The following is a 108,075-nucleotide window of genomic DNA, read 5'->3' on the forward strand; positions in this document are numbered from 1 at the left end:
AAAAAAAAAAAGAAAAAAAAAACAAAACCAAACAAAACACCAAAACAGCCACGGAAGAAAAAAGTTCTTAAGTCATTAAACCCGCGCCGTGTGCGTGGTTTTACAGGGTACAAACACTTTCACACGTTATCACAGAATCACATAGGTTGGAAAAGACCTCTCAGATCGTAGACCTGTGATCTAACACCACCACTTCAGCTAGACCATGGCACTAAGTGCCACATCCAGTCTTTCCTTAAACACCTCCAGGGCCGGTGAATCCACCACTTCCCTGGGCAGCCCATTCCAATATCTCATCACCCCTTTTTGAAGAAATTCTTCCTGATGTCCAACCTAAACCTTTCCTAGTGCAGCTTAATACTATGACCTCTCATCGTATTGCTGGCTACCTGGGAGAAGAGACTGACTCCGGCCCTGCTGTGACCAATTTTCATTCTACTTTATTGAGAAATCACATTTTTTCCTCCCAAAGTGAAAATGCCTTGGAAACCTTTCCTTTTAAAGCGTTTAAGGTGTTTTATAATATGATGAACAAGGTTGATGAAACATATAACCTTTTACTTTACTAGCACTGCTAGCATTAAAGCATGTGCCAACTACCTGGAATGTCCATTGGAATAGCGTGATGAAGCTACCATGAGCACAACCTGTTAAGAAAGAGGCAGAAGTAAACTGGATTGAGCTAACCTGATATACCTGTTGCATGTACCAGTTGAACCACAGCCTTCGCACTTGCTTCAGGCCAAAATATTCATGGAATCGCAGACTCACAGAATGGTTTGGGTTGGAAGAGACCTTAAAGATCATCTGGTTACAACTCCTCTTGCCATTGTTAGGGACATCTTCCATTAGACTAAGTTGCTCAAAGCCCTATCCAGACCAGTCTTGAACACCTGCAGGGATGGGGCACCCATAGCTCCAGCACCTCACCACCCTCATAGTACAGAATTTCTTCCTAACATCTAATATAAACTTGCCCTGTTTCATTTTAAGACCATTGCCTCTTGTCTTGTCACTATCTGCCTATAAAAACTCCTTCTCTTTCCTTTTTTTAAGTCCCATTCACGTTCTGGAAGGTTCCCTAGGCCTTCTCTTCTCCATGCTGAACAACCCCAGCTCTTACTTCTCTATATATGAAAATAAAACTCAAAGAGAAGGCATGTTAGCAGGTGGGTTGTTGCAGCCAGGGGTGAAGATAAGACCAGAAAAATTTAATTAAAGGAAACTGGGTCTTTGCAAGCTGTGTGGAAAGGATAGGATGCCAAGAGAGAAGAAGGTCATGACATTTGCCTGCAGTTTCACAAAGGAAAGTAATAAAGGGAGAGGTAAGAATGTAATAGCCCAGCCAGATGATATAAAAGCGTATTCTGCATGTTTTAGCAATAACAGTATGGTGTAAAGCCCTTCCAACTTCCCCACTTTACACTTGTACTGCAAGTATGTTTATACTTGCACTGCATTTCAATGCTGAATTCTTTTATTAGCTCTCCCTCACCTCTGCCTCTTAAATGCAGTTATTATTCCTCATTATGAAAATTCTGCTAAGCTTCAGCTCATTTTTCCTGTAAGTATTGACAGTCTCAGTTCCCTTCTTCAGCTACACCCTCTGCTTTCTTCATCCATCACCTCTGTGGATCTTGACACTCCTCAGCTCTGGAAGAAGCTCTTGATTAAGGGTTGCCCTCACTTCCTGTTGTATCCTCCCTGAAACCTATTAGTTGTTCCATGAGGAATTCTCATTCCAATTTTCAAGACCATGCCTGCCTTTTGTATGTTTGTTTTTATCTCCTATGCTTTGTTTACATTCTGAACATACCTTTCCCCTTAGTGTACTTGCAACGTTGCCTGAAATTGGAAAACACTCTGTCACTTATCTGATGTAGCCACATCTAGGGTGGAAGTGACAGGGCTATATTGTTCTAAGTACACTGTTTATATCAACATGTAGGAGCAATTTCAACCAAGAGCAGCAGGATTAAACCCTACTCTTCCAGAAGAGTATCAGGAATTTTTAGTGTTCATAGAAAGGAAATAAGATACTTGTTTCAAAAATCTTCTTTGGAAAACCAAACACATGAAACTGTGGAAATCAGTGGCCTGAATTTTTTTGTACGACCACATCAAAGTGACATCACAGAATTCCCCAGCACGAGAGTGGTCACTGCCAACCATGGTACTGTCACAGAGGCAAGTGTGCTTTGGAAGAGGCTGCTGTGCTGCAATTGTTCATGCTTTTTGGAATAAATCCTCTTGGCTTTTCAGTTAGATTTATGAACTTCCTTCACTGCCTCTCTTCCTTCTTGCCATGGCAGGCTTGAATTTGGAGTTCTTCTGTATTAGTTAAAAAGAAAAAAACCTGTTAAGTGCATAAACCTCAAGCAGGAAGACTGGATAAGTAGAAGCTCAAGGAGCAGCTAAGTTGAAAATAATAAAGCTGATTATTTTTAACTGTGAATGGATGTTTTCTGTTTCATTTCCAATCTTCAATACTAAGAAATCATATACTTACAAAGCCACTCCACTCAATCCAAATCCTCTTAAGAACAAAGAGATCTATTTATTTTTATAGCTTGGAATTAATCTGCCCTTTATTATATACTAGGCATAAGGCACATGGGCATTTCAAGGTTTCCAAGAGGTACTTACTTTTCTCTGCTGGACAGACTTTAATAATTCAACAGTAAAGCAATGAAGGGTGTGTGAAGAACTCAAGCAGTGTAAACCTGGCAGGTATTAAGCTGAGTTCTTTAAGAAGTGCTGAAATCACAAAAGCGTTGAAAGAACAGTGGATTAGAGGAGTAGTGGAGATAATACAAAAGACAGCTGGAAGACAAACTAATAAGAACACTGTACATGCAAGAGTAGTCAAAAAAATTGTAACTTATGTGCTACTGGAGTAGTGAGGTACCCTGTATTCTGCAGTACAGTGGTATCCTGCGAGCTTAAGAGGCTGATTTCAGAGCTTTCATGTGCACAACTATGGCTACAGTCAGTAAATGCTGTGGATATATAACCATTCTGAAAACTCAGTCCTAAATGGTCAAAGGAAAGACTAAACCCCTTAGTCTTTTATCATGAGGAACACCCTTCATTCCTTTCTCAATTCACACAGTCCCAGAAATACATAGATATTGGTGAAGCTAACCACATTCCATGGCAGTATTGGATAGTACTTGTTCTAATAGACACAATCTTAATATAATTATATGGTAATGCTTATTATAGGGTAATTTTGTGCCTCAATCATAAATCAGATTTAATGCTATTCTCAGTCCTTGCCCACATTATGGAAATTACAAAAGTCATTTAAAGTACCCTGGGCTTCCACTCCAATGCAGAAAAATCACCATGATCATCACTTAAGCTTCAATAAAAGTTTCATGACTAACAAACTTAATGTTTGCAAGTAGTTAAAAAAAACCTTTGGGAAACTGTTGTTAAACATTATTATTATTCAATATTTTAGAATTATCTCTCTCCTTCTTCATTACTCACACATTCATTCCTTACACCACGTGCTATGGTGTGAGCTCTATGGTATCTTTGTACCTTAGCAGATAAGGAACACTGTCACTGTCTTTTAAGCCTGACTGCCTCAGCACAGCAATTACAGAGATATGGGAAGGTTCCAGGGCTGTAATTTTAGGAGATAAGGGTTCAACGGCTGTCAGTTTTTTCTTTGTCATACCCTCTTCTTCTGGGCTTTGTTCTGAGGATGCAGCTGACTTCTGGACAGCAGCACCCAAAGCACTGATCAAACCCAATTGAAAGCACTTCCCCAGCCCTTCTGGATGAAAATTTTTTAATTTGGCCTAAGATAAGCCATAGTGTTTATAATATGATCTGGTAGAGGGTTACATCAGCCAGCCTGGTGTTCACCAGGACTGGGAACAAAAGGGAAGGCCTAGCAAAGTCTGGCTTGTCACTGCTTCCAAACACGCCAGTGAACAATGATCTGGGGATGTAACAATATCTGCATCAAAGACTCTAAAAGTTAGCCACTAGCATCTTTTACTATGACACCTGAGCAGGAATGATCCATTCCTAAAATGTAGTTATTGTTGGAACAAACATAACTTATGTTACTTTTACAATAAATAAAATAAAATATTAATACACAACAAACTGTCATAAAGGCTCTGTAGAGATCTTTATTTAAACAGATTACATGAAAAACTGCAGGCAATTTAAAAGCTGTGTAACTAAAATAGAATTCTGTCCAAAGACAAGATACACTCAAGGTACAAAGAAACAATTAAAAAAAAAGGGAAGGAAACATCTGTTATTGGTAATTTCTGAACTACTCCATGTCTGAATATTGCTTTTACATAACCCAGTTGAGAATCAAATTAATACAGGATGCTTTCCTCTCATGAATGTTTAGCAGTTAGAATTATTTCCCTGAAGGGTTTTCATCTATCTCTAATGCTTGTTCCTGCCTGCCATTAAAACTGATGAAAGTTAAAGAAGACAAGCGTAAGAGAAAGGGATGTATACAATCCAAACCACATCAAACAGAGGTCTAGTCTTTAGGCCTTAAATGTTGCTGAACTGCATTATTCTGACAGCTGAATTTGGGTATATAATTGTAATAAGGAACAAAGTCAGACATAAAGCAGCAGTAATATCACAGAGCAGGCACCACCTACAGTTGTAGAGTATATTGTATGTTATTTTCAACCATGAGCTAGCACAGCCATAAAGAAAATTTTGGCCAAGAACTCAATCTGCTATAGTGGTACCAAACTTATACTCCAGCAGTAATTTCCCAGCACTCTCATTTCAAAGCTGGTTTGTGCAGTGAAACACTTTTGCATATTAACTACACACCAGAGAACCTCTGTTTTTATTCCCTAGTGCCTGAGAGTCAAATCCTCTTCAGATACACTGTTCATTTTGTGGAAAGTGAGTCTTTGTGAAACTGAGTTTTCAGATTTAGTTGTAGAGGAATGTTGTCATGGGCAATACCTGAAAAGAATTTTAGACAACAGAATAGGATGTTACATGAATTGCTTCTTGCATCAGGGGAATAACACAGCCTTGGGGACATTTAAAATTTAAGAATTGTGAGAAAGATATAAGATATATTAAGTAATTGATCCACTATGATGGAATCTCTTTTCAAGGTTCACAGTAGTCTTTATCATATACATTCTTCTTCCAGGAAATTTTTGCCAAAATTTTTCAATTATCAAAACTTTAAGTCTTCTTTCCAGAAAATTTGATCTGCATCTCAGTGACAGTCAACGAAACTTCACTTCCTGCAGCCAAACTACAGACTTCTTATGACATAGGAACCTTTTGCAAGTCTAGCTGTTTCACACATCTAACAAAAGACTAAGAAAGTGTTTGCTGGTACAGTTTAACATATCAGTTTACCTTAGAAGGTGAAATAGTACAGAAAAGGTGCAGATTTGCAGGGCTAGCTTGCACTACAACAGAATTACTTAGCCCTTTGCCAGTGTAAACTGCCAGTGTATTTGTACTAAGAGCTAAGGAACTATAAACTTCTTCCAGGCACTTTTTTCCTTCTAGAAGAAGTATTTCCTAGTTAAAGCATGCAAAGATTTTATGAGACACCAAGCAGGACTAAAGCTGAGCTTCTGCAAGATGTCTTATCTGATCCATCATCTCCCTTTACCTGAAGACTCAGTAACCAATCTTTCATTTGCACGATGCATAACTGTTCCCTCCAGTTTTAAACTTTCCTTTACAGAGTATGAAGGGAACCTTGTCACACAACTCTATACTTCATTGTTTTCTGTTTTATAGGTTTGGAGGGCAGATCACAGAAATACCCTCTACTTCTCTGGGAAAAAGAAGTTGTCCTGGTTTATTTATTGAATATCTTTCAAAGAAAAGTAAGATGCATTTTATATCAGTGTAAATGTCATTGGCTTGGATATACACAAGACTATATCTATCTAAAAGTAATCCTGTTTTGAATTGTTATAGTTTAGTTGTGAAACCTAAACGAAGGACCTAGTTCAACTAATTTGCCTTGACATTTGAGAAGTAAATAACATCCTTCTATCTTTAACTTGAGAAAGTTATGTCAATGTGCCAGTTAGGTAATTCCTGTACTTATTTTGTGCTATCATCACCAGATATTTATCTGTACACTTTGGTATAATTAAAAAAAAAAAAAAAAAACCACAGAAAAGGAAAGAAATTATTCTGAACAGAGACTGACTTGAAAACAGACATGGCTGTTTGTTGCCTTTTTAAGTGAGAAGAGGATGAACTGAAGGGCATATTCTCACCACTCCAGAAGGGTTGTAACACCATAAATTTTGTTATTCTTTTGTGGTCAAGGTGCCCTCTCAAAGAGATGGATGTAGCCTGTAGACTATATTGCATTTATTGTTTTTCTGGCATTCAAATCTACATATAGAAGTTCCTGTTGATCTTTAAAGCATGTTCTTCATCTGTCAGATAACAAACTATTATTTATTCCTTTTTGTAATTATTTCTTCTCCCCCAAGTGTCATAGTTGTGAACAAGGACCCCTTTTTGTCCTGCAAGTAGAAGAAAGAGGACAGAATTATTGTGGATGCAGTTATTTTATTGAGTAGACAGCTGTGGCACAATGTTCTGCCCAGGGTGCCAGCAGTCAGGTCCTACGGAGTAGTTCCTCCCTATTCCAGCCCTACTTAAGCCTGGTGATTATTGTTCTTGACAGCACCTGCGGGTCTTGCCCCCATCTTAGCCTTTGACCATCTCCACAAATTACCCCTAGCAACAATTTTTGTGCAACTTAAAGGGCTTCCTGTTACACCAATTGATGATACAACCTCTGTTGAAAGCAGGCTGTTGCCTTTTTTGGGGAAAATAAGTAATGTATATTCAATTTGCCAGAATGAGTGCCAGAGATTGTCCATCTACATTCATTCTCCTCCTACCAACAGTCAGTGAACAGAGTACCTTCTGGACAGCCTTTTGGTCATAAGTGTCTGCACCTGGCATAAAAGCTGAGTGTGAAAATTTTTCAGTTTGCTTTGCAAGCTTTCTTTGCGCCTGTTGGTCTCTTACAGCAGATTAGTTTCTGAAGTGGATGAATGCTGTGTTTTCTTCTTTTATGTGCCATTCATTGAGGTATCCTGAGTGAGGAGATTATGAATAACATAGCCTTGTTTAGATGACAAAACTGACTGGGAAAATTCTGCTTCAGGCAGGTTCAGATAAGATAAGAGCACCTGTTGTATATTAGTTAGACTTTTAATTAGGAAACTACACTGAGGCTGTCAGGCTCTCCCATTATGTCAGTGACAGGCTTCCTAACTATCAACATGAGGGCAAGCCAGTCTGCCTGTACATGATCGTATTGCCTTGAGTACTAAAGGGACATCCCGAAAAAGGTGTTTCTGGCCTCTTAGGCTGTTTTCTGTGCTGCACTGCTCATGGTATTTGTCCCTTATATCCAGACCGGTAAGTCTGGTTTGTCTTGAGTAGCTGAATAAGTAGTTTGTGAGAGCTGAATCTGAAGGACTAAAGCACGAGTGCTGCTTTGGAAGAACCTTCTTCAGTTATGCTGCACAAAATGTTGTGGATGCTGAAGGATTACACTGATTAAAGAGAAGTCCAGACAAATTGATGGGAAAGTGATCTGCTCAAGAAATTCTGGTATTGAGTTTATGTGACAAAGTTTTGGTAGTGGGGGGGCTACTGTGGTGATTTCTCTGTAACTGGGGAAAGGGTTATACATACTAGCCCTCTTCTTATGTTCTTTGTGAGCCTGTGGTTTTTGACAGTATCCTGGCAGAGCCAGGATACAAGGCCACATGGATACTGTGGGCATTTTTGTGTTCTTACGGCACTTGCACTCATCTCACCCTCTTTTCCCAGGCGACTAGCAACTGAATGAGCGAAAATGGCCTCAAGCTGGACTAGGGGAGGTCCAGGATGGACATTAGAAAGAATTTCTTCGCGGAAAGGGTTGTTATACATTTGGACAGACTGACCCAGGGACGTGGTGGAGTTACCATCCCTGGAGGTGTTCAAGTAACTGCTCATGTCAATCAGTGCCATGGTCTAGTTGACAAGGTGGTGACTGGTCAAAGGTTTGACTTGTTAATCTCAGATGTCTTTTCCAATGTAACTAGTTCTCTGATTCTGTGAGAATTTATACCTTAATCGGTGTGATGGAGTCTTCCATCTTATATAGCATCCAAAACTCTAGCATAGAGACAAGTTACCTTTAAGCAGTGCTGTCCACAAGTCAGCTCTTTCTATCTCACTAGTAAACAGTGCATAAAATCAGAGTGCTTGGGAAAAAATAATTTTTCTTATGAATAGGCAGGGTTAACATGGATAGTAATGCTAGCAGTAGGCAAACAACATTCTACAGTACACTGTCACTTCATTTGGCACCAGGAGTAATCCTAGTATTTTGAGGTTTTTGTAAAAATCTTTTTGTTAAAGCTGACTGCTGCAAAGAGTAAAAAATGATGTTGATGGGGCAAGATGCATACAAATCTCCTGTTCTTCTGAGAGTTCTGACCTCTGACCCTGAGTATCGGTAAATACCCTCTCAGTGGGCCTTTTCAATATTTGTAGTATCCAGAGAATCACAGACAGAAAAAACTCAGCTGTGGGTGGTGATTCCAAATGGATTCGTATTCCTGTAAATTTCAGTGTTCATTGCATGGAACCAAGAGCATGTGTTTTTCCACGCTGATTATTCTGTTTGTTTGGGAGTTTTTTACACAAATTGGTTAAAAAAACCCACTGAGTGGTTTTTTACACTTTGTGGTTGAAGAATGTGTTGGTTTTGGCTAGGGTAGAGCTGATTTTCTTCACAGAATCACCGAATCAACTAGGTTGGAAAAGACCTCTGAGATCATCAAGTCCGACCTTTGACCCAACACCACCTTGCCTACTAAACCACAGCACTAAATGCCACATCCAGTCTCATCTTAAATACCTCCAGGGACAGTGAATCCACCACCTCCTTGGGCAGCCCATTCCAATGTCTGATCACTCTCTGTAAGGAACTTCTTCCTAATGTCCAACCGAAACCTCCTCTGGTGCAGCTTAAGACTGTGCCCTCTTGTCCTATTGCTGGTTGCCTGGGAAAAGAGACCAACGCCCACCTGGCTACACCCTCCTTTCAGGGAGTTGTAGAGAGTGATGAGGTCTCCCCTGAGCCTCCTCTTCTCCAGGCTGAACAACCCCAGCTCCCTCAGCCTCTCCCCAGAAGACTTGTGCTCGAATCCCTTCACCAGCCTCATGGTTCTTCTCTGGACCTGCTCCAACGCCTCAATATCCTTCCTGAACTGAAAGGCCCAGAACTGGACACAGCACTTGAGGTGTGGCCTCACCAGTGCCAAGTACAGAGGCAGAATCACCTCTCTGATTCTGCTGGCCACACTGTTCCTGATCCGGGCAAGGATGCCATTGGCCTTCTTGGCCACACATTCCAAGTGGGTGGCCCTAGCAGCCCAGTGGAGCCATCTGGGTGCTCAAAAGAACCGGAGCCACTGATCACACAGGGCCCTCTCTTCCCTCTAAGGTCCCCACCAAACACACTCTGCACCCACTCACTCCTACAAGCCTTGTGAGCATTGATTGCTACTGTACTTTACAGTGGCTAGTATTGGGCTGTGTTTTGGATTTGTGCTGGAAACATTGTTGAGATGTTTCTGTTAACACTGAGCAGTGTTTACCCAGACACAAGGTCTTTTCCTCTTTTCATACTCCTACAATGGTGATAAGACTGGGGGTACCTGGAAAGATGCGAGGAGACATATTTGGCACAGCTGACTCCAACTGCCCAAAGAGATATCCCTGACCGTATTGTATCATGCTCAGTATATAAAGTGCGGGGAAGAAGCAGAAAGCAGGGGGACACTTTTGGAGTGATGGTGTCTGTCTTCCCAAGTAACTGATATGCACAATGTAGCCCTGCTTTCTTGGGGGTGGCTGAACAAGTGGTGAATGAATTTGTTGTTTTGCTTCATTTTCATGCACACCTTTTGCTTTCTCCATTAAACTGTTTCTATCCCAACTCATGAGTTTTCTAGCTTTTACCATTTTCATTCTCCTCCCAGTCCTGCTGATGGGGGAGAGAGCAAGCAGCTGTGTGGTGCTCTGTTGCCAACTGGAGTTAAACCACAACAAAAACCAGAAGCATAAAAAGTTTTGAAAAGCTCTTCGATTTTGTTCTACCTGCAGTGTGTTTTGCTTCATCTGTGGCTTTGTCTAGAATTCTATGTTAAACCCATCATTCCAATCATCATCTTTCATATCTCACTGTAGTCCAAGTTACTAGAGAGATTACCTCACTTCATCTCCTTATGGTATGGTGTGAAAGCTACATCCCACTTCGTTAGTAAAAATACGTATCAGCTGTAGGAGGCAGATAGACTGTTCATGCTGCCAGTCAAATTAATTTGCCTCTCTAGAGTAGTATAAAAGCAAACCTTGATGTCTTCTGTACAAAATATGTGGTAACCTCCTTCAGCATAGGCTTCCCACTCCATCACCAACAAAGTAATTTCCCATCTACTAAATAAAGCCCAGCTGCTAATGACATGACTGACAATAATCACACACATTTCTTATTGTGTAGGCATAATTCAGGGAGGTACACTGCAAACAGAAACTGGAAGCTATTCCTCTAAACAAATCTGTTGAATGCCAGTGATGATAATTATTAGTGATTACTCACTGATTGTTAATGTGTTCTAGATTTAGACATTCCAAGAGAGGGACAGCATGGCAGTTTTTCACATGGATATGAGGGCTAAATTTTTTTATTTTAAGTTCTAACAATAACTCTTTGTAAGGAAAAAAACTAGTATTCAGTAACTGAAAATTTTATACTTATTTTTCAGGCATATTTCAAGTTGAAAATAAATTGAATTCTAGAAGGCAGAGAAAGAAGTGTTGCCTAAAGCCTGTTAAAATAAAAGATGCCAGACAAAAGATGAAATCATCTTTCTGGTAGAAGAGATTTAGACTAGGTCAAAGGAAAGTGGAAGTTCTTATAACTCGTTTGCACCCTGGAAGCAATGCTGCATGAGGTTTTTGAAAGAAATCAGATCTTTTGTGAGACCAGATGGCATAGCTGGAAAAAAATGACAAGCTTTCAAGCAAACAGAGCATTCATGAACTGATAACACAGAGTAGCAAACTCACACCTAACTACAGAACAATACTGAAGGTGTTCGTAAATTGATCTCTCAAACCTATTTGTAAAAGACTGATTAATCCTCACCTCTATAGTTCTCTTTTCAGAGGGTTTGAGCCCTCATCCATATCTTATAAATTGAGTTTCTAGTACTGAGAGAAGTAAGCATTTACTTGGAACCTGAAAGGCTGTTCCTGTGAACCATTTGAAAACTGTTTTTAATTCTTGTGGGTTTTGTTGCAGTTTTCTTGCATTCTTTTCATCTGGAACACAGAACTGATCTTACTGTGTGACTAGAGCAGCATTACTGTCAATGAAAGGGGGAGAAGAGGAATGCATGAGAAGAAGCACTGCAGCTTTAGATCACTGTTAGGCCTCAAGGGAGGCCTAATGAGGCAAAGAATTCAAGGAGAGCATTCTCTGTGTCCTTTTCATTGATCATGCAAGTAAACTCTGTAGATGTGAGAGAAAATTTTGAATATTTAAATGGTGGGTTGACCATTTAAATGGTGGTTCAATTGCTGACAAATGGAAATTTGCAAACTTATGTGATCCTTCAATTAGTAAGATTTTCAACAAGTACTAAAATTTAATAAATATCTCTTGTTATGCAAATAAATCTGCATTCTGTTAAATGGACAGTTTCAGCTGATGGAATTCTTTGAGAGTTACTGTATATAACTGGACACTGAGATAAACAGAACAGTATGAAGAGGAATATAGTTGCAGATGGTTTGTGTTCTCTGAGAATGACTCTAATTTGGTCCTCAAAATGCTGTTCTCCCTGGCTGGATTTGTATTGTATGGCTCACAGGATGCCTGCTGTTCACATTCCCAGTGTCAACATGCCCTCTGTCCAGCAGCTGGCAGAACCCGATGCTGTGTCACATAGAACTTCTTAATTGATGATGCTTTCCATGTCCTCCTCTGAGCAATGGACCAATCCAGCAACACAAGGGGAAAGAACAAATAAACCACTGCCGTTTGGTCAACTTCTTCTCTGCACTCTCCTGTGTTTCCCATTATGTAAAAGAATAACTTGGTGCTGCAGAAACCTCAGATGATGGCATCCTATTTGTGTGGCCACTGCATGGAGTGACTCATACAAAGTAAAAGAATTGGTGCAATCTTATCTGTCCTAGGACTTTAAGGTATGGGGACACAGGTTTAAATACTACTGCTGCTCCCTAGGAGGCATTTGGTTAATATTAGCTACTAAGGCTGGTGCTGTGGTTTGACCGACCCAGGGAGAGACTGGGGATAGAAGAAGACAGTCTCTGTGGTTCTCCTCGCCTTGCACGCCACAGCTCTCAGTGAGAGTAATATGCAGTTATAAGCCAAGACTAATCTGGGGATAAGTCCTTTGACCTTTGTAGGTTGTGCAGCTGTACACAGACCTATTACAGGCAGGTAGTGTATATATATTCTAGGTAATTACATGGTCTTATGGGGTTATGCAAATACTTATGAGAGTATCAAACCTAATGACACCCTGCCTATTCAAGCTAGTCTTGTTATCTCATATTATAGGACTGTGGCATGGAAAGACTGGGTAGCCAGCACAGTCAGTATGTACAAGGGCAGGCAGTAGAACTAGTTACTCAAGCTTAATGTTAGTATTCTACCTTCTGTCTTGTCCTTTCTATTTATCTGTCCTTTTATGTGGCTACATCCAAGTGCTCTACCTTATTTTCTATGATTGATTACCTTGCACAGTGGCTCAAGCAGGCATAAAATCTTGTAATCATGTGTGCCATGACACTGAATTTCTTATTCCATCTTTATAAGAAAAATTTGAAACCTAAATCTGCAGCCCTTTTGTGCACTCAGTAAAGAACCATGATCACACACCATTCTTAAGCTTCAACTTGCTACATCTACAATGTATTTAAATTCAAAATTGTCTAGTCAAGAAGATTTTATTTTAAGGACTACAAATATATGCCATTCTGCTGAAAAATCATTGCTTCAGTGGGAAATAGAAAACCCACAAATACATGCTGGGCGTCTCAGCATGACCTAGGTGTGGCTCACAGCCATCTGTGTTTACAGTAAGAGATCGCCCACATGCATTAGTCTGTAAACAGTACCAAAGCCCCGAAGTTTTCTTTTTTCTCTTTCACTCTCCATATATTGCATTCTCAGGGTGCCTCCATATAGATATAACTGTCTGCAAAGATACTTTTTTTTTTCTGCAGTCTAGCAGTTCTCTGCGCTAGTGCTTTGAAGATGCCTTTGTATTACTGGTAGATGAAAAGATTGCTAGTTTGTTTTCTTATTACAAATCCTTCCTGGTCCTCTAGCAGTGGTTGCATATTCAGACAGCCAGTAGATACTCAAGACCTAGTCAAAATAAACAAGGAAAAATGTCATACCCATTAATTTCCCCAGTGTGTGAGGGGTGCTGGGGGCACCTCCATCTGGCATTTGGGAACTCTATTTTTCTCCATGTCAGCTGACTTCAGACTGTCAGCAGTCTTATTATCTCAGCAGTCTTTCTCATCAGTGCTAGTGTCAGGAAGAGCCACAACATTTTGCAACTCCATTATGTTTCTGCTAGACTACATATATATTTGTGAATGTGATTATACAAAAAGTCTTAAACCTCAAGATTTCCCATAAATGTCATTGTCAAAGGACGAAATTCAGATCAAATTAGGTCTCAGTATTTTTTACAAGATGTTATTAAAGAGTGCGCTCATATTTCAGGTATCAAACGAACACATTTTTGGAACGTGTAAAGCACAGCTGTTCTTACTATTTTATGACCTCCATGACAAGAAAATCCTCATGTGCTTATCTGTGTTCATAAAAGACATGTTGCCCACATCTAACAGAGGTAAATTTGCTCAGCAGAGAAGGAAGTTCCATGGCTGCCACAAAGATGAAGACATTCCAGCATATGGTTGCATCATAGAATTGATGGCCATGTGCAGCTTCTGAAGCGTTCTTGGGATTGTCCTGCATTCCTATTCACTGCAAAACCACTGCCACTGCCAGAGGGAGAGAACATGAATTGTTGCTGCCGTGGAAGAAGCCAAGGCATTTGGTGAGAGGTAGTCTGAACAAAAAACATCTCTGTGACAAGTGTTTGCAAACACATGCTATGCGTGCTAGCGTGGGGAGCACCTCACTGATTGCTGTCAGCCTCTTTCCCCTTTTTTTCTAAAGTCCTGGGGAGTCTGTTGCCTGCCTGACACATGTGACTTCCTTGAACTGGTAAGGAGAATGTAACTGTTCTTCTTAAGCGTAACTATTCCTTGTCCCCTGAGTTTACTGAGAATAAAGCATTATGAACCTAATGAAATATGAGAACCACTTAGACATTAACTAAATGCTTGGTTAAATAAATCAAATATGCCAAAAATTTTGGGCAGATACAAGAGCACACGAGAGACAAACAGACAGATAAACAGACAGGATAGATACAGGCCTGTCAGCCTGGCCGTGGTTCCCTGCAAGGTTATGAAGCAGATCATCTTGAGTGCAATCACATGGGACATACACGGGGTCAGCATGGGTTTAGGAAATGCAGGTCCTGTCTGACCAATCCGACCTTCTTTTATGACCAGGTGACCTGCCTGGCGGATGGGGGAAGGCTGTGGATGTGGTCTATCTGGACTTCAGCAAAGCCTTTGACACTGTCTCCCATAGCATTCTCCTGGAAAAGCTGCAGCCCACGGCTTGGACAGGGGCACTCTGTGCTGGGTTAGGAACTGGCTGGAGGGCCGGGTCCAGAGAGTGGTGGTGAACGGGTCTGCATCCAGTTGTCATCTGCTCATTAGTGGGTCCCCCAGGGATCAGCGATGGACCCAGTCCTGTTTAATATCTTTATTGATGATCTGGATGAGGGGACTGAGTCTATCATTAGCAAATTTGCAGGTGACACCAAGCTGGGGGGGGAGCATTGATCAGCTGGAAGGCAGGAGGACTCTGCACAGGGACCTGGACAGACTGGAGAGTTGGGCTGATTCCAACAGGATGAGGTTCACCAAGGCCAAGTGCAGGGTCCTGCACTTTGGCCACAACAACCCCATGCAGCGCTACAGGGTGGGGACAGAGTGGCTGGAAAGCTGTCCATCAGCAGAGGACCTTGGGGTGCTGGTCAACAGCTGGCTGAGCATGGGCCAGCAGTGTGCCCAGGTGGACAAGAATGCCACTGGCATTGTGGCTTGTGTCAGAAATAGTGTGGCCAGCAGGACCAGGGAAGTGATTCTTTGACTGTACTTGACACTGCTGTGTCAAGCTCTAGGCTGCACCTAGAGGGCTGTGTCCACTTCTGGGCCACTCAGTTCAGGAAGGATATTTGAGGTGCTGGAGAAGGTCCAGAGAAGGGCAACAAAGCTGGTGAAGAGTCTGGAGAACAAGTCCTATGAGGAGCAGCTGAAGGAGCTGGGGTTGTTTAGGCTGGAGAAAAGGAGGCTCAGTGGTGACCTTATCATTCTCTACAACTACCTGAAAGGAGGTTGTAGCCAGGTGGGGGTCGGTCTTTTCTTCCAGGCAACCAGCAGTAGGACAAGAGGACAGAGTATTAAGCTGCACCAGGGGAGGTTTAGGTTAGACATTAGGAAGAAATTCTTCCCAGAAAGGGTGATTAGACAGTGGAATGGGCTGGCCAGTGGAGTCACTGTCCGTAGCAGTGTCTAAGGAAATGCTGGATGTGGCACTTCATGCCATGGTCTAGTTGGCATGGTGGTGTTTAGTCATAGATCAGACTGAATGATCTGAGAGGTCTTTTCCAACCTAATTGATTCTGTGATTCTGTGCTTCTGTGTGATTCTGTGATAGACAGACAGGATAGAGAGGAGGACACATCAGATACATTAATATAAGCAAATCATCGCAAGAAATCTCTGACAGTTTACAACATTTTAGGAAACAATAACTTGTGCCATGCAGAATGAGAAGTTGCTTGTCCTACTGGCCTTCACCAGAAAATTGCTTTGCAGTTTCAACAACTGAGAGTATCCGTATGGGTAGTTCTGTGTAACAACTAACAGTGTGCATTCATATCTCATGGTATCTTGTCCATGCACCCACATTCTGAGAATGAGTTCACGCTTCATGTAACTGGAGTTGAAAAGGCCCAATCTCGCTTAGTCACATGATGCTGAAGTGTTTCTCTGAGTGAGCACACTGAAGACAATACTGAATTTTAAAAATCCGAAAGTAACATCAGGATTTTTAAAAGTGAGAAATGAGGCTGGAGCAGCTCATACAAAGCTGGAAAGTATTCTAAACTTTACCTTCTAAATGAAATAAAAATTTTTCTCAGTTAAAAACTACTTTTGAAAGCATTTTTAGTTAATCAATAGAGAAGCTAGAAACAGGCAAAATATTATCTTGTCTATTCACAAGTTACATTCCACTGCAACACAGAAAACCAAATGTGATATGTCCTCTTAGAAAATTTCCTTGTTCAATAAAAATAGTTTTGCGGTTTTGTATGGAAACTATAAATACTATGAAAAGCCTGAGCTGTTTCTTTATTAGTATAAGCCTTAATTTTCTTACAAAGAACCTGTTCTTTGCATAACTGACAGGAATACCAAGTCACCTTGTCCCCAAAAGGATCTCATATCTCGGTATGACTTGGACAGGAACACAGTAATATATTTCTTTTGGGGGGAGCAGAATACCTCTGTGCCCCAGCCCATCTATTTCTCAGAAGAAAGCTTCTCCTCACATCTTTCTGTAAATCAAACTTGGAGCACTCAGAAAACATTTTCTTTATAGCTTGTATACAGTCTATTTATCCCTGACTACATACTCTTCAACATTTGCTATTTTGCTTGTGCATAAACAGAGATTTTCTTTTGGTTATTTGTGGCTAGTAATGGAAATGATCATTCAGGAAATATCTACACTTCGTTTGATGTTATGACATCTCCCGGATTTGTGCCGCACAGTGCTGAGGATTTTAATCAAATCAGAATTACTTGAGAGAATTTATCTTCATCGCAAACAGAAGCATCCATGTGAAGTCCATCTATCCAGGAGAAATTTTAATGGTTTTATGGTTTTCCAAATCAAAGCAAATGTATACCCATAATACACTGATTTCCCCATCAGGGTCTGCCTGTGGCCTATACTCAGCATACAGCTAAAACAAATATTTTCACGAAGAGCATAGCTGCAGGAGTGCTTTCTACAAGATGTATTAGCTCATTTCTCTCAAAAACCCAAAATTAGCTACAAAAAGACTGTAAATTCAGTAGATGCTTTTTCTGCATAGTCCTCCACAAATCCACTTATCCTTGGATCCTTTTGTGAAGTATTTATCTTTGTTTCTCAGTTCCTTCAGATCGTTTACCAAATCATTGGACAAGTGAACTGCCACAAAGTACTATGTGAATGCTTTAATACAGAATGGATATTTTCAACTCTAATGGAGGAACACTGGAAAACTACTGCATGGAAGCATGTTAGTTTAGGCATGGTATCATACTAACATGCTTACTGGGCTTTTGATTTAGTTAGATCAGTGTCCTAGTTAGGACAGCTGAGATCAGTTCATCATGGTGGGTGTAACCCAAAACTGTATTCTATAGCCTTCCATGTCATTTCCCAGAAACTAGACTATTGTTGTCAATAGACTATTCGCACCCTCTGCCCATAGAGCCTGACTCCTCAGGCTATAAACTAGGTGTTAAGAGGCCTGTGAGATAGGAGGATGTTTCTGTCCTCACACCCTTTGTGGAACTCCCCGCCCTGAGGGGAGTACCAAGCATTCCTGCCTGAACTGGAGGATATATAATCTTGGAGTTTTGGAACATTTTTCAACCCACTCGTGGGATCCAGAGGACGGCTGCATCTCATCGCTCTCAACCAGACTTAGACCACCACTGGACTGCGATCACCAGTTCTGGCCAGACTGCAGCAGCTCTCCCACCAGCAGGTTCTTCCCCTCTCCCTTTACTTTGGACTCAAACAGGGCCCAAGGAACACCACTTTGTTCATGCCCCAGGGCACTGGGTTATACATTTGGGTTTTTGTGGGTTGAGACCAATTGTTTGTTTGTATTATTGTACTTACTGTATTATTTTAATAAATTGTTATTCTGACTTATAATCTCTCCTTTGAGTTGAGTTCATTCCCCCTGCTGGTTAACTTTTAAACCAGCACAATCAGATACAATCAGCACAACATGTAGACAAGGCAAGCTTGGGTTTATCTGTAACTGTCCATACTCTAAATCTGTTTATTAAATTTTAACTAACAAAGCAAATAATAACATTTTAAAGAAATCTGTTATCTAAGTCTTTCAGTTTTAGGACTTCTTAAATAACAGGTGGCTTGAATGAACTAATTAAATAATGGATGTAGGTAAAATCGAAAGTAAAATCAAGAAACAGAATATTTGAAACCTAGAGTTCTTGCACTTCAGTCATTAACAAATACTGCTCACTCTAATAAATATTAGTAGGAGAATACAACATCTCACGTTATTCTTAACATATGTCACTCTCTCCATTGACTAATGTGGAATTTTAAAGCCAGAAGTTATATTCAAACGTCAAGAGCTCTTACTAATATACTGGCCAAATGCCATGATGTACTGAACAAGGTTTATGTTTTCAGATGAGAAACCTTAGGCTTTTCTCAGATAAATCTATGCATTTAGCTGCAAAGCATAGAGACAGTTCCTAGCCAGTCTGCAGCAAAATCTCATCACTGAACAGAGGGACATAGACCTGCCGTACAGTAGGAGCTTCTGAACACAACAGCCTACATGACAAGAAGAAGGAATCACATGGGGTTTTGTAGGTCTTTGTTTTTTAGAAAAAGTATTTTTAACATGGATAATACATCAATTAAGAGGAGTTAAAATACAAGTACGTAAATAAATAAATCGATAAAAGTATTTTCCAACAGTGTGAAGGGAAGACATTTGGGTACAATTTAGCAATTATAAAACACTGTCTTATTATTACGTTATAGGATCCTCACTCAGAGAGGAGGGAGGATCCATTTTTTTTTTTGTGGGAACAAGAACATTGATTTGTATATGTGACATTTTGGGTTTGGTTTCAAGGATATTTTTTTTTTTTTGGTGGAGGAAAGGAAGGGATTGCATTCAGTCATTTTTATTCCCTGATGACTTCGACACACAGCAACCATCTGTTCAGCTAGTTCAATCCCAAACATGTTTTCAGAGCAATGAAAAAATAACAAAATGAATAGACAAAAGATGTAACATATTTTCTGGCAAACCTATCTTTGAAAACTTTTGTTACTAAGGCAAAGAACATTCCTGTAAGGTGAAGTTACAGATTTTACCTTTGCTTTTCTGGTACAAATAGTACAGTTTGTAATGAAAGGATTCAGCTACATAAATAATATAATTTCAAGGGTGCCGTTAGCTCTAGTTATTAGAGTGTAGCGTGGCAGTACTTTACATGGTAAAGAAGGAAGCACGCTCCTTGTGAGATGGTGAACAAAGAGATTTTATTTCAAATTCGGCACTGGTTTTATCCCTCAAAACCATGTGACTTCTTTGACCAATAGGGTTGTCTATGTCGATGCACGCTCCCTCGGGCACTCTTGCCCTGGTACATCCCTGTACCTTGAACATGCCCCCTACGTTAGAGGATTTACAGGAAAACTGCTTTATTTCTTGAAGCTAATAAAAGTATCAAATTACAAAAACCAGTTTAGACTGTTAATAGGAGTAAAGATTTCCAAAGGAAAAAAGAGCCAATTAAAAATTAACCCAGGTGCAGCAGTGCAGTAACATCCTTATGGGTTTATTTAACAGGATTGCTTCTGCAGGAAGAGGTGTTCAGTCATTTACAATATGGCATGCAAACACCAAGCTTCATGTTAATTTGAGAGGTAGCGATGGCACATTAATGTATTTTGCTTTCTAAACCAATGCCATAACTTAATGTGGCTTTTTATATCTTAAAAACATTGAGAGTTGAATGAGAACAGTTGCAGGGGTCATTTCTGACCTTTATTACTCTATAACTCTCTGAAACATGCTCCTTGACTAAAGGCTGGGAAAAAGAACATCAAAATACTTCCAATGAGATGAAATGTGATGATAAACAGGAAGAAGTTTAAAGATAAGACTGGGAGAAGTACAGAGAATTTCTTGCTAAAATAGCAGGGAACTGCTTACTGTAAAGGTGAGAAGGGAAGAAAACTGGAAAGAGATGAGACATCATCATCCCAAGGTAAGTAATTGTTCCATCTGCTGTAGGACAGGAAAGAATTAATCATCTGGCCTGATGCAAGGAGTTATAGGGAGACCTCTTCAGCACTGTTAGAAAACTCCTGGTTGGATAAATGAGCAGAGGGTGAGATAAACAGAAAAGAAAACAAATACACAAAAGCAAAGGGAACTTCTTCTTTGAGGGGAGAAAGGGGAATGGGCTGGTATGGAATGGAATGTCAGAGAGTGGGAGTGGAGTAGAATGGGATATGAATGTTGAGAAGAGAGAATGTTAACCAGTAAAGGTAGGAGGAGAAGGAGTGTAGGTGATGCGAAACCTACTTGTGCTGTCAAATGTAGTGAAATACCAGGTATGTTTTGGCTTGGTTTCAAATAGTCACAGAAAACAGGGTGACTTTTAAGCCTCCTAAAAGATAATAAATGCTGCGGTGTTTTGTTGGTGAGGCTTTTTGTTTGCTTGTTTTTTGGTGTTCTTTACTCTGCATGGCTTACCAATTTCCTCATGTATCATCCTACTGAATCTGACCTGATATTCTGATGTTTTGCTTAGAGGTCTGTACTTACATAGTGTGTTAGATGTCCTTAAGGCATGTATCTAGTGCAATATAAGCAGCCGGCTCTAACCTTGAGCCTAGTTGTGTGTTTAGCAGTGGGTGGATCAGGTATTCTGTGATTTACCTTATATTACACTCTTGTGAAAAGTTATGCATTGGCTGTGGATAAATCCAGTTTAAATGGTGTGAGCCTAAGAATAGCTTGTTTCCACCTGGAGCAGGAAACGTGCTATGTAAGTGTTAGGGTGTATGCCGGTTTCTAGGCCTAAAAGATTTAATGAGTCATTCTGAGTGGCATCTTTCAGGATTTTCCCTTAAGGAAATTATAAGGGGATACACAAAATTATCTAAATATAGCCCATAAGTTAGAGATGGCACCTGTAGAAGAGTTGCTAGAAACTATTATGCAAATAATGCCTCTGTAGACACATTGGTAAAAGAACTAGAGTGCCTGAAAATTGAGTGAGTTAATTGCATTATGTTTTCACTGAGGATCACTTATACAACCTGGCTTAGGTATACGGAAACAAGTCACATGGTAACTGAGGTAAACCTCTGTACCATGTCTAAAGTTTCATTGTTGTCCTTTCCCTGGCTTTGTGAAAGAGGCAGGGGTTCCCTGAGTAGAGGAGGCTTTCTTATGTATCTTGTTCAAGATCCTGTTTATGCTGAAAGGTCTGGTAGCTGCCTCATCACCTTCTCCTAATCTTGGGCTTTTGTATGTCTTTTTACCACTGCAATATTTGCTTCATGCTACAATGGTGATTGAAGGGAAATATGTCTGACTGAAAGAAGTGGCTCTGCTTCAAGATGGCCACCCCTTCTAAATATGGAAACATGATCTCGGAGTTTGAAACTACTGTGGCTCTCTAAAAGAGCACCTAGCAGAATGTGAGAGTCTAAGTATTCAAATACAATTACTGCATTGGATATATTTGTCAAAGAAGTAACACCTATGTTCTTCACTTCCAAATAAAGTTCTTGAGAGGTCTAACAAACAGGATTTAGATGAAGCAGCTTATTGAGGGTACAACACTTTCACTCTTAACTATAACAACCCGGTACTTTAAGCTTTACTTGATATCCATATCTGTAGTCTCTGAAGAACATGAATACTCTGGGCTGTAGTACTGCCTTCATGCATGCCAAGAAGTATCCTTGACAGCCTGCTTTCTTTTAGGTCTTTCATAAGAAATGTATGTTGGTGTGCTTGTTTCAGTTCCTTGATTCAGCCCTTTTCGCCCTTCTGTTGGGACCCAAGACAGAGCACGTATTTTGTGGACACTGACTTTCCTTGTTTTAGTGACTTCAATTGTTGTATTTACTTGACTAGGTGGGCTGCACTGTGGTTTGCTACACCCTCATTCTAGTTGGATGTGGGAAAATGGGTGCTTGGACTGAGAGTAAATATTTCTTCTAGAGTCTAAGGTAGAACCTGAAACTTATTGAGGGAATGGATAGTGGCAAAGGACTGTGCACGCGCACGTGTGTTTGTGTGTGTGCAGGAACTGAAATAATCTTAAAGTCTATCTTAGCTTCCTCATGCAACTACAGGTATGCATCAATGCACTCATATGTGTTTTAACTCTAAAGAAATTACTGCTATTGCTATAGTAATATCTGAAATACTGTTTTTGAGCCACAGACTAGCTCAGCTTCTGTGAAGAAGCAGTATTTTGATACTGGTCCCTGTCAGAAAGAGGTGTTGCTTCATATCAATTGGCAAAATAAATGCTGGCTAAAAAACCCTAACTGCCTAGAGGTTATAGCATGGCAGATATAATGCAAAAGGAAATACAGTCTCAGCAATTTTTCTTTCTTGGCTGTTACATCTTGCTTTTGTTACAGGTTTTTTATGAACTAGTATCTCTGACAAGTTCATGCAAATACTTTTTTGTTTGTTTGCTTAGCTGGCTTCTAACTCGGTAAGAAATTTCATTCTCTTGATGTTGAAAGGTATTCCTCAACTATGGTGATTCTGACTCTCTCAGCAAATATTTTACAGGGTATTTTTGTAGTTAGAGTCACATACAATTTGTACAGCTCAGAGTACTCATTGTTCTAATACGTGGTTTATGGAACAGTACTTCTGGAACTAGGCGGGACTTGGTTTCTGTCCTGCTCACTTGCCCTACCTCCACTGGGGAATCTGCTAATTGTTTAATGAGTGTTATCTACAGTTCTTCTGTTTGTGTGAGTCTGAGACAGGGTAACCCTACTGGAAAGGAGCTGCAGGACTGCTAATGCAATTGCCTAGGCTTATTTTACAGACAGCCTATTCTCAACGACAATTTTCTAATCCTCAAGAAAACTGTATCAGTACCAAATGTTTATACTGAGGTTGATTTTATTCTTCTGTATTATCTGATGATGAGGGGCAGAATAGCCCCTCATTCTTGTAAGATCTGTCTTTGATTACAGAATCTCAAAAAAAATATTTTTCCAAATTGTCCCATGAATTCTTATAATAAGGCAAATTCACAGTGAATAGCTGTACTGCAGAAAGATACACTAGAAAAGTTATCAAGTATCCAAGTAGTCTTAACACAGCAGCAAGCAGGTGATGGCTCTGAAGATGAGGGGAAATGTAGGCAGGTTTTTCCCGTGTGGGAAATCTATACAGCTTTTCCAGACAGAGAACACACTCTCAAGGTCTTGTCTCCTTTGTCAGATCTCAGCAAAATCTTTTCAACACATTCACTGGAATGTTCCCTGAATGCTCTTTGAAAGATTAGTAATCAGCTCATAATCTTCCTAATTCTTGCTGCAAAGACACCTGCAGTCAAATGGGTAGAAACTAGAGTTGTCTGAGAACTGCTGCAGGCTTTTCTTCTCAGAGGATTAAGACCTATTAGTTCTTGTACATATTCCATCAGAAGTGGTGTGTTGGGTTTTGTTTAGTTTTTTACACACAGAAAACTGTAAGAGGAATTTACAAGGATTTTTTTTCTTTAATGCTTACATTTCAAGTGAGAAGGGGAAGAATGATTAAACTTGATTAAAGCCAACTAGGGTGTGGCTTTGAGATGTCCTTTTTGACTATTATTACAATGACTTCAATGGGAGTATGCCCTGTGGCAGCTTGTAAAAGACCAAGCAAAACTCAGTAATGGCTCTGCCATTCACAGGGCTTGTATTCAGACTTCAGTAGCAATTATCATGCCTTAGCTATCTTGGTAAGCAGTGATTTGATGTAGTTATCTTTTCCATGATTATTTTAGTATGCATCTTTTTTCTGAGAAAAAGTCATTGATAGATACAGCCTTAAATCTGCACAAAAGAATATAAACGAGCTAAAGGACTTGCTGGAGAGGAAAGAATACAATAATATAAATGAAGCCTATAAAGAACTAATTTTGACAAAGTGTTGAACTAGACATTAATCTTGAACTTGATGAGCATGTTGACTGAACCTCTGACATGTGCAGCTATGTCTTCTACACTTAGAGTGACTACTCATGTAGAGTGACTACAAACTGCACATTACTGTGATTTCCCCAACCTAACCCTGAAAGTATTGATGCTATAGTCCATTAACAGTTTCTACAAGAACATAAGGGGTTGTGCTAAGTTTTTATTCTCTGTAGCTAGAACTGGCAGTGCATAACTGGTTATGTGTGTGGCTTCTACAGAACGCCATAACTGGTACTCATCTTTAAGGGCCATCTGCCTAGAACTTGGAGACCTTATGTGTTAGTTATCCTACTGATATACTATGTATCCCATAGTATTCTGTTAAATAATACTGGTTAAAAACTAGTTTTGAAATGGAGGTAGTATGTTGCTCTAAATTAAAGGATATCTCAAAGGGATTGCCTTTGGAGTTGAAAAATAGAAAGGGATGAATGTCTTCATCAGAGGACGATAACTTGCATGATACTTGCAAACAGTATAAAAAAAGATTTCAAGTGGAGCTGTGTGGCCAGACATGCCTGTACCGTGAATGAAATACAAAGCATGTACGGGCCTGTCTATTGCCTTTGCCGTACTGGTATATTTCATGTGCTTTAGATCAGTCCTGGAAAAATAATAATATCATTAGAAGTATCTTTCAACAAGTTGCCAGTGAAGAAACTTATTCAAATGCAACAGGAGTAAGGGAGAACAGTGTGTCTGTGGTGCATTAACTGAAATGACTGAATTTTGCAGGACAGATGAACATATTTGTGTTGGGTTCCCTTCCCCTTTTTACTTAGCTCAGCTGGGTAAAAATAGCAGATACAGCAGTACAGTCTATGTAAGATTAATAGGGACACTTCAGTTGTTGGCCTACACCAAAAGCCTGTACTTCTGCTTCTTCTTAGACTGAAGGACCTGGCTTATCTCTAGACTGTATTCTCAACTTGCAAAAAACTGTTAGACTGTATCTACCACCTAGTCATCTGAATCTGTTCAGTTCTCTTTCTCTCTTAATCTGTCTCTGGTTCTAATGAAAGCCAGTAAATCAAAACTACATGTATTTTTTAACAAAGGCAGTGACAGGAAAGGAATTGGTAGGAAGTGGATATGGGTATCATGCCTTTTAATAGATCTTGACCTCGGCTGGCAGAATGGGGAGAAGTGGAAATTGGTAGATTTTTAGCAAAGAACACAATGGTGCTATGAACTAATCATAGAACAAGGTGGGGCAGGGTAGTCTAACAGACTTCAGGGAACTGGCTGCTTTGTTAACTTTCTTTGCAAACACGACCCAGCGTGGTGATGAAGCCGCTCTTCCACAGAGCCTGGCCACAAGGAGTTGAGGGACTGACTGTAGGTGCACATTTCTCCCAGACATCAGGTACTGAATGCCTGGAGCTGACTGACGGCATCGGAGTGGCCGGGTCTGCACGCAGTGCTTCCCGAGGCCCCTCCTGACAGGAGCACAGCCCTCGCTGCCCTTCCCTGGAGCCGCTGTCCGGGCGGTGCGGCGGATACCGGTGGGGGCGGATGGCGCCGGCACAAAATCAGACCGGCAGCGCTGGTTCAGGTGTGCTGAACCGGCTCGAGATGCCGCTCAGGTAAGCCGGGGACTGGAGGGACACCGCAGGAACGGCTGGGGGAAGAACATTTGCGGCGCCTCGGCCAGTGCAGCTGGTCACGGTGGCGCGGAGCCCGCAGCGTGGCTGGAGGTGCAGGCGTCAGACAGAGAAGCAAGGGCCTCGGCACGAGTTTGGTACGACTCTCCCTGCCCCCGACCGGGCCAAGGCCACCTCCGAGGCTCCCCAGGGTCCCGCGGGACAGACGCGGGCGCGCCCGTCAAGCGGCAGCAGCCGGCGGTGCGGCGGGGGCGGGAGCCCAAGGGCCGGCGGGGCGGGCCCTGCATGCAAACGAGGGGGCGCGGCCGCCAGGCAGCGGGGCGGGCCCGGGCGGGAGGAGGCGGCGGGCGGGGATCTCACGAACGCCGGGCGGGGAGCAGCCGGGCCGGGCTGGGCCGGGCCCGGGCCCAGCTTGAGGCGGGGGCGCCGAGAAGGGCGGGGGGCGGTACACTGCTGAAACTGTGAGCATGGACGGGGCGAGGCGGTCGCAGAATCCCGGCGAGGCGGGCAGAGGATGCGGAACCATGGCGAAGCGTAGGAAACGGCACGGAAGGCCGAGCTGCGGCGGCGAGGAGTAAGGGAGGGCGGGCGGCGGGCGGGGAGGGCTCCGGGCGTGCGGGCAGCGAGCGAGCCGTCCCATGCCGGCACGACGGCGGCGGCCGGGACGGCGTCGGGTGGAGGCCCCGCCTGCACCGGCCGCCCTGGGTCGAGCCACCTGCCCTGCGGTGGGGCCGGTGGGCGGCCAGCCAGACAGGAGGGGCAGGCCCCGCCGCAGGTGAGCGAGTCGCCGCCGCGGGAGTGAGGAATATAGTTGTCCCGGCGGCGGGGCCCCGGGCAGCCCCTTCGCGCGTCCCGCGACCCCCGCCTTTGCTCTATTTTTTAATTTATTTTTTTAAAAATTTCCTTGGTTTTTAATGAAAAAAAAATTCTTTATCCCCAGTTCCTGCGCTGCTCCGTGCGGTGGTGCCGCGCCACCGCTCCGGTGCGCGTCCCTGCCGGCGGGCGGGCAGTCGCGGGTTGCGTGGCAGGTGTGCGGCAGCGGCCACTCCCGGCTCTGCCGGGCGGCAGCGGCGCCGCTGTCGGGGTGGTCCGAGAATGCCCCGTGTGCCCGGGGTCACGGGGCAGTTTCGGTGTCTGGGAAATGCTGGTGAGAACTGTAGTTGATGTAAAATGCGTTTATGATTTCACCTTTGGGCTTCAAAGAGCCCAAACGCGAATCCCTTAACACGATCGCTTGAACTTGCAGGTTTTTTCCGTGTCCTCTCAGTCTAAAGAAAAACAGGAGCAGGGTTCTTTGACAACACCTCTCGGAAACTAGTGAGTGCAAGGGATTGTCCTAGACGAGCTTTTGAGAAGGGTGTTGCCAAACTGAGGCAGTCTTAACTGGAGGGTGTTTTTAAACACAGTAAATTGCAGTCCTGGCACGCGCGTGTGGGAATATTGACTTGATTTCTGACTGCGCAGTCTGTAATGAATGATTTTAGTGTTGTGTGCATCCACCAGCTTCTTCAGAAAGATTTGTAAGGCATGCTTCTGCCCAAATTCTGCTGAAAACAATTTATGAATCACGTGAGTACTTAATAAGTTGTGTTTTTTACAGTGCTCCATTTCTGAGGCAGGACAGTGTTTCATACAAATATCTACGTAGGACTGGGTATGCTGTGTAGTTCAGTGGAACTAGCTTGTTCTCATTTAGAAGGTGGGGATATATATTAGCCTGTATTTCAGCACACACTATAAAAGTTTCTACTTCCTAAATTTATATGTAGTGGTATAACGTGAAGAGGATGTGAAGTGCTTGAATCTCATTGTTTGCTAGTGTGAATCACTGAAAAATCATAGTGATCTCTGGGGAGTCAAGGTTTGTTTCCATTCTAAGGAGTCGTAGGGGGGTAAAAGTTATAAACTCTTGCTGCTCTCAGCAAGAAAGTAGTTGGAATTCACAATTACTAAAAGAGGTATTCAGCAACTTCGTTGTAACCTAGCTGCAACCTTGTATGAGCAATAGGGAAGAATATACTTCATGGAGTTTGATGTTAAGGATCAATGCTTTCTTAGAGGAAAAGCAACTGCCATGCAAAAAAATTTGAAAGGTAGGCATAAAAACACATAAAACGGAGGTTATTTGAGCAATACTCTACAAAAATTGTAAAGCTTTGTCCAGATGAGCTTGAAAGACCTCATGCTCTTTGCAGAGACTTACACTTGATTCTGTGGAGTCTGAAGTAGACCTGTATTGGCAACAGAGAGAGTACTCTTGATTTTTTCCTGGTGAGATCCCAGAGTTCAGGAGGGGAGGGCAGATAGTGGCTTGATCTTAGGGAAAGTCATTGCTTTTGTAGCAGAAATTATCTAGACCACTGTAGACTGCCCTTGCCTACAGGTTCACTATAGTCTCTTTAGTAATAACCTTGATGTGATTTCAGCACTTCATGCCTGTGATAATTGTTTTTAAAGTCTTAGCTTTTTTTTTGGTGTTTGCAGTGGTTACAATGCTGAGAAACAGAAGTAAGAGAACATTACTATTAACTTTGTTTTTAAGAGTTGCATGCATCTAAATAATGTTGTTTACATGGAACATGGCAGATGGGAGCTCTGCTTCCTGGTTTAAGTGTATGTGCTTAGTACTTTCTGAACATAGCTTTTAGCATAGAATTTTGCTTTGCAGGAACTTGTGAATACTTCTTCACCCCAGAAGCTTTGAAGAAGGATATGTTGAGCTAAACCTTGAAGTTGTTTCCTACTTAACAGGAAATAGACCAGCAAGAATCCTGCTTCTAAAGTCTAAGGATAAGGTACCAGGTAGCTGCCCCCTGCTGTAGAGAGTCCTTGAATACAATTTATTGTTTTCCTTATGTTTCTCACAGCTAAAGGAAATGCCAGATACCATGTTTATATATATTTGATTTTTTTGCTGATTTACGTCTCATAGTCCTGCAGCTGTGGCTTTCTGGTGGGAATGGCGAGAAAGTGGCATGAAGTGTAAATAAATAATTGGATTCTTTTTAACCCAACTAATGCAAGTGTAGTAGTCTGTTGTTGTTGTTTTTTACTTAAAGGAAAAGAAACCCACCTTGAGGAAGTGGAGACCCAAGACTAAGAGACTGTGTTAATGAGATAGTGCTATGAGTGTGCCCACCTTGGAAAAAAAATATTTGTTAAACTCAGGATTTTACTGTGCAATGTCAGTTCCCTGGTGTTGGAATGTGTGTGGTCATTCTCTACTAGGAAGCAGTTTCCTGGCTGCTACGTGGTCAAAGTATCCACCTGAGGTGTGCCCAGTTGTGAACTCAGAATGTGATATGGTATCAATACTTAAACCACTATATGACTGAATTCACCCCCTAAAATAACTCATACTGGTATTCCTTTAGAGCGGGTTGCAAATCTAGGGCAGATACACTTAACTTTAAGGGCAAAGGCACTTCCAGCCACTGCAGAGTCTTCAAGCAAAACTTTGTCTTCTCCCCATCCATCCCCACCCCCACTCCCCCCGCACTGTCTAAAGATTACTTAAAATAGCGGGCCAGATCTGCTTCCCATTAAGTTCACTCTTTGCTGCCCTGGTTTTTCAAAGTCTTAAAGCCAGCTTAATTGGTTACTTGGGGATTCCCTATAAATTAAAAAAAAAATCAAAACCACAAACCCAGCCTGGGCTTTTGTGCATGTGAATGTCAGACAGAAGGGTTTATGATCGAGAAAGATCTGAGTGCTAAAAAATTCCTTGTTTGGCCAAAGGGAGCCAGACTAAGGATTATACACAGATCTGAAGGTGATCTGGTGGTTAACTCTAAGGCTTTGTCCTGACTTTGGCTGGGATAGAGTTAATTTTCTTCACAGTAGCTAGTGCAGTGCTATGTTTTGGATTCAGTATGAGAATCCTTGGAATCACACATTGATTTCTAGTCATTGCTAAGTAGTGCTTACCCTAAGACAAGGACTTTCTCTGTGTCTGGTGTGCTGCTGCTAAGCAGATGCCCAAGAACCTGGGAGGGAGACTGGCCAGGACAGGTGACATGAACGGGCCAGAGGGATATTCCATACCCTACAATGTCACGGCTCGTATATAAACTGGGGGAAGTTGGGCTGGAGGGGCTGATCGCTGCTTGGGGAGAGACTTGGTATCAGTCAAGGCATGGTGAGCAATTGTATTTTTACATCACTTCTTTTTCTTGGATTTTATTTCTCTCTCCTTCTCCCTTTCTATACTATTATTATCATTATTTTACTCTATTTCAGTTATTAAACTGTTTTTATCTCAACCCATGGGTTTTACATTTTTCCTGATCTTTTCCCCATCCCATCAGGGACAGGGGAGAGTGAGTGTCTGTGAGTTGCTGAGTGGCGTTAAGCCACGACAGTCTTTTTTTGGTGCCCAGTGCAGGGCATGATGAGTTGAGGTAATCACAAATCTGACTAGAACATGTTAAAACAAATTTGTTAGAAGCATTTTTTATATTAATGACACGGGAGGAATACAGAGGTGCTACTCCCCACTCTGGGGAGAAAATTTGTGCAGCCAAAGCTCAACTGGAGTTGATGCTGCCAGAAATGTGGAGGGACAATAAAAAGACAAGATTTTTTTGATATGCCAGTAGCAAAAGGCAGTGCAGAAAAGACATCGGTGCATTACAGGATGAAGATGCTCACCTCACAAACAGGGACACAGACAAGGCAGAGGTGTTCAATACTTTCTTTGCCTCCATCTTAAACACTGAAGATGGGGTAAGAGTGTCCCATTGCCCTGAGCTGGAGGGCCATTGCTGTGAGAATGATAAACTCCCAGCTGGATCCCTGTAGTCTATGGGCCTGGGTGGCATTCATCCAAGACCACTCAAAAGAGTTGGCTGATATCATTGTGAGGCTTCTCTCAATGATTTTTAAATGGTCTTGGGAATCTGCAGAGGTTCCAATTGACTGGAATCTGGCTAATGTCCCAATTTTCAAGAAGGGCAGCGTGGGTGACCCTGGAAACTACAGGCCTGTCAGTCTCACTTCAGTGACTGGTGAAGATATGGAAAGGATTATTCTGGGAGTTATTGAAAAACACCTGAAGGACAGTGCAGGCATTGGTCAGAGCTAGCATGGCTTCATGAGGAGAAAGTCCTACTCAGTACCCTCAAAGGGAAAAGATGGTCTCTGGATCTAACAACAAGGTGACTAGCAGTGTGGGTACTCCAAATCCAGTGACAGACACTGCAGCTGGACCAACCCATATCTGTATCAGTCGCTCCTATACATAAGAAGAAATGGACACAGAAGTCATTTCACAGTAAAGGAAAATTAAACAGGGCCGTCCCAAGACCAGGTGGAAGAGGCAGAACAAAAGATAACAATTCGATACCTATCCCTGAGTGAGCTGTGGGTTTGATATGGGAGAATTTATCCAAGCAAGCAAGGAGATAGAATATATATCTGTACTAGAACATTGGAGTTTAGAACAAGTTAATTCTCACTATATTATACACAGCAGTAAAGTGCAGGTTGTACCTAGATGTGCTGATAGAAAGCAAGATGTTCCAATAGAAAACATTGAACAGATTGGCTCAAGATACTGGAAGTTTACATGTACATTGCACAGATGAAATAAAAAGGGAAGGATTTTTCTCTGATAGTACATATGATAGGTAGAAGGATTCCCCCATGCTTCTGGCACTGTCAGTAAAGAGTACCTGCTGTCTGAATAGCTGCACTGATGTCAGAGGGTTCTCTCTGTTTTCTGAGATTTTGGTAACAGGTGAAGAGATTTCAGCTATCATCCAGGTGTGCACGTTGTTACCTGCCTGCTCTGATGCTGGGATAACAGGGCTAGTAGCCTAGAATTACAGGATAGGGAAGCCAAGCAGCTGGGATTGCTTTCTAGGAAAGGAGGCATGAACAAGGCAATTAAAAAAGGGGCATAAATCCTCAGCCTCTGGAGATGACTCCTGTCAAGTATGAAGGAAAAGTATTTGTTCAAGGGAGGTGTTACATGTCACCCAGGCAAGTGTCCAATACCTAGAGATGATTTATTATGACCAGGACAATGTGTGGTTACCCACAGATCCAGATGAAGTCCAGTGTGGTGGCAATTTGTGCAGAGCACAGCATTGTTGTGTTGGTAGTAATGAGCTGGGGACACAAAGAGGCACTTAGAGTGGGTGAATAGCTTGCCAGCTCTGGCAATATGAAGTCCTTATGGAGTTGGCTGAAAAACTGCTTGAAAAGTGGGAAAAACTGTTCCAGGAGTTCCAGCAACAAAAAGAGGAGCGATCCTACTGCCTACCTGTCTAGCCCAGTGTCTCAGCTATTAACAGTATATGTTCTTTTGCTCAAGAGAGAGGTTGTAGGGGGTAGACACAGTGGGTTGCTCTGTGTTTTTACCTGAGGGATCATGGACAGGACATGAGGAAGTGGGATAAAAAACCTACCTTCAACCCTAGAGGCATGGGTACCTGAGTTGTAGGGAAAAGCAATCACAAATGTGTTCTTTTTTTCCAGAAAAGTTGCTGCTTCACTCTACAGTGGGCAGTTCCCCAGAGTGGAAGGGCTGATCCTAAGGAAAAAATTTTTTTCTTTTTTATATGGAGTGGACAAATTGGAGAGGCCCTGCTGCAGCCTGATGGAGGAGAGGGGCAACCAGATTTACTGGACTCTGTGGACCCAGGGGCCTGGCATGTCAGACTCACAGGAATACAAGGCTCTAGCAGATACCAGTGCACAGTGTACTCTAATGCCATCAAACTATAAAGAGGCAGAACCCATTTGTATTTTTGGAATGACAGGGACATCCCAAGAGCTGACTGTGTTGGAGGCTGAAGTAAGTCTGACTGGGAATGAGTGGCAAAAGCACCTTACTCTGATGGTTGCAGAGTCTTCCTGCATCCCTGTCACAGGTGAGCTTAGGAGAGAATATTTCAAGGGCCCAAAAGGGTACCAGTGCATTTTTGATCTTGCTGCCTTGGAGATGGAGAAAACTAAGCAGCTGTCTACCTTTCCTGGTTTCTTGGAGGATCCTTCTGTTGTGGAACTGCTAAAGGTCAGAGAGGAACAGTTGCCGATTGCTACCACGAGTACACTGGCATCAGTATCACATCAGCAGAGACTCTGTGATTCTCATCCAGAAGCTGATTTGTTGACTCTATAGTCAAGGAGGGATCAGCAGGACCTGCTTACCCTCTGATAGACCCATAGGGGCAGTTAGAGAAATCTAATGGAGTGTGGAGACTAACAGTAGACTATTGTGACCTGAATGAAGTCACATTGCTGCTGAGTGCTGCCGTACCCCGTAAGGGCTGGAGTCAAAGGTAGCCAAGTGGTATGCAACAATTGATATTGCTAATGCATTTTTCCTAAGCCCTTTTGCAGCAGAATGTAGGCCACAATTCACTTTCACTTGGAGAGCTGTCAGGTACACCTAGAACTGACTGCTTCGGGGTGGAAACACAACCCTGCTGAAGGGACAGAGGTGAGGAGTGTGAGGTGTGGTGGGGTGAGCGAACATCTACATGGTACATAGTTGCCGGCTTAGTTGTGGGTACAAACCACGACAGGCTTGTATTAAGGACAGCTTGATCAATTCAGCTAATCTGTGCCTCATCTCTAAAATAAGCTATTAAGGAAAATGTAGGTAATGAAGGTCTTATGATGCATGTTGTACTCTCTTGAACTGCCCAAGCAGGGATAAACACTGTGTAGGCTGGCTTTATCAGCCTGGACAGTTTATCTTCAGAGCTAATTTCAAATGAAATCAGCCTCGTCTTTAACTCAAAAGCCGGTTAGTACTTGGTTTAAGTACTCAAGAGTTTCATCCACTGCTGTAGCAGCTGCTGCATTATGATCAAAGAACTTGCTAGTGGTTGTGCTTCTTTACATCAGAAGCTTAATATAATAATTGCACTTTAGAATAAATTATAGAACTGTGCAGCACTGGCTGTTCTCTCTCTTATGCTTATGCTGAGGACTCTTCACAAATTTTGTTTGATTATTTCAGCCTGGAAGAAGAGTCTCAGTGGTGAGAAACAGTGGTAGCTGCACTCCCACAGAGAGTTTGAGAGGCTGGAAACAAGCTACTGTGGTACCTTTTTTACCGTAAAAAATGAAGAATATGTTGGAAATACAGAATTGGGAAGGGATAGTGGGAGTGCTTCCTCTCATGAAGGATGATTTTTTTGTTATTGTTTTTAAACATCCTAATCTGACCTGTATAGTTTTATTTCTTTGAGAAGTATACCTTGGTCAACTGAAGAAGTAAGATTTGTACTTCTTTTGTCTGCTTTTTGCAAAGTCTTGTGCTTTGGCATATGGCTCATGTGTTTTTCCTGGTTCTTTGTTGGTTTTGCCTACTGTCAGAGCACATCCATGTCTCAGATGAGGGATAAACTATTTCAGCAGCACAGATGAGACAATGGGAAAACTTAACATAACTTCTTCTTCATTAAATAAAATTAGGTTGGCGTCTCCCCTTCTGAGATTCTGAGGTTCTTAAGTTCAAATAAACTTTGTTTTACCTGTGGATATACCCGTTGAGAAGTACTATTTTTCCTTGTGACTACTATTCAAAGTAAGGACTTGTACTGCAATTCTGTATTACCTATGTGGTTCCGAGATGGCTTATTTTTGTTGTTCATTTCTTATTTGGCTTCCTAGAGTCATGCATTTAAGCCCCTTGGTTGACTGTGACCAAATTTGAAAGCTGGGTAGATAAAAACCAAAGTCTTTATTTTCTGTAGAGGAAAAGGAGGAGTATGTAGTGTTCCAATTAAATTTTTTTATTTAATATTCACTTTGGTTAACCTCTGTGCTGTTTCTCCTCAGGGTAAAAGATAAAAGGTCCAGGGGATATGGGAAAAGGTAGGATTATTATGAAAAACACCGGATGGCTCTTAGGGAAGCAGAGCTGATATAAGCTGGGAGAGCTTAGTACCTCTGAAGTGAATTTGAGAAGTAAATTTGCTTTACTTCTCTTTCCTGAGGTTCTTTTTTTTGTTTTGTTTTTGTTTTTTTGAACGGGAGCGATGTCATGTGATGATATTTATTTGCATATGGATGGAAAATAGCATAACTGAAAGGAAGAATCAGCTTTTCTTCTTAAGGTTTTGGGATTTGTGTATATTGAACTTCCGCTATTCTGTTGTGGGAAATAGCATCTAATATCTTTTAATGTAGCCTTTACTTCTGGCAGTGGAAGTTACTGCCTTTACAGGTACAATTGTCTTGGTAGTTTTAGCTAAAAGCTTGCCATCCACTGTAGAATCATAGAATCGAAGCATGTTAAGGGGTCACAAGGGACATCTAGTCCCAACTCCCACTGCTAAGGGCAGGGACACTTCCCACTAGATGAGGTTGCTCAAGGCCTTATCCAACCTGACCTTGAACTCTGCCAGGGTTTGGGCATCCATGGCCCTGGAAAGATGATTCAGTTTCATCCACAACCTGTATGGAAAGACAGGTCTGTTTTGTACATAAACTTAAAGGGGATGGGTTGCTTCTTGTCATTCCAGTCAATCTATGTGAGAATTATGACTTTGTAGAAGCATGTTTGGTTCTGTAAATGTTTGTTCTTCGTTTGCTGACATTGATCCCAGTGTACTAGGAAAAACCTCTAGACCTGATGAGCTTGTTGGAACTGATAGAGGTTGATGCCATGGTTTGGATAAAGGTTCTTGTTGGACCTCTCTCTTGGCAAAAAGATTGTGTGTTGAAAGAGAAAAGGAACTTAGTTGCTTCTTGGCAGACCGCATGTTACTTAGCAGCACCGACCAGGATGACTCACTATAGGAGTAGGTGATAAGCATGTCTGATGTTATGCCTCCTGTCTTGTTAAGTAAGTCTCCTATAGCTTACCTAACCATAGCAACTCATTTGAAACTTTCCTTGCTATTACAAGTAGTATGGCTTTCTCTTCCTATGTGACACCAACAGAGAAGGTGGAGGTAAGATCGCAGTTGCTGGTAGCAGGCTGGTAGGAATATGGCCCTCACACATGTCCATCTGTTGGGCAGTAATTTTAACACATGCTGTTTCTCATGGATTAATAGAAAAAATATTATATTAGAGGGAACAGAAATGGTGGATCATTGCACTCATTTTGAAAAGGGAGCAAAACTGCAAATAAAGACCCGAGAATCAGCTTTCAGAGGTTGATCTCTGCTGCTGTTGATGTTCTGATTAGAGCTTGGACATGGCCAACACCCTTTGCTGTAGTTGGTCAAGGGTGTGCTTAAATAGTCAGAAATGTGAGGATTTGTGTGGGAGTGCTAAAAATTATTTCTGCTTTTCTAAACCCTCTCAAGTTCAAAAAACATTTCAGCTAGGTCCATAGTAAGTAAATATCACAGACCTGTGGACTCATGCCCAAACATGGGGTGCTAAAGGTAAAATTTTCTTATCAAGCAAGTAAAGATTTGCCTGTCATCTTATTCTCAGTGAGGAAGTAATGTTGCTACCAAATAGTAAGGCAAGATAATTTAATATCTTAGTAGCAATGATATTTTTTGTTTTGAAGCAGTAAGTGTATCATCTTTTTATTCCACTTCTCTTATGTGTTCACTGTGCAATATAATAGTGTTATATAAACTTTTGCAAGCCAGTGTTTGGGTATGCAGCACTACTTTGATTTCTTCTTTTCCCCAGAAATCAACATCACACACACTCTTGCTCTCCAGAAATCCTCTTACTGAAGGGTGTACAAGGACGGTCTGCCATCCAAGAGAGAGGAGGTTTGCTGAAAACCTGTTTCTGAAGATAGGAATTTGTGTGTCTGGCACCTTTTGGCAGTACTGGTTGTTCTAAAACGTATAGTGTTTGGTAGGTGAGTAGGAATACTTAGCTGTAACTAGTAGTAGGTGAGCAGAAGAAAGATACTCCTATTGGCTTTAGTTGAGGCAAGTGTCATTATAGTGATTATAGAGGTAGAATATATCTCACTGGATTTTATTTTTGCCAAGAAATAACAGACTAGGAAGAAGATGTTTTATCAAGGTTCTTTTCCTTAGGACTGTTGTTAGCAAATCCAGTGGGGCAGCTAACTGAACTTCCTGTCTGTGTCATGTTTTGGTTTTTTTTTGCTTTATGCAAACACAGTAAGTTTCCAGGACTGGAAAATATTTTTTTTTTTTTTAAGTAGTATGAATAGTAATTCACTGTTAAATGGCTACTCTAAGGTCCTGTGGCAAAATGTGATTTTATCATTGGAAGTACTATGGAGATATAGAATTACCAGTTGTGGATTTGGTAAAGAGTCTTTTTAGGTGCATGCCATGGTTTAACCCCAGCCAGCAACCAAGCACCGCACAGCTGCTCACTCACTCACCCAGGATGGGGGACAGAATCAGAAGGGTAGAAGGTAGAGAACTGGTGGGTTGAAATAAAGACAGTTTAATAGGGAAAACAAAAGCCACACACACAAGCAAAGCAAAACAAGGAATTCATACACTGCTTCCCATGGGCAGGCAGGTGCTCAACCATCCCCAGGAGAGCAGGGCCCCATCACACATAACGGTGATTTGGGAAGAGAAACACCATCACTCCAAATGTCCCCCCTCTTCCCTCTTCTTCCCCTCAATTTATATACTGAGCATGATGTCATATGGTACGGAATATCCCCTTGGTCAGTTTGGGTCACCTGTCTCAGCTGTGTCTCCTCCTAACCTCCTAAACACCCCCAGCCCCCTGGCCAGTGTGGCAGTGTGAAAAGCAGAAGAGGTCTTGGCTCTGTGTAAGCTCTGCTCAGCAATAACAAGAATATTTCATATTGTTAACCCTTTATTCAGCACAAATCCAGAACACAGTCCCTGCTAGCCACTGTGAAGAAAATTAGCCTTACCACAGCCAAAATCAGCATAGTGAGGCATCTTACACAGATCTTTAGGGTTTTTCTAGCTCACCTGGCTAGTAGATGCTGAGGAAACTGAAGTAGTCCACATTCTCTACAAAACAAGTCTTCATAACTTCAAATGAGGATGTTTTCCTGTAAGTAGCCTAGGAAAAACTAACACTTTAGCTTACTGGCTGGTTAAGTCAAGATCTGATTCTGCTTAGTGTAATTTAATGTGACACTTGGTCTGAATGTGATACTGTATTCTGTGTTAGGTGTTCATCTGTCTGTCTGGCTTTTTTTCTGGTGAAAAGAACAAACTCTCTAGAACACATGTATAAATCAGTTAATAATTAATTAATTTTATACTAGTAATGAAGTTAAGTTGCTGTGTCCTTATGCTTTTCTATAATGAAAAAAAGTTTTTTCTAGGAGAGATGGAACTGAGGGAACAAGCTGTACTCTGGGCAAAAGTCATTGCTTTAATTCTGTATTATAGCCACTTATAACTCTCGATAATATTGACTTTTAAAGGTCTCTTTTGTTATTGCCGTTAGGACTGCTGATAGATCAGAAAATATCTGTAGAGACTTTGAAGTTCTAAAGTGAGAACCACATTATCACAAATAGGGTTGTTGGAATTACTGCTATTGCAGCAAGACCTTCTTTTAAAGGAAATGAACCAGTTAAGAAAAACTACTTAAATTGTGTTTCACTATAAAATAGAACTTTTTGGTACTAAATATGCAGCAACTGCTGTTGCATTCTGTACAACTGAGTAACCAGCTGCGTAGTGAGGATTGTATTTAACCTCAAGAAGACAGGGTAAGGTTAAACCCAAAGATGCTCATATTAATGCCCCTTTCATCTCTTTTTATTAGTTATAGGCAAATCATGCATTGAATCATTTTTAGTACGAGGTAAACATGTTCTGTTCCTCAGCTTGAGGTCATCTCTGAAAAGTATGGATATCAGCAGTTGCAAAGTAGTACATCTGTAATGAGACTTCTTTAGGGTTGTTGATTACACTGTAATAGGTAAGCCTTCTGGAACACTGTCGAAGTATCTCTCTAGGGGGAGCTGTAATTTGCTTTTGTCTGGATGAGTCTCTGGTAAGTGCATAGTGAACCATAATTAAGGTTTTTTCTGGTACCTTTAGATATCTACAGAACCAGTAAGTAGAAAGGATCTTTAAATGAAATTGCCTAGTAAATTTCAGGACAACACAATGTGCTCTTAGCTATCTCTATTTTACCCTTTTTCCTTTACTGGAAGTGAACTCCACTGTGTCTGTTTCTTATTTTGAGTCGAGACTGTCTGTCAGTTTGTAATTGCAGCTTGACTCAGCCTGTCTTTCTGTTTGATCTATCCTGATATGTGTGAGATATTTGTAAATAAAAACTGTCAGGTTCTGCCTCATCAGTCACATAAGGAGCATTGAAATATGGGACTGAAAGCGAGAAGGTTAGATGAGACTGCTAAATAGAACTACTCTTGTGAGACAGGAAGAATCATGATTCTCCAGCTCCAAGAAGGTCTGTGTCGTTTGGTGTTTGTCAAATAGATCTTCCAATCATGTTTTTCTTTCCCCTTTACGGTAACTTTTATTTTATTTGGTAGGTTGTGTTGACTCAAGTGAGTGCAAACAACCATCTTGGCTTCTTATGCACTAACATCCTCTCTTGAAGTGATACCATTTTATTAGCAGCAAACTGTCTAGTGATCCTTTGATTAGACTGAAGTTTCTGTGACGGTTATCCAGTCATGGAAAGTTACACTTGATGAGAGATGGCCAGTTTTGAATAGAATGAATGATAAGTTACTGGCTGTGAAATATTAACCTTGCCAGAATTGGTAAGACCAAGCTTTTTGATTTGAGTTGCAGGGACGTAAACCAGTGACTTTCAAGTAGCTCATGCCTTGCCTGCATACAAGCAAGTTAAGAGAGTAAACACTTGTTCTGTTTCTATTGCTCTACCTTCAGAGTAGAAAGTACCCTTCAGTGTCTGAAAGTACCCTCTGCTTGTGTCTCTGAAATCTCCCATTGTGTCTTTACCTCTTCTACTGAATGAAAAATATTAACCGAATAATCTGTTTGGAAGCCGATAGAAGTTTCCTAAAAGTTAGCAAATTGTTAAGCCACATGACTAAAAGTAGGAAAGTCTTTACCAGCTTTGTCTTTCTACAGTGGTATCTCATCCATGCTTGTGTCCAGTGTCCTGGAAAATATGGATGTACGTTGTACTTACTGGTTATGGTGTTGGAAGAATTATGTCTAGAAGGATGTAACAAAGATCTTGCCAACTTTATAGGCATAATAAATAGCATCCTAAAATTTGTTTTGATTTCAGTGGGCTTTTATGCAATTTCTGTGAAATGACTGAATGATGATACTGAAGTTTTTACAAAAACTAATGAGCTTGACAATACTTAGTTCTTGCAATACTCAGAGGCATGTCTGCTGCAAGAAGAATTAATTTGATGGAATAATCTTTCTTATGACTAGAGACGACAAACAGTGTTTTCCCTTGTGTAGTATCTGTTTTGAGAAGAATGGTTATGTATTTTCTCTACCTTCTCAGGCTCCTTAGTTGCTTTCACGTTCTTCTCAAATCTCTCTTCTTACAGTTTGAGAAGGAAGATGTATCCAGGTAAGGTGTTATCTGTTTGTATTTGCCTTTCAGTTTAGAATTGTTTTGCAGTCAATTTTATGTAGTGAAGTTGACCAAAAATAGTGACATATGCAATTTCCATGGAGATTTTCAGTGAGGAGTCTACACTGGTGTGATTGTAGTGGATGTTGAACTCCTGATTGAGTATATGGTTTGTTTGTTCTGTTGCCTTTTTTTTTTCTTTCTGGTACCACGTGGAAACCTACATGACATTCCTTTGATCTCAGGGATGTCCAAGGAGGTGTGTGTGAGATGGACAGGAAAGGTGGTCAACCAAGAAGAACAAAGCTTTATTGCAGCAGTGAAGTTCTGTGCCACTATCTTATTCTTCTACCTCTTAACAGTGCTTTTTGTGCAAAAACAACTGCAAATGGCAGGAAGGTACCAGTGTAAACAATACAAAAAGCTGGTTTGGTGTTTTAATCAACTTTATCTGAAACTGTACTCTTACTTTTACGTGCAGCATGTTGGATATGAATCTGAACATGAATAACTCTTGACAGCATCTATTTGCATGTCACAATGCTTTACTTCCTGAGTGTGTAACTGACTCTGCTTATTTCCACTTTTCAGTAAGGGAGAGATGTCATTTAAAACAGTAGAAGCTCAGCCAGTTGTTTGGGGTGAGACTGACGTCAGTTAACTGAAGTGTGATTGCCTTGTCCCCTGTCTTTACAAGCAGGTTCAGAAAAACCTTCATTTTGAGGCTGCCTCTGGTATGTAGGTGGCCTGACCAACAACATCTGACATTGCTGACTGTGGTTCCTTCAGCTGAGGTTTTTCTCAGTCCTGCTCTGGTTTATACAGTGTGATTTTAAGAATAGTCTGCCTTGCATGCAGTGGAAGGCAAAGTAGAAATTCTTCACTTTTTAAAACATGTTGATTAGCTGCATTTAATTATAGTACTTGCTTTCATTGTAAATACCTCTTATCTGTAAAAAATGGAGGCTAGATTTTTTTTAAGACTCAGTTTTCCTGTATCTTCTGGGAATTTTTTGGTGACCAGCTGCATTGAAAGGCCGCTGCTTTCCAAACCGTAATGGAGCAACCTTTGTTCTTGTGGTTACTGACATCTCATTTTTGAGCTAAATGACGCTGACGTTTGTTTGGCTTTCTAGTTGTTCGGCAGTTCTTTAGTTAACCAAACTTCTGGCAAAGCTGAGTTCTACCTTACCAACTCCTGGTTTCTCCTTGGTATGTGGGTGTGGTTTGGGAATTGATGTTCTTGGGTGTCTTTTTTTTTTTTAATTGTTTTGTTTTGGTTTTTTGTTTGGTTTGGTTTTGGTTTTCTGTTAAAGCATGACCCCCAGCCAAGTCACCTGTATTAGTAAATGTCTCAGATGCAGCATGTTCTATTTATATGAGATTGAATAAGTAAATCTGAATTACCAAGCCTGATTTTTGTTCTGACTACAGAAGTTCTTCATCTACAGTGGAAAGCATCTAGCAAAACACAGCTCCTCCAAAACAGTCACCGCTATCTGTCCATTCTGGAAAAACACTGATATTTTAAGCAAATAATCTTGAAACAATTTTTAAAAAGCAGATGGGATATGTTTGCAGTTCAAACCGATAAGTTTGAAATAATGTGTAAGCACAAAAATATGTGCATTTTGTCCTTTAGAGAAATGAATTTCACTTTTTATTTTTATATGGAAATTGGTTGTACTGTGTAGAACAGAACTTGTGCATTTCCATTCCGTTCTTGCTGCCTCAAGGCTATTTCTATCTCTGGCAAGGGGAAATAATTTTCCTGTTTTGTAAGAGCTTCATCATCTCCTTCCCCTTTGAACTTAGTGTTTTTCATATGTTTCTGTTCCTAGGCTATTAATTGTTAATACTGGGATCTGGTGTCAAAGTGTCAAATAAAGCAAGTGTAGGTGACAGAGATGAAGAGTTAGCAGTATCTTTTGCTTGGTCTACTCCCTCAGTTGTTTCTCTGCCAAGACAACATCGAAATGAGGTTTCTCTCATGTTCAGTGTTTCTTTTTGACAATAAACATTAAGATGTAGTTTAATTTCCAGGTTATTTTTCTGTTGGTTTGTAAAGTAAGCTGCTTTTTTCTATAAGAAATTACTATGTCATGTCTAATGAAATGATAGCTAAAAACTTGGGATTTTTAAGCTCTTTATATTGCAAAGTATTTTCAGTTCTGCATAAATATTAGGAAGTGAAAAGCATCTATATTTTTGAAATGAAATTTAAATGTTATTTGGCTCATCAAAACACTAACTCTTTACATCAATACTTTATGAATTAACTCAAGACATGACACATTAGCTTCTGGGTTCTGCTGTAATGCTGAGAATTGCTTTCTCTCTTAACATCTGGAAAAATATGCAGTCGTGGGTAGTGTTTTCTCATGCCACTGCCCATTTAAGCAGCAGTTGAATTCTGTCCTTATGTGACACAGTCATCCAATTGTTAGCACACAGGAAAGATGTCCGTAACAGATTATGTTTCATAAATTCTCATAATTACTTTTTTTAGTTCGTGAAGGTACTATCTGAAGTTTGTAGATGCATATAGGTTTGTTACCCTGCTACTGTTACTGTAGAAGAAAAAAAATAATTCATAACTGAATATATTTATTTTGAACTGAGTATTTTTACAAGCTAAACTTACACAACTTTAGGCCAATGAGCTCACATTGTTGTTCATCTCCATCATTCCTTTTGGTGAAGTAGTCATTTCTGATATTTAATGCTTCAGAGTGTTGTCCACAAAAATCAGATTCATTACCCAATGTGCAACAAGCCAATAATTACATAGTCAAAAGAGATATTGATTACTTATTTATTTTGGAGGTATACAAGGTTGGGTGCTCAGCGGCATTCCACAAATCAAGCACGCCCCTCGTGGGCGAGGACTTTCCATGCCATTATTTATACACAGAAGTTCAGTGTTAGTGACTGCCCAAGTACAGCCCCTCTATTATGATTGATTAGTAATTTCCATACAAGTTACATAATCCCAGCTAACTTCTACACATGCTCAGGGGAAGGGTGTTTACCTGGGCAGGGGTCTTTTTTACCTGTAGGCATGATTTTTAGTATTGTAATGAAAGTAGGTCAATTATAGGATACATGGACCTTGAGTCTTTTGCCAAAATGGCAACATATGCATAGACATACATTACCTCCTTAAAGCTTGTTAGTTCCAGGTTGTCCTTGAGTGAGGAATGCTAACTACCACTTGTTCTACTGACACACAACAATATCTTGATTTACTTCATTTTTAGAACGTGTTAGCTCCAGAAATTCCTTGACTAAGGGATGCTAGCTGCTATCTGTTTGTCTTCTTTTCTGCTGATCAGTCTTAAGTATACAATGATAAAACATCAAAGGTCATCCTAACTTAAGATAATCTTGATGTGTTACACATTTTGCAACAAGTGGACTGGTTTGGAGGGTGAAAGCAAGCAGGTGTTGGTTAAAGCAACAAGATTAAATCCATGTAATCTGTGAAACAGATATTTTATAAGGAGAGTGTACTTTTGTTGGGAAGCAACAGTGTTCAGAAACTACTCAAAAAGGAATCAGTGCTTCCGTTATTGGTTTGATTCTATGAAAGGGATTCTGACAGTAAATTTGGTAGCATAAAAGTGTCTTCGGCTGAAGGTTGTAGCCTGGGAATTGAGTTGAACAAATGCTCCACAGAGTAATGTCAGAACTACAGATAACTGTGTAACGTTGTGTAACAAAATACATCAGTTCCACGAAACCTGGCTGATGTTAAACCGAGCAGTTTTTGCTTAGCTAAACTGTAGGATTGTGTGTTTTTTCAGACTTGTAATTTGGAGACACAAAAGATGGTGTCCATGGTTATTCTCATTGGAGTCCTTCAGTAGTTAGCACTCTGCCTGAAAAATGTGAACTTGATGCAGGGGAAAAAAGACGTTATGAAAACTAATGTTTACAAGAACCAAAGATGTTTTGTCTAGTACTGATTTTGTTGCTGCAAGCTTGTTTATAGCAGCCAAAGATAGTAAGTACTTCTGGTGTTTTGCATCTGGTGAATCAAAAAGTATGAACTTTTAAGTAGCTCTTACAATGTCCTGTGTTCTAGCTCTTGCACGATTTTCATGGGATCTTTTCTATTTTCTTACATATTTATCAACATTGAAGGAAGCTGAACTCTAGGAAAGTACAGAATTTTACCGTTTTCATCATCTTGGTGTTGGACGTTAAAAATTAATCTGCAAAAGGTAGAAAATAGCAAGTTAAGGCTCACCTTAACAACATGAATTTTTGTTGAATTTCTTATCAAAATGGTCTTTCTTAGTATTGTTGCTTTCCATACAACATCCACTTGTGTGTATGATTTCCTTGAATTTACATGGGCATCTCTTCATTTGAGATTGATTTACTCTATGATTCCAGTCACTTACAGGGAGTGTATTCTGATTTGTATTTCACAAATTCTTTATAGCTGAACATTTTTTTAGCCTTCTGTGTGTTTTGAGAGTATTGATTAAAAATCCTGTTGAAAGGAAAGAAGCCTTGGAGGAATTTGGTTAGAAAAAATTAAATTATGAAATTCCACTGACAACTGCTTTTTCTCTTGTTTACTCAGCCACTTTTTAGTGTAGTGTATATTTTAACAGGTACCTCTTAGTAATTAAATGGGTGTAGCAATTAAAAAATGGCTTGTCAAGTCTGAAGTGTTAGGCTTTACATTACCTTCAATCAAGAAAGCTTTTCAGTATTTTCGGATCACCATTTTTTTTTCAACAGTGCCAACTCTGCTCTAATTCTTAATTAAATTTAATTTTTATTTTGTTTTGTTTTGTTTGGTGATAGGTTTTTGGGTTTGTTTCTGTTTTGTTTTTCTACCTGAAATTGGTGACACATTAACGAGTTTAGGGTAACTGAGATCTTTCTGTTTCCTGTTACTTGCTGTGACAGTAACTCTGGGTTATTCTAGCAATTCTTTAATTAAAGTTTCAGTGTCTGCTTGACTAAGAAAATCTCAATATTTTTATAATGCACATGCAAAGTGTTTGAGCAGAGAACTGACAATGGACTTTTGAGTCAGCTGTGCTTCCATGTAGCTGCACTTCTAGGTGTTTTGCTAATTCTGTTACTGTTTTTTCATATTTTCCAGCCTCTGGTAGCAGTTCTCAGTTCAGTCAAGTCAACTAAGGGGAGAGATAGCATCTGTTGTTTGGTACCTTTGAGTAACATTCTGAGGAACTTTCATATTGCTATATTGGCTAGTAAGTTTTAAATGCACAGTGATTTTAATTTGTCACTCCTGTGGGCCTGGAATTTAAAATTCTTAGTCGCCATTTTCTTTGAATCATTTTTAATGTAGTCCTGGCTAAAGCTAAGGAGAAATGAATATTCACATAATTGCATAACAGAAAAGGAGAAAAGGAGTGTATTTACTTCTGTTTGTTCAATATATATATTTATATTCTGTGCCATTTCATTTGGTAATAAAACTGTGCAATGGAGAGCTGATTTAGAGAAACTCTTTGGAAAGTGTTTTCCTTCCATATGGAAGGTCTTTTTCTGTAATCTCTGTTCATATTATAGGCATTGTAGGTCAGTTTCTTCTTATACCTCCTCTACTCTATTCTATAGTCACATGTTTTGCTGTATTCCATATCGACAAGAGAAAAGACATTTAATCCATACTCCCATATGCAACATATATACTATTGCTATTTTATCTGAATCTGTGGGCTTTTTGCTAGGGGCAGGATGCCTCTCCCCTGATTTTAGAAAGTTGCTTCTGAGCTTGTCAGCTAAGTTTTATTTGAAGTCCCTTAAGTCCTGTGAGATGTATTGCTATACAGAGTGGTAATTTTAGTGTAAACACAGTGAAAGATGTGTTATACCTTCTCTTGGGTTGAGAAATTATAGATCTCTCAATGAAGCCTCTTTCTCTTTTTGTAGAATCCAGTCAGCGACTTCCAAACTAGTATCTGAATTTCCCACGGGGAGCTGCAGGATCGTTTTGACCTAGAATTGCTTGCTTTTTTGAGAAGAAGGAAAGTGTGGGGCTGAATTACAGAAGACAAATGAGTACAAAAATAATTAGATGTGTCTGTATGCGAATAAAATTTTGACAAAGGCATCTCAAAGTGCATGTGCTTGCTAAATACTTAACTGTTGTCATAGATTACCATGTTTTGCACTATCTTAGTTTGTGGGCTTTCCAAGGAGAGGTGTTACTGCTAACTTTATGGTTTTTCAAGTAATCTTAAAACTGTTCTCTATTTAGTACTGACAAAATAATGCTGCAACTGGACAGGTAATGTGGTGTAGCAGTAGTATTAAATTCTGGGTAGTATTTTTTCATGATTATCCTATTTGGTCTCATTTGTCTCTTGAATTAATATGAGTCTTCTTCATGTTATCTTTGTATTTTTGAGATAACACTTTTGGTGGGGCTTTTTTTCCTCTGCCCAATTAGTAATCTTTTTTGATTTTGTAAAGCTTTCTACACTGTCTCTCACAGGATCCTTCTGGACAGAATGTCCAGCACACAGCTGGATAAACACATCATGCAGTGGGTGAGCAATTGGCTGAGGGGTTGAGCACAGAGGGTGATAGTGAATGGGGTGACATCAACCTGGTGACCTGTCACTAGTGGGGTTCCACAGGGCTCCATCCTGGGCCCTGTGCTCTTCAACATCTTCATAAATGACTTGGACATAGGACTGGAAGGGACACTAAGCAAATTTGCAGATGATACAAAACTGGGAGGAGCTGTTGACTCCCTTGAAGGCGGGGAGGCCCTGCAGAGAGACCTTGACAAATTAGAGGACTGGGCAATCACCGATCATATGAAGTTCAACAAAGGAAAGTGCTGGATTCTGCACCTGGGATGGGGCAACCCCAGATGTAAATAAAGACTGGGGAATGAAATGCTGGAAAACAGTGCCAGGAAAGGGACCTGGGGGTCCTGGTCGATGGCAAGTTGAACATGAGTCAGCAGTGCCCTGGCAACCAGGAGGGCCAACCATGTCCTGGGGGGCATCAGGCAAAGCATCACCAGCTGGTCGAGGGAGGGGATTGTCCTGCTCTGCTCTGCACTGGGGTGGCCTGAGCTGGAATATTGCGTGCAGTTTTGGGCACTGCAATATAGGAAAGTTATTAAGCTCTTAGAGAGTGTCCAAAGGAGGGCAACAAATGTCTGTCAGATTGACTTTCTTGGCTTTGCAAAACATCAGTATCTCTGAGTTGTGTAAACTCTAATTGTTTTCAAGCCTGCTTGAATCTTGATAAGGATTCATCATAAAGATGTGAAATACTGCAGTTATCAAGCAGAAAAAAAAATATGATTCAAGAAACGTCATTTTGAGACAGCTTTATTTTGTTAAATCCTGTGTCAATGATTTTCTGAAATCTATGGAAAAGCCTGAGTCAATTTTTGTCATGCCATCTAGTGGCAGGTTTACTTCTATTCCTGTGTTTTAAATTGTTGGACTGACGTGCACTCTGGAAAAGGTGCAGTAAAAATCTGTGACTTGCAGCATTAGCCATCATTGTACTGAGGCATATAGTTGTTAAACTGTTTCTCTTGGTACTGACTTAAACGTTAATGTATTTCTTTTTATGGATAGAATGTCTGAAAAAAGGCTTTTTTGTCCTTTTTGTGGATTTAACTGCACTTCATATTTCCTGAAGTTTTCTGCTGTATGTGGGTGGCTGTTATAACATGGACATACTGAAGCAGGACCTTTGGGACTTGCTGCAGGACAAACCTGGATTTGTGAAGGTGAAGGAAATAAATGAAGAACTGCATCAGACTCAGTCTCTCCAGCCATGCAGATAATGGAAGTGGTGTTCCTGTGATAACTGTGCTAAAGTCTGGAGGTCACATATATGGCTGATGTAGTTGCACACAACTTCAATCTCGAGGGAAGCAGCCCATCATTGGTGCTAAGTAAAACTGTTTTTGAGTTCAGTAGTCTTCTTTGCTGTAGACCGAAATGAGCAAGCACCTCTGGAGACTGGTTGTGACATTTCAGCTGTGTCAGCTGGAAGCTGAACTGTTGGAATGAGCACTTGAAAATGAGAACTTTACTAGTCTTTAACTGAATGTGAAAGTGTCCATCATTTTGGGCTGCTTCTGTACTCTGAGAAATAGATAAACTTTATCAATCAGTTGATTTTATTTTTTATATTGGCATATATTATGTGCATACCTATATACATTTGTATACTAAATATACTTTAAGGTCTTTAAGATGCTGTGTATGTTATGTAACACTTCACTCAATTTTTTTGTCAAACATTTAATTTACAGGTAGATTTTAACAGACAAGTGAATATGTTCTGAGTACTTTCCACACCTTTTCTATCTTGGTAGGAATATGATGAATCCTAGAACTTAATCTGGGAGGAGCTGTTCTAGGTACTTCAGTTGCAGTCTTTTTTTCTTTACATTTTAGAATGATGTAACTTTTGTTGTAATGGGCATGGATTGGAGTAGAAAATGGCTATACTTCTAGTGCTTCCAGCATTTTTCTGTATATTCCCTCTATTCTATAGGGAATCTCAGAGTCTGTAGAGACAACTGCAGACTTGTGTGAGTCAGGAGAAATAGGACCAAGATATCAAATTGAATGCTTTCTAATACCTATTTTACATGCAGTGGGCATGGGAATGCATGGTAAACTTCGGAAAAAGACTATGGGTTGGATTTTTTGTTTGGTGTTTTTTGGTTGGTTGGTGGTTGTTTTTTTTTTTTTAGCATAGAAGTCCCCTTCAGTGATGTGTTTAGCTCCCTTGAGGAATCTCATGAGAGACTGTGACTATTCCCTGTGCCTTGGAATGTGAGGAAAAACCAAGGCTGTACTTCATTATGCTAAATGTTTAGATGTGCATTTGACCAGTGTATATAACAGGGATCAAAATTCAGAGGAAGCCAGGCAAAGGAGGTACTTGTTTAGACAGAATGCAAATTCTCACTCCATTTCTTCTTGTATGTAGGTGCTGCTCATGTACAAAGTTTGGAAAGAGCCTGCAAGGGTTCATGCCACAGATATCTTTGCATTTTTCTGTAAATTTCTGCTTGTTACTGTTCTTTATTAAGTACCTGACAGTTAAAAGTACGTTGAGTTTTGCTTGTCAAGTTTGTTATCCTAGGAGAAATGGAAGTGTGCTCAAGAACCCATAAGTGGTTTTTATTTGTTTATTTTGCTGAATTTCTCTTCTTGTCTACAAGTGACTAGAGGAGGCAACCAGTCTTCAGAGAAGGACTTTATTAGAACACTGGTGACATCTCAGTATCTGGAGTGAGACAGGGGTAAGGGTTTCTGTTCAGGGTGTTCCTTTTGGTTTTGTTCAGCTTTTTGAAACTCAGTTCAGTTCTCCTTAGATCAGGAGGATCATTTCATTGGCTGCTGCCAAGTTCTCCCTTTACTTGGCACTGGTGAGGCCACACCTGAAATACTGTGTTCCAGTAGAGGCCCCTCATTCCAAGAAAGACATTGAGGTGCTGGAGCGTGTCCAAAGAAGGGCAATAAAACTGGTGAAGGGTCTGAAGCACAAATCCTGTGAGGAGGACTGAGGGAGCTGGCATTGCTTAGCCTGGAGAAAAGAAGGCTCTGAAGAGACCTTCTGGCTCTCAACAAATAACTGAAAAGAGGTTGTAGTGAGGTGGGGGTCAGTCTCTTCTAGGTATCTTCCTGGGATATGTTAAAAATCTGTTTCATCATGCTTCCAGTTTTTCTTACAGAAAAAACGGAAAACACAGTTATAAGTAGGAAATATTTTCTATTTGAAGAGTGACTGAGTAAGGTAGAAGTCTTTGACTTGGAAAAGAGATGAGTTGAATGATATTACAAAGGCCTTCAAAATTATAAGTGTCAAGGAAAGAGCAAGTATGAATTGATTTTTCGCTGCTTTTGAATATACAATTCTAGGGATTTTTAAGCAAAGGCATTAGGAACCAGGTTCAAGGAGAAATAATTTCGTGCAATTATTTTGCACAAAATGATTGGCAGACTTGTGAAATTCCTTACTAATGTTATGAACTCATGAATTAAAGGGAGTCTACATGGGATTGAGAAAACTAGACTGGTACTTGGAACAGAGACCTACAGAATCAACAGATGCCAAACTGTGCCTCTGGAGTTCTCAGAGTCTCCAAAGGCTGAAAAGTGTGGAGTGGAGAGGGGTGTGTCAAGGAGGACTGTTTGCCCATTTGTCTTTGCTACACACTTCTACAGACCAGTTTTGGAAAATGGATACAGAAATGGTGACCTGCAAGCTGAGCCATTCTGCTCATTTTTACATTTTTATATCTTCCTTTATTTTAATTTGAAATTCGAACTTAGGTTGAAAGAACTTTGAATCTAGATGGAAAGAAACATCTTCTAGATGTCTGGACCAAGCTGTTCACATAACTGCCATTAATGTGTGAGCTGGCTGTATATGCACACTAGCTGTAATGCATCCTGGACCTAGTATATATACTCTGGTGAACTTGCTTATCAGTTACGTGCATAGAACACTTTTTCTTTCGTGTGTAGGTATACTGTTCAGCTAGTGCATCCTGAATACAACAGATGTGCTGCACAAACTCCCGAGGCATACATTTGTATTGCGTTCTGTGATGTATATGGTTGAAGTTTCAGAATCTGAAAAGGAAAATGTCTTTTGTTTAATTTAACTGATGTTAGTCTGACATAGTAGGCCCACAGGAAATCTATTTGTGTAATGATGTGCACTGACAGCTTAACAGTCAGTAGATTGTGAATACTCTGATTATTACTGTATGTTACAGAATTAAGTGCTGTCTGGTACTGTTAACTTTCTACTGTGTTAGAAAACATGCGCACATTAGATTGAACTTTTCTTTTTTTCTTCTGCAGGAAAATTTTGAAGATGCCTTTGAAAACATCCCCGTGTAAGTAGAATTTCTGTTAAAACTATTTATACATATGGAATACTGCAAGCACACCATTCCAGGGAAATATCATTTTATATGCACTGACTACATTCACATTTTTCAGAACAGTTAAGGTCCCCAAGAGTCGGGAAACAGAAGTGTAATTAGGTTGAAGTATTTGTCAACAAATGTGAAAATTGTACAGAATTAAAAATAGCAAATTTAGTAACTCTAGTTATATACTGATAGCTCCAGACATTTTTGCGTATTGAAGAAATAGTTGCTTAACATGATGGAAGAGCTGTGGATCACACATTGTGCAAGACCATCCAAGGAAGATTTTCAAATGGAAATTGCCATACCTCATGATGTACTGCTGCACAGATGTTTTTCCCTAATGAAGTGAGATACAGTCACTTCTGTGGCATTAAATTTCATGCTGAAGCAACACCTTACTTACAGTGTGATGAAAAGACATGATGCTGTTCGTAAATGGTTTTAGTTTTTCTCTAGGATTTTTCTGCATTTTTGTACCATGGAGCACACGAGAAGGGGACTTCGAGTGGTATCCTTGGATTTCTAAAACTCAGCAGTAGCTTTGGACTTAATTGCTAAAAATTCCATGGTCCTGGCAAATTATATTCTACAGATTTGCCAGACCTTCTGTTTGTATCTTACCTGGAGTAGTGTGGCAGTTTCAGCCACATTAGAAATCCAAAAATCCAATTCCCAGGCTTTCCCCCAACCCCTTCCCACAATTTATCCTAACACCGGAGAGAAACTTTCAGGCCAGAGGCTTCTATAGGGGAAGGGAAAGTATATACATTTATTTACACAAATAAATATACTGTACAAAGTAAAAGCAACTATATATATATTTACATTTCTGTCAGTCCTTTTAACCCCTTCCTTTAACTTTAGTCCAGAAAGAAGCCTTTCAAGGCTGGAAAGTAACCAGTCCCTCCTGTGAGAGTGTTCTGGGTCTGAACGCTCCCCCCTCACCAAGCCCCAGTTGTTTGTTGCAGTCTCTCCTCCTCATGAAGTCCAAGAAGATAGCTTTGAGTCCTTGCTCTTCTGCTGCTGTGTGATTTCTCCCTCTCGGTGTCATACCTTGGTTCATAGGCTGCTGCAGTGTAGTTTAGCTTATCAAGCGTCTGCGTCCTGGAAGGTTGATTCCTCCTTCGGGTTTTCGGTTGTCCTCCATTTAAATCACTGCAAAGACATCCTCCGGGCCCCTCTCTATCGGGGGTCCGTCTCCAATTCTTGCATGGGATTTTTCTCCCTAGCCATCGAGCCTCCTCTGGCCCATCCACTTGGCTCTGCTCCAATGCTGAGCCTCGCATCCACTCTCACTGAACAGCGAGAGGGGAAAAACAGCCCTCCTCTGCAGCTTGGCTGCAAAGGTGGGGGGGAAGAAGAAGAGGGCCTGGCTGCAGGGCCTACCTCTCTCTCTCTCCCACTTACCAGTTGTTTGTGAGTCGCATCCCTCACAAACATGCACTCATTCCAATGCTGTCTCTAACTCTGGCCTAGGCAGAGTTAGGGGGGCTGTAGGGTTCCCCTCCTTCCCCCCCGGAGAGGGAGAGAGAGGGAGCCCAGCCACCCCCTGGCCTTCAACACCTACATGCAGCAGACACCAACAGCAAAACAACCAAGACTGCACTGCCAACAGCTTCCGGTGCTGTGATATATGATTTTGAGCAGAAGCGAACAACATGGACAGTGATCGGCTCTCCAGGGAACACTGCCCTGACACCAGTCACCTCTGAGCCTCCTCAGCCTCTCGGGGGGGGGGCAGTTTCAAACTATGACAAGTAGTAAGGTCTGCTCTCTATGTAACACTGAGAAAAGTTAAATTGTTTCCTGACACTCAAAAGGAAATCGGAGTCTAATGTGTTCATGTTGAGAACTCTTCATGTTAATAATTGCTTTTACTTCCTTTAACTGCCTAGCAGTTGCTGTATGATCAGGTAACTTCTCTCTCTGGCCCTTGTTTCCCTTGGGAGAGGGAAGAGGGTGACTTTCAAATACTTATTTTGTGAGAATATTTATCCAACACTCCTTCTTTCTATGAGATAGTTGTTATATTGTTTTTATTGATGTCTGAGGTGGCCATGGTTGTTTATTATTGGCATGCAGAGCTTTGATTTCTTCTTCCTGAGTGTGTCTCCTGTGTTCATAGCTCTCATACAGAGACACTTTTTATAGTGGTGTAGAAGTTAGGCTGATGTTAGTTTATTCTGGGTGGTCTTGGTTCCATCTGTAATAACCATTATTTAGAAGAGTCAGTGCAGGATGATGAAGAGAATATTAATGGGACAGAAATTGTGTTATTACTTAGTGTCACTAGTTGAACATAGTGAATGTGTATATTTCATATATGGCCAGGATTCTTCACTAGATTAGTCTCCCTCAAATTCTTTAGAAGGTACAGCTGTTTAAAAAAATAGGCCTAAGGAACTGAAAAAAAACTTGGGATGTTTCGTGGAAGTCTTCAATCTTATCTTCCTTGAAACACTTTGATTGTAGTTTTCAAATGATGCTGGTAATTTTTCTGAAGGGAAGCCTCTCCTAAATCTAATGCCCTACTGGTTATTCTTGACCTTTCTCTATCTAGAATTAATGGTAGTTTTTTCTGTTAAGAATACAGTAGTAAAAATTTGGGAACATGACTACTTTGAAACAATGAATGGCCAGAGGTTTACCCTTCTAGGAAGCTGTATCTAATTTTTTGATTTTACTGTTGATAACATTCACTTCAACATTTTTCTGTATGTCGGTGTTTCAGTCTCTTTTATTTTGGATAGGAAAGTGGCATTGTTACAGCTCTGTGATGACATGCCTGGCATTGGTTTGAGTGGTTTATTGCAGTTTGTTATACCTAATTGAATATAACTAAAATGGATCTTTTTTATAGGGACTTGTGTCTACAAAGACTGATGTTTGCTTATAAGACCAGTTCTGGTTCAAATTCTGTCAGATCATCTTGTTAGTTTAGAGAATTGGGAAAGAACGTGTGACAACCAGATCTTCATAGGTCTGTATTTCATACACCACTCTGCAATTCTTCGTGTAAAATATATAGGGAATAATACTACTCTGTACTTTGCATCAGTAAATGCTAGCAAATGATTTTACTAATCTAAGTTGGCTCTCACTGGCTTTATTCCTTAAATATTGCTTACCTATAGATACTGGGTTGTGCAGATTAACTGTTAAAAGGGCAGTGAGTGATTTTTCTGTCTGGATTCCTTTGTGATGTTCTTCTGGTAAACTTCAAAGCAGGTTTTGTAATGAGCCCAAAATATTTGTTTTGTAGAAATGTGAAGGAACCTTTAAATAGAGTTCTTTACTATACATGGATTTTTTTTTTGTTCACTGGTGCTAAAGCCAAAGAAAGGCTATTGCAGTAGGTCAGTTTGCCATTTTACTTAAAGCAAACACTAGCATTTAATTTCATATCTTCTCTGCCAATGAGAGTAACTAAGTTTTCAGTTTTCTAAGTATTGACTCGATAATATTGGCTTAATACAGTATCTTTAACCTTCCAAAGAGAATACGTGGGATATATGTGAAAGTAAATTCACCATTACATGGTTGCATTAACTCAGAAATAGTTTCAGATTGGTGTATTCTGTTGTAAAAGAAACAGAGGAACTGGAGTCAAACTGTTCTTTCTGTTGTGGAAATTCAAACCTCTACCAAGAAGTTGGTAAGCTGCTTTTTACCAGATATTTCACCATGTTTCCACTGGAGTGTCTGCTTATTTTTAAGTTTTGGGCACATGTGTTTCACAAGGTTACCTAATGCCTATGAAGCATCTACAGGTTCAAAAACATATATGGATGGAACAGATTTATTTGTGATTTATTCTTCTATTTAATTCTTGCTAAAAATGCCTCATCAGTACCTGAATCTTACTGTGGAAAAACTATGAACTGTAATTTCAGTCTTACTGAACAAGATAATTCTCAGTTTCTATGCAGAAATATATTGAAAAAATGCTACTTTAATTTTTCCTTGAATTATTCAGAGAATCTCTTTGTAGAATGCAGATATTCCTGTTTTCTGTTGCCAGAGTATAATTTTGTAAATTATCTTGTCTTTGGTTTTACAAGTAGATTAAAAGTGGTTTGAGTTCCCAACAGTTTTTAACCATCACTGTATTATGTATGTACTGACCTTGCCACTGCTGTTTTGATTTCTGTATGTATTTTATCCTCTGAAGTTCTCAATTTGTTTTGAACTTGTATGAAATGTTAATTCTACTGGGATTTCTTCCCATCTTGTTTTACTTACTGTTCCTTAAAATGTCATCTGTATGTGACAGGAATAAGTAGCCATCAAGTTGTTGTGCTTTTCCATGCAATCTTCCTTACGTTGCCTTGCAGTCTTTGAGGTAAAGACAAGATGGTGATTTTATTTACTACCCAAATATCAGAGGCTTATGCAAATGAATAGCAGCATTTAGTGTAACTCTATTATGGTAGCTGCATGGGTATATTTATAGACGATGCTTTGTAGTTGTCTTTGGGAAGAAACACAGTAGTCTGCCTGACTGTTGTGAGCAGTTCATATGCAGAGGCAGTCTTCATGTTGTCCTATTTATATAAAGATTTCTGACACCAGACCCTCAGTTACAGCATTAGGGGAAAGATAGTGAGATCTCATTTAAACACATTTAAAACATGAAATGCTGAAAAAGTAGAAGCTAACATTCTGTAGAAAAGCAGACAGATGATTTTTGATCAATAATAATACTCAGGATTTTCTGTCTTTATCGATTTCAGCAAAAAGAGAAATGCTTCATTGATTCTCTTTTGCATTTTCTTTGCCTACCCAAAGCTGGATACCGTTAATCCTTGATCCTACCAAAGCAGCTCTGTGTGGTATTACTGGGGTGACAGATTAAGGGCCAGAAGTGTTTAAGGAAGTTAGAGCAGGTTATCCTTATCATCTCAGAAGTGTAGTTAAGATTCCCGTTACACCTGCACATGTGAGTATTTTGCTACTGAATGAAATTGAATAGCTGAGGAAATGCTCTAAATTCAAGTTTACACAGAATCACAGAATCTGCTGAGTTGGAAGGGACCCATAAGGAGCATGGAGTCCAGTCCTTAGCCGTGCACAGGACCATCACCAAGAGTCACACCATGTGCTTGAGAGTATCACCCAAATGCTTCACGAACTCTGTCAGGCTTGGTGCTGTGACCACTTCCCTGGGTTCCAGTGCCCAAGCACCCTCTGGGTGAAGAATCTTTACCTAATATCCAACCTAAACCTCTCTGACACAGCTTCAGGCCTGGGTCCTGTCACTGGTCACCACAGAGAAGAGATCAGTGCCTGCCCTTCCTCTTCCCCTCACAAGGAAGTTGTGACTGCAATGAGGTCTCCCCTCAGTCTCCTCTTCTCCAGGGTCAAGAGACCAAGTGACCTCAGCTGCTCCTCATACGGCTTCCCCTCAAGGCCCTTCACCATCTTCGTTACCCTCCTTTGGACACTCTCTAAGAGCTTAATAACTTTCCTATATTGCAGTGCCCAAAACTGCACGCAATATTCCAGCTGAGGCCACTCCAGTGTAGAGCAGAGCAAGACAATCCTCTCCCTTGACCAACTGGCAATGCTTTGCCTGATGTTCCCTCAAGACATGTGTAAGACCCCAGGTTCAAGCTATGAGCTCATTGAAGGGGTTTTACTTTAAAAAATATACAAGGCTCCAAAAATTTGCTGGCCAAATTTATTAAAAGGCCCCTCAGTTCTTTAATAACTTGAGAGAGCACACAGGAGAACACACTGCGCACGTTTATCAGGAGGTCAAATAACACACTTTTACTGGCAAAGTTTAGATAATAAGGGAACTTGGCAAAAGCTTAAAGAGCAATATTCAAGCAATATAAAGCATTTCACAGTGTCCCTCAGGGATCAGTGTTGGGCCTAGTTCTGTTTAGTATCTTTATTGATCATCTGGATGGAGGGATCGTGTACCCTTAGCAAGTTTGCAGATGACACCAAGCTGGGGTGTAGTGTTGATCTGCTGGAGGGTAGGAGGGCACTGCAGAGGGACCTGGACGGGCTGGAGAGATGGGCCAAATACAACAGTATGAGATTCAACAAGACCGAGTGCTAGGTTCCTGCACTTTGGCCACATCCCAGCACTACAGGATGAGGAAAGAGTGGCTGCACGGCAGCCAGGCAGAGAGGAACCTGGGAGTACTGACTGACAGCAGCTGAACATGAGTCAGCAGTGTGCCAAGGTGGCCAAGAAGTCCACTGGCATTGTGGCTTGTGTCAGAAATAGTGTGACCAGCAGGACCAGGGAAGTGATTCTTCTCCTGTCCTTGACACTTGTTAGGTTGCACCTCGAGAGCTGTGTCCACTTCTGAGCCCCTTTAGATTAGGAAGGACACTGAGGTGCTGGAGTGTGTCTAAAGAAGAGCAGTGAGGCTGGTGAAGAGTCTGGAGCACAAGTCCTGTGAGGAGCAGCTGAGGGAGCTGGAATTGCTTAGCCTGGAGAAGAGGAGGTTCAGGGGAGATGTTCTCGCTCTCTACAACTCCCTGACAGCCAGGTGGGGGTCAGTCTCTTCTCCCAGGCAACCAGCAATAGGACAAGAGGACACAGTCTTAAGCTGCACCAGGGGAGGTTTGGGTTGGACATTAGGAAGAAGTTCTTCACAGAAGGAGTGATTGGACATTGTAATGGGCTGCCCGAGGAGGTGGTGGAGTCACCATCCCTGGAGGTCTGGTTGATGTGATTTTGGGTTAAAGGTCGGACTTGATGATCTCAGAGGTGTTTTCCAACTTAGTTGATTCTGTGAAAAGCATTGGCTTAGCACACACTAACCCAATTTAGCAAAATCCAACCCATCCATCTTTAAGTTACCCAAATCTCAAGAAAGGAGATTAGAAGAGGAAGTAAAGAAAGAGAGAGAAAAAGAGAGAATTATAGTGTGTTCAGATGGTAGAGTCGTGACCACACGATGCCCTCATGGTGCTGGTTTTATCTCCTCTGGGCCCCTGTGGCCATCCCCCTGCTGGTGGGATATCCAGTGTGCCATCCCGTATGGGCCTGGGCTGGGGCTCTAGGATATGGTGTGGGACACTGCTCGTGATGTGCCATTGGCTGATGGTTGCTCCTGTGCTGCCCAAGGAGGCTCCAAGGGGCTGGGGCGTGGAGCAGGTCACCACTTCACCTTTGTGAAATTCAATCTTCCCCTTCCCCCCACCACTTGAGTTGGTCAGAGACAATAATTAATATAATAATTCAGTGTCTCACAATACAGTTGGCCCTCCTGGCTGCCAAGGCACTAATGACTCATATTCAACTTACCATTGACCAGGTCCGTTTCCATGACACTGCCTTCCACCATCTCATTCCCCAGTTTGTCCGTACATCTGGGGTTGCCCCATCCCAGGTGCAGAATCTGGCAGTTTCCTTGTTGAACTTCATATGGTTGGTGATTGCCCAGTCCTCTAATTTGTCAAGGTCTCTCTGCAGGGCCTCCCTGCCTCTGAGAGAGTCAAGAGCTCCTCCCTGTTTTGTGTCATCTTCAAACTTGCTTAATGTACCCTCCAGTCCTGTGTCCAAGTCATTTATGAAGATGTTGAAGAACACAGGGCCCAAGATGGAGCCCTGTGGAACCCCACTAGTGACAGGTCACCAGTCTGATGTCACCCCATTCACTATAATGTGCTCGGGCCTGAGAGCCAATTGCTCACCCACTGCATGATGTGTTTATCCAGCTGTGTGCTGGATCCAGAGGGATCCTGTGAGAGACAGTGTAGAAAGCTTTCATAAAATCTAAAAAGATTACATCAACTGGCTTCCCTTGACCTGCTAGGTGGATTACCTTGTCATAAAAGGAAATCAGGTTTGATAAGCAGGACTTTCCCTTGTGAAGCTGTGCTGGCTCTGACCAGCGGCAGTGCTGTCTTTCAGGTACTTTTCAATACCTCACAGAATAATCTTCTCCATAACTTAGTTATAGTTTCTGGGGTCCTCCTCCTTGCTGTTCTTGAAAATCAGGGCAATGTTCACCAGCTTCCAATCAACTGGGACCTCTCTGGATTCGCAAGATGGCTCAAAAATCATCAAGAGAGGTTTTGTGATGACACCAGTTAGCTCTTCGAGGATTCTTGGATGAATCCCATCAGGCCCCACAGATTTCTAGGGATCCAGCTGGAGCAGCAGGTGCCACACAATTTCAGGGTCAACTGGGAGTTGATTGTTCCCGCAGTAATGGTCCTCCAGCTCAGGACACTGAGATCTCCTTGGTCCATCATCCATGTTGAAAAGCAAGGCAAAGAAATCATTGAACACCTCTGCCTTGTCTCTGTCCCTGTTTGTAAGGTGACCATCCTCATCCTGTAATGGGCCAGTGATATTTCTATACTGCCTATTGACATTAATATATTTGAAAAAACTCTTTTTATTGCTCCCAGATTTTTGGCCAACTGCAACCCCAGTTCAGGGAGCCAAAAACTTATAGGAACAGTTCTTGTCTTCTTAAATTTAAACTCAGATTCTGAAATTGTCTTAAGATGGTGAGAAGCAGCAGGAACAATTTAAATGATCAGATTTTCTTTTCTCATATTTGACTTTCAAGGTCAATGGATAAAATGTCCAGTAAAGGTAATTTTTGTATCTAGCAGATAATATTTTCGTAGCTACATAAATAAAAAAATATGACACAGTAGCTACTTAGTATTGTCCATCTCAAGATTTGGAACTGCAGTAGCGATACAGTATCCTTATTTCCCTAATCTTTTTCTACCCCACACAGTTCTAGGATTATAAACTTTTTAAGTTTAAAGGATTTTAATTGGACAGTAATTATGTCATTCCTAACACTTCTGTTTTTGTTGCAACCACACATTTTGCCTGTGGTTTAAGATTTCTCTGTGTTTGTATTTGAGTAGAAGACTTCAGGCCACATTGTGTTAGTTTTTATATTGGTATCTTCTGTTGACTTTGAAATGTGCAATTCCACCTGTGTCCATAACTCATAGAAAGCAAGAAGGGAAAAAAAAGGGGAGGAGGTAGAGGAAAAAATGAAAGCCAAACAAACCAACTCAGGGACATTTAACAGAGAACTACCCAAAACTCTGCATCCCTTCTACACCCTTGCAAACCTTTACTCAAAGGCTGGTGCAGAGAAAGATACCACAACCTGTTTTTTCTGTTATCCCGTGTTCACCAAAAGAAATGTGTCTTAATTGAGTCTAAATATTTGTTTTGCTGCCCTGTGGCTTGCTCTTTCATTACAAATAGATTAACAACATGGCATTAAACTCACATAATATGCTTTAAATAAGAAAATGGAAGATGAGCTTTAATTCATTGATGAAGAAAAACAATAAATTGCTGGCTATGACTTGTTCACATGTTGAGAAGTAGGATTGTTTTTAGGAAAAAATTATTGAAAACCAGATTTGCCTCATTCTTTATTTTAAACTATTAAGCAAACAAAACTTCTTTGGTCTTTACTAATGTGATGTTTTGTTGGTTTGGTTGTGTCATGTCCCCCCTGCCTTCCCTTCTCCCCCACAATGATTAAAAACTGTCTCAGAGCATTTGGGGAAACAATCAGGTTGGAAGGTGTCTTGAGTGGGTACTGGTTCATTTTTTTTTTTAAGACAATCCAGGGAAAATCTGAGCATTGGTTGATATTTGCAGACAGAAAGCTTGCTTTTTTCAGTTTTGTGGAAATGTGCTCCTGATTCGCTCAGCTTTTTCTGGAAGGTACTTTCTGAGCCATCAAGTGTGGACTGTCTGCAACTTATGCTGTGTTAAGAAGAGAACACTGTATGTTTTGGAGGGGAAGTGGGTCGATTTTTATGTGACTGGTCAACCTTGATTTAGACTCCTCTGCCTTTCATGTACCATCAAGATGACAGAAATTCTGGCACTTTGACTTCCACTGCCCCTAATATTAACTGATAATACACATAAGCACTGCTTCCAAGTCACATGGTGGAGAACTTGGATATCTCTGAACTCCTTGGTCTTCAACGGTACTGGGCACAGTTTTATGGAGAAGGTAGAAATGTCCTGATTTTCAAGGTGCTGCTGTCCATAAATTCCAGCTGCCCATCTCATCTCTTTGAAAGGTTTACAAGGTTTACAAAACCTTTTTTACTTGATCGTAGGTTTCCTTAGGTGCTTTAGGAAATACTATGCAACCCTTTCCCAGTATTTTACAAGAATGTTTTTTCAAAAGTTGTTTAAATAGGTTGAAGTATTATTACTACTACTACTTAGCACACATCTGAAATAAGTAAATGCAAACCTGTGGTTTCCTGCATTGTGCTTTAAAGGATTTCTTTGAGACATTTTTGTGAGTAAATCTCAGTTCATAACTGTAAATATAGCTAGAAATAGGTATTGTTACTCCAGGTGGTACAGCTTTAAAGGATACTGTTTGAAGGTGGAGGACATAGTTTAATTTTCTGCTGCTTAGCTCCCATGTGCTGAGCTTTCAGAATACCTTGTCTAGAGATCAGACCAAGGGGATGAAACTATCTGTGTTGTAGCTGTTTTGCGTCTCAGTCCTACTTTTTCATTTTGCTGCTGATATTTGTGAAGAGAACTGTTTATTAGCTGCCTCTCTGTGCTGGTGATTTGTTTTGGTCTTGGAACTCTAGCTAAAAATTTGGGTTTCTTGGGAAAAAATGTCAAAGGGTTAATTAAAAAAAAGTGTTGATATGTTTGAGTACTGCAAAATGATGAAAATCAAACATGAGCTAGTTATTTTTTGAAGTGCTGCTGGCTATCAACTCTCATATATTTGGTCTAGTTTTACTGCAGTTGCATTAGTATACTTTTCCTTTTCTGTGTGACTTTTACTGTGGCTTTTTTTTTAATATTCAGGAAGTACTAAGGTAACTCCGTTTTTGTCTTCAAATATAAATCACTTTGTGTTCAAGTCTCCATTTTCTTCTTGCAGTTAGGAGTGATGGATTAGAATTAGGCTGCAGCACAGATTGGGAGAATCTCCCAGCATCCTCTTCCCGCAGAGGCATCAGCTTCCAGCATTGACTGTAGCTGCTGCCACTCACTGACATTTCTTTTGAATTCGGCTGTGGAGAGCGCCTGTGTTCCCATCTGCTAGCATGTGAACTTTTATTGTTTTTGCTTGATAATTCATTAAAGAAACCTCATGGATATTGAGAAATAAAGCAATCAGTTTTCTCTTTATTGCTTTTCTTTATTTTTTTTTTTTTTTCTCTCTCTGTGTGCATGGTGGAAAAAGACAGAGTGAGAGAAGCAGCACTTATTTTTGCACAGGGACTGTATTTACCTACCTGAAGTTAACTGAAGTAATCCTGTAAGTATATTACCTCTGCCTAATAATCCCTAAAATCATAAATGTGGTAGTAAGATTTATGGGATTTTATCTGTGAAAATTTACTTTGGCAGGTATGTCAAACTACAACATTTCCTTTTCAGATGGATTTCCTTGAAGATAAAGGAAAACCAATCACAATAGGATTATGAAGTAATTGTTTCTCTTCCGCCCTTTCCAGTGGTGAACAATGCTTTTAGAGAGCAGAAGCTTCTCTGCTGATGTCAGTGCTTAATCAGCTCAGATGCTGTATGTTGTAGAACACCGCAAGGTGTGTATTTTGGGGTACTATTCTTTAAAATGTGGTAATTTAAAGACAGTATCAGACTTAGAGTTATTTTCTCTATTTATAGACTGTCCTCTGCTCTGGGTAGCTGTGCTGATTTAACCATTTGAGATTATATAATATTTTACTTACACCTTTATTTCATAGAACACAGTGCTGTGCTTTATAAGTACTAAATGTTAAGTATAACGCAGTGTCCTTTTAGAGACTTTAGTAATTTCAGAATATCTCCAGAATGGGCTGTACAGTCACTATGTAATAAATTCCAGTAAATTAGTTTGAAGTTTAGAAAGAGCATCTTGCTAGGATCACACTGTCCTAATTGTCTCTTTGAATCTGAGCCAGTATTTGTGTGACGCAGTGTTAGTCCCATAAACATCTGGCCTGATCTGGTGTCCTACTTGCAGCATGATTTATTTTTTTCTTTTTTTCCATGGGAGCATAAGTGAAATTTTTATTCAATTCATGTAAAACTGCCAGTAAGCTTTCATTATTATTTGTACATGCTAGCTCTTCAAAGAGGATCTTTCTCAATCTATTTTCTTGTCAACATGTCTTATTTAGTCCTCCTCTCCAGGGAAAATGTTGAACAGATCTAAGTTATATTTTTGTTTTTATGGTGAACATCTATTTTTCTGTATCTACATGCTGTATATTAAGCTTTGGTAGTATTCCTCTCTGCCATATTCAGGTGATCGTTTTTGTACCCAGTATTGCATGTATTGATCTCAGCTGGATTATTTGATATAAACTATTAGTCTGATAAGGAATATTTAAACATAGTAAGTTCGCAGTTTACCTGCAAAGATCTTGTGTTAAAACTTACATCTAAAAATACTGTCGAACCACTGAGTTCTATTAATAAATCTGATAATCTTTTATGCTGCTGTGTATTTCCATTAGTGTTGAACAGAATAGTGTAAAGCAGATTTTTCTCCTACCTGCAAATCAACACTGATAATTCTTTGATTTTTTTTTTCCTACCCACTCTGTCAAACTGGGGTCAATTCTAAATACCTGTGATCGGATTGTTTTGCTGACAGTTTTTAGGCTTTCATATATTTTTGCAGTGCTGTGTCAATTTCATGCTGGAGTTACTTGATATGCTTGAATAGGATTATTTTATAATCACTTTTGTGATCAGATGAAGTGTATGTGTATATTCAGGTGGGTAAATAGTAACCCAAGTAGTTGTCATGTCTCACAATATCGCTGAGTCCTTATGGAAAATTTGAGTCTCCCTTTCTGTTCACATGAAGTGCAATTCACTGTTGAACTTAAGAACTTGGTGTCAGATAAAGCTGCCAGTGTTTCTTTTCCCTTCAGACAATAAAATCACCCAACTTGCAATAAATTGATTGTTAACTTACTGAATCTGGTTAATGATCAATCCAAAACTGAAACATTTGGGAATGCTCATGTCTCTTTTATTTAAAAATAAAAATAAAACAGTAAAGTGGCTAGAAACATAGCCTGTGGGGTTTTTTTGTTTTTTTGGTTTTTGGTGTTTTTTTTAGAGGAGTGGACTCTTGGCAATGATGGGTGATGGTCAGCCAGCAAGATAAGCTTAGTCTTGGCGCTATTTCCTCTGGCACCCGAGGGTCAGACAGATGATCAATGATCAACTTTGCCAAGATTTTCTTTTGTTTGTGCTTATTCAGTTGCTTTGTAGCATCTGCAGAGTAGTAATAATATGTGAGGATACAGCAATCAGTATTTTCTTGTGGTGTTCAAATATGGCATTGATAATAAATATCTAGATAAGCAAAATCCGTGTTTTCAATAAGACAGACCACTAGGAAAGTTCCCTTATCTCATCACCACTCAGTCATGGAAATGTTTGGAAGCTAAATAAATCTCTTGATCACTTTCTTGTATTTCATTATTAGATTCCAACGAAGCAGCACTGTGGATGCTAGGCTGGTTTCTGGCACTCAAAGTCTGAGACCACAAATAAGACTTATATGCAGAATGTAAAGAGAAGAAACATTATTAGTGTCCTGACAGGTGGTGATCTTGACATTTAAAATTTAAGATCAGATAAGACTTCTAAGAACCAATTTTTGTTTGTATATAAGGTTTTCAGTGTGTTTGAGGGTCTTTAATGCATTTCAGTCAAAAGACAGTATTACAAATATTTCTGCTTCTGTGAGCAGTAATAGCTCCTGAAAGAAAACAGTTGTCACCTCTAGGTAAACCTGTTTTGTTTAGAAGAACTAAAACTGGAACTTCCATCTCTAAAAAAAAGAAGGGAGGGCAAACACTTTTCCTAAAATACTAGCATCTCCCCCTGCCCCCAGACTTCTGGTCTGTAAGTAACAGAGCTTTATCTGCCATCTGTCTTCCTTGCCTTGTTGTTATATTACATGTAACATTATACCTGGTAAGGTGTAACGACTGATCAATTAAAATGCTCTCTTAGTGAAATTCCAGTAGTCTTTGAAAAGTTGTCAGTTTGACCTTTTTTGACAATGCTAAGGTGGAGCTAAAACTGTGAAGTTATTCTCAGCTCATTTTTATGCATATAATTTTAATAATGGTTGATTTGCAAGAGGGGCAACTGCCTCATTTTTTTCTCACTCTTTCTCACCTCTTCCCTTCTCACTGCCTCTGTTTTTCTGAGAGATCCAATTCTGTATCTACAGCTGTACCTTTTGAAAAATAGTTTTCAATGCTTTCTCTTTATGTATACAAATGTATAATATCAGCTATCTATTGTTTCTTCCTTTTGCTCTGCATCAGCTTTTCTGCCACAGCTGTAAGATAAGCAAGAGGAAATAATTTAATTTAAAAAATTCCAAACAACCAAACCAAGCCCAAAAGTAAACAAAACCCTCAAAACAATGAAACAAAAGCCACATTACTATTAAAGAAAGGGAAAATGCCCTAGTGGTGAGATGACTTGATCATTCAAAGGATAGTATAGGCAGATGCCTTGGTATTCTGGCAACAATACAGGAATTCACTGATAGAGATTTACAAATAGCTGGCTAAATGCTGCTATCTCATAGCCACGCAGGATTGAGGAAGAAGGTGCAACCTCTCTGAACTGAATTGTAGCATGAGGTGTTTCCATCCTGTGCTGTTTCCAGGCCTGTGGGTGACAGGTGTCTTCAAATATTCAAGTGAAAGCTAGTACCCAGGAAGGGCTCAGGTATGAACAATGCTGGTTTCCTCTCTCTGTTATAGAATGTGATCTTAAATACAGTGTGAGAGGAAGTCCTGAGGGAGGAATAAGTGAAAATAAATGTGTTATCATGATGGTTTTGCCAGAATGTTAACTAATGTAATTTAAACTAAATTAGCGTTGTTAGGGTGTGTTTATCTGTTGTGCATTTTTTGTTTGTTTGTGGGTTTTTAAATTATTTTTGTTTGCTTGCTGATTTTTTTTAATCTGCCTGATGTTGAATGCACCCTAATATAGTAAGCTTTAAAGTAATTTCTGCCTGTTTGCAAATTTGGTTAGCACAGCACTGGATAGTTTTGCTGCCAATTGGGTTTCTTTAAATGAATGTTTAGGATACAGACTACAGGATGTGTTACTGAAGTTCTGAAATAGGGAAGACACTGCACCTTCAAGGGAACAGTCTGTCTTACATCAGCATGAATTTTTTTTTCGATCTTTACCATAAATATTTTACTTACCTAAAATTCATGCTTCTCATAAGAAGGGATGTATACATAATAAATGCAGAATTTGCTGCGGAGGTATGACTAGTGGATTTACTATATGGGTAAAATAAGTTATCATTTACTATACTGATCAGATGGCTGAAGGTTTTAGATTTTTTTTATTGATAATAATAGCCTGGAATAGGAAGTGATTTGTATAAATTGGAAATAATTTCAAACACCTAACCATATGGCTTAAGATTTTTCTGTTGTGTGATTATAAGAGTTGTTGAAGTCTGGGCTTTAGATGAAATGGTAAAAAAGCTTGCAACAACTTTTCTGTTTGCATTAGGAAAGAAATATTGATCATGTGATCTTTTATTTTTCCCTGACCATTTTAAGCTAACAAAAAATGTTAAGAATCCTTTTTGTTCATAAACTGGATGTGATTGGCCATTTAAAAATACTGAGATACCTTTAATGTCAAGGATTTAATATGCTTTAATGTGTTAGCAGCAAGAAGGGTCCAAATGTGAGAAAGGTTACTGACTTTGATTCTGCATTTCTGAGTTGTTCTCCGGGTGGGAGGTATGCATAGCATGCATATAGGCAGAGAAATAAAATCCAGACTCATGGAGGCTTTCCTGACACACTTGGCTTTTTCAGAGGGTGTATCCTGTACCTATCCATCAAGATACTGAAAGATGTGCCAGCACTAGCATAGTGCGGGGTTGAGGTGTGTGTGCAGTTTCTTATATAGGTCAGTACTCCCACAGAATGATGTATGTTCTGCTTTCATGAAAGTTTCAGACTTTATACAGAAATCGTTCCTGAGGGTCATGCATCTCTGCTTGTAGTTGTTTAAAACCAAACCATACAGGAGTCTCCCAGTTGTGAGGTTTAAGAGTAGTCCCTTGTAATAGGAAGAAAATTCCACACAACTAGAAAGCTATTTTCTTTACTTTTTGAACATTTCCTGTATGTTCATGTCCTGTCTGTGGATTGTACTACCTTCAACCATCCTTCACTAAACTATCCAGAGCATTAAACATAGACCTAACAGAATATCTCAGTAGGATTTGGCAATAAGCTTATTTTATTTTGACCTTTACTTCCTGTCATAATGCTCTTGGTGGACATTTGCCATGAGGACTAGTGCAACCTGCTGCTCTGTGGTAGGTAGGTAGTACTCCTACAAAGTAGTGGGCTTTTGTTTGATGATTTGTGTTGCAACTTAGTTTCTGTGCAAATAATTGATAACAGTGATAGCAGATAAAACATTGTCCCTTATGAAATGATTCAAATTAAATTTTGGCACAGCACTAAGCAGAAAAGTGAAGTATTACTGTTGGCTCATATATAAGGGATGGATGAGAGGGATAAGATACTGTTTCAACCCGGTCCAGAAGTTCCACGGTTTTACCAGTTGTACACTTTCATTTTAGACTTTGAGAGATTTCACCCACACGAATCTTTGCAAAGTCTTTGATTCTTTGATACCTTGAGTTCACATCCAGAGAAAAATGACACATTTTTCTCTAAGAGATTTCTTTTAATTTGGTGAGAAAGTCGGCATTTTGGCAAAAAGGATTTTGCAGAAATAACATGCAACTTCTCAAAAGCATTACAACGGATTACTGAGACTAGCAAGCACTGCTGTAGTGAGGGAACCTTTGTTACACCCAGCAAACACAAACTCCATACAACTTAAGTGAAAAACCCATAATTTAAGTGAATACAGGAAATAGGTGTTTAAGTTGCCCACAGGAGTAAAGGAAGAGAGATTAAGAGAAGAAAGAATAAAGAGGGAAAGAGAGGAGAAAGACATATTTAACACTCTGGAGGTCACATGTTGACAGATCAGGAGGGCAGAGGGCAAGGGCAGATGGAGACCATGTGGGTGTCTGTTTATAGACTTTGACCACTTCCCCTGGGCGGGATCTTTGCCACTCACTATCCCCCCCAGCCAAAGTGAGGGGTGCCACCACCAATTGGAGGCTCCAGAGGGTGCAGTGTGGACAGGCCATCAGGTGGACCTTGTTGATAGCCCAGACACATGGCTTTCCCTGCCATGTGCTCTGCATGGTTGTAGCCGTGTTGGCTCCAGGCCTAGCCCTCTATTTTTTAAAAGATTTTTATAGTTGTTTTATAGAGTTAGGCAGAAAGGAGGTGTCTTTATCATAGTAAAGGATAACTGTTTCTATTTCACTGAGACTGAAGAGACAGAAGTAGTAGCAGACTACTACAGGACTTCTAATGTTTGAATACTTGATGACTGTCAGGGATCAACAGCGAAGAACCTGTTCATTAAAAATTGCCTTGTTCTTAATAATTTTTAAATATTGCAGAATTAAGGAAGATAGTATCCTTGTTCTAGCAATACACTTCTAATTTGAGGCATAGTGTGGATGCCAGGTGCCCACCCAGGCACTCTATCACTCCCCAGCTGGACAGGAGAGAGAGAAAGATGGAAAACAACTTGTGTGTTGGGATAAGGCAGTTTATTAAAGCAAAAGTGAAGCAAAAAACCCTAAGTTTATTCTCTACTTCCCATCAGCAGTGATGGCCAGCTGCCTCTGAGAAGCAGGGCTTCAGCACGCGTAATGGTTCCTTAGCCATTGGAGGCAATGAATGCCCCTCACTTCCTGCTCCTTTCCTTAGCTTTTATATCTGAATTGACATCATGTGCTGTGGAATATCTCTTCGGTTAGTTTGGGTCAGCTGGCCTGCTTGTGTCCCCTCCCAGAATCTTGTCCTTGATTGGGGAAGGAATATTACACTATTGATGCTGTGCTCAGCAGTAACCAAAACACCGGTGTGTTATCAACACCCTTCGAGCTACCAGTGCAAAACACAGCACTGTGAGGACTGCTATGGGGAAATAAACTCCAGCTCAGCCAGACCCAATATACATAGTTTAAATTTAAAACACAGCAAAAAGAAGGATGCCAGCGACAAAGTCCTTTGCTGAAGTAACACAAAGGATCTGGATCACTTGAGTTTAACAAATGATTGGTGATGTGGTGGTGACAGCTTTTCAAGTGTTTTGGATCTTTGCTATATATTAAAGCCAGCCAAGAAGACATCAAGTGCATTTTGGCGTGTAAAGCCATGCAAGATGTGAACATGAAAATTTAGTGATATCTCTGTAAGCTGTAAACTGTGACCTTTGATACTGCAGTTTTAGTACGTCTTTTGATCTTGACTGGGAGAAAGTCCTCCAGGAAGACAGTGGGTTCCAGCCCTCACAGGCTTCTGTTGAAGGCTTGAGTTTATTTTAGGCGAAGCATGCAAGACAATACATGTCAGCACAGAGCTTCATGCCACAGTGTGTCTCACAGTAGTCCCCTGGATAATGGAAAGAGAAGATGGACCCTATCAGCTAAAAAGCTTTAAAATGACTGCTGTTCTTGGACATTCCAAGGGATCAGTACAGTTTAAGTAGAGCAGTGTTCAAAAATATCCAGAGCCTTCTAGCCAAGAAAATGGAACTGCAGAGTATATTCTAGTAAGGATTGGCTGTTATTTGTCATTAAGAGTTCATGTCATTGCTGTTTAAGACTCATGACAAGATAGTTACTCTTTTTGACAAGGTAAAACATAAAGAGTTCAATCCTGAGTTTTCTGATTCATTGCTGCAGAGGGAAGGATCCACTTCAGAAAGTATAGAAACATTCTGAATAGGGATAGTATCAGATTTTGACAACGTATGAGGACTATTTGACTTTTTGCAGAAGACAATCTTTTTGCAGAAGACAAGAACCAACTGAGAGCAATCCATTTTAAAGCTGTTTTGTTATCATTAAATTGGCAGTAAATACTCTAGCAGATGCATGCTTATATGTTGCTCAAGTAGAGTGCTACGGATGGTAGTTTCTTTCTGCCCTAGCTGTTGATACTGTAGTTCACACACAGGATGGTTTTTATTTGAGTTTATGGAAACGAATACCTCTACAAGATTTTTCTGATGAAGCCTCTGTAAATGTTAAGGGTCATTTGTTTGCTGAAGTATTTATGCCTTGGGAGGTGTTGTCTTAATTGTAATACATCTGGTTTTCTTGATACTTATAATCAAAATAGCATCCTCTCTGTATACCCTGAATTTTTTAGAAGACCTTATTTTCACTCCTTTTGTTTGTATCAGATTTCCGTCTTAATACGATTAGCGTAAAATTGAATTATTATTGCTAGTTTCATGTTTTTGTGGTCTTTATTCTTTGAAGTTTTGCTTTGCTCCCACTGATAACTACAAGTATTTTCAATATCAGTAGCCTGGTGAGACTTTGGTTAATAAGACCAGTAGCTGAACAAAACAAATTTGCTGGCAATTAAATTTTGTTCATGAGATAAGGCTGATTATTTTGCCTGTGTTGTAAAGAGCTGACAGAAGGTTTTAGAAGTTTAAAAACTAAATTCTGCAATCCTTATTCATGCAGAGTGTTGCTGGAACATTAAGTCCAGCTGATGTTAATAAAGTGATATGGAACTCAATATGTGATTTAGAATGTGAAAGCGTTGTTGGATTAAAGATGAGTTTTTTCTGCAATTCTCCCATTTCTAGCACCTGAATCCCTTTTCTCAAGAGAAAAGTTGGTAAATCATTCCACCAGGAATGATTGTTAAAAGCTGACTAAATCTTCTGTGGATACAAAGACAGCGGCATGCATCAAGTTAATGTGTAACTTTAGCTATATAATGGCTTTTCAGGAATGCTTTTACACTGAGGCCTGGTTGGAGAGATAGGTGATACTGTATAACTCATTACATGTTTGAATAACTTTAAATACTAATGCAGTGACTTTTCACTTGGTTTAGGCTAATAGTTATGCTCCCTTTTAATTAATCAGGGGGGAGAGGGGGAGGAAAGTGACTTAAACTATAATCTACATTAACATTTTAAATTATGAGTGGTTTTGCTCTCTGTACATCCTGAGGATTGTCATCTTAATAGTGAGTATTCCAGTACATCTCAGGGGTTTCAAATCAGCATTCTTTTGCTGTGTTTCTATTGCAGCTCCGAGTAGTTGATTAGAAGAACCTACTGAAGTTGTGAAGAACTTGCATATGGACAGTATATCTCCACTGTATTGGAACAGTTTCATGAGCTCAAGATACACAAACTATTGCTAAAATTCTGAACATTAACTCTTTTTTTCATAAAACATATTTGAAATAGAAGTGGGAAGATAAAAAACACTGTGTATTGGGAAAAAGTATCCTTAGTACCTTGACAGTAACACAGTGTCTCCTTGTAATGTGACATTATTCTCTTTGCGTGACACCCAATATAGCACATTTTCCATTCCTTTTTTTTTTTTTCTAGAAGTTAGCAATATTTTGCTACTTTTGTCTGGGGTAGAGTTAATTTTCTTCACAGTAGCTAGTGTGGGGCTGTGTTTTGGATTTGTGCTGAACACAGGGTTGATAATATAGAGATGTTTTTGTTATTGCTGAGCAGAGCTTGCACAGAGCCAAGGCCTTTTCTTTTTGTACTGCCACACTGACCAGGGGGCTGGAAGGGTGTGGGAGGCTGGGAGGAGACACAGCTGGGACAGGTGACCTAAATTGACCAGAGGGATATTCTGTACTATATGACATCATGCAGTACATAAAATGGGGAGAAGAAGAAGGAAGAGGGAGCACATTTGGAGTGATGGTGTTTGTTTTCCCAAGTGATCATTATATGTGATGGGGCCCTGCTCTCCTGGGGATGGCTGAACACCTGCCTGCCCATGGGAAGCAGTGAATTAATTCCTTGTTTTGCTTTCCTTGTGTGTATGGGTTTTGCTTTCCCTGTCTTTATTTCAACCCAAGAGTTTTCCAACTTTTACTCTTCCAGTTCTCTCCCTGATCCTGCTGGTGGGCGAGTGAGCAGCTGTGTGGGACTTGGTTGATGACTGGGACTAAACCATGCTAGTAACTGTAAAATGTGTAGTAATATCACTGAAGTAGTGTTAATTTAATCTACTGTGAGGTAAATTAAAGAATATGCTTATCTGATGTGATAAAATGTGTAAAGCTTCTGTCTGTTCTAGGAAAACTGTATGTGGACGTAGGGGAAAAAATAAGATTGCCTATATAATACTGAGTTAGAAGGAAAACAACATGAGTCAGAAAGAGAGTGTGAGTCAGCATTACTTGATGAACTGTTCATCAGTCTGGTAACTTGCTGTAGAAATTGGTTTGTGATGTTTTGGGAGTAGAGGAGAAAATATGCTTTTTCTGAGCCTCTGTGTAGAAATGCCAGCGAAGATAGTCAAGTTCCTTCTGAGTCAGTGCGCTCCTTTCTTCTGACTGTTGTGGTATCAAATTATGAATGTGAGTTGGAGTGAATCCTTTTGGTTATCTTCCTCTGCTGCAGGATGTAGGAAAACAGTAGAAAATATATGTGAAGAGTAATGAAACAGAATGCAGCACTCTGATAGAGAATATGATTCACTTACCAGAAAAAACAGTTTGAGAAAGCTAACTTCCCAAGTTTTATATCTGAAGTGGCAGAATAACTTCATAAGCTTGCTTAATGTATAGAACAGGACATATATTAACATAAGGAATACTGTTTGCATTGTCTGCAGGCTTTGGTCGCACATAAAGTCAGCGTCAGGGGAACTAGTCTGTAATACAGGAAAAAAACCATGACAGCCAAGTGCTGAAGAGATCAGCTGCTTACCCATTTAAGTAGGAAAATGTAGTTTTGACATGGTGCCAGGTTGTTTAAAGAGCCTTGTTTATGGAATCATTTTACAAATATTGATATGTGATGGTGTTGATGGTAGAGCTGGGAGTATGATGGCATTTGGGAGCCTGATGGCAAACACTCCTCACTTAGACCTAAAAAGCCGGCATCTCCATGGCTGTGTTATATAAGATAAAGATTAGATTTTCCTTCCAGAGGAAGTTCCAGCAGTTTCTGATTGCAGGATAGGAAGTGTGCAGATTTACAGCATACAAGTACGGGAAATGTGTTTCTGGTCCTACAGTGAGACCCAGCCAAGCAGTTGGAAACAAGACATTGCCCTTACACCTTGATCCTTGCATTCAGAAACTGCTACAGTGGTGGGGTTCTGTAAATACTTTAATATATTTATCTGCTGTTACTTCTCACATGAAGTAGTAGGAAAATTTCTTACTCTTTCTAGGCCTAACACAAATACCTTTTAACTAAATGTATAAAGCAGTCATCAGCTGTTAATTTAACTGTGGTTATGAATGATCTACCTTCCCCCAGAGTGTTTTATGAACTGTGTGGTTATACATGTCTCACTTGCCATTTGCTTCCCTCTCTTACTTCAGATGACTATTCTTAATTCTCTCTGTATAGCAGATCATTGTCTTTTAACGGATCTGATTGTGGACTCTGCTGGTTTTCCCAGAGTGGAGCTCAGCCGCACTGTCCCCCTTTGGCAGGAGGAAAGAGAGACCAAGCTTCCCCGGGTGTTCCGTGGCAGAAAGGACCTTTAATATTAAACTTGCGCGGTTCATATGGGTTCGGGGGGAGGGCAAGAAGGAGGGCTGTGATTGGGTCTAGGTACGGGGGGAGAGGAGTGGCTTGAGAGCCCACTGACCAATGGGAGATACAGGAGGACCACGTTCCAGTAACCGAGACAGGGATTTGGGGAGAGGCAGGCGCAACAAGAATCCACAATCGAGGAGGGGAGACCGCATGGATCTGAGTGGGGGGGCGGCATGGACCGGGGGAAATACATAACTCAGGGAAAATGTGTACAATAAAAACGCAAATAGTTGTTTTTCTACTTCGCTCGGTCCCGGGAAGCTGCCGCTGTAATGGGCCTGTTTCTAAAGCTGTTCTTTCCAGGTCTCGTAATCCTGCCCTTCACCCACAATTCCTCCGTTTTTATTTATTAATGAAACATAAACTTGCACAACAGTGTGTATTACGAGACCCTGAAAACATTTGGCTATGCACGGAAGAACACAAGGATTGCTAGTACAAATAAGCCTAAGAGTAGAAATAATAGAAATTTCTTCAGGGGCTGTGAGAGTCCCTTCAAGGAGAACCAGCTAAACATGTCGTCCCAACTAACCTCGTCAGACCTTAGGATTTGTTGTATGAGGAAACAGTTCATTTATATGGGAATGAATAGATTGAGAGTGGTTGGAGAAATTTAAGCAGCATAGCCCCTCAAATTCATCACAGCCGTGTCCATTAACTAGCAGTAGGAAATCAATGGCTGCTCTATTCTGTAAGGTGGTTTTTTTAATCTGCTGGGAATCTAGTAGTAGGTCCTCTAGTGCCGTACTTGTTGCATTTGCCTCCTTGGCTAACCAACATCCCATTTTCGTGAGCAGATCTAAGGCATGTGTTGTGCCAATGGCTGGAATTATTATGCCTCCCCAGAGATTCTTGCTGTGGGACCAAAAGTGGAGGTCAGAATCGCAATTTTGAGTGAATTGTTGTAAATTCTGAGATTTGAAAAGGGGATGTTACTTAACCAGGGGGTGAGGGGCTTGTTGAGGGGCTGTGTTTGTGAATGGTTTTTCACTTCTTTTAAATCGCTGGACTACAGGTGAGTCAAGGTTTCTTCAAGTAGGAGGTGATGTCCCGTTTTGTGATTGTTTTAGGGGGGCTAATGGCTAATGAATGAATTATCTTTGCGAGATTATAGAGTGATATCTAGCCTAATGTGCAAGGTCCCCCTACTGCTCCTTTAGGGATTGATTTCCACACCCGAAGTCCACAGATGAGGAACACCCCCTTGGGGAGGGCAAAGGGTGTGGGGGGGTGTTCAATTTTTTCTTTGCACCAGAATTCAAAGTTGGAATATGCTCCATTGGATGTTACATTAAACTGATTTTCACCTCTTCCCTCTGTTTTCATATTGAAATACAAACAGTGGGATGAGGGGAGGGTACCCAAAATTTGTAACTCTTCAGGGTAATCATCTAGGTATAGTGGATCTGACTCGGCTTTTGGGGGTTGTGGGAAACAGGACCCAATTTGGTTTCCAATTTTTTCCGGATCATTACACAGAGAGGAATATTGACTTTTAAATCCTGTCCATTTTTGAGGGGACCAGGGAACTGCAACTAAACATGTTTTTAACGGGTTAGAAGGGTCTGAGACAGAGAGGCACAAGGAATCAACATCTTAAGACTTAGCTAGAGAAGTCCACATGTTTCCAGGGTCTGCAACTACCCAATCTGGCAGTGGAGGATTTGTAGGAGAAAACTGATTCGATGAGATGACAGGATGGCTTAGGATGGTGAGAATAATGTAGATCATGATGATACTTGGTCACTGTTGTGCAATTTCACTAGATGGGAAGGAACTCACTTCGGACCGGAACCTGTGGAAACACAGGCATGCCCCCTTCCCCAAGTGATAAGAGGAACAGGGTCAACCCATTCACCTGTTATTACGTCTTTATAAATAACTCTGGCATCAGTTCGGACTTGATTCTGGTGTGAATTGAAGTGTCTTTCTATGGGTAAGGTGTCCTGTTCTAACCTATTTAGGAATTTGATGACATACAAGGCTTTATTTAACTTTTCTTGGGGTGTGAACCCGATGGTTGTGTTTTGTTGTTTGGTTAACATGTTTTTTAGCGTTTGATGGCCACGTTCTACTATAGCTTGGCTAGTCGGGGAATGGGGGATACCTGTGACATGTGTAATTTCCCACATATTAAAAAATTCTTTTAATGATTGAGAGGTGTAGGCCGGGCCATTGTCGGTTTTCACGGTTTTGGGGATGCCGAGAATTGATATGGTTTTTTGTGTGTTTTTTGACATCTCGAGCCTTTTATCCTGATTGGGCTGTTGCTGCAATAGCACCAGAAAATGTGTCGATAGACACATGAATGTACTTTCATTTCCCAAATGGTGCATAATGTGTTATGTCTGACTACCAGATGTCCAGTGGATTAATTTCATGAGGATTTACTCCCTCTGATGGTAGGGGAGTAAGTCTTTGGCAATTTGGGCATGCAGAGATGATGGTTCTAGCTTCAGACAGTGTGAGGTTGAATGTTTTTGTGAGGGATTTTATGTTCTGATGAAAGAAGCTGTGGGACAGTTTTGCTTTTTCAAAATTATTTGGGACCACTGCAGTTTGTGCCAGGTGTCCTGTGTCAGCTATTTCATCTCTGACATGGTTTCCTTCTGCAATGGGCCCTGGGAGGGAAGTGTGAGAGCGGATGTGGATTATATGGAATTTGTGTCTGCTCTGACTAATTTCATAACATAGTGTCTTGAATATGTGAGGTAATTGTAATTGGGAGAGGTCCTTTATGTAAGAGTTTTCAATTTGTCGGACCACTCCAACCACATAAGCTGAATCAGAAACAATATTCAAAGGCTCTGGAAACAGTTGAAATGCGCGTATGACTGCAGAGAGCTCCGCTATCTGAGAGGAACCTCTTACCTTGTGCATGTCAAATACCCACTTCCCTGCCTTTTGCCAGGTGACTACTGCGTTAGACGTCCTACCAGATCCGTCTGTAAAAACAGTTCTAGCATTCATTAGTGGGAAAGGTGAAGAATTATTTGTTAGCTCTGGTTGGGTGAGAGCTAGTAGCTGTAGAAAAGGGATAGGTGGGAGGTGTACTGAAAATTGACCCTTAAAATGAGCAATAGCTAATTGGAAATCGTCACTGTGAATTAACAACTGGGTTAGCTGACAGTAAACAGGGGAACATATATGACTTCTGGGTCCCTTCCCAAAAGTTCCCACAGCCGCAGTCTGCTTTTGTGACACACCTTGGAGAGCATTTCAGGATGTGTTGTAATCGATTTAGAAAATTGAAAGCTTAGAAAAACACATTCCCATAACAGAAAGTTCTTGCTTTTCAGATCTAATTGTCCTAGAACAGCATAGGGCTGCTTGATACCCTTAAAAATTACTAATACCACCAGTAACCCACACACTCTTCACTTAGTCTGACATGCACTCAGTCTTTGATTTATGTCCTGTAACACTGCTTGGGCTTCTGGTGTCAGGTGTCAAGGGGATGTCAGGTCCACCTCCCTTTTCAGAAGTTGGAATAGTGGTTTTAAAGAGTCTGTTGTTATACCTAGGAGAGGTCTAACCCAATTAATTAAACCTAGCAAGGATAGTAAGTCATTTAAGGTGTGGATGTTGGAAGGTAAGGCAACAGTCTGAGGTTGAATCGTGGTGTTATTGATGTGAAATCCAAGGTACTTCCATGGCATTGTCATTTGTTCTTTTTCCGGTGCAACCTCAAGGCCGTGTCTTAACAGAGCAGCTTTCACAATCAAATGAAGTTGTGCGAGTTGCTCCTTGGATTCAGCAGCCAGTAGGATGTCATCTGTGTAGTGGTACAGGATGGTCTGGGGAAACTGCCGACAAATTGGAGACAAGACCTCTGTGATGACTCTTTGGCACACAGAGGAGCTATTTCTCATTCCTTGAGGCAGGATGGTCCAGTGATAGCATCAAGATGGTTCTGCTGCATTGATGGAGGGTACTGTGAACGCAAACCTACAAGAGTCTTTAGGGTGTAAAGCGATGTTAAAGAAACAGTCTTTGATGTCTATAATAATGATGGGCCATTCTGAGGGTATCATTGTGCGTGATGGGAGTCCAGGCTGGAGAGCTCCTGTGGGCTCTATGATTTTAGAGACTGCAGCTGACCAATGGCCTCTAAACTAAATTTGACGTGGTTAGGTGGATTCCCCATTGCCCTATAATATCCCTTCCCCAAAGAGTTATTGGAATATTAAGGACGTAGGGCCTTGTAGAGGCTGTTTTACCTTCAGGACCTTCAATCAATAGTGTGCAGGCACTTTGGAGTGGTGACTGGGCTCCTCCTACTCCTTTGATGTTGATGCAAGGCTGTGCTAAGCAATAGGTCGAATCCCGCGCTGAGTTGCAGGATACCGTTTGAGTGGGAAGCCGTCACTGCTTCGTCACTTGAGCCCGGAGATCTACACGGTAGAAAATTCCACGTAGGTCTCAATCTAATGGTGGGCGCCAATTAACGGATCTGGTTGCGGACTCTGCTGGTTTTCCCAGAGTGGAGCTCAGCCGCGCTGTCCCCCTTTGGCAGGAGGAAAGAGAGGCCAAGCTTCCCCGGGTGTTCCGTGGCAGAAAGGACCTTTAATATTAAACTTGCACAGTTCATATGGGTTCGGGGGGAGGGCAAGAAGGGGAGGGCAAGAAGGAGGGCTGTGATTGGGTCTAGGTACGGGGGGAGAGGAGTGGCTTGAGAGCCCACTGACCAATGGGAGATACAGGAGGACCACGTTCCAGTAACCGAGACAGGGATTTGGGGAGAGGCAGGTGCAACAAGATCCACGATCGGGAGGAGGGGGAGACCGCATGGTTCCAAGTGTGGGGGGGGGTGGCGCATGGACCGGGGGAAGTACATAACTCAGGGAAAATGTGTACAATAAAAACGCAAATAGTTGTTTTTCTGCTTCGCTCGGTCCCAGGAAGCTGCTGCTGTAATGGGCCTGTTTCTAAAGCTGTTCTTTCCAGGTCTCGTAATCCCGCCCTTCACCCACAGCTTTTCATTGAGTTTTTCTGTTCCCATAGCTGACAAGAATTCTTAGCCCACAATAAAACTAATAAACATGGTGTAAGGAGAGGAGGACCAGAAGGTCCATCTGTCCTCTGTAATTTTGAAGATTCCACATACTTTAATATGGCCTCTGGCATTTGTATGGGAAGACACTTGAAACAGGGTACTGCTTTGATGCTAGTAACAAAATAGTTGTACTGTGCAAGTATGAAAGAGTAAAAATTCATTCTTGCTGTCTAGTAGATATCACCCTCCCCCCACCTTGCTTTCCTCCTCTTCTTGAGAAACGGAAGGCAGCTAACACATTCTTCCTGTCAGAAAAGGCAGAGCAAATGGAACATGTAATTTAACCAGGCACAGACTAAGTAAAACAGTTTCCTAAAACACAAATCTGAAAAAAGATTACAGAAACATGGGAATACACAGTGGTAGTGATGATGTGTTATTGACAGAATAAGTCAGGTTCTTACTTGTGTACTAGAAAAATCCCCCAAACTTTAAATCTAGCTAAAATTAGTTATTTGAAAATTATTTGTTAGCAGATGATATTCATAGAATTAGCTAATAAAACTGAGTGTTTTCTAAAACTTTTAGTTGTTATAATTATTTTTATTAAATTTCTTAACACTGTTCTTTGGAGAGTAAAAAAACCCGCCTGTCCAGTCATATTGTCGTGTGCACATTTTTCTTTGTTTGTTTTGTGTGTGTGTGTGTGTGTGTGTGTGTTACAGTTAGATTAAGAGCAGCTGCACTCCTCTGTTGTGTCTCTTTGTGCAAGTTTCAAGCTGGCTTCCCGCCAAGTCTCCGAAACTCAACAACAGAGCCTGTTTCCCAAAGAGGGAAGAAAAACCAAACAGCCAAAGCTATAGCAATAATATATATTTTACATATAAAACAGATATATACAGTGAGAATACTATATACCTTAAACCCCAGAAACCCCAAATAGCTTCCTAAAAGGGAAGAGGGGAAGGGAAAAGGGAAAAAAGGACAAAAAAAGGATGAAAAGGGACAGAAGCAAAACAGGTATGCACAATCTAAAAATCTGGTAGCCAGCAAAATAAAGAACTGGCAAAATCTCACCACTTCCCTTGAGAGAAGCAGGACGGCTGGACGCGGCCCAGCACTCTCCCCCTCGCACGTGGCAGACAACAGCAGTCACTGCTGGCCTCAGCTCCAGATAAGCAAGACCGAGACAGGGACCCACCGTTCTCGAACCTTGCTGGAAAGGAAGAGAGCGAGCTCTCTTATCTGTGCCTTATTTATACCCCAGGTTACGTAAAGGAATAGCATGGAATACTTCCTGGTTCAGTCACCTTCCTAGTTCCTTCCTGGTCACAAGCTGGTCTCCAGGAAGGCCTAGGGTGAAAACTATCACACTCTTCTTAAATTCCTCCTTCTGAGTTTTTCTCTTCTGGTTAGTTCTTAAATATTTATCTCATTGACAAGATCTGTTGCTTACCACTGCTTAACCTTACTTGGATAAAGCCCATTATCAAGTTTAAACCTGTTTTAAAGCTGTAGAGAGATTATCTTGTCCAGCTCCAGCTGTGCATATTGATGGCTGTGTAGCTTCTAGCTGTTAGTCAGTACCATGATTGTCCAGTTTGTCCCTAGATCTGCCCATGGAGCAATTTGTGAATGCTCCTGAGTCTTTCAGGCAAAACTGACCAAAGAAGCAGTTTTGTTAGGATGACTTCCACTTAAGCAAGTGCAAGTGATTTTACTTGTAGTGAATTAGGAAGAACAAAGGCTTTTGGCATAGGTACAGACTTCTGACAGGACTATTTTTAGCATAGCTGTTTGCAGAGGGAGCATCTGTTTAATACTTTTTTGGATGAAAATATTTTGTCACCTCTTTGGGGTTCAGATATGTGTTTGTATTGATGGGGAGAATTGAGAGCTTGGGCACAGTGATAAGTTTTGAGAATTGGTCTAGTAAGAAAAGAAGAGCTAAGCCATAAACATCACTTAAATAAGTAAAGGGGGCACACTTGTGTAGCATGGATAAAGTGTTAAGCATATAAACTGTTTTTGAAAAGGTAGATTCTGAAAACAATAAAATTGCTATAAAAGACCTTCAATGTTATATAAGGAAAAGCTATGTTTTCATTTTGTGTTTATATGTACAGTTCGAGTAAACTAAGAATCTTTTTTAGGGCATCCAAGATGGATCTCAAGTGTGCTCTGGAAGAATGTTCAATGGCACTGAACTTATTTCTAAACAATAAGTTCTCCGAAGCACTGGAACTACTTCGTCCGTGGTGAGGTCCTGTTTTTTGCTGAAGTTACTGTAAACAAATAGCGTAAAGTATGCTATCTAGTACCTGAAGATTATTTAAGGCCTCTGAAGATAGTGGTTTTCATTTTGTCCAAAAGCATTTATCCATATATTGGGGTTTTAGCAGTGTGCTTGTCTCCCTAAGGCCATCTCAAAACCTGTTGATGAACCACTGAATTGTTCTGTTAATCATTCGAACTGTCTTTCCGCATGTGAAGGGGGAAAGCAGGGAAGCAAGACCTTATCCAATGTATCTTTGATTAGAGAATTTGTACAGTGGAACTGCTTTTGACAAGAGGGAAAATTTGGAACAAAACTCTAGAATACTCTTTTTGTTGTTTTTTATATTACGTTTGAGTCACACATTTAAAGCACATCTTTTGATCTTCTGACTAATTCTGCTTGTTTCCCTGTTGCCTTTCCTCCACTGAGAAGAAAAGCATGGCAGTGCAGATGTAAGGAATTAAAGAATACGAAGAGGTTCATAGGGCAAATCTAGCTTATCTGTGACTTTGTGGGGAGGCAGTCTGGGTGGCTGATCTTCAGGACTGGGATCTGAATCCCATTCACTATTCTTCTCTTACCTGTGTCTCAAAGATACGTATGATATTGAGAGATGTTTTGGCAAGAGGGATCTGTAGCCTGTGTTAGTAGAGCTAGGTAAGGTTCTTGCTCTGCAGTTTAGTGCTAGTAAGAATGGATTAAGATGGGTTGGAGTTATATGGATGAGTTCAAGAATAGCATTAAATGAAACTTCAGAAGGATGACACAACTATCAAGTGTTTGCTTTTAGTAATATGGAGAGCTCTCATACTTTGGAGGGCTTTTAAAATTAGCTATACTTACTCTCCAACTCTCTTCTCTGAGCATTGTATAGTGTTATTTGAAATAGAGAAATGCTTTGAGAAGGCCCACCTGCACTTGCGTGTATGCTAAAACTATTTTTAGGTAATATTGCAAAATAATAAGTTCTACCTGCAAGGATTGTGCGTGAGTGTATTGCTAAATACACGCATACACATATTGCCAAAATGTTTTTTGTGCATTTGATATATATTTCATTTTGCATTGTAAAACAAAAAAAAACACCTTATTTTGTCATGGTGTTTTTATGTAGAGCAAATTGTTTGTTTGTAGTTGATGTTTGCTAATAAACTTTGAGCTTATTATATAGCACATTGCAAATGCTGACCTATTGCAAAAAACAAAAAAAGTTGCCTACTAAAAAGATAACCTGATTGTTTTATTGAAAAACAATTTAACTTTTATTGAAAGTTAAACTTAAGTCCTAAAAAAAAATTTTAGGATAAGTGTTGATAGATTTAAGAAATAAAGACTTAGCCCAAAGGTCATCTTTCTTGACTCTGCTCAGGATTTCTGTCTTCAAAACTACGTTTGGTAGTTGGCTCCTTGATTTAGAAGGAAGAAAAAATGTTAGGGAAACTAGAGATCATCCAACAAAGAACTAGAGCCTATCTAGAAGACTAGAGCGAATGATTTATTCAGAAGGGTTTGTTTTAGTTTGACAGAAAGGAGACTTGGCCATTAATCCAGTAGTGGTCTGAATCTGTTGAAGGGAAGTTGCAAAGACAGAGGCACCATTCTCCATAGTATCAGATGGTAAAACAAGAGTCAGTCACCACAAGTTGAGACTGAGGAGGTTCAAACTGGTCACTGGCTAGTACAGTACCGGAGAGGCTGCCAAAGGAGTATGCAGTCTTCATTTACTTGAGCTTCTTGAAACTTGGTTAGGTTAGCCTGACATGATGTTAGCAATAGTGCTGTTTGTTGCACTTAGTATGTTTTAGTATTTGACGTCTGTAGGCACTTTCCAACAATTTTTTTTTTGGAATGGTATAATTTATGTTGTGAAAGCCAGACTAGTTCAGTGTAGTCTTTTATGTAAAACTGAGCATTTGTGTACTGACATTTCTATGACACAAATACAGATTTTTGTCTTTGGATCACATAGTAATGTTAGAGGGAGGTTCTTACTTACGTCGAGTGAAAGCATACAAACGAGTATTTATGTCAAGGCTTAGTTAACTAAATTAAAAAGATATACCAGCAGACTATAAATGGTATTTAATTAAGTGCAAATGTTTGTGTAACTCATGTGGGACATTTTTTGGAACTTCTTGTGACGGCAGACTTGTAGCACCCAATGGAAAATGATACTTGCTTTCTTGCTAGTTTATGTTCTCATGTCCATTACTTCCCTGCTTCATTCTTCTGTCTTTTCACAAATCAATGCAAGTGTCTCTGCATTTAGTTTTGTATTGTAATGTAAAGTGTTGCTTAAATGCACAAGATTTATGTTTTCCCTAGGTCCAAAGATAGCATGTACCATGCACTTGGATACAGCACTATTTTAGTTATGCAAGCTGCTATGACCTTTGAACAGCAGGATATACAAATGGGAATTTCTACAATGAAGGAGGCTTTGCAAACCTGCCAAAGGTATGCCCAAGCACTGAACATTTATGAGATACTTAATCCACTAAGTGTTCTTTGTAAGGTACCCCAGCTCTCTCTATGCTTTTAAAACTGATTCCTATCAGTATGATAGTGACCTAAATTTGTAAAGGTGGAGTAAGTCCTACTACACAGTTATTACTGGTGAGGATATTTTTCCACAGAGTATGGTGGAAACAACAGACTTGTTGTGGCTGGATATTAATAGCTGCTAAAGTTAAATGGTTGGTTGACTTTGTAGACCTACCCGTAAGCAGACATTACATGGCTTGTAAAAGCTGAAGTGTTTGACAAGGCTCTGACAAAAATAGAAATTAATTCTACTGTACTGGTTCTTCATCAAATTGGTTAGGCCATAATTTATTAAAAATGGTCTCCGAGGATAAGACTGCCACATGTCAGTTTAGATGTTTAACATCATCATCTTAGCAATGACAAAAAAGAAAAGGAAATAGGATGAAATTATCAGATACTATCTGAAGAAAATAAAAGATTAGCAGTTTCTGCATCTTTTTCAGATGTGCTATCAATTTGCAGTTTCATCTGAATTGGTTGTTTAGTATGTCTGAAGATTAGATGCTCCTGTAGTTTAGACAGCTTCCTACAGGATTTCATCTCTGCAGGATATGAACTCTAATGCATAAGTACTCTGGTCTAGTCTGTCGCAAAACTCATAAAAATGCAAGACAGAGGCAATCAAACATTCACATGTGAAGAGTTGCCAGAACTACATGTTCCCTGACTCTTTTCTTGTATTTATTATGTTAACCTGTAGTGTCATAATCTTGTTGTCAGGATCTTGCGCTTGTCAATGTGCAGAATAGTGTAAACAAATGATAAGCTAATGCTTAGTGTTTATAATCAGTGACTCCCTGGCTTACAAAATGCACTCCTTTTCTGAATGTAGAATTGTTTCTTTAGCTTCTTCATAAAGCGAGTTGTCTGTAAATAGTTAACAAACTAATTTTTGGAATTATAATGTACAGTTGAGATCCTTTGGAAGTAAAATATGTGATTATTTTGGTATTTTATCTGGCATAAACCACCATTAAATACTGTAGCATTTATGTTGAAAAAAAGAGCACCATTTGATTTTTTTTATTCCAATTCTGTGTGCAAGTTTAAGAAACAGAAAAAAGCAATTTGTGAAACTTAGAAGTCCTGTTCAGGTGTCTTGCTCAGCATCAGAGACTTCCACCCACTCTTCTGCAGCTGGTGGGTGGAAGTGAGGTTGAAGCTATTATACACTTAAAGCAGGTTAATTGATGCTGTGAGCATGCATTTAAGGTTGGATGGGCTTATGAGCCTAGAAGCATAAAAGTGTTTAGACTTCTCAAAGAATTGAAACTGTTGGTAATTTCTATTAATTTTAGTTGGAAATGGTTAAGAATTCCAATAATTAAGGTCAGTTTTGTGTTGAAATATGTGGGTTTCTTTTCTTCCATGCACAAATGATTTAGATTCAGGAAAAGAAGCACAGTGGTGGAATCTTTGTCCAATCTAGTTTTGAAACAGTCAGTGGATCAGTTGAGTGAAGGTAAGTGGTTTATAACACAGTTAAAATTAAAAAGGGAAAAACTCAAAACTACCTTACCAATGCGTGACTCTGTAACTTGACCAGTGTCTTACAGTAACAAATAAACGTACAAACCACCTATGTGGTCATCTTCTTAAATTTGAACATAAAGCTTCTCAAAGTGGGGAATTCAGCCTAATTTTTTTTTTTGGCTCTGAGCATGCATGAATCAAGGAAGGAATGCCTTTCACAACACATTATAGGACAGCTCCCAAAAGTTTAAGAATCATTGATGCAGTGGAATACGTCCTTATCATTAGTTGCATTGGAATCTGAATATATTAACAAGTTTTGTGCTTGTCTGTTTTGCCTTAAGGTGTTTTGGGAAATGGTATCAGTACATTGTTCATGGCTCTGAAAATGCTGATCTCCTATTTCTGATTCAGGCAGAATCAAGTATGCATTTTTTTCTAACCTGGCACAAGAATCCTCTTTAATACTTGGACACATCAAACTCACCACGTATGCACTGTACATACAGCAGCCTTGTGCATGTGGCTGGTCTTGCAGCATGGGTGCAGAGTAACTCGTGTCATGTGTGTTAAATCAAGTGTACTTTAGTGCTGCATGAAGACAGAAAGTCTGCCTGGGGCTTTCAGTTTGTTGAGCATGACTTGGTGAAAACCTGTTCATAATGTCTTACTAGATGTAGGAAAAGTCTGAACCTCAGTGAGGGTTACCATTATCCTGAAAAAGTTTCTTCTAAGATGTGGAAGGAGGGTTGGAAGACTTAGTTGCTGTAGGCTGTTAAGCTTAGGATCAATGAAAAGTACAGGAGACAATCTACCAGAATGACAAGTAACTTTTACCATAGACCAAAGTCAGCTCTGTCAAGTTCAAAGTTTTTGTCTGAGAAGAAGGGTTTGTGTATTACAGCTACTATTCAGCAGTTATCGAAATGGCAACAGCAGAATCTTGCCTTTTTTTTTTTTTCCTTGTCTTGGCAGCATTTTATTTGTTCCATTGACCCCAAGAAGAAAATGCTGACAGTAATTTTGCTGATACTAAATAACTTTTCTTTCTTATATAGAGGAAATGCATGCTGAAATCTGCTATGCTGAATGCTTATTACAGAAAGCAGCTCTCACCTTTGTACAGGTAAAGTCAATTTTTGATTTTGTATCTCTGTGTAGCAGTGTACTGGAGAGAGATTAGTATTTGTATAATGTCATTCCAACACTAGATATGCTATTTAAAAACCAAACTTTTTGCTAATGAATGTTATTTCATGGCAGTGATTGGAAGTATGGTAAATGCTGTGCTACTCAGCAAAGCCCTCTCTTTGTTTATACGAATAACCAAAGGTGTTATTAATATCCAGGTACCAAGGTATCACCAAGGTATATTGTAGTGTTTATACAGGTGTTATGTTTAAATGACTTGCATCACACTGTACAGTGTCCAGTGCTTCTGTAAAAATATGTTCAAGTATGAGGAAGTGCCTTGTTTGAAAGTGCAAGTCTTTTCTTTGCACAAAAGGATAGAATGTTTCCCAACTAACAAAACTTTAGCTGATGCACACTTGTCATTTCCAATTCAGTCTTGCTCTCTATGCACTTTTGACATGGTGTCAGGAATAATATGGTAAGGAATGATTATAAAATGAGCATACTTTAGCATTGCTGAGCTAACAGTTCAGTCCACAGAAAGATCTGGTCTTTAATACAATCTGGTGCTACTGGTTTAGATTTTGGTTAAGGGACTTCATGCTACAGTGTTTTCAAATTTGATTTGAAATTTGATGGCTGAAAACAGGAGTTGTTAATCATAGTTTTTTTACATATGTGAATGTTTTACAAATTTATTGAATATATTTTAGATAATCCGATATAAATTATGCAAAAGGAGCAAGGCACTAAGATCAGATAAGTTCATTTGGCAGATATTTTTAAACCACTTAATACAGTACTTTGGCCAGAAGTGTCAGGAAATAGTATTAATGGAATGCCTATAACTGGCTTCCTGGCTTTCTCCTTTACCAACCAGATGGAAGCAACCCTTTTTATTTTTATTGTGTGGGTGAGGGTTTTTTAAGCACGAAAGGAATTTTCAAACAGTTGTTGAAGTAGATGACTTTAGGAAGGTATAAAATAAATTCTAAAACCCCTTAGATATGTATTTTCTCTAAAGCAGCAGCTCTCTATTGCTGCTAACTATAGTACCCCACTCTGCTGATTGTAGTCCTGCCCCATATGTTTCATCCTTCATCAAGGCTGACCTTGATTCCTCTGAGAACAATGATGAGAACAAAACTGTAACCACTCAGAAAGGCAGAACTAAAATGCTTGTACTAAAATACTTGCATTTGAGTGTTTAGACTTGCAGACAAAACAGATGAGGTCTTTTGAAACCCTTTTATGGAAGCCAGAATTTCCTTTAGTTGATGGTTCTAAGCCTTTTTTCTTTTTTAGTGCTTTTTCGTTTTCCATATCATATATGCTGTCCCTGAGTATTTAAATATGCATTTCTGAAATGCCTGCACATGTTCCCTTTCTGTGTGAATTCTAAGAGAAAAAATTACATCTTGTTGAACTGTTAGCTGTCTTGCTTTTCAGGTGTTGAGTTTTGATGGCTATTACATTGTGGCTTTGTTTTGCTTTTTCTAGAGATTAGTAAACACATATACTGGGTAGTACATGTGGTTTATGTTGATCAGCAATGGGACTTCATCTGTTCAGGGGATTCTTCGGTTTGTCTTTTTCCAGGTTCTGTGTGGGCTTGCTTGTGTGTGTGAGAGAATTGCCAGTTCGAAATTTTGTAAAAAGTTCCTACAGCACCATCTGGTGGAAAGCTTTCTCTATATGCATTGGAAATTCTGTTAAAAGTAACTCTTTGACTCTTTTTCACCTCCCTCTTAAGTTTTAAAATTTGTAACATGCGCCAGAGAAGTGTTTCCCTGACAACTTAAAGCAAGTGTTAACATTGGTCTTAGAAAAGAGTCTAGTAACTAAAAAGCATTTTTAATGTTTCCAGTGACTATTAAGTTACAAATGTGTGGAAGATACAAATAAAAGATGGAAGGTTTTTATGTATGTATTATGTGTGATTGCTGAATGCACTATTTTGTACAATTAAATTTTTTTCTTCTAGGATGAAAATATGATCAACTTTATCAAAGGTGGACTCAAAATTAGGACAAGTTACCAAATATACAAGTAAGCCATTAGAAAACACGTAGTTTCAACGTTGATATAAGCAGTTGGAGTGTCATTAATGCCCCCAAAATAAAACAAAATATTTTTATAGCAATCATATTGATTATATTCCATATAATTTCTAAGTCATGTTTCCCCTTTCCTTTTTTTTTGTGCATCAAAAGAGAATGTCATCAGGTGCTACAGATGACTCAGGGGAACAAAAGCAGAAATGAAACTTATTACCAGTTTGAAGGAGGAGTAAAACTTGGAATCGGAGCATTCAACTTGGTATGACTTCCTCACACTACAGAAAGGCTGTTGGGATAATTCTGTAGGAGTCTCTTTCTTTGCATATGCAGTACTTTAACTCTGTTTTAACATTTGCCCATTTGTAAAATGGAGATGCAAGCCTTGGAGGTTTTATGCAATAGGAAAATAGCAGAGACTTCTGGCATGCATGCTCTCTAGGATGTTTCTACTAGTTTCTTCTGAACTGTGTTTCATTCTGTTGAAGTAACTAATATATGTATTTCTGAAGTAGAAGCGCTGCTACTTAAGTCTACTTGTCTATAGCAGTAATTTTAAGATGCTTATGCTGTTGGTTACAGGATACCTGGAGTGACTGTTTATTTATAACTCCCCCATATATACCATTATTTTACTTCAGTGGTACTGTAGATTTGCATACATAATTACACTTAGAAGAATGAACAGTAGTTTACTGAGTTTGTACAAAAGAAGACTGTGAAGACTCTGTTTTCCTCACAATTTATTATGATTACCCTTTCACATCCATCATGGCAATGGTGAGAGTTGATTTCTGCCGGTATGTTCATCTCTTTATCATTCTGAACTGGAGCTGGCCAATTTTCAATATGGTCAGAAGAACTCAGGTCTATCTGCACCAGCCTTTAAAGTTCAAGCAACTAGTAGATGTCTGTTCATAAATGTTCTGACCTTTCCTATTGTTCACGTAGTCTCCTCAGTAGAAAGCTTAACAGGAGTCTCTGCTTGGCAGAATGTATTAAGGTGAATGGAGCTTTTAAAGTGGTATCTCCAAGTAGACCTTCTTGGAATGCTCATTGAAAATGTGGTTATGATCTTTTTAAGTTTTCTGTTGTGTAGGATGTAGAGAATGCATATTCTCTGAACAGGGGAACAAAAATGCATATGATAGAGGATTAAGGATGATAACAATAGGTAGTATTTCTAAAAGAGTTATGCTTACTGGTCTGCTAATTCGGTGCTGCCATGGTAGAAGCAAGTAGGATTTCCCTGATACCATTTTATTGGAAGTAAAGGAAGATGACAATTGTAGGTTGTAAGTACTACCAAAATAGATAATACTTTCATTCTGAGTGACACACAATTTTCAAACAATTCTGATCAGCTGAAGACAGAAAACTCTGTCATTATCTGAACAAACACAGCTGGTCTCTGTTGTGCTTTTTTCATGCTGGATGTTCATCTAAACTCTGAGCATGCATGTCCCCTTTCAAATTCTTTTGTGTTTTACTTTTTTTTTCTAATATGTAATAGCATGTAACATAGTAGCTGACCTTTTTGGTTCAAGTTTATAATGATTTTAACTTTTTTTGAAATGTATATGGTTTTATTTATCTTTTTTTTCTAATTTATTTCAGATGCTGTCACTTCTACCAGGAAGGATCCTTCGACTTTTAGAATTTATTGGATTTTCTGGCAATAGGGTATTTGATCTGATACTTGCCTTTTCAAATTAACCTTTTCTCAGATAAAGACTGGGTGGATTTAATGTCATGTATTTCACAGTAAAAGTATAATGATCCCTATTGCTTATCAGTCTTTTAGTGTTGTTAAAAAGACAAATGGACTAGATATTATGAGGCATAAAAGCACATAAGGTGATACCTGGCTCTTTAACAACCATGGGAAATGACCAGTCTGCTTCAGAGAGGATTTTTCAAATTGCAATTTTCTTTCCTTTTACTGATCTTTGAGTAGAGGACATAAGCCTTTTTTTCTAGTTGATTCAGTCAGAAATTAATGTTCTTCATACCAGTAACTGAGGGAAGAATCACAGTTCTACGTTTTTCCATCCAAAATCCCAGCCCATTCCTTTGGAAAAAAAATTTCTTAATATCATATGCCACCCTGAAGTCTAGGTACATCTTTTTCTCATGGATAAGCAAAGTATTTGTAACCATAGCCTCGTTTTCTAAACCTAGCCTTGTTTTGTACAGCTCTTTAAAACTTTTTGGTGCCCATAAGAAATTAAAAAAAAAAAGTAAAAGAACCCTGTCAAAACAACCCATAGAATTATACATAACTAAACTTCAAGTTATTAATGCTACAGAGCCACCATATGGTCTTATTCTGTTAGCTTGTCCACAACATGGCTCTCCTTTTGTAAAATTAGACTTCTGTAGAGACCTGTTCGTTTCTTCCTCTGAAAGACCTGGTTCACTCTGAAGCTCTTCCATAACATGTTTGCCCTAACTGAAAAGGCAGTAAAAGCTGAAAGGAAAAGAATAAACAAATTTGGAATATCACCATATTTTTTGTGTGGTACTTGCATTCTCCTTTAACTCATCAAGCTGCTATGCAATAGAACTGATATGTTAATATTTGTTTTGAGGCAAAATTTTTAAATTCTGATAAGTTTCTGAAGAGTTGCTTGCTCTTGAGCAGGGGAACTCTGAGCTTGTCTCTACACCCCCCAAGCAGTGAAGCTGTCATGTAATTGGCATAAACTGGAAAGCAGTGGAACAAGTCTCATGTGTTAGTGCTGAATAAGTCTCCATGAATCTGGATCTCTGTTTAGACATTGATGTATCAGCAGAGCTAGTATTTTGATCATAACCTCAAAATAGTGGCTGACTTGGTGGAAGAAAATGGAAGATAACCAGGGTTCTCTGTGAAGGAAGACTCACACCAAGAAGTTGCATTGGAACAGTTGGGAAAGGTTCTCACTGAACATAGACTTAAAGATGTTGTTCTGAAGGATCATAGCCATTAAAAAATGGGGAAGGGATGTAGACCTGTGTGTCTGCATGATTCATGTGGTGTTCTCATTTCACCATAGCACTGAAGTGCACAGGTAATTTTATTCAGAATTAGATTAGTCTTCTCCTTCTGAGTGCTGTTAGCTGTGACAGAATTGTTTTGGTAGTGGGGTTGTGTTGGATTTGCAATGATAAAGTGCTGAATTATGAATACTTATATATGAAAGGAAAGCTGGATTTTGGTTAGCCAGAAACAAAGTAGTAACTCTGTATACTGATAGTTAATTCTGCATGTGTTTGTGATATTTCTTAGGAGTTGGGCCTCTGCCAACTACGGGAAGGCGCATCTGGCAGCAGTTTGAGGGCCATTCTGTGTACTTTCACCCTGTTGGTTTATCATACTTACGTCTCCTTAATCCTTGGTGAGACCCACTGTGTAGCTTTTCAGTCATGCTACACCTTGTAATAGATATTGTGATTTAATTTTATAACTGAATTTCAAAATTGTGGAGATTGCTATGTATTTAATTATGATCTGAAATTAATATCCTTGACAAAGCTGTGTCTGCAGAAACAGTGCAGATAGATAACATTATACCAACATCTTGCTCCATTTGCAGGGCTGTCTCAACATGTGACAGCAAAATATTGCAAAACAGTTTTAAGCTAAGAGAAGTCATTATGCATAAATTAACATCAGATATTGTGAAAACTATGTCCAGAAAAAAAGCCTCTACACCCCAACAATTTACTTGGAAGTACATACATGTAGAGAAGTAATTGCTTTTGCCACATAGAGCTAAAAGTCATAATTAATTCTATGTGCTTTTTTGCCATATATTTTCATGTTCTTTCATTTTTAAGTATTTTAGTCCTTGTCCCTCAGGCTCATCAGGAAATTAAGGAGAACTTCATTGCTTTCCGTATCACTTGTACTTCATTACTGAGCTCAAAATTAGGAAAAGAGGCATCTGAGGAGTGTTTTCCTGGCTTGCTAAAGCAATTACAGGGATTTAAAAATATAACTAGAATCTATAATGGAACAGTTTAAAGAATATTCCTGTAATTCTAGTCTGTTTCTACTTACAGACATTTAGTATCTTAAAAGCACTTAGTACCTTTGGGACAAGAATTTAGTTTTATAGAAACACAGTATGATGAAATAATTCTGCTTTTTCATAAAAGCAGTAATCCACTGATCTATTGCAGTCATAATATAATTTGGAAAAAAATCTTATTCTATGAACTTGGATTTTTTATGTGCATTGAGTGAGGTTGGGTTTTTTGTGTTTTCTAGGTACAGGGGAAGCCAACCTTCAGGAAGCAGAAAGTCTTCTCGAACCCTACCTCCAGAAATTTCCAAATGTGTGTATTTTCAATAAATTTTGTAAGAGCAATGTAATTCCCTAAGCTTAAAATCCTAACTGGTTATTTTTTTCATCTCCTTTGAAGGGTTCCATTATTCTATTTTATGCTGCTAGAATAGATATACTGAAAGGAAATTTTGAAAAGGTAAATAAATTTTTTCTTTTTAAGGTTTTTGTTTGTTTAGTGTTCAGACTGAGGAGGAAAATTAACTAATTCATCTAAGTAGCTTCTTTTAGTTGAACTGATAACTATACTCAGTTCGTGTTCGCTGTCAATGTTGATTCCAGCCCTCTCTCTGTAAGTGAGACTGAAAGGGAGGTTTATCTCATTTTACTGTCAGGTGTTCTCCACTTGGGTGTTAACTAAGAATTTGCCCTGTGATTAGACATGGCTTTCACATGGAACTGTAATTGAGACAGTTTTCATCATTCTTACTTAACTACATTGTAGGCACAGTTAAGATTCCAAGACTGCATAGCAGCCCAGCAAGAGTGGAAACAGATTCATCATCTCTGTTACTGGGAATTGATGTGGTGCTACACCTTCCAGCAGGACTGGCTTCAAGCATATCGATATGCAGACCTGCTCAGCAGAGAGAGCAGGTGGTCTAAGGTAAATGGGCAGGTGGACATTGTTGTGATATACCAGTGGTCTTACAGTTAAATTTACTTTTCAGTTTGCAGAATAAGTGTAATTTTTGCCTTCTTGTAAAACTCATAAGTAAAGGCACAATGGAACCAAAATGGTAGATTTAACTGGGTGGCTAAGGAGGAATTTTTCTTTCACTTATTGAAGCACCAGAGCCATAAGCAGCAGTGTTTTGGCCTCTCCAAAAATGGAGGTGCTTACCAGAGCTGTGAAAAAGATGATGTATGGGAAAACTGTTAACTTGAATCTCAAGTCAAGTTCTAACACTCACTAGTAAAACTTGGCTGAAGAAACTGCATTTGTTGGTTAATTATAAACAAAGAGCATACCTACTCAGCAGATGCTTTGTGGCATGAGTAAGCTGCTGGAGACAGGGTCTCTTGAGGAAGTTGATGAATTATTGTTGTCTGTTCCTATCTAGACTACAGTTTTATTAGGCTTAATGAAAAAGGGTATACATCCAATTCATGACAAAAGAGGAAGAGAATAGTATGTTAAACAGGAAGTGCAAATGTCTTGAATAGAATTATGGATGTTTCTTTTTTTTTCTCTGGAAAACTCAGTTATTAAACTTTCCTTGAATCAGTACTCAGATATTTTCTTTTGGTTTTTTTCAGGTATGTCTCTACATGTAATAGATCATGTAGTAACACTAATGAACTTTAGAATAGTTATATCATTTAACCTCATCTCTTTAACAGTGGTTTGCATAATAAATTCTCCTGTTCTTTTCAGGAGACACCTTTAACTTTCTAACTTAAAATATTAATAAATACATTGAAAATAAAATTATAGCATAAATCATGTGACAAAGGGAATGCTAGACTTTATAGTTCACCATGCCTGAGAATTACTGGAAACACTTCGCTGCAGCAATTGGGGTGAGAGATTCGAGTCCTTAGTGTACTTACTGAAAACAGTGGGTTAGATGTGATAATATGTTGCTATTTCTTTTTGAAATAGGCAATATATGTATTCCAGAAGGCAGCAATTCTATGTATGCTTCCAGAGGATGATTTGAAGAGGACTGGTGAGGACATCGTGTCTTTATTCAGGTAAAAGTTTATAAAGCAACTAGATGTGCGGTCTTTTTCCCCCCATGTCTTCGTCTTGCATGACTTACTTCCTGCTTATAACCATAAACTTTTCAGTTTTTCTCTTTACTTTTAGCATCAGAATATTTAAAATGGTATTCAGCAAACACACATTCTATAACTGTGGTCTGAGTGATGTGGAACAATTTAAGATGTTAGACTTCAGGGCAAACAGTAAATCTTACTAAATGAAATGAGATTAAATAGAAGTTGCTTTTTGTAATTTTTGTTTTCTGTTTTCCCTTCTTGTAGACAAGTGGATGGTCTAAAACAGAGAATTGCAGGAAAATCTATCCCAACTGAGAAGTTTGCAGTGAGGAAAGCTCGACGCTATGCAAGTGCTCAACCAGTGAAGCTGATATTACCTGCCTTGGTATTTGTTCTTGCTTTGTTTTCATCCTTTTCAAACAGAAAAGAAAACAGTATATTTCATTATACGGGGTATTATGTGTCTGCATTTTATAATTTTTTTTTTTAAAGAAGTGCGGCATTCATGCAATGGAATTTTTGTGAAGTGTACTACAGACTGGATCATGCTACCAACTAGTAGTAGTCCAAAACCAGAGCCAGTTTTTTCACATGGAAGTTCAGTCTTGCAGAGAATTGGTTGCTGTTGCCACATAAGGCCAGAAGTCATCTTTCAGTTAGAAACCTGTGTTCATGTTATTAAGTTGGCAGGATTTAAGTCCTTGTCTTCTAGACTCATTAGGAAGTTAAGGAGTACTTCAGTACTTTCTATTCTTCTGATGAAAATGAAGAGTGATGGTTGGTTTTTGGTTTTTTTATCTTATATTGAGTCTGAGTAAAATGTGCAGAAGTTAAAGATACGTTACTAATGCTCTTCTAATTTTCCATATTTTCACTTCAGAGGCATTAGTATTCTGTTCGTATGTGCACAGCAATGATACTTTTCATATGTGTATACTGAAGTCTTTGTACATGCATAATTTACCAACAACTGTAGATGGAAAACATAATTTGAGGAGATTCTTACATTAAAGCTCATTGATATAGAAAGAGGAGTCCAAAGAAAATTTATCTAACAGTTCTAAATTACATTCTATACTAAATTGCATGTCAAGGACTAAGTAATAAAGTTGTCTTGGGTTTGTACAGCACAGTTCTTGGCAGTTGTGAGTATACATATGTTTGGTCTTGCCATCAAATCCAATATCTTTTAATTTAAGAACTTTTTTCATTATGGGTTTGACAGAACTAAGCATAGTGTATGGTTTATTGCAGTAAGCATAAATTAGACAGGACTGCAGAACTGAAACAAATCTACCACGATGTAGTTGATGGTGTCAATAACGCTGCTTTAGATTTTTATAGAGCCAGCTTTTTTTCTCCCTCTTAAAATGCACATATTTACAGCACACATACAAGTGCGAATATTTCAACAATGTATTGTATCAACTTCAGAATGACATTAGACTTCATATTTCAGAGGTGTAATTACAATTCAAATACAGTAGAACAAATTATACTCCTTTTTGTGATGACTGAGTAAAGATCTTGGCAAAGCTTCATGTTGGTTAGCACTGACTGTGTATTGTCTCATTCTCTTTAAGTTTTACAATGTGATAATGTATCAAAACAAGCATATTACTTACTCTTGTACTGAAGCATCTGGGAAGCTTTGTACCCAGGATTTGCCTTGGGGATTTTTTAATCAGTTTTGTAGAAATTATGTGTTGGATGTGCACACTGGAACCACATTTTTATCCAGAAAGTTGTATCTACTTCCAGTTTTTCTCTATGGAAGGTAACAGTGTACAGATTAGAGCATCTATATATTTATAAACACAGGAGTGTGTGTTCGGGTACATGTATATAAATGTATACATGCACACACTGAAATGCATACCAAATTCACCTATAACTACTTTCAGCTGTTTCTTTAGTTCCTATGGTAAAGGCCACAAATTAAACCTAAAATACACAATTTTACTGATGTGTTACTTGGGTGACAGTAATTTTTAAAGGTCTGTGAAAATACGTGACGGTAGAATCCATTAAAAAGGTATCAAAACATTCAAAACTTAGAAACCCAGGTTAACTTTGTCAACACACATTCAAAGTAATTTTTCCTCTCCTGTTTGTAGACCTTTTGTATTGTTTAAAGCAATTTCTGTGGTGGTTTTCTGTTCCAGAACAGTCTTGTCAGAGGTTCTCTTTAGTTAAATATTTATGCAATTTCATGATTTGTCTTATGGGTTTTTTTGTTTGGTGTTTTTTTTTCTTTTTTTTTTTTTGGTCAGGAAATGATGTATGTCTGGAATGGATTTGCAATTGTGGGCAAAAGATCAGACCTTACTGAAAACTTACTGGTAACAATTGAAAAAGAAGAAACTGCTCTACAAAATGAAACTAGTAAGTGATCAGTTAAGGTGGAATTAATAATCCATAAGAAATGCTGACATTTTTCTGTGCTTCTGTATAATAATATTCTGTGAGGTAAGTGTTGACTTGGGCAATGTGCCATTAAGTCTGGAGCCATGTGAAAGTTAGGAGTGGTTCTTCAATATGTTCTTTATGGGGCTGCATTGATGCTGCAGAAGAATACAGAAAACTCAAGAATGTGAGGTTATTGGTAACAGAACATGGGTGGTTCTTGCTAAGTTGTTCCAGTCTCTGAGTGTTCTTGGAGCATAGTCCACTAATTTCTTAAATGTCTGAAAAATACTTTTTCTAAGCCAATTTACATCACACTTAACTTTACTACAGAGGACACATACTGAGCAGAATATGACAGAGTATAAAAGATATGCTGAAGTGCTATGCATGAATGAGTTTGTTGGGGTTGTTTGGTTGGTTGTTTGGTTTTTTACTTTCTGGTAAAATAAAACATGATTGCTAATTGTAAAATAAAACATACTTAACAATTAAAATTTGACCATAGTTTTTTGCATCTTGATGTGTTTGCAGCATAGATGTTCAGGTTAACGTTTAGAGAATTAACCCATAGCTTACTCCTAAAAGAATTTAAATTCCATTATTTCAACAGGTTTAGTGCACAAGTACCTGGTTTTATCAGGTGGGTGCTGTCATCTGTCATGTGAAATTCTTGGTAGAATACTCCTTTGAGTTTTTCTAGAATGAATAAATGTTATCTTTTAAAATGATAACTCATTAATAATAATTTCTATTTAACCCAGATTTTAGTCACGCTTATCAACAATTTAGCAAGTTACTTTTACCACATGGTTAAAACATCAATTATGGTTCATAAAATATATCTAGGTATGATTTACAGTATAAACTGAGGTGATGCATAAAAAGTTATACAAGGACATACAAGAAATACATAGTGGTAAAGTCCTGATAGTATAATAAACCAAATGAGAGTAACTTGGAAGGCCATGATCGAATTGGGTCCCTTAACTTTTTTATGGTCTTTGCTTCTCTGCAGAATCAGTAGTGTCCCTCTTAAATCTCAAGTGGTTTGCCTTTTTTTTGCTGTTGTCATAATGAAACAAAAGTATAGTGATATGCAAGATATTTGCCAATAAAATAATGTTTCCTTGAGTTCTGCATGGAGGCTTCTGACAGAACCTCTTGGGAATCCAGTGCTGTATCATGCAGAGGCTTGTGCTATAAATACTGAACAGTTGTAATGGTAAAGTAAATGTCCTTTCAAATCCCTAAGTAGAGATGTATAAGGTACCAAAATAAAAGGACAGAAGTAAAACAATTGTTTTTCTTGTGGAAATACGCTGTTTGCAAATAGGATTTAATCTGTAAGCATGTATAATTTCTGTGTCTTTTTTTAGTAATAACTTCAGCCAAATATAGTTCTGTCCTGGACTTTGCTTATGTGACCCTGATTTGCTTTTAAAGATATGGACTCAGACAAGATAAAGACTCTAATTACCAGAATTGCTGCTGAATTAAGACCCAAAGCAAAAGTGATTAAGGCTATTAGCAGACCATGACAAGGTTACAATATTACTTTAAGAGACAGTTTTAAGTACTACATAGTGTGGAAGGATTGCTAAAGTGTTGTAAAAAAGTGTGTTGATTATGCACAAGGGTCATTTAGGGATTGAGACTTCTTAGACAGGGCTGTTTTTACTTCATTTGCTTCGCATGAACAGTCACAGCAAGGACTCTCTCAAGGATTGCAAGTAATTTTATGTTGTATAGAGCTGAAAATAGAGATGGTAGAAGGAACAGATGAAAGATATTAGAGATGTAGTTTTTTCATTTTTTCCCCTCAGGATTTCTTGAAATCTTATTTTTCCATTGTTGTAATTTCCAAAGTATAAAAAAGGAATATGTAACTCCAAGAAAAATTAAATAGTTTCTTGTTTAGTAATTTGGATAGTGATACTTCCTCTGGTGTAGAGGACCACAAGAAGATGGTTCTCCCAGGCTGATTGCTAGGTTGTCTGTGCTAAATCTGTGCATTTATTGTCGTTTACTGTTATTGTTTTGGCATATTAGCTTTTATTCTTTTGGGAAATACCAGGGAGATAGTAGTTGTAGTTGTTAAAGACTGGAGAGCCTTTACTGACATGAGTGCATGCCCTCAGTAATTTCAATGAATAAATCCTTCAGGAGACAGTCACATGAAGTCAGTACCTTAGCCTAGCAAAACAGGCTAGAGAGAATGGAAAGTACTTATCCGCTGTGCTTCTGCATGCCACTAAAAGCTCAGTGTGTGAGTTTCTATCTATTGAGACTTTCTAGGTTTAAACACAGACAGAAATAAGCCTGAATGTAGTGGTAAAGCACTTTGTTGAATCCTAAAATGTGTTAGTCTTGCATGTTTCAGAGCTGTTTACGTAGGATTTCTTTGGCAGACTATTAAGAAAAAAATTAACGTGACCTTAGGGAGCTGGTAATTAGTTGTAAAGAACATGATCTGAAGGGAGAATGTTTTGCTTCCTGAATTGTTAATGTATGTGCTGCCATCTGTCTATCCATATGTGTTTTCTTTCCTTTCTTTTCCCTCCTTGCACACAGCAAATGCTATGAACTAAGGGAACAAAAAAGGACCACACTTGTTAAGTAAATTTTGAATTGATTCAAAAACCTTCTTTCAACTGGTATTTTTAGTCTTATTGAAAGTAAACTTCATTGAATTTTTCAAATGTTATTCAATATAGAGTCTTCTTAATCATTAGAGATGATGGAATTACTATGGTTTCTTGAATTTGTACTGCAAAATAGTGCTTCTGAAAAGCTCTATAGGACAGAATCATAGTGTGATTTTGTGCTTTTTCGTGTTACTGGTGCTACTGGAGGTCTGCAAGTGCTCTGTAACAGGGGAAGCTATTAAGATAATGTGGTGGTTCCTATCTCACTGTAGGTTTAGATATTACAAGTACAGAAATCTTTAATGCCAATCTGTGCCTGTTTCTTGACTGTTTCAATTTCTTCTTATTCTTTGACTCTCTTTAAAGAGAAAGATGTGGATGTTTTGGACACATCTTCTTTAGTAGACAATATTTTAAATTATGCATGAAGATTTTGTAAATTTTGGGGTATAAAACATAAGAAACAACATCCTGAGTCTGAATACATATTCCCTACTGAAAATCTAATTTTCCTTTTCACAGTGTCTTATAATTGTTTGATATATCTTGCTTTTCCTGTTAGATCCCAATGAGTATTATGTGGATGATGTGTGCATGTTACAGCTACTGAAGGGCCTGTGCCTGAAACACTTGGGAAGACTCATGCAAGCTGAACTGTGTTTCAGTAAAGTAATTCAAAGGTAAAATAGTAACAGAAATAAACTTTAAATCTTTATATTTTAAAGCTTTTGGTGAAATTTCTGATACTCTTAGAAACTGTCAAGTTAGAATTTTGAATAATTAAATTTCAATATCCTTTTAAAGACCTGAAATTAAAATACCTCTGAAAGCAGTCAGAGAACCACAAAACTTTGCTAGTATTTTTCTGTAGCAATGTAGCATTTATATAGCTTTATATATGTTGTGTTTTAGACCACATAAATCAAACTGTTGGGTAACACATGCAAATGTATTTGGAATTGTACTTGCAGAACTATCAGTAAGTAAAGATAATTCACTTAGGTTTCCTGGGGTTTTTCTCAGGATTTAGTAGTTAATGCTTCCCCATGTAGATGAGAAGTTGTTGTTGCTACTTGTTTCAGCTGAAAACTTGATTTTCCTGTGTTACAGATTTATGAAATACTTTAGGTGTCAGATCCATGTCTCCTGTAATAACTTCTCATTGTAAAACATGAGTCATGTGCTGGTTGTAGTTGTAAACTTTTTATAGGTTTTAAAGTATTTGGGCTGAAAAAGCATTTTTACGTGAGCAATTTTTCTAACAAGTAATTTACAAAATTTAATACTTCAGGAGAATTTGTTATGTGTAATTGTATTGTATGTTTTAATTTTCTTGCCATTTTGTTCTCTTTTGCCATTTTTAAGATCCTGTGTGAGTTTAGTCAAACACTTTGCAAATTACAAAGCAGTGGGTTTTGACTGATTGCAAGTTAAAGGAATGGTATTTCTGGAAAATCTTGTTCCAAAGGTAGTTGGCAATGTGCAGACTTTTAGAGCTGAGATATTAAAAAAAAATTAAAGACAACAGTTCTTCATAAAGTGTTTGTTTTGCATGGGGAGGAGGAGAAAGTTCCTGGTAAATTAAATACATTTTGTTCAGCTTTACTTTCTACATGTCTAGGGCTGCTACAGTGCTTTAAGACTATTTATCACATCAGCAGTCCCCCTGCTCAAAGACATGCTTTCTGTTCATCAAGACTTGTCCTGATGGATGAGGTGCCTCTGTAGAAGTGCTGCTGAAAATATCGAGAGCTTTCCCAGTACTTGTTAAGAACTTTTTTGTTCTGCAGTATTGGTTGATGCTGTTCTGTCCTGGTAAGAATCAGATTTGCTTTTAAAAGGCACAGGAAAGGCCAAGATACATGATAATCTTCTTCACCTCATTCTCTAGTGGCAAGATCAGGAGTTTGAGATCCATGAAACCCATGGGGAAGTCTGGAACAAGGAAGAATTACCCTTGATGGAGGAGGGTCAGGTTAGGAGAAGTGTGAACAGACTAGGCATATGTATGTCCATGGCAACTGGGTGTATCTAAGTATATAGGACATTGGCATATATCCATGAGTGCTGAGGGAGCTGGCCAATGTCGTTGTGACACCATTATCTTTGGAAGGTCATGGCAATTAGGGGAAGCTCATGGAGAGCAGAAGGAAACAAATGTCACCTCTGTCTTCAAGAAGGGCAAGACGAAGGATCTGGGAAACCTCAGGCCAATCAAATTCTCATCAGTCCCTGGGAAGGTGGAGTAGTCAGGATGGATTTATGAAAGGGAAATAATACCTAACCATCCTTATAGTCTTCCACAATAAGATGAATGACTCAGTGGATGGTGGGTGTTCTTTATCTTGGCTTTAGAAAGGTTTTTAAGAGTCTCCTACAATGTCATCACAAAGAAACTGATGGAAATATCAACTAGATAAGTGGATGATGAGGTGGGTTGAAATCTGACTGAACTGCTGGTTTTGAAGGGCTGTGATAAGCAGCATGAAGTCACCAGTGGAGCAATGCAGAGTTCAGTGCTGGGGCCAGTAGTTTTTAGCATCATCATTAAGAAGCTGATGATGGAACAAAATGCAAGCTCAGCAAATGTGCTGTGGATACAAAGTGGGAGGAGTAATTGATAAGCCAGAAGGATATGCTGCCATTCAGAGCAACCTAGGCAGGTTGGAGGAATAGGCTACCAGTAATATCATGAAGTTCCACAATGGGAATCATTTCCAACCCCTGGGGAGCAATATCCCCATGCACCAGCACAGGCTGGGGGCTCACTGCTTGGAGAGCAGCTTGTCAGAAAATGACTCAGGGATCTGGGGTGTTATATTCCACCTGGAGCTGACCATGAGTCAGCAATGTGCCTTTGCAATGTAGTGTCCTGAGTTGCATTAGGAAGACTGTCCTCAGGAGGTCAGGGTGGTGATCCTCCTCCCATCTCAGCACTGGTGAGCCCACATCTGGAGTACCATCTCTGGACTTGGACTTACTTATAAGAGAGGCATGTACACACTAGAACAAGTCTAACAATGATGATTAAAGGATTGAAGCATTTGTCTTATAAGAAGAAGCTGAGAGAGCAGGGAGTGTTCAGCCTAGAGAAGAGAAGACCTAAAAAGAGTGCATAAGACTGAGGGAGAGAACTCTCTTCAGTGGTGCCCAGTGATGGAACAAGAGATAATGGGCAGGAACTAAAATATAGGAAATACTGTTTAAACATAAGGGGGTGGGTTTTGGTTGGTTTGTTTGTTTGTTTTAGTTTACTGTCAAGTTGGTCAAACACTGGCACAGGTTGCGCAGACTCCAGACTGGAGTCTCCATCCTTGAATATATTTGAAAGTCCTGGACAGTTTGCTGCTGTTGGCATTACTTTGAGCAGGGGATTGGACTGGATGATCTTCAGAGATGCCTTCAGTAATTCTGAAAATTTCTTGTATTGAAGAAAAGGTGAATTTTCTTACTTCTCTGCAATTTGTTCAGACAAGCTAGAGTAAAGCAGTCTTAATTCTGTGTGGAAATACAGTATTTGTATTATACTGCATAACCTAAAGAATGTTTTTATCTCAGGGTAGGGCTTTGAATGGTTGGGAGGTTTTTTTTAACTGTATGTCGCACAATAGGATCCTAGTCTTCTGTTTGTTGTAGCTTGGGTAACATACGACAGTACAAAAGTAAGGTAGGAAAGATAAATTTGTACTCCTAGAAGGTCACGTTGGCAGTATTTTACATCAACTGTGTAGAAGTATAATTACTGTGTACAGAGCTAACCAGTAAAAAAGGTTCCAGAGAGTTTTCTCTGGCTACACGCTCTTAGAGGCAGTGATTGCATTTAGAAGTTAACTGGTTGCTTGAGACAAGGTTGTAAGTAACCATTTCTGTATTTTTCTGGTTTCTAGTGAGAAGCAAATAAAATACGATAGTTACTTGGTGCCGTTCACCCTATATGAATTAGGTCTTCTGTACAAACAACAGGATGAGAGAGAAAAGGCAATAAGATACATAGAAACTGCAAAGTAAGTGGATTTATTTTCTTTATTACCCTGTAAATTAAGAATAGCTGAATATTTGTAACAATGAAGGCGTGTGTTTTTTTTCTTCCTGACAGCTTCTTTACAAAATACAACTCATTATAAATCCATGTTCTTGGTTTGGAGAACTTGTCCAGTATAGTTGAATTTTGCATTTTCATGAAACTCTCTCCTTCAGACACAGTGTAGAGAGAATCAAAAAAGACACAGTATGAAGGGAAAATATTTCCTCTTCATTTGGGCTTCAGAGATGCTGAAGCTCCACTGCATGCATGGGATGGAGCTGGAGAGTCCAGAGAAAGGATCTGTACAACTCTGTCCCAGAGAGCAACTGCGAGGCCTAAACCTGCTGCGCTAAAGGTGTTAGAGAAGTAGATTAAAAGCCAGTACGTGTCTGACCACACACCTTTTTGCTTTCACATCTTGTCACAGAAGAGCAGCTGAAGCTAAATTTACTGTAGGAGCAGCATGTTTGCATCATCTGTAGATTGTAGTATGGGGAAGAATGTCCCTTGTGTGTACAGAGAAGTTTACCAATCATGCAACGGTGTTTTAAATGTGAGTTAGAAACAAAAGCATTTTTAGAAACACAGTTTTTTGTCCAGTGCAGTTTGTATTTGCTTTTGGGGTTTTTTTGGGGGGAGAGGGTGTGGGATGGGGGGTACATTTACATAATGTGGTTTCTCTGTGTTTTATTACTCTGGCTGAGTTGTGCTTTGAGGCAGAACATACACTTTCAGTTAACAGCCTTACTTTTCTGTAGTATTTTGGCTTGTCTTTTTACAGCAAACTTCAGTAATTGGAAGGACTGTTAAAAGGATCAAAATAAGTGAAAGTGATCTAAGACATGGGTTCAGTTTATCAGGACATTTAATTTTTTTACTGATATAAGGCTTATCTGCTCAGTTTGTGGATGAAGCTTTCAATGTCTCGTAACTTGTATCTGTGTCAACCTCTGTTTCCTCTTGAAGGAATGAAGGCTGTTAACTTCGGTACTTCCTTGCGTGTGTGAAGTAGAAATAATCCAGTTTAAGCATCTTTTTGTTTAAATAACTTGTATGTTTTGCAGAAACAACTACAAAGAATACTCTATGGAGTCCAGGTTGCACTTCAGAATTCATGCAGCACTTGACAGCTTGAAGATGTCGCCTGCTTCAACACCTTGAATGAGGACGGATGCTTTTCATGCACACAATAAATAGCCTACACAATCTTTTTGCAATCTTTTTTTAATCATAGAAAAGAACATAATGATTGTTTTCTGTCATTTCTGATTTGATGTATATCATTCCCATAGACTTCTTTTTCTATGTAGCGCCTACACTGTGTCTACTTGCTATTTTAAAGAAGACCTTATATTTTGTTTGATAAAAATAATTTAATATTTGACTTAAATGGGGGATATTTTAAAAAAAAAAGATAGTGCAATAAAGTTTAATGCGAACACTATTTTTTTATATGAGAACAGATGCTGGTTATGCAGTGGAACTGGTAATAATTTAGCATTTTTTGAAAGTTTGATTTTCTGCAGTACACTTGAGACCTTTTTGCTTCTGGAATAAAAAAGCAGATAAGCTTACCCACATTTGGCACAAGCTATTGTGAAATTTGTGTTCCAGAGGAAAAAATTTGTCATCTTTGACTTATTTCGTTTTGGGAACAAAATGAACCTGTCTAAAGTGCAATATTTTTACATTGTCAGAGGATGCTAAGGAGGGCTACAGTTATAACATCTTTGTAGGTCTATTTCAGTCAAAATAAGTTCTTACAGGGGATATTTTCCAGTCATAGAAAAGCATGGCTATAAGTGACATTAAGAAATCGTTCTGTATCGTTTCTTTGAAGCAGAATCAACAGTCTTGAGTTGTTCCTGACAGACTTGTTTGACTTGTTTAACAATTAAAAAAAAAAAAAAAAGCTTGCTGAGTACATTCGTTTTGCAACTTACATAGGATGTTTTTCCTAGTGGGAAAAGACTGGGAAATTTTGCTTGGCGTCTATCCCAAATAATTCTTGGTACAACTGAAACTAGTTTTTTCCCATCTTTCCTGTCATAGACCTGGAGAAAGGATTGTTCTTTTCCTTTTTGAAGCAATCTTTTAATATATGAAGACTAGCACCCTTTTTGGTATACTCTGTTCTTGGATACCAACCAAAAAAAAAATAAATTGAGGAACATATATATTTTCCTAATTATGGGAATAACTCATATTAATGGAATTTAATTGTACATCAAAAAGGGAATCCACTTTTAAAATTGCAGTTAAGAAAATGCACATATTCTAATCTAATTTCTACCAAAAATATGTAGTAAAATCAAGATATTTATAAGAGCATGCATTTCTCTTTTCATTGTAATATGGGAATAGCAGTATCAAATTAAATTTCTGATTTCTTTAGATATGCAGATTCTATCTGTCTGTTTTTAAAAATAAGAATATATTTGATTTTAATTTAAGTGTACACCCAGTAACTGTTCTTTCACTAGTTACTGCAAAATTTGTCCATTTCCATATTTTATCAATGCCAGTATATTTACTTCTGCCTGTAAATTCATAGTAACTGTGCTCATGTATGTGATTCGCTGCCCTAAACTTGCATCTGAGAAAAAATGGGACAAAAGGAATAGGTGAAAAGTATATCTTTAGTAAATGAGTAACTGAAGTTCCTAATTAAACAGTCAATGTAATGTAAATGCAATCATTATTCTTCTCAAGTGACTGAGAGCACAGCTTTCTTCTATGACTTTATAAATAACTGGGTCATTTAATTGCTTATAATTCTGTAATACAGCGGCATACTTACAGGTCAAGTAAGGGTTTAAAAATATTACCTAAATAAACATAATGGATCTTTCAAAGTGGAAACCTGATCCAGAGTCTGTTTTCTTCACTGGTTTGGATTTGTGCCTACTGTAAATGTGTAACTATGTTATTGTGTAAAATTATACACCTGTAGGTGTGAAGCTAGAGATACCCGAGACACTGAATCACGGATAAAATAAGCATGCTTATTTTAAAATATATTCTACTGACTGTAGCTAAAGTACAAAACAGAGAGTAGCGTATGCTGCCGACTGACTTCTCTAATTATTTGTCCATTTATACATGTGATTGAAAGCTGTAGTCAGCATAAGCAGACAATAGTTTTAATACATCGATGGGCATTTACATGTGCAGTTTAGGATTACTTTGGCCTGATCCGATTATTGGATATTGGCAGTCAAATGAGACTACTTCAATTTCCTGTAGAAGGTGATGGAAACAATTGCAGGTAAAATTTCTGTAATCTGTATTTCAAATAGTACTTCACTCTACAGAAGAGTTAGAACTGGGACTACAGACTCTCAAGGTGGAGCATAAAGTAGTTTCTGATTTCTGGTTCTTGTGGGGAGTGTCTTCCAGTTAGTATTTCATTAGTGTTTCTTTGAAAGTTTAGTACAAAGCGTCATGTCACAGTGTACTTTTTTCCATGGGTAATGTCACTGACTGAAGGGAGACTGAAAAACAACTTTATTTTCTTCAGTTCAGCCTTCTGAAGTCAATATTATTGCCCTGTGTATGTTACACTTAATTTGTTAAGTACTATTTAGAGCTTGTCTCCTTTTCTGTGCTGTGGTTCCAAACTTTGTTAGAAAAATTGATTGATCAAGTTGCTTAACATTAAGCTTTATTCTGGACATTTTTTTTTCCAACTTACTAACAGTACGTGTGAGAGTGATTTTTAACCCTTCACTTGAAGTAGGTCTCCATAGAGCTGTAAGAGATGCTTGGTTTTCCAAACGCTGTAGAAGCACATCTCCCCTACACAGTATGTCATTGGTGCAGTGTTATTTAGGACATTATGTCTGAGTTAAGTGATCTGTGGCTAAGAGTTCAGACAAAAGGTCTGTGGGGTTTTTTGGTTTGTTGGTTCATTGTTTTTGTGGGGGGTTTTTGGTTGATTTTTTTTTTTTTTTAATCTACTGAGTACTATATTGGGCCTTAAATATAGCTCTGATTTAGTCTTAACTGCTCTTTATAATCTTCACCTCACTTGCTCATCTTCATGGGAATTTTGAATATTGTGCTGAGACTTTGAAACTGAGCAAAGCATTTTCCCTATCATGATATAGCCTTTCTCAATAATACTAAGAATTATAATATATACAAGAGCAAATTTAATTTGTTAGTTTAGGCAAGCAAGGCTAAACTTACACAGATAGGTTATGAGAAAAGGTCATTTACATCTTTTTGATAATAGATGTATTTTTTTTAAGGTAAGCAATAATAAATTAGCCTGGTTTTATGGCAAAGCTTCTCTTTGAATAAGAATTGCCTACTTAGAATCTACTACAAAAAACTTCTTGTCTGTGCATATCATTCAAATGTTAATCTGTTGGTGAAAGATCACTGTACAATGGTTTTTATGTCCTTGCTCATCAGTTTTTATCAAAAATTGGAAAAAAATGCATGTCAAAAGAAAGCTGATGCAAGATTGTTACGTAAATGTTCTAATACACAGTTG

General features: G+C 39.4%; 1 protein-coding gene across 10 annotated transcripts; it reads left to right on the plus strand.

Annotated features, from left to right (window-relative positions):
- Nucleotides 1-20,002: 20,002 nt before the first annotated feature.
- Nucleotides 20,003-105,486, plus strand: TTC39B (tetratricopeptide repeat domain 39B). Of its 10 annotated transcripts, none has more exons than XM_018070390.1 (19): nt 20,003-20,310; nt 51,186-51,220; nt 81,105-81,209; nt 83,555-83,686; nt 85,162-85,238; nt 86,308-86,375; nt 88,368-88,432; nt 88,597-88,702; nt 90,058-90,123; nt 91,712-91,820; nt 92,696-92,763; nt 92,851-92,910; nt 93,217-93,378; nt 94,378-94,469; nt 94,761-94,881; nt 96,770-96,881; nt 100,113-100,230; nt 103,438-103,554; nt 104,639-105,486. In XM_018070390.1, the coding sequence occupies exons 1-19, from the start codon at nt 20,290-20,292 to the stop codon at nt 104,733-104,735; spliced, it is 1,731 nt and encodes a 576-aa protein (XP_017925879.1). In that variant the 5' UTR covers nt 20,003-20,289; the 3' UTR covers nt 104,736-105,486. The 10 variants fall into 10 exon arrangements, with proteins under 10 accessions (XP_017925879.1, XP_017925884.1, XP_017925887.1 ...); XM_018070398.1 differs by lacking the exon at nt 20,003-20,310 and adding an exon at nt 25,826-25,863; XM_018070391.1 differs by lacking the exon at nt 20,003-20,310 and adding an exon at nt 28,463-28,676.
- The last annotated feature ends 2,589 nt before the right edge of the window (nt 105,487-108,075 follow it).

This window comes from Manacus vitellinus, unplaced genomic scaffold, assembly GCF_001715985.3.
Source record: "Manacus vitellinus isolate BGI_N305 unplaced genomic scaffold, ASM171598v3 scaffold_18_pilon, whole genome shotgun sequence".
NCBI lineage: Eukaryota > Metazoa > Chordata > Aves > Passeriformes > Pipridae > Manacus > Manacus vitellinus.

Excerpts from the sequence above, each read along its gene's own strand:
- TTC39B (XM_018070390.1), top strand. The coding sequence starts at position 20,290 with ATGAGACATCATCATCCCAAG. Across the intron at positions 85,239-86,307 it reads AGTGGATCAGTTGAGTGAAG|AGGAAATGCATGCTGAAATC; the intron begins GTAAGTGGTTTA and ends TTTCTTATATAG. Across the intron at positions 86,376-88,367 it reads CAGCTCTCACCTTTGTACAG|GATGAAAATATGATCAACTT; the intron begins GTAAAGTCAATT and ends TTTTTCTTCTAG.